Source organism: Nycticebus coucang, chromosome 16, assembly GCF_027406575.1.
Source record: "Nycticebus coucang isolate mNycCou1 chromosome 16, mNycCou1.pri, whole genome shotgun sequence".
Lineage (NCBI taxonomy): Eukaryota > Metazoa > Chordata > Mammalia > Primates > Lorisidae > Nycticebus > Nycticebus coucang.
In genome coordinates this window covers 68,839,046-68,955,136 of record NC_069795.1, presented here as the reverse complement: position 1 = coordinate 68,955,136, position 116,091 = coordinate 68,839,046, and the positions used below count along the sequence as shown (strand labels likewise).

Genomic DNA, 116,091 nt, shown 5'->3' with positions numbered 1-116,091 from the left:
CTGGTGCAGGGCTCACACCTGTAATCCTAACATTTTGAGAAGCCAAAGCTGGGGGATCACTTGAGGCCAGGAGTTTGAGATCAGTTTAAGCAAGAGTGAGACCGGTTCTCTCCTGCTCAAGTCACCTTTGCCTCCCTAGAAGCCCATATTAGGCACTCCATAACTTTGGGAGGGACTTATATAGATATGCCAGATGAGTGGCACAGATGTTAGGAGCTAAGAGAAGGGAAAAAGTAGATGTAGTTAGTCAGGGGAACTTTTTGAGGAAGTGGTATTAGGTCTGCTCCTTTAAGGAGGAAAGATGCTTGGATGGGCAGCGAGAATGGGGAAAGGCAGTGCAGGAAGTTGAGGGTCAGTGTGTCAGGGTTTACAGGCAAGAGAGTACAGTGCTGAGCATGGGAGGGAGAGCAGACAGTGGGCAGTGTGAAGCAAGCCCTTAGTCTGAACAAGATTTAGTGTTCATTTCTCTGATGATTAAAGATGATGAGCATTTTTTCATAAGTCTGAAGGCCATGCGCCTGTCTTCTTCAGAGAAGTTTCTCAAGTCCCTTGCCCAGCCTGCAATGGGATCCCTTGTTCTTTTCTTGCCAATGCGTTTGAGTTCTCTGTGGATTCTGGTTATTAAACCTTTGATGTGTCAAACGATCTATGAACCAAGTGTATGGTGCCCCATGATCATATTAATGTACACAGCTATGATTTAATAAAAATAAATTAAAAAAAAGATTTAGTGTTCAATGGCCACTTCTCTTTTCACTGTTAAGCATTTCAGCGATTTCCATCTCAAAGAACTAGAGTGTGGCAGTGGGCATTGTTAGAGGAAGAGGTGACTGCTCTTATTCTAATGTTTCCCGCCCCCTTTAGCAGATTGTGGCACTACTAGGGAGCACTGTGGCCTTCAGGCCCAGGTCTGGCCACCCCACACTGGGCACAGGATATATAGATGTGGTGGGGCAAAGCAGGAAAAGGAAGCAGAGCACCATTCCAACTCTCCACACTCTATGGCAGAAACCAGGGTGCTAGTTGTAGGTGGGCATGTTGGGGCATGTCCTGAAACAGCTTCTTGTCACTCTTCACTGCTGAAACCGCATTATCTAGACAGCCTGGGAGGGGCATGTTATTAGAACAGGCCTGTTTCATTGGCTCACGCCTATGGTCCTAGCACTCTGAGAGGTCAAGGTGGGAGGATCACTTCAGGCTAGGAGTTCAAGGCCAGCCTGAGCAAATAGAAAAATTAGCTGGGGATGGTGGAATGAGCCTATAGTCCCATCTACTCAGGAGGCTGAGGCAGGAGGATTTCCTGAGCTCCGGCATTTTTTAGGTTACAGTGAGTTATGATGAGGCAATTGCACTCTAGCCCAGGTGACCGAATGAAAAGAAAAAGACAGGGCGGCACCTGTGGCTCAGTCGGTAAGGCGCCGGCCCCATATACCGAGGGTGGCGGGTTCCAACCCAGCCCCAGCCGAACCGCAACAAAAAAATAGCCGGGCGTTGTGGCGGACGCCTGTAGTCCCAGCTGCTTGGGAGGCTGAGGCAAGAGAATCGCTTAAGCCCAGGAGTTGGAGGTTGCTGTGAGCTGTGTGATGCCACGGCACTCTACCCAGGGCCATAAAGTGAAACTCTGTCTCTACGAAAAAAAAAAAAGACAAAATTTCCCCCCCAATTTTTGTCCGTGCAATAGTGAGTTTTGTTTCCTTGGCAACACAAAGCCCGTTGTGGGAAGGGGGTTTCCCAGCATCTAGGCTCTCAGGCACTTGAACCCTGAGTTATCATTATGCAAATAGCAAAACCTACAGGGATTCCAAGCCCACTGCCAGAATCCAGCCCAGCCCAGCCCATACACCAGAGGAAGGGTAGCAAGTTTGAGCTCACCCCAGCTTAAGGAAATGAAACAACTTCATTAAAAAAGAAAAGATTGAGCCATCGTTTCCCCAGACGTCATTTCCCAGCTTGTTGCAGCGGTGGCACCAACTTCTTCACTTGCATGGCTCCAGAATAGCTGCCTCTCCTTTGAGCCTCAGCCACACCTTTCCGAAAGGTCCTCAACACAGTCATAGACTGTCTTAATCTCACTTATGGTGGGTGGCTTTTATTGTATATATATTTTTAATTTTTATTAAGTATAAAGTTAAATCTACATATCTTCTTTTTCTGGCTTTTGGGGTTTGTGTCTTGCTCTGTCAACCTAGGATTATAAAAATATTCTCTCATAAATGTATAACTTTAATTTTTCACATAAAATTTTTAAAAATATATTTTTTAATTAAGTCATATTTATATATAGATTATGAATACATTTATGCCTTTGTGGGATTCAATGTGCTGATTATTTGTACAAATTAGAGTACTTACATCCTACTAATTAACACAGCTTTCACCTCATTTACTTAATCACAGTGTTAAGATCTTTGTGTTCAATACTTGATAGATTTGACTTGTACCCTTCCAATATGCTGCATAGGTGTATTTAAAAAGAATTCTTTTTGCTGTTATTAAACTATGGATGGATTTAAAAATCAAGTGGTAGTAAAGAACTAACACGGAAAAGAATCAGTCCTTGCTCTGTTCCTCTCTAATGCTGGGCCTGCTTCTCAGAACAAACTCCTCTAAATTTTTTTTTCTTGAGACAGTCTCACTTTTGTTGCCATGGGTAGAGTGCTGTGGCATCAGAGCTCACAGCAACCTCAAACTTTGGGTTCAAGTGAATCTCCTGCCTCAGCCCCCCAATAGCTGGGACTACAGGTGCCCACCATAATGCCTAGCTATTTTTAGAGATGAAGTCTTGCCTGGGCATATGGTAACTCTTAACTGCTTTTTTCTACTGTTATTTTAATGAGGTCTCAGGAAGAAAAGGGATTAAACATATCCCATTAGTGCATAATCTTGGAAGAGAAACCTTCTATTTTATAGTCAGGAAGAGGAAAAACTAGTGAAAAGTACCTGTCTGGTCCATTTCCTTCCAATCTGATTAAGTCACATCAAGGTATTAAGGACAAATGTTGTTTAATATGTTTTTTTTCTCTGAGGCAAGGTGGGATTTTACTGGGACTCTTAAAATTTGAGGGTGTCTTGTGGTCTTTAAAATTTTTACTCATATATCCCCACATAAGAAACTAGGTATTTCTTCACTCGTTTTTAAGTTGACATCTATAATTTTATATCACTTAAATACCTGGAAAGGACATAGTTTCCAACATACTATAAAATGGTCATTAAAATGAAAACATTACACCATTTCTAAATGTACTGAGTAGAATTAAATTGGCAAAAATCAGCAAAAACATTTCTTCTAAGATCTGAATAGATTTTCAAGAAAATATAAAGCACAAACTTGCCTCTGATGTATATTCCTTATTTGAAAGCATAATGTTGATCTATTAGAGGTAAGGTGGAAGTCACCTCCATCCTCCCTGTAATTATTCAAAACACAAATCTGAGAACCAGAATCTGACACAGGTGAAGGAGGAGCTCACGAAGTCCTTTCTCTTAATAAATAAAGTGATATGATCAGTGGAGTCCTGTCCTTACAAATCTTGCCTGCATGATTTCGAAAGCTCAAGTATTGCAAATCTAAGGGGGACATAGCAGTCACCTACTAAGGCCTGTTGCAAACTTGTTGCTGGGATGAATCAAGCTGTTACCTCTGTCAGTATTACTCCCCTGTGCTCTCTGCTCTCTCTTTCTGGCTGCTGGGAAGGATGGTATCTTCAACAATCATAAGAAGTAGAAAGGCAAGTTTACCAAACTAAAGCTGTAATCAGCCCTGCCACCCCACTATAGTACATCTGTCTATAATGCCACATGTATGGCATTAACATGGACAAGACAGGAAGGACACGAGGCCCTAACCTGGGCTTCCAATTTAAGGAGGCAACATTAATTGAAGCACCAGTATTTCAAATTGTCCCTTCCTTTGGCACCCTGGAGATTTTTACTTTCTAGAACACTGCAAAGTAAGACTCAGGTTGGGTGAGAGGTGTGCCTTTCTTTTTAAATATAACCAAGATCAAAGTTCTAACTGCAAGCTAAATATTTTTTTCTTTCTTTTTCTTTTCTTTTTTTTAGAGACAGAGTCTTATTTTGTCACCCTTGGTAGAGTGCTGTGGTATCACAACTCACAGCAACCTCGAGCTCTTGGGCTCAGGTGATTCTCTTGCCCCAGCCTCCTGAGCAGCGGGGACTACAGGTGCCCACCACAGTGCTTGGCTATTTTTTGTTGCAGTTTGGCTGGAGCCAGGTTTGAACCCACCACTGTAATGGCTGGTGCCCTACTAACTGAGCCACAGGCACCACCCATTTTTTCTTTTTCTTTTTTTTTTTTTTTGAGCAAGAGAATCGTTTAAGCCCAAGAGTTCAAGGTTGCTGTGAGCTCTGACTCCACAGCACTCTACCGAGGGTGACATAGTGAGATGCTGTCTCAAAAAAAAAAAAAAAAAAATACAGGATAGGTAAATTGTGCTTTGCTAGGAAAGTTTGTTTACTGAGACCCTTAAATGAATATTTCAGACATTTCTATACCATATTCACAATGTTTGCCACATTCATATACCATGTCTGCTTTCATTTGTTTCTTTTTTTGTTTAATATTTCATACTTTATTCCTTGTGTTAATAGGGTAAGAAAGTAAAATGTTCCTAAATACTGATTTATAGGTAACATTTATAAGTGGCACCCCAAAAGTTCAGTTTATCAAAGAATAACATTCAGTGATCTAATTTAAATGCAATTTTAATCCTTATTTTAAGCTAAATGCAATAATAATTTGATAAAGTACATACATACAAAACCCATATATCCTGAACTACAAAAGTGGTTCCCATGTGACTGTAACTCTAATCCATCCCTCTAAATCCTAATTTTCTATTGGTAAAATTTTACCTAGTATTTTTCTTTTCATGAGGCCCTTTTTGTAGCCAATTAAACATATATTTTGTTTCATTTTGATTTATGTTGAATGCAATATAAAAATATGTTGAGGTAGGGCGGCACCTGTGGCTCAAAGGAGTAGGGTGCTGGCCCCATATACTGGAGGTGGAGGGTTCAAATCCAGCCCAGGCCAAAAAAAAAAAACCTGCAAAAAAAATATTGAGGTAAAAATAAACTCTGTGTAAGAAAACTAAAAAAAAAAAAAAAGGCAGTTTCTATAGACACACATGGTTTTCATCAAGTATACATTTCCACAATGAATGCGAACTTACAAATATGCTAATAAAATCTACCCTAAATGCTTATCTTGACATCGATGTCATTCGATTTTTAAACAATGCCATTCTTGCTGCTGAAAACATTTATTTTTAAGGTTTAATCTGATCTGGGAAAATGAGTTCTCCCAAAACTTAACAAATAGTATGTTATAATCTCCAAAAGGTTTTATTATTATTATTATTTTTTATTTTTATTTTTTTTTTGTAGAGACAGAGTCTCACTTTATGGCCCTCAGTAGAGTGCCATGGCATCACACAGCTCACAGCAACCTCCAGCTCCTGGGCTTAAGCGATTCTCTTGCCTCAGCCTCCCAAGTAGCTGGGACTACAGGTGCCCGCCACAGCACCCGGCTATTTTTTTTTTTTTTGTTGTTGTTGTTGTTGTTGCAATTTGGCCGGGGCTGGGTTTGAACCCGCCACCCTTGGCATATGGGGCCGGCGCCCTACTCACTGAGCCACAGGCGCCGCCCCCTCTCCAAAAGGTTTTAAATCAAAAAAGCCTTCCCACATGGAAGCATTCACATGAAACTTTGTTTCCCCTCCCAAAATAAAATGATTCTTGTTAACTGAAGAAAAGAATATTAAAAGAAATTAGCTTTTAAAACAGATAAACATATTTACCAAAAAACCAGTATTTTCCTGTATCATCTCTTTAAAAGAAACATAAAAGAGGCTCGGCATCCATAGCACAGCAGTTATGGCGCCTGCCACATGCACTGAGGCTGGTAGGTTCGAACCCAGCCCCAGCCAGCTAAACAACAATGACAACTCCAACAAAAAGAAAAAAAATAGCCAGGTGCCGGGGCGGTGCCTGTGGCTCAGTGGGTAGGGGGCTGGCCCCATATACCGTGGGTGGCGGGTTCAAACCTGGCCCCAGCCAAACTGCAACAAAAAATAGCCTGGCGGGTTCAAACCCAGCCCCGGCCAAACTGCAACAAAAAAATAGCCAGGTGGTGTGGTGGGCACCTGTAGTCCCAGCTGCTGGGGAGGCTGAGGCAAGAGACTCACGTAAGCCCAAGAGCTGGAGGTTGCTGTGAGCTGTGTGACGCCACGGCACTCTACCAAGGGTGGTACAATGAAACTCTGTCTCTACAAAAAAAAAAAAAAAAAAATAGCCTGGCGTTGTGGCAGGCGCCTGTAGTCCCAGCTACTCAGGAGACTGAGGCAAGAGAATCACCTAAGTCCAAGAGCTGGAGGTTGCTGAGAGCTGTGACATGACGACACTCTACTGAGGGTGACAAAATAAAACTGTCTCAAAAAAATAGCCAGGCACTGTGGCGGGCGCCAGTAGTCCCAGCTACTTGGGAGGCTGAGGCAAGAGAATCACTTAAGCCCAAGAGTTTGAGGTTGCTGTGAGCTCTGATGTCATGGCACTGTACCGAGGGGGACATAGTAAGATTCTGTCTCAAAAAAAAAAAAAAGAAAGAAACATGAAAGAAATTACTTCAGAATATATAAAGCACATGTTTCACCTATCATAGTCAAAGATGCCATTTAGATTTCACAGGTTGAACAGCTACAGTATAGCTTACAATGGCACAAATATATCTAATACATAAACACTATTAATATTTCATCCTTTGTTAATAGGAAGAACTACATGGTTTTAAAGGTACATTTTTTTTTTTTTTTGAGATAGAGTCTCACTTTGTAGCCCTTGGTACAGTGCCAGCTCACATTAACCTCAAACTCTTGGGCTAAAGGCATTCCCTTGCCTCAGCCTCCTGAGTAGCTGGAACTACAGATATCCATCACAACGGCCCCGATATTTTTAGAGACGAGGTCTCCATCTGGCTCAGGCTGGTCTCAAACCTGTGAGCTCAGGCAATGCACAAGCTTCAGCCTCCTAGAGTGCTGGGATTACAAGTGTGAACCACCACACCCAGCCTAAAAAGTACTTTAACTTACGTGTGGTCATTAAAACTCAGTAAGTAATTCCAGTACGGTCATATAAAGGTGGGCAATTAATCCAATATCACTATAAAAACAATGGCATGAAAATAAAGGCAGAAAACTCTCTCTACCTTTCATTTACAGGACCTTACTGTAGAAAATATAACAATTATAGCCTGTAGTCCCAGCTACTCGGGAGGCTGAGGCAAGAGAATCACCTAAGCCCAGGAGTTGGAGGTTGCTGTGAGCTGTGTGAGGCCACGGCACTCTACCCAGGGCCATAAAGTGAGACTCTGTCTCTACAAAAAAAAAAAAAGAAAATATAACAATTATATACTTCCCTGGCGGGGAGATACCATGATCACGAAGGTGGTTTTCCCAGGGCGAGGCTTATCCATTGCACTCTGGATGTGCTGACCCCTGTGATTTCCCCAAATGTGAGAAACTAGACTGCATAATTTGTGGTAGTGGGGGATGGCGTTTGCGCTTTCCCCTTTAAAAAGAAAGAAAATATAACAATTATTACATATGGTTTCCCTAGAACATAAAAGAGTTTCAGAAACTACCAAAGATGTCAAGATCCATAGTTGGCTTCATCAAATGCTTTTCTAGTCTGTTTCAATTCTTCATTCATAGTAAACAAGTCTTTAACCCTAGCAAACTTTCTTCTGCTGTGCTGTCATAGCTCACAGAAACCTCAAACTCTCAGGCTTAAGTGATTCTCTTGCCTCGGCCTCCCAAGTAGCTGGGAGGTGCCCACCACAACGCCCGGCTATTTTTAGAGACAGGGTCTCTCTCTGGCTCAGACTGGGTCTTCCTTCTCATACCCCGTTCCACCAGCTCACCAGCATAGTCTCATTTTTTTTCTTTAATTCACCTTTCTACTTCTACAGGATTATTTTATTTTATTTTTATTTATTTTTTCAGGATTATTTTAGAAGAACAACTCTTCTATCTCTACTGTACCAAATATCCCTGCTGTCTTATTAGCCTGGGCTCTCCAGAAAGCAAAGCTAGAGACAAAATCTTGAGCAAAGTAGTTTATTTGGAAACATGAGTCCAGTGGTACAGGACAGAGAAACCTTATGGGGTGACCACTGCTAATGGCCACTGGTGCTCCATCCCATGGAGACCTTCTGTGGAACCTCACAGAACTCTCCACTGGAGAGAAAAAGGAATTATCCATAAGTTTCTGGCCCCCCTGTGGTCAAAGGTAGCCCCATGGGCACTGACTTCCCTAGGTTGTACAGGATTGGATGCAGAATTCCCAAAGTATCTGTGCCAAGATGACAGAGAAGCCCTGGGAAGGGCCGGAAGCAGGCTGAGACCAGTGTGGGTCTATACAGGGCGCTCTGTTTCTACCTGTGCAACCTGGCTCAGCATGGGTCAACTGCTTGCTCATGGGCACTCTAAAATTCTACATAGGGGGGTGGAGGCTGGCTGGGAAAGACTAAAGTCTTCCCCACCTCATTCCCTGGCATTTTCATGGCACTCTCCTGAAGTGCACTCAAACCCCAATAGGATAACTGAAATTTACTGTCCAACATGGTTGCCAGGAGCCCACTCTGTGAACCTGGTAGGATGGAGGGATTAGAGTGCAGTTGAGGGCAGTCTTGTTAAGCTGAGTCCCCTACATACTCCTCCCAGGACTTGAGAGGAGTAACTCTAGGTGTTAAAACAGAACTATATCGAGACCAGCCTGAGCAAGAGGGAGAACCCATCTCTAAAAATAGCAGGGTGTTATGGCGGCGCCTGGAGTCTCACCTACTGCAGAGGCTGAGTCAAGAGGATAGCTTGAGCCCATGAGTTTGAGGTTTCTGTGAGGTATGATGCCAGGGCACTTTATCGAGGGTGACACAGTGAGACTCTGTCTCAAACAAAGAAACAAAAATAGAACTTGAGACCAGCACGGAAACAGCCAGTCACTAATGCTCACCTCCCACTGCCCGGAAAAGCTAGCAGGCTGCCCCACCCTCTCCCGGGGTACCTGTCTTCTTTCTGTGCAGACTACTTGGGGTCCCCAGGGTTTCCTCCTAGGGCATTTTTGGTGAGGAGGGAGAAGGCAGTGTGCTTGCCTTGGCCACACCCTCTGCTATAGAAGACCAGAGAAGGGAGCTTCCTCAAACATAGCTCTCCTGTGTTGGCTAAGTGCTCACTTGAGCTCACATCCTCTGTTAAGTAACTGAAGTTGGAAATACCATCTCTCATTAGATCATTCAAAGAACAAGGAACTGAGGCTATGCCTGTGGCTTAGTGAGTGGAGCACCGGATCGTATACCGAGGGTGGTGGGTTTGAACCCGGCCCCTGCCAAACTGCAACAACAACAAAAACAAGGAACTGAGTAACTTGCCATTATTTTGAAGACAGTGGGAAGAGAACATCTCAGAAGCAGGACTTTATCCTTTGATTTTTATCGTAAAAGAAAGAGTGGTAAGTACATTGACTATGTATTATTTTACTATGGGACAGCTTGGTAGAGCTTGTTACCAGCAACCTGACTGCTTTTTTAACAAACATACCATCATCACTAGGGGCACGTACTTGCCCTCTACAGAGGCCCGGGTGTTTCATTCCCAAGGGAGGCTGTGGCTTTCCAACACATTTGGAGAACCACTGTGAAAATTGTGGCCCATTATTTTAAAAATTTCTAGGCGGTAGTGAGTTTTTATTTTTGTGGCCCAATTTGAGTTTTTCCAACCAATAAAATTCTGGTGAATGAGTCTCTTCAAGTTAATCTTGCTAAAAACAGACTGTGGCTAATAAAACATTGATGTGGCTGGAACACTAGCTCTAGGGTGGTCACTGAAGAGGAGACCCAATTGTCTTCTGGGCAGCACTGGATTCTGTCTGTGGCATCAGGCTGAGAGGGTGACAGGGAAACAGCATTCATTTTCATTTCTCAATTTTTGTCTGTGTATTAGGAAAAAACCCCATCTCCTCATATTGTAGTAAATGCGAAGCATCTTTCTTCTTCTTCCTTTTTAAACATATATATATATTTTGAGACAGAGTCTCACTATGTCACTCTCAGTAGAGTGCTGTGGTGTCACAGCTCACAGCAACCTCAAACTCTTGGGCTTAAGCAATTCTCTGGCCTCAGCCTCCCAAGTAGCTGGGACTACAGGTACCTGCCACAATGCCTGGCTATTTTTTTGTTGCAGTTGTCATTGTTGATTAGGTGGCCCGGGACAGGTTCTAACCTGCCGGCCTCGGTGCATGTAGCTGGTGCTGTAACCACTGTACTATGGATGCCGAGCCTAACCAATATATTTGTGTGTTGATTGAGATCTTCTACACTTTTATGATTTGAGTAGAGGGGTTTAAGAATTGAGATAGTGGTTTCCCTGTGTTAATTAATACATTAATAGCTGGGTGTTGTGGCCGGCTACCTGTAGTCCCAGCTACTAGGGAATTGGAAGTTGCTGTGTGCTATGTGACACCATGGCCCTCTACCGAGGTCGATAAAGCAAAACTCTGTCTCAAAAAAAAAAAAAAAAAGTTGGACGGCGCCTGTGGCTCAGTGAGTATAGGGCGCTTGGCTCCATATGCCGAGGGTGTTGGGTTCAAACCCAGCCCCGGCCAAACTGTAACATAAAATAGCCGGGCATTGTGGCGGGCACCTGTAGTCCCAGCTACTTGAGAGGCTGAGGCAAGAGAATCACCTAGGCCCAGAAGCTGTAGGTTGCTGTGGGCTGTGTGACGCCATAGCACTGTACTGAGGGCGGTAGAGTGAGACTCTGTCTCAAAAAAAAAAAAAGTTAAGAAAAGAGTTTTTTATAAGTAACCTCCTGTCTTGGGTGAAGTATGCCCTAGATGCTCTCCGTTTCTTGATATGTTCAGAAGAGGATCTGAATTTTCATGAGTTGGCTAATGATGCTGTAACAAAGTAGTTATTACTTCTGTTAAGAAGAGAGCTGTTTCTTGGAAGCACTGTGTTTGGTTTTTACAGCATTTTCTGAATGGCTTTTCCTCAGGGTCATTTCTTGGTTGAGAAGTCACTTACCTAAGCTGATTGTAGGTAGGCAACTAGGGAGTTTTCCAACCCACGATAGGCAGGCCTTCCCGGATGACTTGCATTTTTTTCTGTTTTAGTTTGTGAAAATCTACAACCTTTGGAGAACCGAGAACACTATCCAATCTCTTATCAGTGTATTTTGTGAACATCGAGGGACAATCCTCTATGTGGAGCAATTGAATTGACTTCTGCCCTGACTGCGTCACACTTGGGTCGCACCTGGATCTTCTTAACTCTAAATTGTTGGCTTCCATCTTCTATCCTAAGCCAAAGGATCACACACTAAAGTGGGAAATGCTACTCAAGATCTTTCAGCTCTTGGCTGTTCTTTCCTCCTTGTGTTCAGGTAAGCAACTTTCAGGAACTTAACCAAGTCCACTGCTGCAGGACTTGATTAAGGGAAAAGAAGTGGTCTTCGTTCTTTGGGCCCTTTTCTTCCAACACCCTGTAAGCTGGCAGGTGCCTTCAGGGTGTTTCCAGTACATCTCAAGGATGAAAAATTGTGCTCCAAAGAGGTTAAAGGACTTACTTATGCAAGTTAGCAGCCACATTAGCTAAAGAACCCAGACCTTAAAGGGAGGGTGGAACAAAAAAGTAAGAGCTGCTGCCTCTTCTTTGAACACTGGATGCTCATATGCATTCTGTGATGTGTGAAAAGTGTCGGCCTCTGGGGTCTAGTTCCTGAGTTGTATATTTCTGTGATGCCTCAGTCGGAGTGCTCTGCCTCCAAAATTGAACAATAATGACCTTTCCAATTGGAGGGGGAGGGAAGAGGGCGGGGTTAGGAATATAATCTTCTTGGAGTCAAATTTTTCTGTCGATGTTTATTCTTACACTTTGGGGGTTGATATTCTTTTTCAACACTGGCATCTGACATTAAGTGATGTCAGATTAGGAGGGAGGGGGATCAGTGTGCTTCCACTTAATGGGCACAATGTAAGGGTGTATGTGACACCTCCTGGATGTGGGACACAACTACAGCGGAGACTCTACCTAACAAATGCAAACGATGTAACCTAATTGTTTGCACCTTCCCATTAATCCGAAATTTAAAAAAAAAAAAATGCTTATGTCAGAATTGGTTAGGTTAAGTTTATTTTTTATGTTTATGGGCATTTGTTTTTCTCAGACATGTCCATTTTTATCTTTGAAACATTTATATTAGGTTGCCTTTGTTTGCTTGTCTACTCGTGTTTGAACATCTCTGTATACTCTGACAGCAGTTTTTACCTGTGATGTATGTTGAAAATATATCTTCCCAGTGCCCCTTACTTTTATTGTTTTTCTTATGTCTTTTATAGGAATTCTAAATAAAAATGTGCAATCTTTGCAGAGCTATTTTCTTGATCAAGCACATTTTTCATGTCTTTTATTAAAAACTATCTTCCTCATGTCCTTCAAAAACATTTTTATAATCTTATTGCTCATGTTTAAATTTTCAAACCATGTATCATTCCTTTTGTGTATTGTGTTTGGTAGAAACTAGTTTTTTTCAATAAAGAGCCAGTTATTCCTCAAAAAATAAAAAAATGGTGTCAGATTTAGTACAAAATTGTGTTTTTAGATTTTTTAAAAATTTTCAGATTAGGGCGGCGCCTGTGGCTCAGTGAGTAGGGTGCCGGCCCCATATACCGAGGGTGGTGGGTTCAAATCCAGCCCCGGCCGAACTGCAACAAAAAAAATAGCCAGGCACTGTGGCGCGCGCCTGTAGTCCCAGCTGCTCGGGAGGCTGAGGCAAGAGAATCACATAAGCCCAAGAGCTGGAGGTTGCTGTGAGCTGTGTGAGGCCATGGCATTCTACTGAGGGCAGTAAAGTGAGACTCTGTCTCTACAAAAAAAAAAAAAAAAAAAATTTCAGATTAATACGAGGGCACAATTAGATTACAATGTTTGCATTTATTAGGTAGAGTCCCTGTTGTAATTGGGTCCCACACTCAGGTGTGCCATATACCCCTACACCGTGCCCATTAGGCGGGTGCACACCGAACCCCCTCCCTCCTCTTTCTCCCTGCTTTCTCCCCTTCCCCCCAACTTAAATTGAATTGAGTTTTTCTCTTATGTGAGTGTATATTAGTTTGTCTACTGGCTTCATATTAGTATTGAACATATTGGATACTTATTTTTTCATTCTTGTGACTCTTTACTATTTTTTAGTTATTTTTAATTTGGTGCATAGGATTTCATATGTGTCCTGCACATAATATTTTCACCCCTAGAGGCTTTTGTTCCAGCTCTAATGATCCAAAAGGTGCTAAACTTGTAGGACTGCCATGGATGGGGTTCATCCTGCTGGCAGGATGGTTCCGACTTTTTTTGTTGTTGTTGTTTATCGCCCTTGGTAGAGTGCTGTGGCATCACAGCTCACAGCAACCTCCAACTCCTGGGCTTAGACGATTCTCTTTTTTTGAGGATTGTGTTTCTTTCTTTCTTTTTTTTTTTTTTTAATTTGAGATTAATATGAGGTTACCTTAGATGATTCTCTTGCCTCAGCCTCCCACATAGCTGGGACTACAGGCATCCACCAGAGCACCCGGCTATTTTTTTGTTGTTGCAGTTTGGCCAGGGCCGGGTTCAAACCTACCAGCCTCAGTATATGGGGTGGACATCCTACCCACTGAGCCACAAGAGCCGCCCAAGCCCAAGAGTTTGCGGTGCTATGAGCTGTGATACCATAGTACTTTACCAAGGGCGACATAGTGAGACTTTGTCTCAAAAAAAAAAGTTGTTGTTGCACACTGTTTTGCTTTGTTGAGACAGAGTCTCACCTTGCTGCCCAGGCTAGAGTGCTGTGGCGTTAGTATAGCTCACAGCAACATCAGACTCCTGGGTTCAAGAGATCCTCCTGCCTCCCAAGTAGCTGGGACTGCAGGCACCTGCCACAACACCCAGCTAATTTTTCTATTTTTAGTAGAGACAGGGTCTCATTCTTGCTCAGGCTGGTCTCAAACGCTTGAGTTCAAGCAATCCACCTGCCTTGGCCTCTCAGAGTATTAGGATTACAGGCATGAGCCACCATGTCTGGTCTAAACTAACAGTGAAGTGTATAGTTCAATGTTTTTTAGTGTATTCACAATGTTGTGAAACCACCAGCACTATTTAATTCCAGAACATTTGTATCACCCCCAAAAGAAACACTGTGCCTATTGGCAGCCTCTCCCCATTTCACCTACCCCCATCTTCTGGTAACCACTAATCTTTCTGTCTCTAGGAATTTACCTATTCTGAGCATTCCTTATAATATGTGCCAATTTTGTCCTTTTTTCCTGTGTATTATGTCCTCAAATTTCACCTATTTAGTAGTATGTTTTAGTAGTTCATTCATTTTTATGGCCAAGTAATATTCTGTTGTAGACTGAGTTCTTGAGAAGTACATTATTTGTATAATTCGTGGTCTCTATACTTGTTGGCAAATCCTCTGAAAGATTTAACACATGGGAGTTGAAGTGGTCAGGGCAGGAGGGTAGACAAGGGGTCAGGAGAGGCAGAGACTGGGGGAAGCACTGTAAGTGTCCCCAGTGTGCCACACATGTGGACAGTATGCACATATTCACCTAGAGAGGTGAGGGGCATTCCCCTTCATCTCGCCTCATCTCCTCTCACAGCCTCTACCCCTCTCTGACTGCTGCTGGATGTACATGGAGGATGGGCACTCCGGCCACTGATGGGCACTGAACTCAGTCCAACAGTCAGCCAGTTACCATGGTGATGCTGTTCCCATCCTGGGGGTGGTTCAACAAAGTAGGCTTCTGTGCATGAGAAGAACAGCCCTATTAAACATCCGTATAGAATCCTGCAGTTAACAAGCACTTTACATCTGGGTTCATATGATCCCTGTGATAATTGTGTGTAAGAGGGAAGATAATGGCTTGAGTCTGTTTTGTGCTGCTGTAACAATTCTATTTCCTGAGATTTGGTAATTTGTAAAGAACAGGAATTTATTTCTTATAGTACTAGAGACTGGGAAGTCCAAGGTCAAGATTTTTGCATCTGGGGAGGGCCTTCTTGCTGCATCCTCCCATGGCAGAAAACGGAAGGGCAAGAGAGCATTTACTAGAGAGAGTGCAAAGGGGTCGGACTCACCCTTTATAAGGAAGCTACTCCTGTCATAAAGAACCCTCTTCCAAGATAACAGCAATAATCCATTCCTGAGGGCAGAGCCTTCACATCCTGATCACCCCTTAAGGTCCCACCTCTCAACCATGTGGCGCTGGGAATTAAATTTCCAACATGTGCACTGTGGGGGACATATTTAAACGATAGCAATAGTGTTATGCCCATTTTGCAGAAATGGTACCTGAGGCCCAAAGAGGTTAACCAGCTCATCCAAGGTTATGATTTCATACATCAAACCTTGTCTCCTATTGCCTAGGCATGCAGTCAGCAAGTATTTATTGAGCACCTACTATGGGTTAGATTCTGTTCTAGGTACTGCAGATATGGCAGTGAACAAAATGGATAAAGCCTCTACTTTCATGGCCCCATAAATAATTTTATATCATATCTATTCATGTAAATATATGTCACATTGTAAAAGTATACATGTCTATCAGCTGGAAACAAGCTTGAAAAGAAGTAGCAGGATGGATGTGGTCAGGGAGGATGGGGTGTTTAGGGAGCGTCAGAGAAGGCCTCTCTGACAAGGGGCTACCGGAACAGATGTGAGGAATTGAAACCTGGGCCGTGTGGATCTCTGGCTTGGATGTTGGCCTGGGTACTGTGGAAAAGTTTCACATGCAATATTTCGTTTGAATCCTCAAACCCACTGTGTTTAGGTAGGTGTTATAATGGCCATTTGTAAAATGATGAAGCAAGCTCAGAAATTCAACTAAGTTTTAGATGTTAATGCTGATTTCCAGACACTGACTCTCCCCTCTCGAGTCACTGAAACAGACAAAACCCTTCAGAGATGTTTCGACTATTTTCTGTTCATGTGCAGTGGAGTTCCTGAGCGTGGAAGCCAGGGGTCCCTGTGGGAATTTCCAAATTACCGGGAAGATTTTGGGTTCCTCTTTTCAGTCTGGTTCTTCCTCAGCAGCCGGGTCTGCTGAGAAGTGGATTTCAGACAGAAACGTCAAGTGGCCCATTGATGGTGTCCTGTGACCTTCAGAGAGATACCCACGCCTCTCCAAAAAGTCCTTAGGGACTGTTGTTGAAGTCAGCTTCTCTTTCAGTTGTGATTTCTCTTTTGCAAACATCACCACATGTCAAAATCAGTTAGAAATACTGGATTATTCAGGGAGCAGGAACAAACAGTGCAGTGGAGAAAAACCGTATTATTTAGGGCACTCTAGATGAGTGAACCGCTTTTTGTCTATCTGGCCCATATCTGACATAATCCCTGAGGGAGATGAAAGAAACCAGAGTCTCAACAGTAGCCCTTTCCTATAAGTTATTTTCAGTATCAGCTCAGGAAATATCAAAAATCTGTCTGCCTCTCTTAGTCGCTGCAACTTCTAGGGAGGCTTTCCTGCCTGGTGCGGGCGCTCAGGGGCCCAGATATTGTGCTTGAAGTAGTAGGTGCACCAAGATGTCCCGTGGTTCCAACACCAGTTTTGACCACCACATTACCATTTTTTCACCCGAAGGTCGGCTCTACCTAATAGAATAGGCTTTTAAAGCTATTAACCAAGGTGGCCTTACATCAGTAGCTGGCAGAGAGAAAGATTGTGGAATAATTGTCACACAGAAGAAAGTACCTGATAAATTACCGGATTCCAGCAGTGACTCATATATTCAAGAAAACTGAAAACAGGGCGGTGCCTGTGCCTCAAAGGAGTAGGGCGCTGACCCCATATACCGGAGGTGGTGGATTCAGGCCCAGCCCCGGCCAAAAACTGCAAAAAAAAAAAAAACGATAACCGAAAACAGTGGCTGTGTGATGACAGGAATGATAGCTGACAGCAGATCCCAGGTACAGATGGTACACCACGAGGCAGCTAATCGGAAATACAGTATGGCTATGAGATTCCCGTGGACGTGCTGTATAAACGAATTGGTGACCTTTCTCAGGTCCACACACAGAATGCTGAAATGAGGCCTCTTGGTTGTTGTATGATTTTAATTGGTATAGATGAAGAACAAGGCCCTCAGGCGTACAAGTGTGATCCTGCAGGTTGCTCCTGTGGGTTTAAAGCCACTGCAGCAGGCGTTACACAAACTGAGTCAACCAGCTTCCTTGAAAAAAAAAAATGAAGAAGAAATTTGATTGGACATTTGAACAAACAGTGGAAACTGAGATTACATGCCTGTCTACTGTTTTGTCAATTGATTTCAAACCTTCAGAAATGGAAGTTTGAGTAGTTACAGTTAAAAATCCTAAATTCAGGGTGGCGCCTATGGCTCAGTGAGTAGGGCACAGGCCCCATATACCAAGGGTGTATGAACCTGGCCCCAGCCAACTGCAACAAAACCTGGCCCTGGCCAAACTGCAACAAAAAAATAGCTGGACGTTGTGGTGAGCACCTGTAGTCCCAGCTACTTGGGAGGCTGAGGCAAGAAAATCGCCTAAGCCCAAGAGCTAGAGGTTGCTGTAAGCTAAGACACCACAGCACTCTATCAAGGGCAACAAAGTAAGACTACGTTTCTTTTTTTTTTTCTTTTTTTAATTATGATTATGATTATTATTATTTTTGTAGAGACAGAGTCTCACTTTATGGCCCTCGGTAGAGTGCCGTGGCCTCACACAGCTCACAGCAACCTCCAACTCCTGGGCTTACGTGATTCTCTTGCCTCAGCCTCCCATATTATTATTTTTTTTTAGAGACAGACTCTCACTTTGTCACCCTGGGTAGAGTGTTGTGGCATCACAGCTTACAGCAACCTCCAGCTCTTGGACTTAGGCGATTCTCTTGCCCTCAGCCTGCCGAGTAGCTGGGACTACAGGCGCCCGCTACAATGCTCGGCTATTTTTTTGTTGCAGTTTGGCTGGGGCTGGGTTTGAACCCACCACCCTTGGTATATGGGGCTGGCGCCCTACTCTCTGGGCCACAGGTGCCACCCCTAAATTCAGGATTCTTACAGAAGCATAGATTGGTGCTAACCTCGTGGCTGTAGCAGAGAGAGATTAAACATTATTAGTTTACCAAACCCGTGATGCTGCCTGTCTGCATGTTTGGAACCAACAGACCACTGAGGCCCTTGGACTGAGAAAGGAACCTCTCCTACTCCTTCTCCTGTTATGAAGTGGCTAGGGGTCTGGATAAATAAAAACAATTCTTTTGGAAAAAAATTAAAATTTGTATGCCTTTTTAACTTTGTGTTTCTTGTGTTGGAATCATAGCCACATAGTTTTGGCAAATCTGTTTGCATACTTACCCTACTTTTGACTCTGCAGCTGGAAGTGTTGGGTTTTATTTCTTGGCAATATGCTCTTCTCTTCCCTTTTAATAAGAGAGTAGGAATAAATATTAGGCATAGTATTAGGAATTAGTTAAATTGCAGTTTTTTTTAAATGGCGGTATTTTGTCCAGCTGTATTTCTTTGGTCTCATTTCCTGCCTATCCTATTTAAAGCAGATAAATAGTATTTTATCTCGAACATATGCTTTTGTGTAGTAGAATGTCACTTTATATTTTTAGAGGCATATTTTAAATTGGAGATGAGAGAAGAAAAAATACATATATGTTGAGGGAATGTATAGGTATATGGAAAACAAGATTGTGTGTGTATTTTATCCTGCTTGGAAAAAATACTTGTTTTGAGATAGTTGAAATTTGCACACTTTGAAGGAATAAAAGGTTGCATTATGTTTAGAGTTATCCAGTTGGTTTTCCATCCTGGAGTTTTATCAAGTTCTTCAACAATAAAAATCTAAAAGTCTGGGCAGCGCCTGTGGCTCAGTCGGTAAGGCACCGGCCCCATATACCGAGGGTGGCAGGTTCAAACCCAGCCCCGGCTGAACTACAACCAAAAAATAGCTGGGCGTTGTGGCGGGCGCCTGTAGTCCCAGCTACTCGGGAGGCTGAGGCAAGAGAATCACTTAAGCCCAGGAGTTGGAGGTTGCTGTGAGCTGTGTGATGCCACGGCACTCTACCAAGGACCATAAAGTGAGACTCTGTCTCTACAAAAAAAAAAAAAAAAAAAAATCTAAAAGTCTTGGCTTGGCACCCATAGCACAGTGGTTATGGCGCCAGCCACATGTACCGAAGGTGGCAGTTTGAACCCGGCCTGGGCCAGCTAAACAACTGCAACAAAAAAATAGCTGGGTGTTGTGGTAGGTGCCTGTAGTCCCAGCTACTTGGGAGGCTAAGGCAAGAGAATCGCTTAAGCCCAAGAATTGGAGGTTGCTGTGAGCTGTGATGCCACAGTACTCTACCGAGGGCAATATGATGAAGCTCTGTCTCAAAAAAAAAAAAAAAAAAAGAAAAAAAAGAAAAATCTTAAAGTCTTATAATTTAGCCAAGGATATGATATGATAGTTTTGATTTCACACAATTGGAGTGAATTATATCAGTAAAATTAGAATTGCTTTGTAAAAGGCGGTGCCTGTGGCTCAGTCGATAAGGCGCCGGCCCCATATACCGAGGGTGGTGGGTTCAAACGCGGCCCTGGCCAAACTGCAACCAAAAAATAGCCGGGTGTTGTGGCAGGCGCCTGTAGTCCCAGCACTTGGGAGGCTGAGGCAAGAGAATCGCTTAAGCCCAGGAGTTGGAGGTTGCTGTGAGCTGTGTGAGGCCACGGCACTCTACCAAGGGCCATAAAGTGAGACTCTGTCTCTACAAAAAAAAAAGAAAAAAGAATTGCTTTGTAAAATGAGTTTCTGATCTATGTCATGTAAATCTTTTGCGAATGGCAAATGTAAGAGAGGATGATAAGGAGGGACCTCTTTCCTAAGTATTTAAAGTCTTTGTAAGGATGTGATATGTAAAGGTAATCAGACAATTCTTCAATCTTTTTTTTTTTTTTTGAGACAGAGTCTCACTATGTCGCCCTCAGTAGAGTGCTATGACGTCACAGCTCACAGCAATCTCTAACTCTTGGGCTTAAGCAATTCTCTTGTCTCAGCCTCTCAAGTACCAGCTACTTGAGAGGCTGCAGGTGGGTACAGGTGCCCACCACAATGCCTGGCTATTTTTTTTTTGGTTGTAGTTGTCATTGTTGTTTGGCAGGCTCAGGCTGGGTTCAAACCTGCCAACTCCGGTATATGTGGCTGGCGCCCTAGCCTCTGAGCTACAGGTGCCAAGCTGATCCTGCAATCTTTACATGGATTAAACCTAGTAGTAAGATGTTTGGAACTCAGAATGCATTTTTGTAGCAGTAATAACTGTGAGTGGGAGTTACTTTCTTGGCCAGCCTACAAGAACATACTGTGAACTGAAATTAAATCGTAAACCCGGGGCGGCGCCTGTGGCTCAAAGTGGTAGGGCGCTGGTCCCGTATGCCGAAGGTGGCAGGTTCAAACCCAGCCCCGGCCAAAACCCACAAAAAAAAAATAATAATAAATAAAATAAAATCTTAAACCCTTCAGCTGAGTGAATGGACCCCCTCTGGCCAAGGGGGCCCTAGAAATACCGTGAAGCTGAGTTACAAGTGGTGAGAAGGGAGGTTAGACAAGCCTAATCATGCCCCCTCCCTTCTTGGAGATATCCTTTGTAACTCATTAATAAGCCTAAGGCTGGGCGGCGCCTGTGGCTCAGTGGGTAAGGCGCTGGCCCCATATACCGAGGGTGGCGGGTTCAAACCCGGCCCCGGCCAAACTGCAACCAAAAAATAGCCGGGCGTTGTGGCAGGCGCCTGTAGTCCCAGCTACTCAGGAGGCTGAGGCAAGAGAATGGCTTAAGCCCAGGAGTTGGAGGTTGCTGTGAGCTGTGTGAGGCCACGGCACTCTACCGAGGGCCATAAAGTGAGACTCTGTCTCTACAAAAAAAAAAAATAATAATAAGCCTAAGGCTATGGGAGACAAAATTTAAATCACATCTACATGTCATCCATTTGTTTAACAGATCACTTCAGTCTGGGTATGTGTCCAGTATGTGCCTGGTGGCTTGTCCCTGATTAACAGACTTCCTATGGTAAACATTCTAAGCCTTTAGACAAAGCTTCATTCCTTTAACCAATCACAAATCAAAGAATCTTTAAACATGCCTGCCACGTGTAATCCCCTACTTCAAGACATCCTGCTTTTTAGCCCGAACCAATGTATACCTTCCATGTGTTGATTTGTGAGTTTACCTGTAATTTCTGTTTCTCTGAAATGTGTAAAACCAAACCATAACCCAATCACAGTGAGACACTTGATCAAGTCTTCTTGGGTGTGGCTCTCTTGGGCCATGGTCACACATATTCAGCTCAGAATATAAAACCTTTTTAAATTTAAAAAAAAAAAAAAAAAAAAAGGAAAGGAACCAGAGAGTAGGAGTTGGTGGCAGGAGGAGGGAGAGAGAAAAAGGGAAACTCTGGGCGGCGCCTGTGGCTCAAAGGAGTAGGGTGCCGGTCCCATATGCCGGAGGTAGTGGGTTCAAACCCAGCCCAGGCCAAAAACTGCAAAAAAAAAAAAAAGAAAAAGAAAAAGGGAAACTCTTACAGAAGACCTACTATGCCCTTTGGACTTTTCTATTTATATCATTTAATTAAATTTTATTTTCCAGTGATCCTGAGGGGTAGACATCATACTCATTTTACAGATAAGGAAACAGATGAATCAGCAAGTGACTGAGCTAGGACTAGACTCCAAGTCAGTGAGGATGGGTAGTCCATTTTCCTTCTACATATCATTTTGCTTTCCTTGTGTCCCTTTGAGCATCCAGGCTGTAGCTTGATCTTTAGAAACTATAGCTTCACTTTGAAATATGCTACCATTGAGTATACAACACTCCAAGTTCTGTTACTGCCAACTCTGGCAGGAATCTGTGCTAAGTATAAAATCTTGTTCCATTTGCCTCTCCTTAGGTGTTAACCAGGAGACCAAAGCAGTGAAGGATGACGTGTCAGTACTCTCCTGTAATTACAACATTTCTATTGAAGAACTGGTGACAGGTCGCATCTATTGGCAGAAGAAGACTAAAACGGTGCTGAGTATCATCCAAAGAGAAAGAAAAGTGTGGCCCGGGTATGAGAACCGGACGGACATTGACATCATGAATAACCTCTCCCTCAAGATCCGGAATCTGCGCCTGGACGACAGGGGAGAATATACTTGTGTCGTTCAGAAGCAGGTTAAAGGGTCTTACAAAATAGAACACAAGACTTCAGTGATGTTATCAGTCACAGGTTGGTGGGATTTTCTGATTTACTCCAGGCCAGTAGGTTCTTAATGCCCCCAAGTGCATGACTATGATTTAGGTGGAAATTTTACTAAAGTGGGATGTACCTAGTTTCATTTCTTAGGGTTGAGTCTCTAGTTTTAAAATACACACAAATTAATTTTTCAAAATGTCCTGGAAATATCTGTTGATGTGTATTTTCGTACTTTGACAATCTGAGTTTATGACAATCATCCCAGAGTCCTGTAATGGCCTGAGGAGCCTCTGAATCACCAGGGGACAGCTTTGATTTGATTATCCACTGCACTTGCTCTGGCAATACATGTGAAAGTATGTTGAAAAGGTAAAAAAACAATGCAGGCATAAATCTTTCGCGCAGTATTTGAATATCTATTACTATGGCTGTTTTATTATCTTAATATTTTCAAAGTGATAAGTTACTTATTGCATATTTGAAACACTCATCTAACAGACACTCCTGCAAAGTTAGATTTTTAGAGACTAGGATGCATAATCTGGAAGAAAACTAATTCATAAAAAAGTTTGTTTATAAATCTACTATAAAGAGCAAGCAATTCTCATCTTGGGAGGGAAGGCGTCTTGCTTTAATCACATGTGAAATTACTAGAAGATACTGAAGGAAGATCATCCCCCACCCCCACCCCCTTGAGCAGTTACAGCCCTGGGCAGGTAGTTCTCTCACTCTTGAAATTCACATTGCTTTTTCTTCCTGGACACTTGAGCCTTTAATGAAAAACACAACTTTTTCCTAATAAAACATAGTGATTGACCTTGATAATAGATAACTTCTATTTAATAGAAGTTCATATAGATAACTTCTATTATCAAGGATCCTTAGTGAATCCCTCACTGTCCCTGCTTTGATTATTAACTGTGGATCTTTATCTGTAGCTTCTAGATCACGCCTTAAACTTAGGTGGTAAGTGAAAGTTACATGGCACTATCTTAAACTTCACTGTTTTCTTTTCTCAGGGATATAGCAAAAGATTATGTGGTGATGTGATTTGAGGGGTACTAAGAAGCCTACTTCTTCCAGAATTTTCACCTGCATTGATTTCTGAAATTCTGATCATTATAGCCATTCCTTCTATAAAAATATGTTAACTTGGGGGAGGTGGCACCACAAGCATATTAGCCTGTATTAGTTAATTACATTAGGTAAATAGTCCTCTAACAGAATACTCAGAGAGAACTAGACTCAGGTCAGGTAAATTGTCACAGAAAGATAAAGAAGACGCTCTGGTAATTTTTACTACTTCTGTATTCCTTTCTGTCTAATAAAAATCCTGTCTTACCAGTGGCGGGGAGGGAGGATGGTGGGGGGAAGATAAAGAAGAAAATCCAAGAGGGAGAAGAGGAAAAGTCTCAGGGAGGGCAGGCCGTCATAGCGGATTAGTGTAGGAGACCAAGAACTGGTAAGGGGCCACATGAAATCACTGTGGTCCTCAAAAGGGTGGAGGGCACAAAAATCAGGTACCAGAATTAAAAAGGGAAAACTCACCTGCTTACTTTTACCCCAAATCATTCCGAATTTTCCAACTGAGCAATTTAAAGCAGTACTTTTCAAATATTAATGTGCCTGTGAATACCTTGGGGAGCTTGTTAAAATGCAGATTTAAATTCAGCAAGTCTGAGGTTTGGATCTGAGATTCTACACTTCTAAGAAGCTCCCCGCTGTAGCCAGTGCTACTGCTGAGGAACACAGTTTGAAAAGCAGGAAATTAAACAAGCTCCCATTTGACCAGAATGATCAACTGTTCTCTTTTGCCCAGGATTGTGAGGGGTTTCCTTAGAACACAAGATTTTCTGTGCTAAAAGTGGGAAAGTCTCGGGCAGATAGGATGAGTTGGTTACCTTATATTTGTCTAAAATTGTAAAATGATAATATAATATCAGCGTAGCAATATATGAAAACCTCCCTTAACCTTTACATTTGAGAACTAGCTATATTAATTAACAAATTAACCAGGTCAATGGATTTTTTTCTTTAAAACATGTGCACCGGGCGGCGCCTGTGGCTCAAAGGGGTAGGGCGCCAGCCCCATATGCCGGAGGTGGTGGGTTCAAACCCAGCCCCGGCCAAAAACTGCAAAAAAAAAAAAACAGGTGCACCACTTCCTCTCCTCTTGAGTCATTCTTACCCTTCCCCATTAAGAGTGATACAAACTAGGTGGCACCCGTGGGTCAGTGAGTAGGGCGCCAGCCCCATATACTGAGGGTGGCGGGTTCAAGCCCGGCTCTGGCTAATCTGCAACAAAAAAATAGCTGGGCATTGTGGTGGGTGCCTGTAGTCCCAGCTACTTGGGAGGCTGAGGCAACAGAATCTCCTGAGCCCAGGAGATGGCGGTTGCTATGAGCTGTGTGACGCCCTGGCAGTCTACTGAGGGTGATAAAGTGAGACTCTGTCTCTACATTAAAAGAATAATAATAAGAGTGATACAAACTTGGGTTAACTGATTAAAATGAAACACTATATACAAAAGACACAGGCTTCTTGCCAGGACCTAGGAGTAGTTACTTAGTCAGATCACCTTTATAGAAAGGACAGGAGACAAGCCTGAAGCTGTTCTCAGCTCAGCGAGACCTCGAAAAGATGATTTTTAATACAATTCCTGATACGGGTGGCATTTTTGTAGTTTATTTCTTAGAAAAGCAGAGCACAGGGGTGGGAAAGGTGTCTCATGCCTGTAATCCTAGGACTCTGGGAGGCCCAGGTGGGTGGATTGCCTGAGCTGAGGAGTTCTAGGCCAGCCTGAGCTGGACTGAGACCCCCATCTCTAAAAATAGCCGGGCGTTGTGGTGGGCACCCGTAGTCCCAGCTACTTGGGAGGCTGGAGGCAAGAGGATCACTTAAGCCCAAGAGTTTGAGGTTGCTGTGAGCTATGATGCCACAGCACTCTACCATGGCAGCAAAGTGAGACTCTGTCTCAAAACATAACAAACAAACAAAAAAAACACAAAAAACCCCAGAAAACCAGAGCACAGAAATGAATACAAATCATAATTTAGGTTATGAATTATTTAGATTTGTTATTACTGGTTATAACACATGATATCCTATTGTTATAAGAAACAAAGGGAGTATTACTGATGTCAGCTGTTAGTATAATCTTTTAGTCTTAGAGGATAAATTAATGAGTAGGAAACAGTAATGCCAACTAAAAATGGCTCAGGAACATGGCGAACTTCATTTAGGGTTCTTTAAGATAAAGAAAAAGTGACTTCATCTCCAACCAAATCCAGATTTTCCTCTTTCCTGGAAATTATAATCACTTGTCGTGACTTCACCTTTTTCTCGTTATTCCTGCTGCCACAAGGCATTCCTGGAAGCTTCCACCTGGCAATCTGATTGCAATGCAGGGACTCATCTAAGAGAGGCTACATTTAGGACCCTCCTAAATCTATCACCTGACTTCCTGTTGTTACCAACAAAGAGGGTCTGGCTGGCTGTCACTGTCAGCCAATATGTAGAGATGGGGATAGGTCCACCAAACTTTGTCCGAAGGCCTGGATTCTGGGGAACAGTGAGAGTAGCCTCTCCAAGACTGTTTTCGTTCTTCCATTTCTTTTTTTCTTTCTTTCTTTTTTTTTTGAGACAGAGCCTCAAGCTTTCGCCCTGGGTAGAGTGCTGTGTCATCACAGCTCACAGCCACTTCTAACTCCTGGGCTTAAGCGATTCTCCTGCCTCCACCTCCCAAGTAGCTGTGACTACAGGCGCCCACCACAACGCCCGGCTATTTTTTTGGTTGCAGCCGTCATTGTTGTTTGGCGGGCTCGAGCTGGATTCGAACCTGTCAGCTCAGGTGTATGTGGCTGGCGCCTTAGCCACTTGAGCCACAGGCACTGAGCCCGTTCTTCCATTTCTAACATTACGGTTTTATATATTTGAGTTCAGAGTGAAGACCATGTTAACCCTCATCTTAAACAAGAATCGGCAGAGGGGCAGCGCCTGTGGCTCAGTTGGTAAGGCGCCGGCCCCATATACCGAGGGTGGTGGGTTCAAACCTGGCCCCGGCCAAATTGCAACCAAAAAATAGCCGGGCATTGTGGCAGGCGCCTGTAGTCCCAGCTACTCAGGAGGCTGAGGCAAGAGACTGGCTTAAGCCCAGGAGTTGGAGGTTGCTGTGAGCTGTGTGAGGCCACGGCACTCTACCCAGGGCCATAAAGTGAGACTCCGTCTCTACAAAAAAAAAAAAAATAAGAATCGGCAGAACCCATGACACATAAACAATTAACAACATTCTAATTTAAAAGTTAATCTCCTGAATCAATCCACCTAAACTAGACAGGCATTTTTAGGGTGGCAGCTAAATTTACAAAACAGTGGGAATGGGGCACAGGGAATGAGGGTCAGGCAGGACCTGACCCGACCAGTCCAGCTGTGTCACATCCTCCCTGGCCTGACAGACTCCATCTTATTCTCACTACATGTGCTTTCACTGTAGTCAGGCTCTGTGCTAAGTGATCTATATTAATGATGTCATTCTTGCAACCCTGGAAGGCAGGTAGTGTTATCCCCACTTTGTGGATGAGCAAACTAAGCTAAAAGCAGTTAAATTATCAACCCAGGGTCACAAGGAAGAACTGGTTTTGAAACCAGATCTTGATGGCCACCAGGCTGCACAACATCTCTGTGGGACTTGGAATTCTGGAATGAGATATGGGGGGACTGAATCCTCACATTTACGCTAAGAAGTTAAATTCTTCAAGAATGCACGAGGAAGGCTCAGCACCTGTAGCTCAAGAGGCTAAGGCGCCAGCCACATACACCAGAGCTGGCGGGTTCGAATCCAGCCCCGGCCTGCCAAACAACAATGACAACTACAACCAAAAAATAGCCTGGTGTTGTGGCAGGCGCCTGTGGTTCCAGCTACTTGGGAGGCTGAGGCAAGAGAATTGCTTAAGCCCCGGAGTTGGAGGTTGTTGTGAGGTGTGATGCTAAAGCACTCTACCCAGGGAGACAGCTTGAGGCTCTGTGTCAAAAAAAAAAAAAATACATGAGGAAGAAGCTGGGGGAGTTTTCCCCTGTGTTCTCTACAGTCCTTTCCCTATAGTATATTTCGTGTGTACTTATGGGAGGGTCAAATATATAAATAAAAAAGTGCCACAAGTGTCTGGGAGGAATTCTAGGAAGCCTGTCTGCCCTTTTAAGCACATCAAAACAGGAAGGAAATCATAAAGTGTAGTGGATGAAATAGGCTCAATCATGTACTTGTGGACACAGGTTTTTCTGAGTAAAAGAGTACTTTGTAACAAGCAAGGGCATATTAAACACAAATTTAGGGTAGTGGTGTTACCACAGGTGTAAGAAAGAGAGAGCCAGACCATACAAGTACATTGATCTAAGTTACTGTCAATGTTCTGGGTCTCAAACTGCATGGTGTCAGAAGTATTCATTATAGTTTAATAAATAAATAGATAAAAATATGACAGCCACTTGACTACCTCAAGTTTTGGGAAGAAAGGAAAGGACGGAAAGGACAAGTCAGGAAAAAACAGGTTCTGGGGTCAGAAGGTCTTGAATTCTGTCGTTGCTGGTTATGATTTCTATAAATCTTGGTTTGATTATTTATAAAATGGGAATTATATTAGGTTAAATCATATTAAATTACTTTTGGGGGACCTACAGCCTACCTCCTAGGGTTGTTGTGGATACATGAGGTAGTGTCCAGACCCAACAAACAAGAGCTCCATCAGTGTCTTTTTCTCTTCGTCTCTTACAGCATTCATCGGCATTAACCTCCTGCTCCTCCTTTCTCTATTCAGTGCCCTCCCATCTCTATCAGAAGTGGTAAAGAATTGATATCACCAACTCAAATGAAGTTTGTCTTTGGATTTGATTCATAACTATTAGTGATGTGTGGGAAGTTACAAACTATATTTCATTTTATCGCTCTTATTAAAGCTACATAATTTATTAAGACTATAAACCCATGCACACACATATGTAATTATATCCTTATTTTCTTTCTAGCTCACTTCCCTGAACCTAATATAACTGTCCTTGAAACTTCATCTCCTAACCTTAGAAAACTAGTTTGCTCAACCTCTGGAGGGTTTCCAGAGCCTCACCTCTCCTGGTTGGAAAATGAAAAGGAATTAAACGCCAGGAATACAACCATTTCTCAAGATCCTGAAACGGAGCTCTACGCTGTTAGGAGTGAACTCAGTTTCAATGTGACAAGAAACCACAGCTTCACGTGTCTCATCAAATATGGAGATCTTACAGTGTCACAGACCTTCAACTGGCGAAGATGTAAGTGACATTGTGCTGGGGTGGGGGGTTGCTGTATAGAATCCAAAAAGAAAAGACAGTCATACATTGTTTCACAAAGGGATATGTTCTGGGAAGTGCATCATTAGGCAATTCTGTTACGTGAACATTTGAGTGCATTTATGCAAACGCAGCATAACCCACTACACGCCTAGGCTATATGGCACAGCCAGTTGTTCCCAAGCTACAAACCATACAGCATGTTATTGAATACTGAAGGCAACGGTAACAATTTTAACAAAGTGTTACAGTTGTATATCTAAACCAGCGGTTTTCAACCTGTGGGTTGTGACCCCTTTGTAACAATGAAAATTCATTGAGGCATTAGGAAGGTTGAGAACCACTGGAAATGAGTAGGGCACTGGCCCCATATACCAGAGGTGGTGGGTTCAAACCTGGCCCTGGCCAAAAACTGCAAAAAAAACACACACACAAAAGAGAACCACTGAATTCTAAATATACCTAAACATAGAAAGAATACAGTAAAAATATGGTATTATAATGTTATGGACCACCATCATGTATATGGTGTGTTATTGACCAAAATATCAGCATACTGTTTATGATTATAACTCAGCCAGATGGGTTTTGGAATTGTGATATTGACTTTTGATAATTTTTTTTTTTTTTTTTTGAGACAGAGTCTTACTTTGTTGCCCTCAGTAGAGTGCCATGGCATCATAGCTTGCAGCAATGTCAAACTCTTGGGCTCAAGTATTTTCTCTTGCCACAGCCTCCCAAGTAACTGGGACTATAGGTGCCTGCCACCACGCCCAGCTATTTTTTAGAGACTGGGCTTTCCTCTTGCTCAGGCTGGTCTTGAACTCCTGAGCTCAGGCAGTCCATTTGCCTTGGCCTCCTAGTGTGCTAGGATTACAAGCATGAGCCACCGTGCCTGGTCTGATACTATTTATTATAGTATTCTTAGACACATAAAATGTGCTATCGTCACTTATCAAAGTCACTGTGCAAGGTGTTACTAGACTAATTTTATTTTCTTCAAAAAACATTCTAGGGTGGCACCCATAGCTCACTGGGTAGGGCGCAGGCCACATACACCAAGGCTGGAGGGTTCAAACCCGGCCCTGGCCAGCTAAAGCAACAATGACAACTGCAACAAAAAAATAGCCGGTGTTGTGGCAGGCGCCTGTAGTCCCAGCTACTTGGGAGGCTGAGGCAAGAGAATTGCTTAAGCACAAGAGTTTGAGGTGGCTGTGAGCTGTAACACCATGGCACTCTACCCAGGGCGACAGCGTGACACTCTGTCTCAAAAAAAAAAAAAAGAAAAATGTGTATCTGAAAGTTTATGCAAAATATGCAAAATTGCTCTTGTAGCATTAGGCAGCTACTGTGAGGTGTGTGTGTGTGTGTGTGTATATGAAGAGAACATGCTAAGAGAAAGGAAAGAGACGTGACAGAGAAGAGGAAAACTAGAATATGCCATCAAGTAATTATTAGTAAACCTAGTACTATCAGTCTCAAAGTTAGATATGAAGACAAGGTGGCTTTTTTTTTTTTTTTTTGTAGAGACAGAGTCTCACTTTATGGCCCTTCGTAGAGTGCCGTGGCCTCACACACCTCACAGCAATCTCCAACTCCTGGGCTTAAGCCATTCTCTTGCCTCAGCCTCCCAAGTAGCTGGGAAAACAGGTGCCCGCCACAACACCTGGCTATTTTTTGGTTGCAGTTTTGACCGGGGCTGGGTTTGAACCCGTCACCCTCTGTATATGGGGCCGGCGCCTTACCGACTGAGCCACAGGTGCCGCCCCAACAAGGTGGCTTTTAAAGTATCTCCTTAGAATCGTTCATATGCCAACTTAGTAAAATGCAGACGTTTGGGTTGTCTTTTTCACATTCGATGTCTGACATCTGACATCTGAATATTAGTTGCCCACAAGTATGTGTCTTTTCTTTCTTTTTTTTTTTTGAGACAGAATCTCACTTTGTCACCCTTGGTAGCATGCCGTGGTACCACAGCTCACAGCAACCTCTAACTCTTGGGCCCAAGCTATTCTTTTTTTTTTTTTTTTTGTAGAGACAGAGTCTCACTGTACCGCCCTCGGTAGAGTGCCATGACGTCACACAGCTCACAGCAACCTCCAAGCTTTTGGGCTTACGCAATTCTCTTGCCTCAGCCTCCCGAGCAGCTGGGACTACAGGCGCCCGCCACAACGCCCGGCTATTTTTTGGTTGCAGTTTTGGCCGAGGCCGGGTTTGAACCCACCACTCTCGGTATATGGGGCTGGCGCCCTACTCACTGAGCCACAGGCGCCACCCGGGCCTAAGCTATTCTTTTGCCTCAGCCTCCCAAGTAGCTGGGACCACAGGTGCCTGCCACAACACCTGGCTATTTTTTTGTAGCAGTTGTCGTCGTTTAGCTGGCCTGGGCCAGGTTCAAACACGCCAGCCTTGGTGCATGTGGCTGGTGTCGTAACCACTGTGCTTACAGGCACTGAGCTAAGTATGTGTCTAATTGAAGAATTACGTAAGAAAACTGCTAGCAGTGGCATATTGGAGAGCTGAGCAGGCCAGGAAGTGAAGAGTACTCCACAGTTGCATCAATAGAAAAGGCATAGAATAGGAAACCTCACAGCTGACATTCTTCTTCTTCCTCCACAGTCAAGCCAGAGCCTCCTCCTGAAAATCAGCTCCCCAGCAAATCGTGGACTTTTGCCACATTCTCAGTTGGGATTCCTGTGATCATTGCAGTAATCACATGCTGCCTGTTTTACAGTAAGGACTGTTGTACACCATCCTGATCTCAGTTCCAGAAGCCAAACTCTATCGGTTGGGGTCGGCATCTTTTTTAGGTTTTAGCCTACTGTCTTCCCAGGTTTGCAGCAAGTCTATAGAAACTAGTGTCTCCTTTACTTGTCTCAACAAGTTCTGTTCACTTACTGGGCGGACATTTCCTGGACCCCTGTCATGGGCCTGGCTCTCTACTAGGCACTGGTGTCACAAAGGCAAGACGTCACTGCCCTCAAGACATGTTCTAGTTTAGTCCTTTTAGTTTTCTCTAACTTGACGTTTTTGGGGAGACAGTGAGGTTTACTAATTTGGAAACATTTCTGATGCTAAATGACATTCTAATCTTTGATTTGGAGTTAGAGAATGATAAGATTTGGGGAGTCAAGGATCATTTTCTTGGAGGAGGGCAAGATGCACTAATAAAGTTGAGAAATTACATGACCACATATGATTTTACCAATTTTCAGTTCTTCATAATACATTTATGGATGAAGATGAAAGGTGGCTAAGATATTTTATTGTATGGCTTTTTTTTTTTTTTTTTTTTTTTGGTAAGCAGGCCTGGGCTGGGTTCAAACCCATCACCCTGGTACATGGGGCCCGAGCTCTAACCATTGAGTATGGGTGCCCAGCCATATTTTATCGTATAAATTAAATTTTTGGCCTTACACATATACTGACCTCAATGTCTTAGATTAAATGAAGAGGAACTGCTAGGTCAGAGCTGTGGCCATAATCACCAGGATGGGTGCCAGCCCTTTGTAGGAGTACCAGTCATACACCACAAGCAAAGAAAATTGGAAGATCAACATCTGCTGATTTTCCCAGGTTTCTACAACAAAGAAAAAGAAAAAAAAGCCAAAGTTCCATGAATTCACTAGAGACTTTGTTGTGCAACTCACCCCATGGGTAGAATAGAGAGGCCTGGATGTTTCTGATGTAACCTTTTCAGCCTTACTTCACTAGCTCAGGGTTTCTCATCCTGAGCATTTTCTGGCATTTAGGGCCAGAAAATTCTTTGTTTTGGAATGTTGTTCTGTGCATTATAGGATATTTGGCAGCTTCCCTAGCTTCTACTCATTATATCCTCCAGTTGTGACAGCCAAAAATAGCTCCAAGCATTGCCAGATGTTCCTGGGGTGGAGAGAGTTGTAAATCACCCCTGGTTTGAGAACTACTGCTCTTGCTACTGTATTGAGGCACGATTACAGAGAAACTCACCTATCATTTTTATCATTTGTGCTTGTCTCCAAGGATATAAGAGAAAAAGAAGGAATCAGGAGAGATTGCAAATGGAAAGGATGCCCAAGATCTGCAGAAGCTTTGGGCTAAACAGAACATCTGAAGTTTGTCTCTGTTAGCTCTTCTCTGCCAGTGTTGGGTGGAGCCTGGGTGCATGGGGACCGCGAGGCAGTGTCCTCTGCCTTTCAGTATCAGATTCAAGGTCTTTTACCTTCTACCCCACCTTCTCAGAAACCTCATTTAGATTACTCTAAAACAAATACAGGATGCTTGGCATCTATCTCCTTTCTCCCCACATGCAATTTGGTTATGCACCCTCTTCCCTTGCTGTACCAGTCTGCCACCTTGATTTGTTCCCCTCTTGTAAACCAACTCAATGTCTTTCATCAGTTATAAAACACTACCTGAGTCTGGGCACCCATACTCAGTGTTTAGGGCACTGGCCACATGCTCCAAGGCTGGTGGCTTCGAACCTGGCCCAGGCCTGCTAAACAAAACAAAACAATAGCCAGGTTCTGTGGCGGGTGCCTGTAGTCCCAGCTACTCGAGAGGCTGAGGCAAGAGAATTGCCTAAGCCCGGGAGTTTGAAGTTGCTGTGAGCTATGATGCCATAGCACTCTACCAAGGTGAGACTATGTCTCAATACATACTACTTGGTGTTTACCTTGAAGTAATATTCTTGGGACAACTTCTTTTTTTATTTTTTGAGACAGAGCCTCAAGCTGTTGCCCTGGGTAGAGTGCTATGGTGTCACAGCTCACAGCAACCTCCAACTCCTGGGCCTAAGTGATTCTCTTGCCTCCGCCTCCCAAGTAGCTGGGACCACAGGCGCCTGCCACAACGCCAGGCTATTTTTTGGTTGTAGTTGTCATTGTTGTTTGGCAGGCCTGGGCTGGATTCGAACCTGCCAGCTCTGGTGTATGTGGCAGGCGCCTCAGGCACTTGAGCTATAGGCGCTGAGCCAACAACTTCTTAATCTAATCATCTGTTTTTCCCCTGTATCTCTCAGTACCTCAGTACCTCACTTTGTACTAACACAGGAACATCCTCATTGGTTTCTCTGCCACTTACTGACAGACTCATCTTACTGAGCAATCTCAGAGCCAATTCATAAAGAATTACTCTGCCATGTCATTTTCCCACTCAAAAACTCAGAAAAGACCCCAGTGACTATAGTATAGGAAAAACTTCAGAACTTTTCTTTTTAGAGACAGAGTCTCACTTTGTTGCCCTCGGTGGAGTGCTGTAGTGTCACAGCTCACAGCAACCTCCAGCTCTTGGGCTTAGGCGATTCTCTTGCCTCAGCCTCCCAAGTAGCTGGGACTATAGGCACCTGCCACAATGCCCGGCTATTTTTAGTTGCAGTTTGGCTGGGGCTGGGTTCGAACCTGCCACCCTTGGTATGTGGGGCTGGCACCCTACCCACTGAGCCACAGGCGCTGCCCAAGCTTCAGAACTTTTAACTTTCCACATTCTAGCTGATCAATCTAAACATCCTCAGTTTTTTGTTTTTTTTTTTGAGACAGAGTCTTACTTTGTTGACCTGGGGTAGAGTGCTCTGGAGTCATATCTCACAGCAACCTCAAACTCTTGGGCTCAAGTGATCCTTTTTCCTCAGCCTCCCAAGTACCTGGGACTACAGGCACCCACCACAACACCCAGCTATTTTTAGAGACGGGGTCTCACTCTTGCTAAGGCTGTTCTTGAGCTCCTGAGCTCAGGAGATCCATGCACCTTGGCCTCCCAGAGTGCTGGGATGATTACAGGTGTGAGCCACTGCGCCCGGCCCTGAACATTCTCAGTTTTTCAATTGCTCTTCATGTGGCACAGATTCCAGATGCTTCATGTGCACATGCTAGATGTTAGTAAATGGAGCTAAGACTTTGGATTTGATCTTAATGACGCTACATATAATCGGATAATTACTCTCCAGGGTCTAGCATATTCTTCAAAGAGAGCCTAACATAGCATTAGTTTTTGTGACAGCCACGTTGCTAACTTTTATCGACTTTATGTTTTCCTAAAATCCCCAAGTCTTCTCGTGGAAGAGAAAGTTTGGAACACTGAAATGCAAGATATCAAGTACAGAGTAGTTATGGCCTCCCTAAACAATGCAGCTTCAACTTGTGAAAGCTGAGGTAACACCAGCATGACTAAGCGAGAATCTGCAGAATTGTAAAGGAAAATGACAATAACACCTGAGACTTACATAACAGGTTATGTGTTGGAAAAGCACTATTTCATCTTAGGCTTATAAAAAGTTTTATAAGCAAGATCGTTCTATGCCCATTTTATGAGAAAGAAACCCGAGGCTCCCAGAGGTTGAATGATTTGCCTAAAATCATACAGATAAGGAGAAATACCAGGACTCAAACTGGAGCTTAAGTTCAGGCTCCCCCACTGCACCACACGCTTTATACATATTTTCCCCAAGGCAGTCTTCCAATTTCCTATCCTGTTTTCTCATTGCAACTTACTGCTCACTCTTCAGAATGTCCTTTCCAGGATGTTCCTCCACCTTACATCTGTAATTATCTAGAATTTCTCTGACTTTCTCCTTCTCTTTAAATTCTTCTGCTCAGTCTGCTGATTCTTCATAATGAAGCCATGAGTCCAGTCTTCATATAGCCCTCTGTGGGCACCTTGTCCAAGTCAAGTAGTTTCCACCCCTGAATTTCTGCTTAGCACATTTCATACCACCTTGGGTTTATTTTCAGGAGCCACGTCTTACTTACCAGATTGCAGGTTTATTGAGAAAGCAACCAGGCCTAATACATCTTTGTTTGCTCCTCACATAGAAGAGTGCTTGAACCAACAGCTTTGGTGGTTTGGTGAAGGCTGGTGCTTAACAAACATTTGCCTGATAGATGTACAAGTTTTCAGACTAGTTCTCTCATAATGTAGCTCTCCCTTCATATTCTTTTTTTTTTTTTTAAGACAGAGTTTTATTATGTCGCCCTCAGTAGAGTGCCGTGGCTTCACAGCTCACTGCAACCTCCAACTCTTAGGCTTAAGCAATTCTCTTGCCTCAGCTTCCCAAATAGCTGGGACTACAGGCGCCTGCCACAACACCTGGCTATCCCTTCATATTCTTTAGCTATCAAAATTAATATAATATCTACAGTACCACCTCAAGTTGAGAATACCCTTGGCCTTGAGATAAAAAAATGTAAAAATTTAGAACGTTTTCCTCCCTCGCTAACTTAGGATTTGAAGTACTCATTTATTTGTTTTGTTTCCTCAGGTCCCACTTCCATTTGTGTTTGACTTCTGGGAACGTCTTCAGATGGCCAGGATTACCGTACCCTGCCCTTTGTGTATCTTGTTCTCTAGTTTCTTCACTTCAGTTGCTTTGCAAGAAGTGTCTAGAGGAGTATGGTGGGCACAGAAGGAGCTCCAGTGAGCTTGCAAGAAGTTTTGAAACAGAGTTCTTTTTTTTTTTTTTTTGTAGAGACAGAGTCTCACTGTACCGCCCTCCGGTAGAGTGCCGTGGCGTCACACGGCTCACATCAACCTCTAACTCTTGGGCTTACGCCATTCTCTTGCCTCAGCCTCCCAAGCAGCTGGGACTACAGGCGCCCGCCACAACGCCCGGCTATTTTTCTGTTGCGGTGTGGCCGGGTCTGGGTCCGAACCCGCCACCCTCGGCATATGGGGCCGGCGCCCTACTCACTGAGCCACAGGTGCCGCCCTGAAACAGAATTCTTGAGGTCTGGAAAGGACTTCAGAGTATATTCGTTTCATTAAGGACAAGAGCACTGAGGTCTGGAGAGAGAGGAGGGAACAAGAGAGAGAGAAAGGGGAGCAAGAGGAGGAAGGGAGTGACCCCAATTACCAAGGCCAGAGCCAAACGCAGAGCGATTTCCCTTCATCAGTTTGACTCTGGCCTATTAACACACACGTCCATCAAAGTGTTTGTGGAAACAGAATTTGTCCAACATCAAGTCAACTTCAGAGACTTGGTCTGGTTTCCTAATGTAATACTGAAGAAGGATTTTATGCTGCTATTTTTAAAAGCCCCGTGTAACATGTGGGACATTTGTCAGTACATACATCTACATGAAGACAATGACAATGTCATGGATGTTTAGGCAGTATTCCTTTTTTTTGAGACAGTCTCACTTTCTCATCCTTGGTAGAGTGCCGTGGCCTCACACAGCTCACAGCAGCCTCCAACTCCTGGGCTTAGGCGATTCTCCTGCCTCAGCCTCCCGAGTAGCTGGGACTACAGGTGCCCACCACAACGCCCGGCTATTTTTTGGTTGCAGTTTGTCAGGGGCCCGGTTTGAACCTGCCACCCTCGGTATATGGAGCCAGCACCCTACCCACTGAGCCACAGGTGCTGCCCAGTATTCCATTTTTTTTATTATGTTCTCCTTTGTTGCTCTCCTACTTTCCCATTAGGTGTGAGAGAAAGTAGAACTATACAAAACTGATTTCCTCTAACATGGAAGATTAGTGATTTCATACTACAAAACAATAGTCAGGTTGGAAAGGGGCAGTCAACTGGCTCTAGTTTGACCCCACTTATAAAAATATTTATGAGCAACTTTTCATTTAAAATGAGGTAGTTTTTACTGATTATGTACTAAGCTGCAAGCTATCTTAAAATGTCTAAGGTGATAGTATTCCATCGGGCCTCCTTAGATCCTTAACACTGGTTTTCCTCTTTGGTATTTTCTGGATCTTTCTGACCTCAGCAGAGAAATAAAAACATAGAAATAGCCAGTTGCTGTTCCTATGTTATTCATGACTTTTTCTCTGCAACTGCCTTCTACAATTCACTGGACTAGGAATGAACCCAACTTAGACTGGGATAATCAGACATTCTCATCTGAAAATAGGGAGTGGGATACCAAACTTTTCAGATATGGACATTCCTTAAGTTCTTAATTTTGATAGCCATAAATGCAGCTTAACTTATTTATATAAAAAAAAATACCTCCTTGGATTTACTTTTAGAAGTAAATCACATAAACGGTGCTTTCAGAACTGAAGATAATGGATTTGTAAGCACTTAAGAGAAAAAAAAACATGTAAGAGAGACAAAAGAAACACAAGAGAAGGTTAAAAATTTATTTCAAATAAATTATATTATTATTTGTTAAAATTGATAAATGTGTTGGTATTATTTTTTTAACAAGTTGTACTTTTACTATTCTAATACATATTTCTGTGATATGCCTAGAAGTATTTTTAAAAACCAATTATGTATAGAAGGCCAAAACAGGTGGATTGCCTGAGCTAAGAAGTTTGAGACCAGCCTGAGCTAGAGTGAGATCCCATATCTAAAAAACAAAAATAGCCACGCATTGTGGCGAATGCCTGTAGCCCCAACTACTCTGGAGGCTGAGGCAAGAGGATCACCTGAGCCCAAGAGTTTGAGGTTACTGTAAGCTATGACGCCACGGCTCTCTACTAAGAGTGACAAAGTGAGACTCAGCCTCCAAAAAAAAAAACCCAAACCCAACTATGTAATTTTATAATTTCTAGTTAAAATACTTATTTTATTGTAATTTTATAATTTCTAGTTAAAATACTTACTTTATTGAGACAGTCTTACTTTGTCACCCTTGGTAGAGGGCTGTGGTATCATAGCTCACAGCAACCTCAAACTCTTGGGCTTAAATGATTCTCTTGCCTCAGCCTCCCAAGTAGCTGGGACTACAGGCACCCACCACAACACCCAGCTATTTCACTCTGAGTTAGGCTGGTCTTGAACTCATAAGCTCAGGCAATCCACCCACCTCGGCCTCCCAGAGGGCTAGGATTATGGGCATGAGTCACTGCGCCCAGCCTAATTAAAATATTTAAAATATATGGGATGTGAATAAAACAATGAAGAGATTGATTGGCAATTTATGAATGGGCTAATAAAGAGAAACATGGGCCAGGTGAGGTGGCTCATGCCTGTAAACCTAGCAATCTGGAAGGCCAAGGTGGGTAGATTGCCTGAGCTCACGAGTTTGAGACCAGCCTGAGCAATAGTGAGACCTCCTCTCTACTAAAAATGAGAAACTGAGGCAGGAGAATCACTTGAGTCCAAGAGTTTAAGGTTGCTGTGAGCTGTGATCCCGCAGCACTCTTAACAAGGGCGACAGTGAAACTCTCAAAAAAAAAAAAAAAATGAAAAACAGAGGCAAGAGGATCACTTGAGTCCAAAAATGTAAGCTGTGATGCTACAGCACTCTACCAAGGGTGACAAAGTGAGGCTCTGTCGAAAAACAACAAAAAACATGCCTTATAGAGTGTGGTGGTAATATGTAAATCATGGCATCAATACACTGCTGCAAAATTTCTTTTTTTTTTTTTTGTAGAGACAGAGTCTCACTTTATGGCCCTCTGTAGAGTGCTGTGGCCTCACACAGCTCACAGCAACCTCCAACTCCTGGGCTTAAGCGATTCTCCTGCCTCAGCCTCCCGAGCAGCTGGGACTACAGGTGCCCGCCACAACGCCCGGCTATTTTTTGGTTGCAGTTTGGCAGGGGCTGGGTTTGAACCCACCACCCTCGGTATATGGGGCCGGTGCCTTACTGACTGAGCCACAGGCGCCGCCCTGCAAAATTTCTTATATCCTTGTAACTACTAGTATTTATTAAACAGGGTGGCCATAAAGTTCATGTGCAGTTTAAATAGTTGTAACTGGGGCGGCACCTGTGGCTCAAAGGGGTAGGGCGCCGGCCCCATATGCCGGAGGTGGCAGGTTCAAACCCAGCCCCGGACAAAAAAAAAAAAAAAAGTTGTAACTGAACTACATGAACTTTAAATAGTTTTAAACAGTTGTTAACTATTTAAAATGCACATGAACTTTATGGCCACCCTGTATAATGCCCGGTGTACCAAAGCATTGTGCTAAATGTTTCATATAAATCGTTTTATGTAATGTCAACTCTGACGTAGTCACTATTTGGCAGATACCTGATACTTTAGGTAAAACGACTTTGCAATACATCACGCGGTACTAAGCCACATGGCCAGGATTCAAAGCCAGTGGTCTGCCTCTAGAGCCCACGGTTTTGGCTACTACATCATGCTGCTTCACTAACTTTGCTCTTGTGGAATAACAGTATTCTCAAAGTAGGAAAGGAACTCAGAAGTCTAAAACCTACATAAAATACTGGCAGTTTTTTTCCCCTCGATACACTTAACTCAGTAATTTTTTTTCCTTCTCATTTAGGAACAATTAGAATCTGCAGGACAGCTTCCTTTACAGTCAGCAAGCTCCCAAAGTGTAGGGACTTTCAGAGTCCATTCTAGTAACTCCTGCATCCCTCCTCTGCCGTTTGGCTGAGATTAAGTGTAGCCTAAGTAACTCCTGCATACAATACCATAGATACTCTGTCAGCAGTAGTAAGAAAGGAAATAAAGTTGGACTGTTTGTTTAATAATGCTCATCTACTTCCTTTTTGTTAAATTTGTATTTTATTCCAAATGGCATAGGATTCATCTTCGATTTTTTTTTTTTTTTGTAGAGACAGAGTCTCTCTGTACCGCCCTCGGTAGAGTGCCGTGGCGTCACACGGCTCACAACAACCTCTAACTCCTGGGCTTCCGTGATTCTCTTGCCTCAGCCTCCTGAGTAGCTGGGACTACAGGCGCCCGCCACAACGCCTGGCTATTTTTTGTTGTTGTTGCAGTTTGACCAGGGCTGGGTTTGAACCCGCCACCCTCGGCATATGGGGCTGGCGCCCTACTCGCTGAGCCACAGGCGCCGCCCTCATCTTTGATTTTTTATTTATTTATTTTTTTTTATTGTTGGGGATTCATTGAGGGTACAATAAGCCAGTTACACTGATTGCAATTGTTAGGTAAAGTCCCTCTTGCAATCATGTCTTGCCCCCATAAAGTGTGACACACACTAAGGCCCCACCCTCCTCCCTCCATCCCTCTTTCTGCTTCCCCCCCCATAAACTTAATTGTCATTAATTGTCCTCATATCAAGATTGAGTACATAGGATTCATGCTTCTCCATTCTTGTGATGCTTTACTAAGAATAATGTCTTCCACTTCCATCCAGGTTAATACGAAGGATGTAAAGTCTCCATTTTTTTTAATAGCTGAATAGTATTCCATGGTATACATATACCACAGCTTGTTAATCCATTCCTGGGTTGGTGGGCATTTAGGCTGTTTCCACATTTTGGCAATGGTAAATTGAGCTGCCATAAACAGTCTAGTACAAGTGTCCTTATGATAAAAGGATTTTTTTCCTTCTGGGTAGATGCCCAGTAATGGGATTGCAGGATCGAATGGGAGGTCTAGGTTGAGTGCTTTGAGGTTTCTCCATACTTCCTTCCAGAAAGGTTGTACTAGTTTGCAGTCCCACCAGCAGTGTAAAAGTGTTCCCTTCTCTCCACATCCACGCCAGCATCTGCAGTTTTGAGATTTTGAGATGTGGGCCATTCTCACTGGGGTTAGATGATATCTCAGGGTTGTTTTGATTTGCATTTCTCTAATATATAGAGATGATGAACATTTTTTCATATGTTTGTTAGCCATTCGTCTGTCATCTTTAGAGAAAGTTCTATTCATGTCTCTTGCCCATTGATATAAGGGATTGTTGACTTTTTTCATGTGGATTAATTTGAGTTCTCTATAGATCCTGGTTATCAAGCTTTTGTCTGATTGAAAATATGCAAATATCCTTTCCCATTGTGTAGGTTGTCTCTTTGCTTTGGTTATTGTGTCCTTAGCTGTACAGAAGCTTTTCAGTTTAATGAAGTCCCATTTGTTTATTTTTGATGTTGTTGCAATTGCCATGGCAGTCTTCTTCATGAAGTCTTTCCCCAGGCCAATATCTTCCAGTGTTTTTCCTATGCTTTCTTTGAGGATTTTTATTGTTTCATGCCTTAAATTTAAGTCCTTTATCCATCTTGAATCAATTTTTGTGAGTGGGGAAAGGTGTGGGTCCAGTTTCAGTCTTTTACATGTAGACATCCAGTTCTCCCAACACCATTTATTGAATAGGGAGTCTTTCCCCCAAGGTAAGTTCTTGTTTGGTTTATCAAAGATTAGGTGGTTGTAAGATGTTAGTTTCATTTCTTGGTGTTCAATTCGATTCCAAGTGTCTATGTCTCTGTTTTTGTGCCAGTACCATGCTGTCTTGAGCACTATGGCTTTGTAGTACAGACTAAAATCTGGTATGCTGACGCCCCCAGCTTTATTTTTGTTACTAAGAACTGCCTTAGCTATACGGGGTTTTTTCCGGTTCCATACAAAACGCAGAATCATTTTTTCCAAATCTTGAAAGTACGATGTAGATACTTTGATAGGAATGGCATTGAATAGGTAGATAGCTTTGGGAAGTATAGACATTTTAACAATGTTGATTCTTCCCATCCATGAGCATGGTATGTTCTTCCATTTGTTAATATCCTCTGCTATTTCCTTTCTGAGGATTTCATAGTTTTCTTTATACAGGTCCTTCACCTCCTTCGTTAGGTATATTCCTAGGTATTTCATTTTCTTTGAAACTATGGTGAAGGGAGTTGTGTCCTTAATTAGCTTCTCATCTTGACTGTTATTGGTGTATACAAAAGCTACTGACTTGTGGACATTGATTTTATATCCTGAAACATCACTGTATTTTTTGATGACTTCTAGGAGTCTTGTGGTTGAGTCTTTGGGGTTCTCTAAGTATAAGATCATGTCGTCAGCAAAGAGGGAGAGTTTGACCTCCTCTGCTCCCATTTGGATTCCCTTGATTTCCTTGTCTTGCCTAATTGTATTGGCTAGAACTTCCAGCACTACGTTGAATAGTAAAGGTGACAGAGGACAACCTTGTCTGGTTCCAGTTCTAAGAGGAAAAGCTTTCAGTTTTACTCCATTCAGTAAAATATTGGCTGTGGGTTTGTCATAGATAGCTTCAATCAGTTTTAGAAATGTGCCACCTATGCCTATACTCTTCAGAGTTCTAATTAGAAAAGGATGCTGGATTTTATCAAATGCTTTTTCTGCATCTATTGAGAGGATCATGTGATCTTTATTTTTGCCTCTGTTAATATGGTGGATAACGTTTATAGACTTGCGTATGTTAAACCAGCCTTGCATCCCTGGGATGAAGCCTACTTGATCATGATGAATGACTTTTTTGATGATAAGCTGTAATCTATTGGCTAGGATTTTGTTGAGAATTTTTGCGTCTATGTTCATGAGTGAGATTGGTCTGAAATTCTCCTTTTTGTTTGGGTCTTTTCCTGGTTTTGGTATCAGGGTGATGTTTGCTTCATAGAATGTGTTGGGGAAGATTCCTTCTTCCTCAGTTTTTTGGAATAATTTCTGCAGTACAGGAATAAGCTCTTCCTTGAAGGTTTGATAGAATTCTGGAGTGAAGCCATCTGGACCAGGGCATTTTTTAGTTGGAAGCATTTTCATTGTTTCTTTGATCTCAGTGCTTGAAATTGGTCTGTTCAGGAGGTCTATTTCTTCCTGGCTAAGTCTAGGGAGAGGGTGTGATTCCAAATATTGATCCATTTCCTTCACATTGTCAAATTTCTGGGCATAGAGTTTCTGGTAGTATTCAGAGATGATCTCTTGTATCTCTGTGGGATCAGTTGTTATTTCCCTTTTATCGTTTCTGATTGAGGTTATTAGAGATTTTACTTTTCTATTTCTAGTTAGTCTGGCTAATGGTTTATCTATTTTATTTATTTTTTCAAAAAACCAACTCCTTGTTTCATTAATTTTCTGAATGATTCTTTTGTTTTCAATTTCATTGATCTCTGATTTGATTTTGGATATTTCTTTTCTTCTACTGAGTTTAGGCTTAGATTGTTCTTCTTTTTCCAATTCCATAAGATCTCTTGTGAGATTGTTGATGTGCTCTCTTTCTGTTTTTTGAATGTAGGCATCTAAAGCGATGAATTTTCCTCTCAAAACTGCTTTTGCAGTATCCCACAGGTTTTGGTAGCTTGTGTCTTCATTGTTGTTATGCTCAAGGAAGTTAATGATTTCCTGTTTTATTTCTTCCTTCACCCATCTGTTATTCAACAGAAGATTGTTTAATTTCCATGCCTTTGGGTGGGCTTGAGCATTTTTGTTAGAGTTGAGTTCCACCTTTAGTGCCTTATGGTCTGAAAAGATACAAGGTAAAATTTCAATTCTTCTGATTCTGTTGATATTTGTTTTGTGTCCCAGGATATGATCAATTTTGGAGAATGTTCCATGGGGTGGTGAGAAGAATGTATATTCTTTATCTTTGGGGTGGAGTGTTCTATATGCATCTATCAAGCATAGTTGTTCTAGGGTCTCATTTAAATCTCTTATATCTTTGTTTAATTTCTGTTTAGAGGATCTGTCCAGCTCTGTAAGAGGTGTGTTAAAGTCCCCTGTTATGATGGTATTATCAGATATCATATTGCTCAGACTGAGTAAGGTCTGCTTCAAGAATCTGGGAGCATTTAAATTGGGTGCATAAATATTTAGAATGGAAATGTCTTCTTGTTGTAGTTTTCCCTTGACCAATATAAAGTGACCATCTTTGTCTTTTTTGACTTTAGTTGCTTTAAATCCATATGTATCTGAAAATAAGATTGCAACTCCTCTTTTCTTCTGAATTCCGTTTGCCTGAAAAATTGTCTTCCAACCCTTGACTCGGAGCTTTAATTTGTCTTTTGAGGCCAGGTGTGTTTCTTGCAGACAGCAAATGGATGGCTTGTGTTTTTTAATCCAGTCAGCCAATCTATGTCTCTTCAGTGGGGAATTCAGGCCATTAACATTTATTGAGATAATTGATAAGTGTGGTAGTATTCTATTCGTCTTATTTGGTGAGAGTCCATTGCTTAATTTTATCTTTTGCATCAGTGTGGAGGTTAGGTTTTGTCCTTTGATTTCTGAGTTCTTACTTTGCTGCTGATCCATTGTGGTGGTCAGTGTGCAGAACAGGTTGAAGTATTTCCTGTAGAGCTGGTCTTGTTGTGGCGAATTTCCTCAATGTTTGTATATCCGTAAATGATTTGATTTCTCCGTCAATTCTGAAGCTTAGCTTAGCAGGGTACAGAATTCTGGGCTGAAAATTGTTCTGTTTAAGTAGATTAAAGGTAGATGACCATTGTCTTCTTGCTTGGAAAGTTTCATTAGAGAAGTCTGCGGTCACTCTGATGGATTTGCCCCTGTAGGTCAACTGGCGCTTACTCCTGGCAGCTTGCAGAATCTTTTCTTTTGTCTTGACTTTGGACAGGTTCATCACAATGTGTCTTGGAGAAGCTCGGTTAGAGTTGAGGCGACCCGGGGTCCGATAGCCCTCTGAAAGCAGTGTGTCAGACTCTTTGGTGATGTTTGGGAAATTTTCTTTTATAATATTCTCTAGTATGGCTTCCATTCCTCTGGGGCATTCTTCTTCCCCTTCTGGAATTCCTATAACTCGTATGTTGGAACGCTTCATAAAGTCCCATAATTCTGACAGTGAACGTTCTGCTTTCTCTCTCTTCTTTTCTGCCTCTTTTACTATCTGAGTTATCTCAAAAACTTTGTCTTCTACCTCTGAAATTCTTTCTTCTGCATGGTCTAACCTGTTGCTGATACTTTCCATTGTATCTTTAAGTTCCCTAATTGACTGTTTCAGTTCCTTCAGGTCTGCTATATCCTTTTTATATTCTTCATATCGTTCATCTCTTATTTGATTCTGTTTTTGGATTTCCTTTTGGTTATTTTCCACTTTATTAGCAATTTCCTTCATTGTTTCCATCATTTCTTTCATTGTTTTCAACATGTGTATTCTAAATTCCCTTTCTGTCATTCCTAACATTTCTATACTGGTGGAATCATCTGCAGTAGCTACCTCATGGTCCCTTGGTGGGGTTGTTCTAGACTGGTTCTTCATGTTGCCTGGAGTTTTCTGCTGATTCTTCCTCATGAGTGATTTCTTTTATCTGTTTCCTTGCCCTAATTTTCCTTTCACTTCCTCTTGCTCTTTAAGTTCTTGTGCCTGTGGACTAAGGGTTATAGGACCAGAAGGGTGAGAAGGTTGAAGAGCAAAAAAAGGGGATGAAAGAAAGGAGGACCGAGTGATAAGAAAAAAAGAAAGATAGAGAAAGGAGAGGGGGTGGGTATAAGGAATATTGACAAAAAGAAGAGAGGCACAGAAAGAGGGAGACAGGGCAATATAGGTGTACAGTAGGGTACTTTGACACAACCTTAAAAAACCCCACCTTCTGGGGGTGCCCAGTTGCGTGGTTCCCTTGAGGTCAGCAGCTCTTTGCTAACCTGATCAGACACAGTACCCCACCTCCACCAAGTAGAGAGGAAAGACAAAAATGCTTTAAATCAAACCAAAAGAAGCAAACAGAAAACTTTACGGGGATAAAATTGGGTGAAAAACCAAATTATATCGGTAGAAACACTAGCAAAAATGAAGTTGAAGTTATTAAAAAAGGCAGCAATGGGAAATTATAATTAAACTAGGAAAATTGAGAAAGAAAAAGGGATCTGTGAGGAAAAGATTGAAATTAAAAAAACAAAAGAACATCAGCAACGTCAAAATAAACAAACAAAAAAAACAACCAAACCAAAAACAAAAAGAAGAAAAAAATACACAACCAAAAACAAAGCAGTTTGTATATGTTATTGAATATTGTCTGGGCAACACGTGGTCTTCTGGGGTATGAGATGTTAGTCACAGTTCTGATACGACTGGAGGCTGCTGATTTCTCAAACCCCAGCAGGTAGACACCCTAAATCTCTCTTCAGCCTACTTAAAAGGCACTTTGAACTTGTAAACTTGCTGAGCAGAAGCTTTCCCAGCTTTCTCGCTGGAATCGCTGCTGAAGTGGCTATGCACTTACTCAGTGTGCCAAAACCGATCTCACTCTGCCCCTGAGGGTTAGGGCTGCAAGGCGGCTCAGACCCCACCCTTAGGCTACTTGGTTGCTGGGTTACCAGCTCCCACCCGTTTCTAGCTCTGCGACCCTGAGGGCAGAGCTTGCCGGGGCAGATCACTGACAATGGATCCGTGTGACCCACCGCCAAACACTATCAGCTCCGTCTGGCTCAGCGGCTCAGACTGGGGCCCTAGACAACGGCCAAAGTTCTCCGCACTCCCGCTCAGGCCTTCCCCAAGGCAGTTCAACTCAGTGCCAAGTCCAAGGACATCAAAACAGTTCACAGGTAAGGCCTTTCTGGTTTGCAGTCTCGCTGCTACTGAACTTACAGTTGTGGGCGGGTTTAGACGGATTGAACACACGCGACCACTTGCCGGCTTTCCACTGTTTTAGTCCTCCTCTTGGGGTCCAGAAGTCTCTCGCTGACTCCCTGTATTTTCATAGGAGTGATGATAGGCAGTTCCCACCAGCCAGAGATGCCTGGAGTCCTATCTCCCCAGACTCACGGTGCCCAGATGCAAGGAAGCTGTTACTCGGCTGCCATCTTGCTCCGCCTCGATCTTTGATTTTTTATTAAAATCAAAACTAAATAGTGCTGGGCGGCGCCTGTGGCTCAGTCGGTAAGGCGCCGGCCCCATATACCGAGGGTGGTGGGTTCAAACCCAGCCCCAGCTGAACTGCAACCAAAAAATAGCCGGGCGTTGTGGCGGGCGCCTGTAGTCCCAGCTGCTCGGGAGGCTGAGGCAAGAGAATTGCTTAAGCCCAGGAGTTGGAGGTTGCTGTGAGCTGTGTGATGCCACGGCACTCTACCGAGGGCCATAAAGTGAGACTCTGTCTCTACAAAAAAAAAACAAAACAACTAAATAGTGCTACCTATTCAGGCCCATATGGCCTTCAGGACCCATGGGTACAAGGGTTTCACAGACCATTTGCCTTTGAGAGTTCTTTCTTCTCTTCCCACTGATTGGTAGAGTACCTTTTCAAAGGACCACATGAATAAGTATACAACTGGTTGAATTAATGTTTAATCTTTTGGGGAAATGTTTTATTCACTGTCATAAAATCTAGGGAAAAGACTGACTGACAGATTAATGTAGACATAAGTATGTATTTAAATTTAAGGATAAGTGAGAGAATAATAGCTCCAATCATGGTTTAAAAAAGGTAAGAGCAAGTCAGTGCCACTAAAGAGTGGCCTGACTGTCGACATTCAGTGGGTACAGCAATATAGCTCCCGTCCGCTGTCCAATTGAGTCTCAAGTCCGGAGCATTTTCAGTCCTTGTCCTGTGTATCTGTTGTCGAAAGGTTTCTAGGAAGGTTTAGCAGTTCTTCAATTTTCTTAACATCATCCTTAGATCGATTGTTTTGTAAGCTACTTTCAATATCCTCAGGGAGGCGCTCAGTAACTTGTAGTCTGGCTTTCCTGTAAACAAACGATAAAAAGGATATACCAAGTACTGCATCACTTCTTATAGAGATTTGAAACAAAAATGACAGTGTTTGTCCTCCTCTCCCTGCTTTGGCAGACAATGTAGGAGCAAACACTGCTCCTTGTACTTTAAATATAGTAACAACTTGCTTTTCTCTCCTAACCTGTTCCACTCACAAGGCAACTATGATTCCTACATCACCAAAATGGATAGATTTGTGGCAGCAGCTCCAATCCATCAGATATTCCAGTGTGCTGGGGCCTACATTTCTCACGGGGCTGAGGTGTGGAAGCTGGCACACCCTGCAGGAAGGTGTAAGGCTGCAAGCCTGGCTGTCCTCTTGCCCCTGGGGCTGGAGCAGTGTGAGCTTCCAGCCACTGTTAAACTCTGTCAGCAAATATTATAGGAACTATGGCTGAAGGCTATAGAAATGTTAATCTAGTTAGGAAGAGTCAGATAGGACAATACTATATGAGTATATTCACAAAGAGTTAAAACCTGATTTCCAAATAATAAATCAGCTCTTTTTCTAAATCAAGTATTAGTGTCTTCTTTTCTTTAAGTGATTGCCAGGGTCACCAATGACTTTCTTCTTAAGTGATTGCCAGGGTCACCAATGACTTTCTTCTTAATTCTTCATAAACAAATTTGACCATTTTTTCCCATTTCTCTAAAGTCAATTTTATATATTTTCTGCTCACTAAGGCAATTTTTCAGACTCTCAGTTTGTTTGATTTTCCTATATTATATTTAAGAAACAGACAGATAAATGATACTTAAATATTTATTGAATTAACTCTCTTTAGAAATATCACACACATACATACTATATATTTTTGACATCTCATCTGTCAAAGTATTATTTCTAATCATATATTTCTATATATGTAATTTCTATATATAACTAACATAATTCAAGTTATTGTTTTTACTCATTGTTTTTTAAACAAAAATATAATTATAAAATACTTATGGGGTATAATTCAATACATGTATACAATAAGTAATAACCAAATCAGGGTAATTAGCATATCCATCATCTCAAACATATCACTTCTTAGTATTGGGAATATTAAAAATGCTCTCTCGGACAGCGCTTGTGGCTCAGTGAGTAGGGTGCTGGCCCCATATACTGAAGGTGGCAGGTTTGAGCCCGGCCCGGCCAAACTGCAACAAAAAATAGCCGGGTGTTGTGGGGGGCGCCTGTAGTCCCAGCTACTCGGGAGGCTGAGGCAAGAGAATAACCTAAGCCAGAGAGCTGGAGGTTGCTGTGAGCTGTGACCCCATGGCACTCTACTGAAGGAGACAAAATGAGACTGTCTCTAAAAAAAAGAAGACAGCATTTTTTGGGGGAGGGGGATAGACAGAGTCTCATTCTGTCGCCCTCAGTAGAGTACCGTGGTGTCAGCTCATGGTCACCTCCAGCTCTTGGGCTTAGGTGATTTTCTTGCCTCAGCTTCCCAAGTAGCTGGGACTACAGGTGCCCACCACAACGCCCGGCTATTTTTTGTTGCAGTTTGGCCAGGGCTAGGTTTGAACCCTCCACCCTGGGTATATAGGGCTGGCGCCCTATTCACTGAGCCACAAGCACTGCCCAAAAATGCTCTCTTCTTGCTGAGAGAGGTTCTACATACCCTGACTTGATCTTCGCACATACTTTGCATATATAAAAACTTCACATGTACTCCATAAATACGGTAGAACCTCCATAGTTGACCTCTTCCCTACAGTGACCACCTCCTTAAGTTGACCTAATTTTTGTAGACTGGATATGCACCATATGTACTCAAATGGAAGACTGACCTCTATATACTGACCACCTCCATAACTTGTATCTTTACCACTTGGACTGTGACACACATTAATTTACCCTCTATAACCTGATCAGTTGAATCCACACTACAGCAAGGGGTAAAAGGTGAGGGCTTTGCCCCTCAGTTACATTATTTTTTCTTTACTATAAGTTCTTTAGTCATGTTTTATTATTACAACAAATTGGATTAGGCCTAAGGTCCTATTGTTTACCATGTGTTGCAGAAGATTTCTTAAATGTGAAGGATTGATCTGAATTGTAGATACATCCTACAATTACTGAACAATTTCACAGTTAATCAAGAGATGATGGCTTAAAAGAAAGAAGTCAAAGAGCTGCACTGAAGGAAAAGGTTGATATTTGTACATTTTCTGGAAAGTAGCAGCCAAATAAAGACAGTCGAACATTTTGATGTTAGCAAGACCACAGTTAGCAACATCCAATAGGTAAACATAGTACATGGAGAGATATGGTAAGGAAAGCAGAGACTAACAGTGGACAGTGGAAAAGGAAGAAAACTTCCCTCAGTGAAGGCAATGAAGCCACATTAAACTGATTTAAACAAATGAGGGCAGTTAATGCCCAAATCTCTGGACTGATGATCTACAAAACTAAAAAATTTGCACAGGAATTCAGAATAGCAGATTTCCAAGCATCAAAGGGTTGGCTCCAGAAATGTAAATTGCAACATGAGATCTTATCAGAAGTCCTGTGTGGGCTTGGTACCCATAGCACAGTGGTTACAGCGCCAGCCACATAACACCAAGGGTGGCAGGTTCGAACCTGACCTGGGCCAACTCAACAACGATGACAACTGCAACAAAAAATAGCCAGGTGTTGTGGTGGGCACCTGTAGTCCCAGCTATTTGGGAGGGTGAGTCAAGAGAATTGCTTAAGCCCAATAGTTAGTAAGCTGTGATGCCACAGCACTCTACAGAGGGTGACATAGTGAGACTCCCAGTTGCAGTTATGGAAGAGTTCATTGAAAAGTTCTCAGACTTTGCCAGAAGCTTCAAAGATGACATCTTTAATGCTGATGACTGCAGACTCTTTTTCAAGACGATGTCTGATAGGAGCCTCGTCATGAAGGGTGACAAATATAAGAGTGGAAAAACTTTCCAACTAATGTTTCATAGTCCTGCTTTATGCTAGCTCAACTAGACAGAAACTAAAGCCCTTGGTGATTAATAAACTGACATGTAGATTCAAGAACCTGAAAGCTAAAGGCCTCCCTATCACTTGGAGATCACACAAATGTACATGGAAGCCTGGTACCTTCTTTGAGGAGTGGGTAAGGGGTATTGATTAAGAAATAAAGAAGAAATGGTCTATTCTACTGATAGTAGACAACTGTTCTGGCCCATCTGCAAGTGAATCATCTCACAAACATGACAGTGAAATTTCTGCTTCCAAACATGACCTCAAAAATCCAACATCTCTACCAAGGCATAAATCAAAATATTTAAAATGCACTACTGAGCCCAGCTCCTGCAGTGAGTCATTACTAAAACACAAACCCGTAGTCTGCCTGTGGAAGCAATTTTATTTGCTGCATCAGTTAATGCTCTGGATGCTGTCCTTTAGAACAGTTCTGCTTGGACTGTTCATCCAGAAACAATACGAAAGTGTTTCAGGAAAGTTGTGTTTGTCACAACCCAAGAGCATGATGTTTAGGCCTCATCAGACAGTCCATCTCCCATGCCAGAATTCAAAGGAGTAGATTTTAAAGGTTTTGTCACAATGGATGATGTGGTAGCAACCTGTAATGAACCTCACTAAAAAACAATTTTCTAAGCTATATTAACTGATGTACAGACCAGCATAAAAGTGCATGAAGCAGCTGATGAAGTGGAAGAAACAAGTGAGGATGATTCAGAATTGCAGAGAATCTGAAAAAAGACGATGTCAGGCATCTGATAATGCAGTTAAAGTCATTTGCTCCAGAAAAATGCCCAGGTCTGCTGGAGTGGTGTAGCCAGTGTTCAGAGTGCTTTCCCCACTTATGTATATAATAAGAATAAGAAACAGATCAAGATTGACTTTCTTTTTCTTTTTGAAACAGAGTCTCACTTTGTCGCCCTAGATGGAGTACTGTGGTGCACAGCTCACAGCAACCTCCAACTCTTAAGCTTAAGCGATTCTCTTGCCTCAGCCTCCCAAGTAGCTGGGACTATAGGCGCCCGCCACAATGCCCGGCCATTTTTTGGTTGTAGTTGTCATTGTTGTTTGGCAGGCCCAGACTGGATTTGAACCTGCCAGCTCCTGTTCAAACCTAGCAGCTGAGCTACAGGAGCTGAGCCTGACTTTATTTTTCAGAAAGAATGAATCAACCGGGAGGTGCCTGTGGTTCAGTGAGTAGGGCGCCTGCCCCATGTATCACAGGTGGTGGGTTCAAACCCAGCCCCAGCCAAACTGCAACAACAACAAAAGAATGAATGAACCATGAGAAAGTAGTAAATATTGATTTTTTTATGGTACTGTATGATTTTATTGTATTTTGAATTATGTATGATTTCATACGATAATCTCTAATACAAACTGTACAAGAAAGTACATAGCAGTACAGTAGGCCTAATTCCTTATGTTGACCACCTCCATATGTTGACCAGTTTGTTATAAGCCTTTGGGTGGTCAACTTACAGCGGTTCTACTGTATGCACAAATATCATGTATCAAAAAATCCTCTCTTCCAGCTATTTGAAAGTATACAATAATTATTATTTTTGTTTGTTTGTTTTTGAGACAGAGTCTCACTTTGTCGCCCTGGATAGAGTACTGTGGCATCACAGCTCACAGCAACCTCCAACTCTTGAGCTCAAGTAGCTGGAACCACAAGCGCCCACCACAATATGCAGCTATTTTTTTTGTAGTAGTTATCATTGTTGTTTAGCAGGCCCAGGCCTGGTTCGAACCCGCCAGCCCCAGTGTATGTGGCCAGTGCCCTTACCATTGAGCTACAGGCGCTGAGCCGCAATAAATTATTGTTAACTACAGTCACCCTATAGTGCCACAGAACACTAAAACTTACGCTTTCTATCTGTAGCTATAATTTTGTATCTGTTAATCAACCTCTCTTATACCTTGTTTTCTATGTCCCTCCATTCTCCAGCCTCTAGTAAACATGATTATACTCTTTACTTTTATGAGATCAACTTTTGTAGCTCCTACATATGAATGAGAACTGGTCTTTATTTAATTTAAAATAATGTCCTTGGCTGGGCATAGTGGTTCATGCCTGTAATCCTAGCCCTCTGGGAGGATCCCTAGAGCTCAGGAGTCCGAGACCAGCCTGAGCAAGAGCAAGACCCTGTTTCTGTTAATGATAGAAAAAAAATTAGACAGACGTTGTGGCATGTGCCTGCAGTCCCCGTTACTCAGGAGGCTGAGGCAGGAGAGCTTTAGCACAGGAGTTTGAAGTTGCTGCAAGCGAGGCTGAGACCACAGAACTGTAGCTTGGGCAAAAGAGAGACTCTGTCTCTAAAGAAAGAAACAAACCAATAAATAAATTTGCAAGTAAAGTAAAAAATCAGTAATGTAAAAAGTAAAAAGTGAAAAGTAAAGAGCAAAGTAAGTAGTAAAGTAAAAAGTAAAGTGTAAAATAAAAAGTAAAGAGTAAAGTAAAAAGTAAAGTAAAAAAGTAAAGTAAAATAAAATAATGCCGCTAGGATGTCACTTTTAAAATGGCAGAATAGTGTTCCATTCTGTATATATACAACATTTTCTTCATCCATTCATCTGTGATGGATACTTAGGTTGATTCCTTATCTTGGGTATTACGAATAGTGTTGGAAAGAGCACGGGGTGCAGCTATCTCTTTGATATACTGATTTGAATAAATTCCAGTAATAAGATTGCTGGACCACAGAGTAGTTCTATTTTAATTTTTGAGGAATCTCCACACTATTTTCCATAATGGCTGCATTAACTTACATTCCCACCAATAGTTTGTTCTCTTTTATCTGTATCCTTGCCAGAATTATTTTTTGTCTTTTTTTTTTTTTTTTTTTTTTGTAGAGACAGAGTCTCACTTACTGCCCTCGGTAGAGTGCCGTGGCGTCACACGGCTCACAGCAACCTCCAGCTCCTGGGCTTAAGCGATTCTCTTGCCTCAGCCTCCCAAGTAGCTGGGACTACAGGCGCCCGCCACAACGCCCGGCTATTTTTTTTTTTTTGCAGTTTGGCCAGGGCTGGGTTTGAACCCACCACCCTCAGCATATGGGGCCGGCGCCCTACCCACTGAGCCACAGGCGCCGCCCTATTTTTTGTCTTTTGATAGTAGACATTTTTTTTTTTTTTTTTGAGACAGAGTCTCATTATGTTGCCTTGGGTAGAGTGCCGTGATGTCACAGCTCAAAGCAACCTGAAACTCTTGGGCTTAACTGATTCTCTTGCCTCAGCCTCCCAAGTAGCTGGGACTACAGGTGCCCGCCACAATGCTCAGCTATTTTTCAGTTGTAGTTGTTATTGTTGTTTGGCGGGCTTGGGCTGGATTTGAACCCACTAGCTCCGGTGTTATGTGGCTGGTGCCCTAGCCACTTGAGCTACAGGCGCTGAGCCTCATACTTTCATATACAGATGTAGGATTACCTTACGTACTTCTTGTAGGGAAGTCTAATGGTGATGCCTGCTTGTCCAGAAAAGATTATTTCTCCTTCATTTCTGAAGAATAGTTTTATTAAATATAATATTCTTGGCTGGAAGGGTTTTTTTTTTTCCTTTTAGCACTTTGAATATATTGCCTCATTCTCTCCTGGCCTACAAGGTTTCTGCTGACAAATTTGATGCTAGTCTAATGAAGATTTCATTATATGTGACGTGACACTTTTCTCTTGTTGGTTTTAGAAACCTCTATATTCTCTTTTACTTTTTTCTTTTTTTTTTAATTCTCTTTTATTTTTACTCTACCTGTTGCCCAGGTACAGTGCCGTGCCATCAGCCTAGCTCCAGCAGCCTCAGACTCCTAGTTCAAGCAATCCTCTTGCCTTAGTCTCCTGAGTATCAGGCATCTGCCAGGATGCCTGGGTAATTTTTTTTTCCTTTTTTCTTCTTTTTCTCTAATTTCTCTTTAAAGTAGAGACGGGTGGCTTGGCACCCACAGATCAGTGGTTAGGGCGCTGACCACATGCACCAGGGCTGGTGGGTTTGAACCTGGCCTGGGCCTGCTAAACAACAAGGACAACAACAACGACAAAAAGCCAGGCATTGTGGCAGGCACCTGCAGTCCCAGCTACTTGGGAGGCTGAGGCAAGAGAATCGGTTAAGCCCAAGAGTTTGAGGTTGCTTTGAGGTGTGACATCATGGCTCTCAACTGAGGGCTCCATACTGAGACTCTGTCTCAAAAAATAAATAAATAAATAAAAATAAAAAAATAAAGTAGAGATGGGGTCTAAATCTTGTTCAGGCTGGTCTCAAACTTCTGAGCTCAAGTGAATCCCCTGCCTTGGCCTTGCAGAATGCTAGGATTCTAGGTTTGAGCCACCAGACCTAGTCACTGCCTTTTACTTTTGATGCTTTAACTCTAATGTGCTTTGGAGAAGACTTTTTTGAGATGACTCTATTTGGGGATCACTGAGCTTTCTGGATCTGGATGGCCATATCTCTCCCAACACTTGGAAAGTTTTCAACTATTATTTCATTAAATAGGTTTTTTATGCCTTTTCCCATCCCTTTCCTCATGGAAATCCCATAATGCCCTAATATTTGTTCACGGAATATTCCATAAGTCTTGTAGGCTTTCTTCATTCTTTTTTATTTTTTTTCTTTTTTTGATCTCACTAGGATATTTCAAAAGACCTGCTGCGAAGTTCAGAAATTTTTCTTCATATATTGTTGAAGCTCTCAAATGTATTTTTTATTTCACTAATTGGATTCTTCAATTCTAAGATTTGTTTGGTTCTTTTTTATGGAATCTGTTTAATTTCTTCTCATTTAGATCATGAATTATTTCCCTGATATACTTGCATTGTCTAAGTGTATTCTCCTGTATTTTTTTTTTTTTTCTTTTTTTTTGAGACAGAGCCTCAAGCTGTCACCCTGGGTAGAGTGCCATGGCATCACAGCTGACAGCAACCTCTAACTCCTGGGCTCAAGTGATTCTCCTGCCTCCACCTCCCAAGTAGCTGAGACTATAGGCGCCTGCCATAACGCCCGGCTATTTTTTGGTTGCAGCTGTCATTGTTGTTTGGTGGCCCAGGCTAGATTCGAACCCACCAGCTCAGGTGTATGTGGCTGGCACCTTAGCCACTTGAGCCATAGGCACGGAGCCTTGTAATTTTCTTAATAATATATTTGATATTCTTTTTCAGGCATTTCATAGATTTTCTTTTTTTTTTGGGGGGGGGGTGTCTGTTACTTGAGAATAATTGTGTTACTTTAGAGATTTCATATTTCTTTGCTTTTTCATGTTTCTTAAATCTCTGTATTTATAACTGCACATCTGGTAGAATAGCTGCTGCTTCTAATTTTATGGAGTAGCTTTTGTAGAGAAAGACTTTTTCCTGCAGATGGGTCCCCCAGTGTCAGCTGGGTAGGGTGCTTAGGCTCTGGGTGGACACAGTAGTATAGTCTTTATGTGATTTCTTCAGCAGTAATCAATGTCAGGGACATCTGTGATTACTTCACTTGACTTGTCTGCAAGTGTTTCTGAGGCTACAGCACAGCTTTGCTGGGGACAAGGGTCAACAGAAGGGCCATTCTCAAGTGTTGGAGCGGCACATGTGGGTATGTGGTAGGTCTGCTGGTCAGGGAGGTGAGGGTCAGCAGTGGTAGTAGGCCCCAAGTGAGTCTTATCCATTCTTAAAATTTTCTAATTCTAACTTACTGATGTCTAAATCACTAACCAACTTCTGTAGTTTTTTCTCATTTTCTTTTTTTATTGAAATAGGTATTATTTGTTCATATTTTTCAAGTTTAGTTCTTCCATAAAACCTGATATCAGAGTCAAATAGCCAATATACTTTGCTTACCTTTCTAACCTCTTTCTCAAAGCTTCTTTTCAAAAAAGAAGTCTCTTACGACACCTAGAGAACTAGAAATATCCTAATGCTTGCGTACTTTTCATCTTCCATGATGTCAGCTTTTATGCTGGCATTCAGAATTTTAAATGCTTCATCCCAGGACCTAAATAACTACAAGTCCCACCTGCTCTCCTACCACAAATAAGAAGGAATAAAACAAACATATCATGAGTAAAGTGGTATAATTCTGCTCTAGAATAGCTGAAAAAATTTAAGACTTTATGTTCAGGAAAATATCTAAGGCCACATAGTGATTCATAGTCTAGCTGAGATTTAAGCACAGTTTTTCACTGGCTTCAAAATCAATCTTTTTCTTCTATAGCACCTAAGTCTTTGGACAGTACTTAGAGCTGTTAAGAATTTGTGTGTGTGTGGCTTGGTACCCGTAGCTTAGTGGTTAGGGTGCCAGCCATATACACTGGGGCTGGCAGGTTCAAACCCAGCCCAGGCTTGCTAAACAACAATGACTACTACAACAACAACAAAATATAGTCGGGCCTTGTGGTAGGTGCCTATAGTCCCAGCTACTTGGGAGGCTGAGCCAAGAGAATCACTTAAGCTCAAGAGTTTGAGGTTCTGTGAGCTGTAATGCCATGGTACTCTACCAAGGGCGACATAGTGACTGTCTCAAAAAAAAAAAAAAAAAAAAAAAAGGGGGCGGCGCCTGTGGCTCAGTGAGTAGGGTGCCGGCCCCATATGCCGAGGGTGGTGGGTTCAAACCCAGCCCCGGCCAAACTGCAACAAAAAAATAGCCAGGTGTTGTGGCGGGCACCTGTAGTCCCAGCTACTCGGGAGGCTGAGGCAAGAGAATCACTTACGCCCAGGAGCTGGAGGTTGCTTTGAGCTGTGCGATGCCACGGCACTCTACCAAGGGCCATAAAGTGAGACTCTGTCTCTACAAAAACAACAACAACAACAACAAAAGAATTTCTGTGTGTGTATGTATGTGTGTTTACCAGAAATGGAGGTTTCAAATAAAAACACTAGAATAAAATGATTTTTCATCTATCCAACTATTGAAATATCAATAGTCACAGCAGCAGCTGCAACAGACGTCATCTCAGGTACCAAGGAAGCTAAACTGTGAGAATTATTCATACTCAGGAACACTAGACGGCAGCCTAGATTCCTCTTACATAGAATCTACACAAAGTCTGCTATCAGTCTGATTTCCCTACCTCAGACAACTGGATCCCGGGAAATGACTAAATGGAAGAGGCAAAGGTTTTCATACTCCCCAGTGGCATTCAGTCCATGAGCAGCCACTGTGTCTACCTAATTCCTCTGTGTCTACAGTAAGAAGTAGAATCTTTGAATGTGGAGACTTAACATGCTTTGTATTATTTACAGTTGTATGCATAAAAGGGGATGTCACTTTTTAAATAAGCTCAATTCTTTTTTTTTTTTGTGGTTTTTGGCCGGGGCTGGGTTTGAACCCGCCACCTCTGGCATATGGGACCGGCGCCCTACTCCTTGAGCCACAGGCGCCGCCCAATAAGCTCAATTCTTAACGTGCATTCCCTTGGGTAATTTCTTATACAGTCAAGAACATAGGAAAAGAAAAAAAAAGCATGCAACCAGGCGGTGCCTGTGGCTCAGTCGGTAAGGCGCGGGCCCCATATACCGAGGGTGGTGGGTTCAAACCCGGTCCTGGCTGAACTGCAACCAAAAAATAGCTGGGCGTTGTGGCGGGCGCCTGTAGTCCCAGCTACTCGGGAGGCTGAGGCAAGAGAATTGCTTAAGCCCAGGTGCTGGAGGTTGCAGTGAGCTGTGTGATACCATGGCACTCTACTGAGGGCTATAAAGTGAGATTCTGTCTCTATGGGGGGGGGGGGGGGAAGCATGCGACCAAATGAAATTTACATTTTACCTAAAAAATGTACCTAAAGAAAGATCCTCATTAGAATACTTGAGTTCATAGCACTACTACATAATAAATACAGTTAGGAAAGTCAGCTTCCCCAGTCCCGTGCTCCTTACCACTCTTCCAGTTTCAGCTCATGGAGTGCCTTTCGATCTTTTACTTTTCTCTCCTGGATAGTCTCACCATAGTACTTTTGAAGTGCCATTAACAGGCTTCCTATAGGAGTGCTGAGGGGAAAACAGAGACAACGTTTATAGAGTCATTAGACTATGCAACAGGCGAGCCTCTCTACCAAGGCATGAGCAACACCACAGCCACCTTTTCACCATTTGGTATAGGGACATTTGACAATTAAAGCATTCTTTTTTTTTTTTGAGACAGAGCCTCAAGCTGTTGCCCTGGGTAGAGTGCCGTGGCATCACAGTTCACAGCAACCTTCAACTCCTGGGCTCAAGCGATTCTCTTGCCTCAGCCTCCCAAGCAGCTGAGACGACAGGCGCCCACCACAACACCCGGCTATTTTTTTGGCTGTAGTTGTCATTGTTGTTTTGGCAGGCCCGGGCTGGATTTGAACCTGCCAACTCTGATGTATGTGGCTGGTGTCTTAGCCTCTTTTTTTTTTTTTTTTTGAGATAGAGTCTGAGTTTGTCATCCTCAGTACAGTGCCATGACATCACAGCTCATAGCAACCTCAAACTCTTGGGTTTAAGTGATTCTCTTGCCTCAGCCTCCCAACCAGCTGGGACTACAGGCACATGCCCCAGTGCCTGGCTATTTTTAGAGATGAGGTCTCGCTCTGGCTCAGGCTGGTCTCAAACCTATGAGCTCAGGCAATCTACCTGCTTTGGCCTCCCAAGTGGTAGGATTATAGGCGTGAGTCACCATGCCAGGTCTGACAATTAAAGAATTCTTGCCAGATAAAGAAAAATATATTCAGGCAATTTCCTTGTATGAGTAACAAAGAAAAACAATTACTGTAACTGCTTAAAGTTAATTGGTATAAAAAATAGATTTACAAATTGGCTCTATGTTTTTCTAATCAGGAATGATAAATAAACCAAAACAAAGATGGAAAAAATATATATTTACAACAAGTTCTAGTAAGTAACTCCATACCAAAGATTTCTCAGAAATAAAATTTCTAGTTGAGAATGGCTCCAGCCCCTATAGGGGGCAGGAATTGTGGAGGGCATTTTTGATTGGGTGAGGAATGTTACCAGATTTTGGGGGAGGACCACCAAAGAATCCTAAAATTCAAGAATCTATCACAAGTTCTCACCCATAATGCCAAGAGTTACCCACTCAAAAACTCATCAAGGTAAGGATGGTGTCTGTGGCTCAAGGAGTAGGGTGCTGCCCCATACGCTGGAGGTGGTGGGTTCAAACCCAGCTCCAGCCAAAAACTGCAAAAAAAAAAATCATTTAGGTAATAATTATTATAGTGATAAAGAAATTTGGTTCTTGGGTTTTCAAATGGAAGGAGCTTTTGACTTTGATATAGCTTAAATTTCCTCTGGCTACAATTTAAATAACCTTATTTTAATAACTATTTTTGCTAAGTGGAAGCAACCCAAATGTCCATCAACAGATGAATGAATAAAGAATGTACAAATGTATGTATGATACACACATACAATAGAATGTTACACAGCCTTAACAAAGAAGGAAAACCTGCCCCATGCTATAACATGGATAAATCTGGAGGACAGTATTTTGCTAAGTGAAATAATCCAGCCACAAAAGAAAAAAATATAATTCTACTCATATGAAGTATCTAAAGTCGTCACAATCATAAAAACAGAAAGTAGGAAAATGGTTGCTGAGGGCTAGGGGGATGAGAGAGGAAATTAGTCCTTAATGCTTATAAAATTTCATTTTGCAAGATGAGCAAGTTCCATATGCATACAATGTGAATTTGCTTAACATTAATGAATTATACATTTTTATTTTTATTTATTTATTTTTAGAGACAGACTCTCACTTTATTGCCCTCAGCAGAGTGCTGTAGCGTCACAGCTCACGGCAACCTCCAACCCCTGGACTTAGGTAATTTTCTTGCCTCAGCCTCCCAAGTATCTGGGACTACAGGCACCTTGCCACAACGCCCGGCTATTTTTTGGTTGCAGTTTGGCTGGGTCTGGGTTTGAACCCGCCACCCTTGGTATATGGGGCCGACGCCCTACGGACTGAACCACCAGGCACCGCCCACATTTTAATTCTTTTTATATTTATTTATTTAGTTAGTTAGTTTTTGAGACAGAGTCTTACTATGTCGCCCAAGGTAGAGTGCCATGGCATCACAGCTCACAACAACCTCAAACTCTTGAGTTTAAGCGATTTTCTTGCCTCAGCCTCCCAAGTAGCTGGGACTATAGGCGCCTGCTGCAGTGCCTGGCTATTTTTTGTTGCAGTTGTCATAGTTGTTTTAGCTGGCCTAGGACGGATTTGAACCAGCCAGTCTCGGTGTATGGCCGGTGCCATAACCACTGTGCAACGGGCATGGAGCCGAATTATATATTTTTAAAAGGTTAAGATGCTAGCACTCTGGGAGGCTGAGGAGGGAGGATTCCTTGAGCTCAGGAGTTCAAGACCATCTGAGCAAGAGCAAGACCCTGTCTCTATTAAAAAAAACAGAAAAATAAAAAACCTGTAGTCCCAGTCACTTGGGAAGCTGAAGCAGGGATCACTTGAACCCAAGAGTTTGAGGGTACTGTGAACTAGGTGATGCCATAACACTCTAGCCTGGGGCAAAAGAGTGAGAGTCTGTCTGGAAAAAAAAAAAAATAATAAGTTCTGCGCCTGTGACTCATGCAGCTAAGGCACCAGCCACATACACCTGAGTTGGCAAGTTTGAATCCAGCCCAGGCCCACCAAACAACAATGACGGCTGCAACCAAAAAATAGCCGGGCGTCATGGCGGGTGCCTGTAGTCCCAGCTACTTGGGAGGCGGAGGCAGGAGAATAGCTTGAGCCCAGGAGTTGGAGGTTGCTGTGAACTGTGATGCCACAGCACTCTACCCAAAGCTAGAGCTTGAGGCTCTGTCTCAAAAAAAAAAACAAAAATTAAAATAAAATAATTTAACATGGTAAATGCTATGCTGTGTGTTTTATACCACAATAAAAAAATTATTTTGTTCTAACTTCTACAATTTTTCCCTTCAAAGCAAGGTGCTGCTACATTAACACAACAAAAATAATGTCAGCAATAGATCACATGCTAAACATTTTAGAGAAACTTGAAATTAAAAAAAAAAGAATCATTAAGTCTATAGTGTTACCCCTTTCTGAAAAGGGGATGAATAGGTGGGGAAAGGAGAATGTTTCTATTTAGACAATTGCCAACTAATAAAAATAGAACCTACAGAGCTAGTAACCACCTTTCCAACTGAATATACCATGGATCATTAATGGATCATTAAAATCCTAGATGAAAGAGTCCATATTTTCCTATGTATAATATGCACTTTTTTGCCCTAATTTTTAAGGGATAAAATAAGAATGTATAGGGCGGCGCCTGTGGCTCAGTGAGTAGGGCGCCGGCCCCATATGCCGAGGGTGGCGGGTTCAAACCCAGCCCCGGCCAAACTGCAACAAAAAAATAGCCGGGCGTTGTGGCGGGCGCCTGGAGTCCCAGCTGCTCGGGAGGCTGAGGCAAGAGAATCGCATAAACCCAAGAGTTAGAGGTTGCTGTGAGCCGTGTGACACCACAGCACTCTACCCGAGGGCGGTATGTGAGACTCTGTCTCTACAAAAAAAAAAAAAAAAGAATGTATATTACATATGTTTAGTATCATTTTTTGCTGACACATAAAACTTTTTGTACCTGGCATCTGTTCTTGTGTTTTATAATTATTTGTTCCATAAAATTTCTTGCTCCACAATGTTAAAAAATGCTAAAATTCCTTTATAATACAAAAACATGTATGTAAATCTAAACAAATAAAAATTTAATTAAAAAATTGAAACAGGTGGGTGGCGCCTGTGGCTCAGTGGGTGGGACACCAGCCCCATATACCGAGGGTGACAGGTTCAAACCCAGCCCCAGCCAAACTGCAACAGAAAAATAGCTGGGTGTTGTGGTAGGCACCTGTAGTCACAAGGCTGAGGCAAAAGAATCGCCTGGGCCCAGGAGTTGGAGGTTGCTGTGAGCTATGTGATGTCATGGCACTCTACCCAAGGCAATAAAGAGAGACTCTGTCTCTACAAAAAATAAAAAATAAATAAATAAATAAAATTGAAACAGGGTCGGCTCCCGTGGCACAGTGGTTACAGTGCCAGCCATATACACTGAGAGTGGAGGGTTCAAACCCAGCCCAGGCCAGCTAAACAACTGCAACAAAAAAATAGCCAGGTGTTGTGGCAGGCACCTATAATTCCTAGCTACTTGGAAGACTGAGGCAAGAGAATTGCTTAAGCCCAAGAGTTGGAGGTTGCTGTGAGCTGTGATGCCATAGCACTCTACCAACGATGACATAGTGAAACTCTGTCTCAAAAAAAAAGAAATGAAAAATTGAAACAAGGCTCGGCGCTCATAGCTCAATGGTTAGGGCGTTGGTCACATACGTGGGGGCTGGCAGGTTCGGACCCAACCTGGACCTGCTAAACTATAATGACAACTACAACAAAAAAATAGCCGGGCGTTGTGGCGGGCACCTGTAGTCCCAGCTACTTAGGAGGCTGAGGCAAGAGAATTGCTTAAGCCCAAGAGTTTGAGGTTGCTGTTAGCTATGATGCCACCGCACTCCAAAGAGGGAACGTAGTAAGACACTGTCTCAAAAAAAAAGAAAAGAAAAAATTGAAACAAAAGATTTTTTCCCTAGAAAGTTTGGGTCAAAAATGTGGGTGCACATTATACATGGCAAAATATAGCTGCAGGAGAGCAGGATATTCAGTTTCACTCTACAGATTACTTACTAATAACAATGGGGAAAAGATATTTCACACAAAAAAACTTAAACAGGCCAGCCCAGTGGCTCACCCTTGTAATCCTAGCACTTTGAGAGGTCAAGGTGGGTGGATTGCTTGAGGTCAGGAGTTTGAGACCAGCTTGAGCAAAAGCGAGACCCCATCTCTGAAAAAGAACTTGGGAGGCTGAGGCAAGAGAATCACTTGAGCCTAAGAGTTTGAGGTTGCTGTGACCTATGATGCCATAGCACTCTACCCAGGGAGACAGAATAAGACTCTGTCTAAAAAAAAAGAAAAAAATTAAACAGATACCACCTTAACCAAGTGTGTAGGCAGAATTCTAAAATGGTCCCTCAAAATTTCCTGCCGTAATAATCTCTCAACTGAGGCAGGGCACAGTGGCTCATGCCTGTAATCCTAGCACCCTGGGAGGCCAAGGCAGGTAGATTGCTTGAGGTCAGGAGTTCAAGACCACCCTGAGCAAGAGTAAGACCCCGGTCTCTAAAAATAGCCAGGCATTATGGTGGGTGCCTATAGTCCCAGCTACTTGGGAGGCTGAGGCAAAAGAATCACTTGGGCACAAGAGTTTGAGGTCGTTGTGAATTGTGACACTACAGCACTCTACTGAGGGTCACAAATTGAGACTGTCTCAAAAAAAGAAAAAAATAAACCCTCACCTATAAATTATAATATTATGCCCTTAATTATATTATGTTATATGGCAAAATAAAGGTTTACAGATATATTATAATTAAGGGTACTATTCAGTTGAATTTGAGGCAATGAAAAAGAAGATTATCTGAGATTACACTTAAAAGCAGAGTTTTCTCTGGCTGGTTGCAGAGTGGAAGTTAAAGGTTTAAAGTATGAGAAGGACTCAATGTACTGTTGTTGGTGAAACATGGAGGGGTAGGCCAGGCACAGTGGCTCACATCTCTACTCCTAACACTTGAGAGTCTGAGGTGGGAGGATCTCTTGAGGTCAGAAGTTGGAAACCAGCCTGAACAACATAGTGTGACCCCCATCTCTACAGGTGGTGCACGCCTGTACTCTCAGCTACGTGGGAGGCTGAGGCAGGGGGATTGCTTGAGTCCAGGAGTTTGAGACTTCAGTGAGCTATGATAACACTATTGCACTCTAGCCTAGGCAAGAAAGAGAGATCCTGTCTTTAAAAAAAAAAAACAGAAAAAACAAATAACATGGAAGGGGTCCTGTGAGAAGGAATGTGGATGGCCTCTAGAACAGAGAGCAGAGTCTGGCTAAGAGCACCAAGGAAACAGGGACCTTAGACTTCCAGCTACAAGGAACTAGATTCTGTTAACAACCTGAATGAATGTGGAGACAGGTTCTTCCCCAGAGCCTCCAGATAAGAGCCAAGCTTGGCCAACACCTTGATTTTGATGTAAAACCCTAAGGAAAGAAGCCCATTCAGACTTTGACTTCTAATCTATGCAACTAACTGTAAAGTAACAAATGGGTGCTAAGTTTGTGGTAATTTGTTACACAGCAATAGAAAACCAATATATCAAGTAATTAAAGTTAATATTATGGGCCGGGCACAGTGGCTTATGCCTGTAATCCTAGCAGTTTGGGAGGCCAAGGCAGGTGGATTGCTTGAGCTCACGTGTTCGAGACCAACCTGAGAAAAGCGAGACTAAAATAGAAAAACTGAGGCAAGAGGATGGCTTGAGCCCAAGAGTTGGAGGTTGCTATGAGCTATAACGCCATGGCACTGTACCCAGGGCAACAGCTTAAGACTCTTGTTTCAAAAAAAAAAAACAAAGTTAATATTATAGATGACATAATGTATCTCTTAAGGTAATACACCAAGGACACAATTTCACCCATGCTGGATTCCTGACAAAAACATTTATCATAAATGTAAACATGAAGGGATGATCAAATAAAACGAGAAATATGTCAGCATTACTGTGATAATTGAGGGATTTTGAATATAGACTCTAACTTAGCTGTATTGAAAGAATGTTTATGTGATAAACACATTATGATTTCATTGAAAAATATTCTCTCTTCTGGGAGATATATTTGTGGGTGAAGTGTAATGAGGTCATGGTTTATTCAAAGAAAAAAAGAGAAAGAAAACTATACATATCCCATACATATACAGAGATAGAGAAATCAAATAGCCATGGCTTGGTGCCTACAGCTCAGCAGCTAGGGTGCCAGCCACCATACACTGAAGGTGGAGGGTTCGAACCCAGGCCAGGCCTGCCAAACAACAATGACAACTACAACCAAAAAGTAGCCGGGCATTATAGCGGGCACCTGTAGTCCCAGCTACTTGGGAGGCTGAGGCAAGAGAATCGCTTAAGCCAAGAGTTGGAGGTTGCTGTGAGCTGTGATGCTATGGCACTCTACTAAAGGTGACACAGCGAGACTCTGTTTCAAAAAAAAAAAAAAAAAGAAATCAAATAGCCAAAGTTTTTTTTTTTTTTTTTTCTGGTAGAGACAGAGTCTCACTGTACCGTGGCATCACATGGCTCACAGCAACTTCCATCTCTTGGGCTTACGCGATTCTCTTGCCTCAGCCTCCCGAGCAGCTGGGACTACAGGCGCCCGCCACAACGCCCGGCTATTTTTTTATTGCAGTTTGGCCGGGGTTGGGTTTGAACCTTCCACCCTCGGCATATGGGGCTGGCGCCCTACTCACTGAGCCACAGGCACCGCCCCAAATAGCCAAAGTTTTAACAACGGGTGAATCTAGGTATCTAGGTGAAGGGTATATAGGGTTTCAATGTGCTAATTCATTCAACTTTAGTTAGGCTGGAAGTTGTCCAAAATAAAAAGTTGAGGAAGAAAATTCTTTTTTTTTTTTTTTTGTAGAGACAGAGTCTCACTTTATGGCCCTCGGTAGAGTGCCGTGGCATCACACGGCTCACAGCAACCTCTAACTCTTGGGCTTACGCGATTCTCTTGCCTCAGCCTCCCGAGCAGCTAGGACTACAGGCGCCCGCCACAACACCCGACTATTTTTTTGTTGCAGTTTGGCCGGGGCTGGGTTTGAACCCGCCACGCTCGGCATGTGGGGCCAGCGCCCTAGTCACTGAGCCACAGGCGCCGCCCTCTTTTTTTTTTTTATAGGGATAGATTGACTTTATTGCCCTCAGTAGAGTGCCGTGGCATCACAGCTCACACAGCACCTACAATTCCTGGGCTTTGGCGATTCTCTTCCCTCAGCCTCCTGAGTAGCTGGGACTACAGGTGCCTGCCACAATGCCTGGTTATTTTTTTGTTGCAGTTTGGCCAGGGCCAGGTTTGAACCCACCACCCTTGGTATATGGAGCCGGTGCCCTACCCACTGAGCCACAGGCACCACCTGAGGAAGAAAATTCTTTAAAAATTTATTAAGTTGAACAAACAAAACCTCACCAAAAATTTTTATAGAATATACTTGTTAAATGTTTCTTATTCCTTTTTCCTCTTCCTTATAATATCTTTGTTCAAATTACAAATACAGTAGAACCTCCATAGTTGACCAACTCCCTACATTGACCACCTCCTTAAGTTGACCTAATTTTCAGGCTAGGTGAGGTGGCTCATGCCTGTAATTCCAGCACTCTAGGGAGGCCAAAATGGGTGAATTGTTTGAGCTCAGGAGTTCAAGACCAGCCCAAGGAAGAGCGAGATCCCGTCTTCAAAAATAGTCAGGTACTGTAGCAGGTGCCTGTAGTCCCAGATATTCGGGAGGCTGAAGCAAGGGAATCACTTGAGCCCAAGAGTTTGAGGTTGTTGTGAGCTGTGATGCCACCGCATTCTACTGGGACAATAAAGTAAGACTCTGTCTCAGACAAAAAAAGAAAGTTGACCTAATCTTCATAGACCGGACATGTATCACATGTACATATCACTATAGTAGGCCTAGACCTTTTTCCTTATGTTGACCACCTCTGCCCGCTGACAAGTTTGTTACAGTTCCTTGAACGGTCAACTTACAGAGGTGTTAGTGATATTTAAACAGTTTTTAACCAGTGAAAAGGAATTTTGAATGAGGACCCTAAACTTAGAGTAAGCAATAAACTATAAGTAAAATCTTTAAGATAAACAATTGGGGTAGAATTAGAAATGCACAGTCAAAACTATTGACAATATAAGAGTGGAGATCTTTTATAGGCTCTAAGGATTAAATTTGCTCTTTAGAAAAGAATACGTTTTTTGTTTTTTTTTGCAGTTTTTGACCGGGGCTGGGTCTGAACTTGCCACCTCTGGTATATGGGGCCGGTGCTCTACTCTATTGAGCCACAGGCACTGCCCGTAAAGAGTAAGATTTTTAATAATAATTTTTTCATTGGCCAAATGAAAGTTGTGCCAATCTAGAATTAAGTCACATTAATACTTACCCCAGCAAGGCTCCAATTATACCACCAGCTACCACGCCACGCAAGCCTAAGTTTATTCTGAACAGACTTCCTGTAACACCTATTTAAAAAAAAAAGACGCTATTAAATCATATTTAATACTATAATCCATCTTAAAATTTTCTTTCTATAAGGACACAAACCTCTGAGCTTTCTGAACGCAACAATAAAATACCACTACAGTCTAGATTTCCTGAATCTAAAATGCCAATACAGGCTCAGCACCCATAGCTCAGAGGTTAGGGTGCCGGCCACATATGCTGGGGCTGGCAAGTTCGAATTGGCCCAGGCCTGCTAAACAACAATGACAACTGCAACAACAACAACAAAAAATAGCCGGGCATCGTGGAAGGCACCTGTAGTTCCAGCTACTGGGAGGCTGAGGCAAGAGAATTGCTAAAGCCCAAGAGTTTGAGGTTGCTGTGAGCTGTGATACCACAGTGCTCTACCGAGGGTGACACAGTAAGACTCTCTCTCAAAATAAATAAAAAAAAATAAATAAATAAAAATAAAATAAAACAGGGCGGCGCCTATGGCTGAAAGGAGTAGGGCACCAGCCCCATATACCGGAGGTGGGGGGTTCAAACCCGATGACTCCGGCCAAAAACTGCAAAAAAATAAATAAATAAAATAAAATGCCAATACAGGTAGCTACTAATATGTACTTTCAAAGGATGAAACATTCCTTTTATAAAAACAAATCCCTGATCTGTTTTATGGATGCATTTTCTTTTCTTTCTGCTTCAGTTTTGCCCATTTCCCCTTAAAAATCTCGCTCTTTCTTCAATGAAAGCTTTAAAAAAAAAAAAAAAAAAAAGTCCAGGAAAGCCTTGTCCAGCCCCTGCAGCTCATGCCTTCCCCAGCTCACCCTTTCTGTCCTGCTATATTGCACCTGTCAGGCCGGGGAGCAGCCACCGTTTGGCCTACAGTGCCACCTGGTGGCCAGTGCTTGGAGGGCCCTCTTTTCTTCCTACTGGGGATTGAACATAAAATCAAGCTCATTTTCCTCTTTTCACTACGCATAATGCAACAAATGCCATCTGAGGTGGTAATACTTTTTAAATAATAACTTTTGAGGTTTATAAATTTTGCTTAAGTACTATATATTCATTTTGCAAATTTTCTAAATTAAAAAGAAAAATCACCTTTAACCCATTACCTGGAGTTAATAATGAGTTAGTGTTTTTTTTAAAGACAAACTTTATTTATTTATTTATTTATTTTGAGACAGAGTCTCCTTTGTCACTGTCAATAGAGTGCTGTGGCATCATAGCTCACAGCAACCTCAAACTCTTGGGCTCAAGCGATTTTCTTGCCTATAGCTGGGACTATAGGCACCCACCACAACGCCCAGCTGTTTTTAAAGATGAGGTCTCACTCTGGCTTAGGCTGGACCTGTGAGCTCAGGCAATCCACCCACGTCAGCCTCCCAGAGTGCTAGGATTACAGGCATGAGCCACTGCACCCAGCTGAGTTAGTTTTTTTTTTTTTTCTGGTCTTCCAAACAAAATATTTTAAAAAAGAAATTGGAGCCATTCTGTATATACTAAATATTTTATTTTCACTGAACGTAATATTGAATTCCATTATCAGTAAAGTTTCTTTTCACAAGACTCCAACTTTAGGGGTGCCTTTTGGGATACCTTATAGTTTAGATATTTGTGTGTGCTTGGTTGTTTGAATTCTATTCCACAGATCTCACTGTTCTATTTATTGCAATTTTATACACTTTTTAATTTCTGACAATTACATGATTCCCTCATCTGCCTATCTTTTTTTTTTGAGACAGAGTCTCAAAAAAAAAAGAATCATGTTGCCCTGGGTAGAGTGTCGTGGCGTCACAGCTCACAGCAAGCTCAAACTCTTGGGCTTAAGTGATTCTCTTGCCTCAGCCTCTCAAGTAGCTCGGACTACAGATACCCACACAATGCCTGGTTATTTTTTTTTTTGTTGAAGTTGTTGTTATTGTTTTCTTTAGCTGGCCTGGGCTGCGTTTGAACCCACCAGCCTCGGTGTATTTGGCTAGAGCTCTGCCCACTGAGCTACGGGCACCGCCTATCTATCCTTCTTTTTTTCTTTCTTTTTTATTTCAAGTTAATGTGAGGGTACAAACAACCAGGTCATAACATTTGAATTTTTTTGGTAGAGTCCCTCTTGCAATTGTGTCCCACACCCAAAAGGTGTGCCATATACCCCTACATTGTGCTCATTAAGTGGGAGCACACCAATTCCCCCTCCTCCTCCCCTCTACTCATGTCTTTTAAAAATTTTTTTGTTACTGGGTTGGGTGGCTCGTGCCTGTAATCCCAGCACTCTGGGAGGCTGAGGTGGGTGGATTGCTTGAGCTCAGGAGTTCCAGACCAGCCTAAGCAAGAGCGAGCAAGATGCCATCTCTCCTAAAAATAGAAAAATTGGGTGGTGCCTGTGGCTCAGTGAGCAGGGCACCGGCCCCATATACCCAAGGTGACAGGTTCAAACCCAGCCCCGATCAAACTGCAACAACACCAAAAAAACAGCTGGGTGTTGTGGTGGGCACCTGTAATCCCAGATACTCAGGAGGCAGAGGCAAGAGAATCTCTTAAGCCCAAGAGCTAGAGGTTGCTGTTAGCTGTGATGCCAGGGCACTCTATCAAGAGCAACAAAGTGAGACTCCGCCTCAAAAAAAGAAAAAAAGAATTAGCCAGGTGTAGTGGCAGGTGCCTATAGTCCCTCAGGAGGCTGAGGCAAGATGATCTCTTGAGCCCAAGAGTTTGAGGTTGCTGTGAGTACGGCATCAGTGCACCCTAGCCTGGGGCAACAGAATGAGATTCTGTCTCAAAAAAAATTGTTTTCTTTTTGCTATGCTCACACAATCAGCAATTTAAATGTTTTAGACATTGTATCAAGTTCTTTTAAAAAATCTATGACTTTGATTAAATTGCTTTTGATTTATAAATTAACTGAATGATATTAAATCAACTGCAAACTGTTTCCTCATTTCTTTTTTTTTTTTTTTGAGACAGAGCCTCAAGCTGTCGCACTGGGTAGAGTGCCGTGGCATCACAGTTCACAGCAACCTCCAACTCCTGGGCTCAAGCGATTCTCCTGCCTCCGCCTCCTAAGTAGCTGGGACTATAGGCATTCGCCACAATGCCTGGCTATTTTTTGGTTACAGCGATCATTGTTTGGCGGGCCCGGGCTGGATTCGAACCCACCAGCTCAGGTGTATGTGGCTGGCGCCTTAGCCGCTTGAGCCACAGGTGCAGAGCCTGTTTCCTCATTTCTTTACAATTGATAATTTTTTTCATAGAAGTCATACGTTTATTAAATTTATTCCTTATTTTACATTCTTGTTACTATTATAAAGAACTTTTTATTTTTCAAATAATCAATATTGGAATATTAAAAGACATTAATATTTTACTGATTAGTAATAACAAGTTTTCAAACAACATTTAAATATTACCTACAAATATAGATAATTTTGTTTTCTCCTATCTAAAAGATTATCTTTTCCTTTTTTTGTGTTAATGTATTTTTAAGCTGAGGTATAACTTACCTATACCTCAGCTTGGTATACCACAAAATTTACCTAAATGTACAATTCAATGATTTTGAGTAAAAAGTCAGCTGCATTTAGTTATGTAACCATCACTACAACCCAAATTTAGAACATTTTCATCATTACAAAAAGATCCCTCATGCCCATCTGTGGTTATTCCCAGTTCTCAGCTCCACTTCAAGTAATCAGTAATTTACTTTCTAGCTCTACAGATTTGTCTCTTATAGACATTTCATATAAGTGGAATCATATATTACAAAGTCTTTGTGTCTGGCTTCTATCATTTAACAATGTTTTTGATATTTTCTCATGTTGTAGCCTGTATCAGTTCCTTCTTATTGCTGAAAGTATTTCACTGAATGGGCATAACATATTTTGTTTACCCACTTACTAGTTGATGAACATATGGGTTGTTTCCAGTTCAAGGCTGTTATAAATAATGCTGCTATAAAAGTGCACATAGAAGTCTTTGCAAAGACGTGTTTTCATTTCTCTTGGGCATGGAATTATAAAAGCTGTACAGCAAATTATTTTAACTTTTTATTTTTTGAGACAGTGGGAGAGTGTCGTGGCGTCATAGCTCACAGCATCCTCTTACCTCTTGGGCTCAAGTGACTGTTTTGCCTCAGACACCTGAGTAGCTGGGACTACAGGTGCCCACCCCAACACCTGGCTATTTTTGGAGACGGGATCTCGATCTTACTCAGGCTGGTATCAAACCTGTAAGCTCAGGCAATACATCCGCCTTGGTCTCCCAGAGTGCTGGAATTACAGACGTGAGCCACCGCACCTGGCCTATGTTTTAACTGTCGAAGCATCCTCTACTCCAAAGTGGCTATACCAATTTACAGCCCCAACAACAATGTAGGAAGAATTTACTTTCATGGCATCATCATCAATACTCGTTATTGTCTTTTTTAGTACAGCCATTCTAGTAAGTATGGAATGTTATCTCATTAAGGTTTTAATTTAATTCCTCTTAATGACTAATGATGCTGAACATCTTTTTACTTTTTAAAGACAATTCACATATTTTCTTTGGTGAAATGCTATCAAAACTTTTGCCAATTGTTTATTATTTGTCTTCCAATTATGGGATTGTTCAGAGTTCTTCGTATATTCTGGATGCAAGTCCTTTATCAGATATCTGATCTGCAAATATTTTCTCCCATGTCTTTTGAAATGCAATTTTTTTTGAATTTTGATGAAGTCCTATTCGTCAACTTTTTCTTTTTTTTTTTTTTTGCAGTTTTTGGCTGGGGCTGGGTTTGAACCCACCACCTCCAGCATATGGGGCCGGTGCCCCACTCTGTTGAGCCACAGGCGCCGCCCTGTCAACTTTTTCTTAATTGTGCTCTGGCTGTCTATTTAAAAGGTCACAAAGATTTACTCCTGTATTTTCTCTTTACAGTTTTTAGGTCTTTCATTTACTTTGAGTTAATTTTTGTATATGGTCTGAGGCAATGTTTAAAATTCACCTTTTTTGCAAATGTCCAATTGTCCCAGCACCATTTGATGAGATTCCCACTTCAAGTGAACTGCTGTAGCATCTTTGTGAAAAACTAGCTGAATACAAATATGAGTAGATTTCTAGATTGTCCATTCTTTCACTCATTTATGTGCCTATCCTCATTGCCAATACAACAGTACCTTAATTCTTTTTTTTTTGTAGAGACAGTCTCACTTTATGGCCCTCGGTAGAGTGCCGTGGCCTCACACAGCTCACAGCAACCTCCAACTCCTGGGCTTAAGCGATTCTCTTGCCTCAGCCTCCCGAGTAGCTGGGACTACAGGCACCCGCCATAACGCCCGGCTATTTTTTGGTTGCAGTTTGGCTGGGGCCAGGTTTGAACCGCCACCCTCGGTATATGGGGCCGGCGCCTTACCGACTGAGCCATAGGCGCCGTCCAGTACCTTAATTCTTATAGTTTTTTTTTTTTTTTTTAGAGACAGAGTCTCACTTTGTCTACCTCCATAGAGTGCTGCGGCATCACAGCTTACAGCAACCTCCAGTTCCTGGGCCTAGGCGATTCTTTTGCCTCAGCCTCCTAAGGAGGCGCCTGCCACAATGCCTGGCTATTTTTGTTGTTGTTGTTGCAGTTTGGCTGGGCCCAGGCTTGAACCCGCCACCCTTGGTATATGGGGCCAGTGCCCCACTCACTGAGCCACAGGCATCACCCAATTCTTATAGTTTTATAGAAAGTTTTGAAATTAGGAAATATGCTCTCCAACTTTATTCTTTCTTTTTCAAAAAAGTTTTGGTTGTATTATATCCTTTCCCTCTCCAAATAAATTGCAGAATAAGGGCGGCGTCTGTGGCTCAGTGGGTAGGGCGCCAGCCCCACATACCAAGGGTGGCACGTTCAAACCCAGTCCTGGCCAAACTGCAACAAAAAAACAGCCAGGCGTTGTGGCAGGCGCCTGTAGTCCCAGCTACTTGGAGGCTGAGGCAAGAGAATCGCCTAAGCTCAGGAGTTGGAGGTTGCTATGAGCTGTGTGACGCCATGGCACTGTACTGAGGGCGATAAAGTAAGAATAAGCCTGTCAACTTCTTTTTTGAGACAGAGGCTCACTATGTTGCCCTTGGTAGAGTGTCGTGGCATCACAGCTCACAGCAACCTCCAATTCTTGGGCTTAAGCAATTCTCTTGCCTCAGCCTCCCAAGTAACTGGGACTACAGGCGTCTGCCACAATGCCCAGCTATTTTTTGGTTGTAGTTGTCATTGTTGTTTGGCAGGCCTGGGCTGGGTTCGAACCTGCTAGCTCTGGTGTATGTGGCGGGTGCCCTAGCCACTGAGCTACAGGCACCGAGCCTAGCCTACAAAACATTTTTAAAAGCCCTATGGGACTTTGATAGGAACTGTTCTACAGATCAGTGTGGGAGATAATTTTGAATGTTCGCATGCATGATCATAGAATGACTCTCCATTTATTTATTATTTTTTATTTATTTTTTTGCAGTTTTTGGCTGGGGCTGGGTTTGAACCGACCACCTCTGGTATATGGGGCTGGCACCCTACTCCTTGAGCCACAGGTGCCACCTAGACTCTCCATTTATTTTTATCTTCAATTAATTTCTTTCTTCTTCTCATAATGCTTTATAATTTTCAGTATACAAGCCTTGCATTTCTTTTGTTGAGTTTATTCCTAAGAATTTTGTCCTCTTTGATGCGAGTGTCGACTTTTCTACTTTCATTTCCAGATTGTTCCTTGCTATTATATAGAAACATAGTTGATTTTGTCTTAAGACCTTGATGAACTCATTTATTAGTTTCAATGTTTTTGTTATTCATTAGGATTTCCTACAGGCAAGATGTCGTGATCACTCGACAGAGACAGAATAAATTTCCTATCTATTATTTGAATCAGATATCAAAATGCCAAATTTGCACAAAGGGGGTACATAAAGGTTTATTGCACACACAGTGAGGGTTTCCGGGGAGAGCAAGGAAGGATCTCAATCATGTCCAAGAGTGGCTTGAGAAAGTCAGAAGTGCTTTGAGGTTTTATGGTGGTTAGAAGGTAGGGGCCAGAGGAGAGAGTTCCCTCATGCAGCTCAGAGCTTGCACAGTTGAAGCTTCTTGCTGGTACCAATAAAGGTAATACTTAGGCTTTCTTATCAGCTTCCACGATGTGGGGCAAAAAAGAAAAGGGGACTTCTGGTTTCTGCTTTAACATGTGAGAAGTTTAGAATTCATCACTCTATCCTAATAACAACAAAAAAAGCTAGAAAAAACTGAAGAGTCAGTAACTCTTCTTAGATCAGTCAGAAAAGTAAGGTCACGGGGTAAAGTGCTGCCCTCAAAATTAGAGAGACAGATAAATACAGGGAATTACGACTTACTAGAACAGAAACCCACGAGCAGAAAGTTCCATGGGAACCAATGCTGGAGTAGGAAAGCTTGACTATAAATGACAAGTTTCTGGAAGCTTAGTGTAGAAAAGTCCAAGAGCTAAAAACTCCAGTGAGCCGAGTCATAGAGGGCCTCACATGGTGGTTTTACTTCCAGGAGGTCTACGGAGTTGTCATGGTGAAAATCTGAGAAAAATCCCCTTAGGCTTCTGGCAAGAGGAGAGTAAAAGCAACCATTTGAAATATGCCGCAACCTTCTGTTATTCTTAACAAGGCCTGCCCTCAAGACAAACAATTTTATATGGCTCAATGTACGGCCAATTTCAACTTGTATTTGCCTTCATGCGGGAGAAGGGAAATACCCAATTTCTTTTTTTTTGGAAATACCCAATTTCAACCTACTCTAGCTATCCTGTCCCACCTCATGGGAGGAAAAAAACTGCAAAATAATTTGAAGTTAACAGTTCAGAGGCTCCCAAAGACTAAGACGTCCTCACAGGAGTATAGCATGCTTTTCCTCTCCCACACCTGAATATCACATCACTAAAGACCATTTGCCACAATTCCCTTTACCCAGTGCATCAGGCCCAGCTAGCAAGAAAACAATTACAAGGCATACTGACTGGCAAAACCCAGTTTGCAAGGAGAGAACAAGCACCAAAACCAGGCTCAGATAGTGGATAGTGGAATTATCAAAGAATTTAAAACAACTATAACTAATATGCTAAGGGCTCTAATGGATAAAGTAGACAGATGGGCAATGTTAAGCAGAGAAATGGACATTCTAAGAAAGACCACCCCCCATGCCAGAGATCAAAAATACTGTATCAAGAATGAAGAATGCCTTTGATGAGCTCATTAGTAGATTGGACACAGCTGACGAAAGAATTGCTGCACTTGAAGACATGTGAACAGAAACTTGCAAAGCAGAAAAGCAAAGAGAAAAAAAGATGTAAAAATTTTCTTTCTTTTTTTTTTTTTTGGAGTTTTTGGCTGGGACTGGGTTTGAACCCCCCACCTCCAGCATATGAGGCCAGTGCCCTACTCCTTTGAGCCACAGGCATCGCCCAAGATGTAAAAAATTTTCAAAAGAATAGGCTCAGCACCTGTGGCAGTGGGAATTAAGAAAACGTGAGGGATCCCATGGATATTTAAGGAGCACCATTATTAGGACTAGAAGTTGAAAAAAGGAGAATAAAAAGCAAGACGGTATCATTTGTTGGTTTCTGATTTTGGTATTTTAACAGAGCATAAGCCAGAGAAATCGCAGGAGCAAATAAGAAAGTGGGAGGAGGAAGACAAAATCCACAAAGTGTTTGCAAACTTAAAAATGACAAATTCTAGCTGTTCCAATGCTATTAATGGCTATTTATAGTTTTTGCTTTTCCCCCAAGAGATGGGGTCTTGCTCTGTTGCCCAAACTGGAGCACAGTGGCATGAACACAGGTCACCAGAGTCTCAAACTCCTGGGCTCACTCAAGTGATTCTTCTGCCTCAGCCTCTGGAGTAACTGAGAATACAGACACATCCACTGTGCCCAGCTATTTCTAGATAGATAGATAGATTGATTGATTGTTGATTTATCTTTGATACCAAGTCTCACTCTGTTGCCCAGGCTACAGTGCTGTGGCTTCATAGCTCACAGCAACCTCAAACTCTTGGGCTTGAGCAATCCTCTTGCCTCAGTCTCCCCAGTAGGTGGGGCTATAGGTGCCCACAACAATGCCTGGCTAGTTTTTCTATTTTTTTTTGTAGAGACAGAGTCTCACTTTACGGCCCTCGGTAGAGTGCTGTGGCCTCACACAGCTCACAGCAACCTCCAACTCCTGGGCTTAAGCAATTCTCTTGCCTCAGTCTCCCGAGTAGCTGGGACTACAGGTAGTTTTTCTATTTTTAGTAGAGATGGTGTCCCTCTTGCTCAGGCTGCTCTCCAACTTGTAAGCTCAAGCAATCCATCCTTTGTGGCCTTCCAGATTGCTAGGATTACAGGCGTGAGCCACCACACCTGGCCTACTTCTAGCTTTACATTTTTAAAACTTTTCATTAAAAATTTAAGTTCACAATATTTATATATAGGTTTTCCTATGTGTATATACACATATGTAGAGAAAGAGAGTGACCCCAGGAGAAAGAAGATAAAGCAAATAGGATAACTAGTAACAATGGCTAAATCTCTACATAAAGGGGATAGATATTCTATTAGTTTTTTTTTTTTTTCACATTACCAGTCATCTTTTATTTGAAGGTTAATTCTCACTAGGATGTGAAAAGATTTGATTATGATTGAGTTCCTCACAGAAGGTGTTGGGCCAAGGAGGTCAAGGTCAGGAGTGCAGAAGGCACCCCCCATGGGCTCCTCTTCAGTGATAATTGCATAGCCGCTCATGTTTGAGCTCCTTGTAAGAAAGACAGTAGCTGAAAAGCACATAAGCTGCCAGCACCACATAACCCCACCGATGCTCCCCTTCTTCACACTGATGTACTTGTTGTAATACTGGTAGTAACCTCTCTGAAAGGCTCCAACAATGCTGTTAGGCGTGAAAATCCAACTTGGCAGCTCCCCTACTTTGACATCCATGAGTTTCTTCTCCTTCACTGACACTGCTGATGCCATCTTGGAGCTCTGGTGTCTGATATTCTATTAGTTTTAAATTTTGTAGCCTTTTGGACATTTGAGATTATTTCCAAGTAAAATATTTTAAGAATGTTATATTCAGCCAGGCATGGTGGCTCATGCCTGTAATCTCAGAACTTGGGAGGCCAAGGTGGGAAGATTGCCTGAGCTCACAGGTTTGAGACTAGCCTGAGCCAGAGTGAGACCTCGTCTCTAAAAATAGCTGGATGTTGTGGCAGGCACCTGTAGTCCCAGCTACTTGGGAGGCTGAGGGAAGAGAAATATCTTGAACCCAGGAGTTTGAGGCTGCTGTGACCTATGATGCCATGACACTCCACTGAGGGTGACAAAGTGAGACTCTGTCTCAAAAAAAAAAAAAGAATGTTATATTCAGTGTATCTCTGTGTTTTTGTATGTAAGAGAATGTGCATGAGTTACTGAGTGATTACACATGGCAGTTAACTTCATTTACCTTTCTGAAATGCTTTTTCTTTTTAATGCTCATTTACAAATTATTTTTTCATTGATAAACAAAAATTATATATTTATGGCATAAAATGTTTTGAATTACACATATATTGCAAAATGTCTAACCAAGCTAATTAAGATATCATTACCTCATATACTTATCTTTTTTTAATTTTTTTATTTTATTTTTTAATTTTTTTCATATACTTATCTTTTTCTGTGATGAGAACACTTAATATCTATTCCTTTACCAATTTTCAGGTATATAATCCATTTTTATTGACCATAGTTACCACGTTGTACAATTGATCTTTTGAACTCATTCTTCCTAAAATTTTGTAACCTCTGACCAACATTTCCCCAAGCTTCCCTATGCCTTAGAGCCTTCCCCTTTGATGTTTCCTTTGCTTAAGACACTCTTCTTTACAAGGCTGCTCCTTCCCATTCCGTAGGTACCAGCTTAAATGTCACTTCTTTAGAAAGACCTTCTCTGACCACATGTTCGTATTATCTCCCATGGCCGAAACCTGTTTCTATCACAGCAACTTGTTTTTTTCCCATGTATATTACACTTAAAAATTCAGTGGGAGCCAAGGACCTTGCTGTTTTGTTCATTAAGTATACCAAAGGCCAAGTACAAGGTTCTCCATAAATACATCTTGCATGAATACTGAATGAGATATGGTAAGACACCATTAGTTCATTAGTTCTGATTTATAAATCCTTATCTGTTTAAATCTAAACCATCTTTGAGAAGATTGAGAAATATCAACAAGAACAAAAATGTCTTACCTCCTGCAATGACAAAATGGCTTAGTGCACTTTTATTTCGATACACAGTTAGACTGGTGTTTACTGTGCTGGGAAGAAGGAAGAAAAAGGAAAACAAAAGATTTATAGCATATCCTATTTACCTTGAGTGCTATTTTCACTGAAGTGATATCTAGAAGAGCCTACTATATTAATCTCTGGTTCTGGTCTAAGCCCCTTCAATGTGTTCCAGATTTTCATCATAGATGTAAAACTATTGGATCAATCTTTTACAAAGACAGACAAAAGTTCTTGAGAAAAAGGCATTTTGAATCACTTTCATGTGGGCATTCAGTTTTTATAATCCCACTTGCTCAAAAGATACACTCCTAAAAGAATATCAAGACAATTCAGTACATCATAATTTAGAGAGAACTTACTTGAAAACAGTCACAAACATTGCAGTCCTCCAACTCCAGCGCCAGCCATACCGAAGGAAGCCTCGTGTGCCAGCCCGGTGTGCAGATTGCTAAAGTTAATAAAGAAGCTGTGAGGTTCCAAGACACTTTGATACTTTCCTTACTGTAGAACTGTGGTGGAGGAATTTCAGCTATGGATTAGTCAGGTATACCTACACAGGAACAATAGAGAATCTCTAGAAATAACGCTCTTTAAGTAATAAGGCTAATATCAACCAAGTAATCCATCAATGGAGTATCTACTGAGAATCTATGTATCAACCATGATGAAAGATATAAAACCAGTATTAGACAAGCTTTTTTTTTGCAGTTTTTGGCCAGAGCTGGGTTTGAACCTGCCACCTCCAGCATATGGGGCTGGCGCCCTACTCCTTTGACCCACAGGCACCGCCCTAGACAAGCTTTTTATAGTCAAGAAAACTTGGAGAAAAGAAAACCATAAAGAACAACTAAGTACTAAATTAAACGGCAAGAATTAAGGTAATAGAGATGTGTGGGGAAAGAACAGAGAGGGAGAAAAAACTAAAATTTACTGACCCTGTCATTATCTCATTTAATCTTTATAGTATTCTCTTCGGGAAGGTATTTTAGTTTTAATTAAAACTTAGGCGGAAGTTTACAATCAATATTACCCAGCCAGCAAGGAATAAAGTCAGAGAAGATACATTGTCTATTTCCACAGCCCGCTAGACCATGTTCACTAGACCACCATGAAACAAGTTTGGAATAATACCATGGGGTAAAGTGTACATTTTAATTTTTTAATTTTTCTTATTTTTATTTCTTTTGAGACAGAGTCTCACTTTGTTGCCCTGGGGTTGAGTGCAGTGGCGTCATAGCTCACAGCAGCCTCGAACTCTTGGGCTCAAGTAATCCTCAGCCTCCCAAGTAGCTGGGACTATAGGTGCTTGCCAAAACACCAGCTAGTTGTTTTGTTTGTTTGCTTTTTTTTTTTTTTTCTGTATTTAGTAGAGACAGGGTCTCGCTCTTGCACAGGCTGGTCTTGAACTCCTGAGCTCAGACGATCCACCCGCCTTGGCTTCCCAGGTCGCTAGGATTGATTACAGGAGTGAGCCACAGGGCCCAGGCCCAAGTAGATTTTTAAAGAATCAGTGAATCCCTGAACAGATCTTTAACTACTACAATAATCTTGGGAAAGCCAAAACTTCTCTGAGAGTTATGAATATGAACTCATGGTTTTCAATAACTAAGTAGACATCGATATATATGTATGTATGAATATGTATATAATCTCTCACACACATATACAAACACCCAATTCCTAACTCTGTCTGCTCAGGGTCTAAAAGCAATGATACCCAAGTAGCAAAGAACACACCTAACACCTAGATCTTGGTTTCCAATACCATTCTTGACTAAAAACAACTAAAGGGTGGTGCCTGTGGCTCAGTGAGTAGGGCACCAGCCCCATATACTGAGGGTGGCAGATTCAAACCCAGCCCCAGCTACGCTGCAACAAAAAAACCTAGACACTGTGGCGGGCGCCTGTAGTCCCAGCTACTTGGGAGTCTGAGGCAAGAGAATCGCCTAAGCCCAAGACCTGGAGGTTGCTGTGAGCTGCAACACCACAGCACTCTACCAAGGGCAATGGAGTGAGACTCTGTCTCTAAAAAAAAAAAAAAAAAAAAAAAAGCTCAAGCTCAGGCGGCACCTGTAGCTCAGTGGGTAGGGCACCAGGCCCATATACCAAGGCCGGCGGGTTCGAACCCACCCTGGCCAAACTGCAACAAAAAAAAAGGCCGGGTGTTGTGGCAGGCTACTTGGGAGGCTGAGGCAAGAGAATTGCTTAAGCCCAAGAGTTGGAGGTTGCTGTGACGCCACAGCACTCTAAGGAGGGTGATAAAGTGAGACTCTGTCTCGGAAAAAAAAACAAAAAAAACTCAAGCTCCTTAGAGAAATGGCTAATTCCAAGGGCTGATGGTAGAAAAGTAAAAGATGAACCAGAAAGTAAAGGTATGCTTAAAGAACGAGGGGGACATATCAAAAGAACACAGGAGCTAGCTTGAAGGGCTCCAACTATCCATATCTAGGCATATTTGTGCACCAAAATAAAAAATGATAGCACAGGTTGGGCATTCTTTATCCGAAATGCTTGGGACCTGAAGTGTTTCAGATTTAGGATTATTTTTGGATTTTGGAATATCTGCATTATCATTACTGGTTGAGCATCCCAAATTCAAAATCCCCAAATCCAAAATGCTCCAGTGAGCATTTCCTTTGAGTATCATGTTGGTACTCAAAGATTTTTGAATTTTGGAGCGTTTCACATTTTAGATATTTGGATTTGAGATGCTCAACCTGTAATAGATTATAAATCATAAATCCATACTGATGTAAATTATAAACAGACAAAATAGGCAAATAAATAAATAAATAGGGGAGAAAGGAAAACACTTCCTTAGAGTGAAGTACGACGCAGTAACTATAGAAAGAATGACAGATTTTATAAAATGGCTATTTGGCAACCATCACAGTAATAATTGTTTTAGGAAAGAACTGTCATTAAATGCTAAAAGTAGACAGTAAAAATCTGATGAAAAATAGTATTTTTATGTAGTCTCAAAAGACCTAACAGGTGTTATTACTTATTAGTTAATGCAAAGGGAAAAACTATGACGTAAAAAAATAGTAATTTTACACAGTGGATCACCTTGGAAGAGGCCATCTTAACCAAGCGACTAAAGTAAACATTGCCAGTAGAGGGATAAAAAGATGTCACGGCACCTGTGGCTCAGTCGGTAGGGCGCCGGCCCCATATACCGAGGGTGGTGGGTTCAAACCCGGCCCCAGCCAAACTGTAACCAAAAAAAAAAAAAAATAGCCGGGCATTGTGGTGGGCGCCTGTAGTCCCAGCTACTCGGGAGGCTGAGGCAAGAGAATCGCTTAAGCCCAGGAGTTGGAGGTTGCTGTGAGTTGTGTGAGGCCACGGCACTCTACCAAGGGCGATAAGGTGAGACTCTGTCTCTACAAAAAAAAAAAGATGTCACGTGTTTCTGATATAATGTACTGAAAAGGATACAATATCAATTCTAAGGCATTCCTGCCAGAAAACATAGACAAATCTAGGCCCGAGAAACCATCAAACACACCCAAATTGAGGGATATTCTATAAAACAAATGGCCTACAATCAAGATCATGAAAGACAAAGACAGACCAAAGGACACTAAAGAGGCATGACAGGCAAATTCATTATGTGATCCAGCAGCAGATACTGACCAGAAAAAAATTTATTCCTTATCTCCTTTTTATTGTTTTGTTTGTTTTTGAGACAAAGCCTTGCCCTGTCACCCGGGAGGGCTCAAGTGATCCTCTTGTCTCAGCCTTCCAAGTAACTGGGACTACAGCCTTGCACCACCACACCCAGCTTATAATGTTTCTATTTTTGGTAGAGAGGAGGCTCCCTAAATGGTAGGATTATAGGTGTGAACCACTGTGCTTGCCCATATTATTTATTTTTTAAATAAGTGATACTGGTGGGACAATTAGCAAAAGTTGGGTTAACTGTCTCATATGTTACAGCTGAGCCTTAATGATATAGCAGAGGAATAGAAATGTATGTTTAAAAACAGAGCCCTAGTGGTGATCCCACACATGCTTCTTCAAGATAGGAAAAGTAGCTGACATGCCATGTGTAGACAATTTAGCATTATTACTTCCATTGTTATTTAGTATACAGTTTCTTTACTTTGACATCCTACAACGATCCTCCACCAAACTCCCCAACTGAGTAAGTATACAACAAATTGCTAAGTCAGTGTGCCCCCAGATATCTTTAGACCACCAGTACATACCACAGCATCAAACCGGTTATAATAAATCTCTGCTTGGCTCTGCTCAATGTAGCGTTGTTTAGCATGAACAAAAGCTGGTATTCCCCCATATGCCCAGCCAAGGATGCCTGCTGAAACTGATGCCTTTAAGATATCTTGAAGTTCCTTTGACCATCTCTCGTGTTTACTAAAACATCAAGAAAAAAAAAATGCTGTTTGGGATTAGCTCATGTGTCCTGCTCTCCAAAAGATTCTATGATCAGAATTATTCCAAATGCTAACACCCCAACATTTTTCATTATATTATATTTAAAGTAACACAAATCTCATACAGAACTAAGCTATGCTGTTAGAAATTAGAATAGTGAGGCCAAAGGAAGATTGCCCAAGGCCAGGGGTTTGACTCTAGCCTGAGCAACATAGTGAGACCCTCCATCTACAAAAAATTAAAAAATCAGCCAGGTGGGCTGGTGTTTGCCTATAGTCCCAGCTACTAAGGAGGCTGAGGCAGGATGATCACTTGAACCCAGGGTTTTGAAGTTATGGTGGGCTGTGATCACACTACTCCACTCCAGAAAGAGAGAGAGAGAGATAAGAATAGTGGTTACTCTTGGGAAGGCAGTAACTGGAAAGGTACAAGAAAACTAACTACGTTCAGTTTGTGAAAATTCATTAATCAGTATACTTACATACATTTTTCTAAATGCATATCATACTCCAACAAAAAGTTTTTTTAAAAGGTGCTTTTATGGGGCAGCGCCTGTGGCTCAGTCGGTATGGCGCCTGCCCCATATACCGAGGGTGGTGGGTTCAAACCCAGCCCCGGCTGAACTGCAACCAAAAAATAGCTGGGCGTTGTGGCGGGCGCCTGTAGTCCCAGCTACTCAGGAGGCTGAGGCAAGAGAATCACTTAAGCCCAGGGGTCGGAGGTTGCTGTGAGTTGTGTGATGCCATGGCACTCTACCAAGGGCCATAAAGTGAGACTCTGTCTCTACAAAAAAAAAAAAAAAAAAAAAAAGGTGCTTTTATTTGATGACTATTACATGTATACCCTACTCCTAGAAATAGGAAGAACTTGTGAGTTGGATATAAAGAACAGTAGTATTTCCCCTTTTGATTTTAAAGCTAAGATTTAGAAACCACACAAATTGAGATTTTGGTGCAGTATATGAATGAAAGCAAGAATGTACCAAAAAACAAAAATCAAAACCCAACTTACTACTTCATTTTTTTGTAGAGACAAAGTCTCACTGTACCGTCTTTGGGTAGAGTGCCGTGGTGTCACACGGCTCACAGCAACCTCTAACTCTTGAGCTTACCCGATTCTCTTGCCTCAGCCTCCAGAGCAGCTGGGACTACAGGCGCCTGCCACAACACCCGGCTATTTTTTTTTTGTTGCAGTTTGGCCGGGGCTGGGTTTGAACCCGCCACCCTCGGCATATGGGGCCGGCGCCCTACTCACTGAGCCACAGGCGCCGCTCACTCAGCAGTGGGAGCACATGCTAATCTAAAATAACAAGGAAAAACTACTATTTATTACTCTCAAATGTATCAGAAACTAGAACTGCTAATGGAGCTTCCAAAATGTCCTCCTGAAACTGGTCTAACAAATAGCTGTTTGTAATAATAATGGCCTTCCTAAGTAAGTAAACTAGCAAATGTTATCTCATTTAATCACTAACTTGCTTTATACAGAGACTGTGCAAGTGTTTAATTTTTTTTTAGAAAGAGTTTTGATCTTGTCCTGGCTAGAGTGCAACGGCCTCATCATAGCTCACTACAACCTCAAACTCCTAGGCTCAAGCAATCCTCCAGCCTCTGCCTTTCAAGTAGGTGGGACTACAGGTATGTACCCTCACACCTAGCTGATATTTTTATTTTTTATAGAGATGGGGGGGGGCTTTGCTCTTGCTCAGGCTAGTCTTGAACTCCTGACCTCAACCAACCCCAGCCCCCATCCCTGTCGTGTCTTCCCAGAGTGCTAGGATTACGGTGTGAGCCACTATGTCGGGCCACAAGTGTTTAATTCTAATTGTCAATTAGCACAACACTGCTCAAATCAGAATCTGTTAGTCTTTATAGTTTCTATATCTACAAGAGAGAAATTTAAATAAAATCTCTTAGAAAACCGTAATTCTTATACTTATGTCAACAGGAAAACTTATAATTTGAACTTTATATTTTATCTTTTATAGAGAATAAGAGTAAAAACATCTACATGAAAACTGATCTATGGTAGAACTCAGAAAACATAAAAATGTAACAGCTTAAGATTTAACATGTCTCGGCTCCACGCCTGTGGCTCAAGCGGCTAACGTGCCAGCCACATACACCTGAGCTGGTGGGTTTGAATCCAGCCCGGTCTGCCAAACAACAATGATGGCTGCAACCAAAAGATTTAACATGCCAGGAGATATACATGATTTGCTTTTTTTTTTTTTTAATCCTCTGAATAATCCTGATATAGAACAGGTGATATGTATCTCCATTTTGTCAATAAAGAAACAGAGGCTCTTGGTGGCGCCTGTGGCTCAGTGAGTAGGGCGCGGGCCCCACATGCCGAGGGTGGCGGGTTCAAACCCATTCCCGGCCAAACTGCAACAACAACAAAAAAAAATAGCCAGGCGTTGTGGCGGGCACCTGTAGTCCCAGCTGCTCTGGAGGCTGAGGCAAGAGAATCGTGTAAGCCCAAGAGTTAGAGGTTGCTGTGAGCCGTGTGACACTACGGCACTCTACCCGAGGGCAGTACAGTGAGACTCTGTCTCTACAAAAAAAAAAACAGAGGCTCTTACAAAGTTATATGGTTGGTCCAAACACCTAATGATTGGTGAAGAAAGTTAACAGGGCATAGTGGGGGAATGGAAATAGAGTGTAAGTTACAATGGGGTTATTTATGGTCCTGATTCTATCACTCACTCCTAACTGATCTGCAGCCAGGACACAATCTCTCTGAACCTTGACTTCATCCATGATCTGGATGAAAATTACATTATTTTTTCAAGTTTATTTTAGTCTAAGATTCTGTAGTTTATGAAGTTCAATCCAAATAACCCCCTTCTGTTACATACTACATAAGATCTTTCACAAATATCTCAAACAGTGTTAGGAGCACTGAGTAAAAATTCCTCATTATTTTTAAATTGTCTCATAATTTATTTATTTATTTATTTATTTTTTTTTTTGTGGAGACAAAGTCTCGCTTCATTGCCCTTGGTAGAGTGCCGTGGCATCACATAACTCATAGCAACCTCCAGCTCTTGGGCTTAGGCGATTCTCTTGTCTCAGCCTCCTAATGTCTCATAATTTAAAATGATGAAACCTGAAGAGGGTAAATACCAATCTGCCAGCTTCCTTGCCTGATCTCAGCAACATCATGAAGCTTCAACTTTTAATCACTTGATAACACAGTATAGTATAGTAAATTATTTCATGTGAGGGCAAACTTTACATCAGTAATGAGTTATTGAACGAATAAATAAATTACTGACTCAAAATTCCGAGTTTTTATTAGATAAAATCAATTCAAAGGGTTATCCTTTATCCTGAAATACCTTTTTATTTAAAAACCCAGCTTATTTATTTTATAAAATGGGATAACAGTTGCTACTATTTTTAATTCTTCATTTGGCAAAATAAAAAATGAACAACTACCTTACCCCCAATCCCCATTGTGTGTGGGAGAAGTAACCACCCTAGTAGTCATGAAATAAAGTCGGGATCATACGAAATATCAAAAAGAATACTGGAGTTGATTTCTGCAGACATGGGTTCTTGATACTAGATTGGCCAAACTTTTTTTTTTTTTTTGTAGAGACAGAGTCTCACTGTATGGCCCTCGGTAGAGTGCTGTGGCCTCACACAGCTCACAGCAACCTCCAACTCCTGGGGCTTAAGCGATCCTCTTGCCTCAGCCTCCCGAGTAGTTGGGACTACAGGCGCCCGCCACAACGCCCGGCTATTTTTTGGTTGCAGTTTGGCCGGGGCCAGGTTTGAACCCGCCACCCTCCGTATATGGGGCCGGCGCCTTACCGACTGAGCCACAGGCGCCGCCCCTGGCCAAACTTTTCTAATCTGTAAAATCAAACGGTTGATCACACTAAGACTATTTTCGATAAACATCTGAGACTTTCAGTGTCTGACCTTTTCCGTTTAAAAACCGTCCTGTCAACCAACAGAAGCACCAAATGGCAACGTTAGGATACCAGCTTGGGGTACAAATAGTAGAACTCAAATTTCATTTAGAAATGAAACCCTGAGATTTTTCGTCCCAGGCTGACAGACCCCTCTTTCACGACCCTCCATCCCCACCGCCCGACCCTAGCTCCTTTTACTCTTTGACAAACAGCTCCCGGAGGCGATCCCATCCAGATTCCGCGTAATAGGGTTCCGGAACGTAGAGAGGCAGCTTCCGATCCCCCGCAAGGGCCTCCGAGTCAGCAGCCATACTTTCGGCAGCAAACACTCGTGGGAAAGGATCCAGAGCCCCGCGGAGAAAGCTCCGTGGGGCCGGCGGCGGCACCTCCATGGCTCTCTCCAGAGCTGCGGACAGACACGTGGGCGTTTAGGACCCCAGGGCCACCGGGAGGCGCTCCGGGAAAGAGCGAGGGGTAACTGCACAAACGAGCGAGTCCCCGTGCACTCGGCCCCAGCCAAGCTGCTGCCAGATCTGCAATCGCCACAACAGGCAGTACTATTTTCATTCCGAAGTACTGAGACCTTGGAAAAACCTCACCAGAGGTCCCGCCCACCAGATGAAAGGTCAGGGGGCGGGGAGACAGGCGGAGCCGGAGCCGAAAACATTTCCGGGTCGCAACCGCGCCAGGCCCAGCCCCCGGAAGGGAGTTGGCGGCGTGTAGACGCGCTCTGGGCCGTGCGGCCACGCCTTTGCTCGTTTTGTTCCGGCCTCCCGGGAACCCGCTAATGGGGTTTGGGGTTTGTTAACACTCAGCTTGATGTAGTGCCAGACTGATTTAGAGTATTTAAAATGTCCAGAATTCCACATAAATGAAGAATAAATTGCACTATTCAGTGCAATTGGAGTAAGGAAAGAGCGAAGAGTAATTTTGGCAGAAACAAGCCCAACCCTCCCTAGCACAGCTGGAGACGACTTCCGGGCTCGGCGGGTCCTTTCGTACCTTGTCAGTTACGGTTTCCCGAAGGCCGGAGGCGTCGGGGACGGTCTTGGTGCCAGTTACACCAAGATTTCCGAATAGTTTTTTGAGGAATCGTTTTTTTTGGCATTCCTGTTCATATGCCTACTGCTTCTCAAAAGGTAGGAGAATTTGTGAAACTGCTATCAAGTGTTTGCTAGTTCAGCAATAATTTACCATCATTACAGCCTCTGGTAATACAATTCGAGGTATAGTTTTTTTTTTTGTTTTTTTTTGGGCCGGGGCTGGGTTTGAACCCAGCACCTCCGGCATATGGGGTTGGTGCCCTACTCGTTGAGCCACAGGCACCACCCTCGAGGTATAGTTTTAATTAAAATACACACATTTAAAAATTCTCAAACTGGTTTGTGCAACCCAATCCTCGTGAGTAACCAAACATACTCCCTCATCCTTTCCCAAACTTTTATTCTTTTCTTTCTAGTTGTAATTCAAAATTGCCACACTCTTTAGTAAAATACAGTAAATATACTTATGGAATTTGATAGCCAAAAATTCCACAGATAAAGCCCATGGAAGTGACTGACAGGAGTGACTTGCTAAGTAATGACAGTGCCATGCCAAGATTTCTCTGGTGTCTAGGAGGCGCGATTAGATTCAGCACCCATCATAGCACTTACTGTATTTGCATCATAATTTCTTGTTTATCTGTCTCCATAGACAAACCCTGAGGTCAGAGACCACAAAAGTATGTATTGATTTCTGTATTTACAGGACCTAGCACCATATCTGGTATGTAGTAGGTGTTCAGTAAACTTTGCTGAATGACGAATTCAGATCCTCTGACTTTTGGCTCTCGCTGCTTATTCCATCTTAGGGAGAGGTGGACATCAAGATAAGGTCCTAAGAAAACAGCTGTACATACCATCTAGTCTACCTGTAGAAAAAGTTAAATGCAGAAAATGTTTTTTTTTGAGACAGAGTTTCACTATGTCGCCCTCAGTAGAGTGCTGTAGCGTCACAGCTCACAGCAACCTCAAACTCTTTGGGCTTAAGTGATTCTTTTGCCTCAGCCTCCCAAGTAGCTGGAACTACAGGCGCCCACCACAACGCGTGGCTATTTTTTGGTTGGAGTTGTCGATCCCACCAGCCTTGGTGTATGTGGCTGGCGCCCTACTCACTAAGCTATGGGCGCCCAGCCTAAATGCATAAAATGATCCCAGAATCATTCTGGGATGAAGGAGGACTAGCGGTGGGGAAGATGGTTAGGTGAGTGTTAGGCAGATACTGATGAATTCATTCATGTACATACTCTTAATGCCCCTAACATTCATTAACCTGTGGATACAAATGAGGTCATTTGCAGCAAATTCCAGCAACTCCATAGCTAGTTTCTTCTTTGGGTAACTGAAAACTTAATCTGTAAGGTTCCCTTTGCTATCTTCAAGAAAGCCCCCAGTGCCTCAGCAGTGCACACTACTGCCACTGTTTGTATCAGCTCTTTCTGTCTTTGTCACCCTGCTGCATTTCCTACTTTCCTAAGCCCTCAGTTTACCTTCTTTTACCACTAGGGAAATTCTTTTCCTCTGTGGTCTGCTCTTTTTGAAGGGCCTCAGAACAACTCTATTTTAAGCCAAAGGTGTTAAAGAGTATTTAGTTGGACCACTCTTTCCCCAGAAAGCTTTTTTGCCAGCAGAGTAACTACATCAGGGAAGGGTTTCAGTATAGTCACCTCCCTGTATGTGGAAGCACCCTTCCCACTCTCAGCTTTTGTTGCTGAGTTCTGCTTGTAGAATCCAACAGCACAGTACTTGGTGAACTGTACTTTCCCTGCCAGGTTCATCGAGTACTACACCCTTGCTACATATTCTGCATTGTATTATGTTGGACATAAACCATTTCCACAGGTAGAATGAATTTTGAGACTCCAAGGATCACTTCATTTACTCATCCTCTGAAGTGTAAATCAGTTTTTACCTCTACAAAGTTTCCCATCTGCCCCAGTTGAAAATTTCTTCTTCCTCTTAACTCCAAATCTACTTTGTTTTTATGAATAATTGGCATTCAGGCTGTCTTAAGAAACTCCTACCAGGCGGTGCCTGTAGCTCAAGGAGTAGGACGCCAGCCCTATATACTGGAGGTGGTGGGTTCAAACCCAGCCCCAGCCAAAAACTGAAAAAAAAAAAAAATTTGTTCTAAGGTTAATAAAGTGTTCCTGTGCCTGTGGCTCAGTGAGTAAGGCGCCAGCCCCATATACCGAGGGTGGCAGGTTCAAACCCAGCCCCGGCTGAACTGCAACCAAAAAATAGCCGGGCGTTGTGGCGGGCGCCTGTAATCCCAGCTGCTTGGGAGGCTGAGGCAGGAGAATCGCGGAAGCCCAAGAGCTACAGGTTGCTGTGAGTCCTGTGTACATCATGGCACTCTACTGAAGGCGGTAAGGTGAGACTCTGTCTCTACAAAAAAAAAAAAAAAGAAACTCCTACCTATGGGGCCTTTCATATTATTTGCTTCAGCAACCCAGTAGCAGAATCCCTTGAGGGTAAGCAGCCTTTCTATAAACTTTTTCTTAGATCCCACTGCTTGTGCACAGTAGAGCCTTAAGAAGGTGCCCTCAGTAGTGTGCCGTGGCGTCACAGCTCACAGCTCAAACTCTTGGGCTTAAGCATTTCTCTTGCCTCAGCCTTCCAAATAGCTGGGACTACAGGTGCCTGCTACAACACCCGGCTATTTTTTAGAGATGGGCTCTAGCTCTTGCTCAGGCTGGTCTCAAACTCATAAGCTCAGACAATCCACCCATCTTGGTCTCCCAAGTGCTGGGATTAAGAAGTATCTTATAAATATTGTATGAGTGATTTGTACTTATAACCCTCTGTTCCACCCACAACACTTTACCTCTAGATGGAGTAAGATTATCCTCAGAGAGGGCATCTTTAGATGCCTGTAAAGATTGGTTTGTGTGTGTGTGCTTTTGTTTGTAGTCATTCTAAGGTAAGTGCAGTGAACTTTTTTGAATTGACAAATAAGCTCATTAATCTTTTTCTCTTGGGAATTTTGGGCTGAGAGACAGAGCCTAGCAGTCTATGGAACTTCTAGCAGCAGCAGTCTAGAAACAGTCACAATTTTTGCTGAGATCCCTGGAGTTACCCTTGTTTCTACCCTTCCAACCACTAGGAAACTTTTTTAGATTCCATGAGATGCCATCATATCCTTCTAATAAATTCCTTTCCTTAAAGTAGATAGAAGCAGTTGAGTTTCTTTTCTCTATAATTAAAATAATCTGACCTGAAAGAGTAGAATATAAAGAAAGGAAAAGCATTATTCCTGTTAGCCAAGTATACTACTTCATTCAAATAAACTAAATCATTATCTTTCCTTAAAGAGAAGTATGACCTTTAGCTCTTTGGGACTGAGCTAGTATTAACAACAAATATCTTCAAAAGTTGTGGGGAAACAAATTATTTGTAAAAACATTACATTTTACATATTGTAACACACCAATCTCATGCCATCTCTGCTGAAGTAAACAGTTAACAAGTATAAAATCTGAATAACATTTGGTGTATTTAAAGATAAAGATAACCCTATTGACTCTTCAAAGGATAGGTGAGGATTTACACTTATGCAATTCTTAAGGTCTTTCCAGCCTTGGAACCAATGGCTGGAAAAACTGTAAATAGGATCTAGTTAAGCCAACGGTTTCCATCCATCCATCCATCTACCCGCCTGCCCACCTACAAGTTCCTCAGTATTTAATTTACTATTAAGTAGCCCATCTACTTGGGGCACAGTGAGGCATTGTGCTGAACAATGGCGACGTTAAAATTAGTAAAACATGATTGCTGTCCATCAATAAGCTCACAGAACAGTAGGAGAAATGGTCATGTAACTACAGTGCAAAGTGAGGTCATGTAACACAGGTATGAGCAAAGTTATGGTAGCTTCTAACTGCCCCCCAAATGAAAGAATTCAGAGAGAAGATGATCTTTGAGCTGCAACTTGAAGCTAAATGGGAAAACATTCCCAGGGAAATGAAGCTTCAGGTCCTAATCCAAAGGAGAACAAATTTTGTTCCTATTTTAGTGAGAGAAAAATTAAAATACAGAGGGAATAGGGTCTTACAGTGAGAAAGAAAAAGCATAGTACTACTCAGAAAACTGGACTGCTTGACTTATAATACCTAAGGACATAGTCCCTGTGATTTGTTAGTACTCAAAAAAAAAAAAAAAAAAGAAAAAAATCCCACTTTAAACATCTGCCTTGTTCCTTAGAGATGTTCAACTTCTCTAGGAAGATCCTTAGACTTAAAATTTTGTTGAAGGGAGTTATAAAGGCCAAATCCATTTCTGACAAATGGAATAAAATTTCTAATTTTCTATGACTGAATCTTACATACACTAATTTTAAAATCAATTAATACCTAACAGTTTTTAAAGTGTAAAGGAAAAGAGCTGATTTCTCTGTAGAAAGGTTGGGCCTACGGGTGAAGGATGGTTCTAATATCACAGTTTTAATATAAACATTTTTCTTCATTGTTGAATGATAGGGAGAGCACCCTGAGCAATTAAACTACTACCCAAATGGACAAAGGACACACTCAAACGTAGATTTGCACTAAAACAAATAACTTGTGCATAGTAAGCACTGAAGTTGAATGCTCTAAGCTACCAACTGAATGCTGTGTTCATGTACAAAGACTCCTTGCAGTCCCTGCACGACATTGAGAGTGCTGAAAGCCCCTGCTATGGCCAATTTAAGAAAGAACAATGATAAGGGTATGCAAAGGACAAGGAAGAGTGGCCATCCTATGCACAGTTCTGTTAAAGAGGGCCACTGCCTACATTTATTAAGAGGTTTTTGTCTTTTTTTTTCCTTTAGAGAGATAATAAAAAGGGCATGAAGGCACAAAAAGGGAACTTGAAATCCAATTGCAGTAATTACTCATGCAACTGGTTCCTTTCTAAGTAGAAACCTCCTGAGTAACAAAGAGTTTATGCTTTTACAAAAGAGAAGTTTTCTATTATTGTGTGGCACAGTTACTGCTTCCTTAGACCTTTCAGAATGATCCCCAAGTATTTTTTCATAGGGTTTCCTATGTTAAAATAAAGTAACAGGGTTCAAGCCTAGAATTACTTCAGAGATGTAGCAGTGAGTTGAACTAGTTCCAAATGATGAATTTTCTGCTCCACATAATGGGACAAAGGGCATCATCACATGGATATAAGTCAATTTCACAGTGATGGGACATACACAAGTGGATGATCTGAGGCACAAGCTGTGATTGGTCCTAAGAAGATGAAAGGTAGAACTGGGTCCAAAATCCACATCTCATGATTTCTAGTCCTTATTCAGCCAGAGTTGAGTAGCTTCCTATCTGTGTATTATACACATTTTGGAACTTTCTTAAGGGTTGCTCTGGGTGCAGCATGATAAAGAAAACCAGATATTTGGCTCAATAAAGGTGTTCAAGGTACAGATGCCATGCTGATACAATATCTGAGATCACTGCCACAGCAAGAACGATGGTCCTATGATGACTACTAGAGTTCAGTTTTCAAAATTTTAGGAATAATCTGATCATAGCCTTTCCTTCTTGTTACGTTATAGGACAGGAATTTAGAGTATTCAGTTAAGAGGCTCTCCCAGTAACAGGTGATGTCATCCATCTGTAGGTGGTTCATGATAAACTGGTTTCCCCTAGAGACAAGATTAATAAGAATATTTTAAAGTACAGAAATCAGAAATAATAATAGCCTACATTTGAGTATACTTTATATGCGTTAATTAAATTTGATCCTAGAACCAACCCCTATAGCCATTATATCCACATACATGCATGTGGCAATAGACCTTAACATAATTTTCCTTAATTTTCCTTAAAAATAAACACATAAACAGCCAATGCTCATAAACAGAACTTAATTAACTCAAAGATTTCAGTCTACTTCTACAAAGCTTCGAGCATATGAGAATGTGTTTGTTTTTTCCCCAGAATAGCTTTAATTTTGAGTTATCACTGTATATTGAGAATGAAATATAAGTATGACCATAGTAGCCATATTTAGATAACTTTAGCTAGGGCATAATGGGGATGATAAAGTAAAGTGAAAAAGGGAAAACGAACAGAACTTACCTTTCAGCAATTTCTTGAGCTACATCATCATTTGCTTTTACAAATTGCAACAGCTCTCTAAAATGAAAAGAATTATTAGACTCTAGACCAGACTTACTACTACTAAGTCAAAAAGACCATAGATTAAGGTTTATGGTTAATCTGTAGACACATGGGTGGTGGATTACTTCCTTAAAGCAAAGACTATAACTTTTTAACGTCATAGTTTCTGAATGTTTCATTTGAAATCAGTATTAAAGCACTTTTTCAAATTAAATGCCATTTATAGCATACTTGGATAATAAAGCAATACTATATATACAAAATAAATAAAAGGAACAAAATGCTTTCAATGGAAAAACTCGTCAGGAGGGGAGGGAGGGGGGAGGATGGACAGAGGGAGGGTGATTGGTGGGATTACAACTACGGTGCATCTTACAAGCGTACATGTGAAACTTAGTAATAGAATATAAATGTCTTAACACAGTAACTAAGAAAATGCCAGGAAGGGTATGTTAACCAGTGTGATGAAAATATGTCAAATGGTCTATAAAACCAGTGTATGGTGCCCCATGATCGCATTAATGTACACAGCTATGATTTAATTTTATATATATATATATATAAAAGAAAAGAAAAATTCACCAGGAATAAATGTCTTAAACGGCTGGACATAAAAGGCAGATTACAAGGGTCATTAGAAACTCTGCATCCAGGGACAGCTGCTTACTGGACATTGGAGAGATCTGTTTTGACTGGGATATAGTGAACCCATGGCTTCAGCTGTGGATAGAAGAATTCTAGCCACTCATCACCAACATGGAAAACAAGGGATCCACACAGGAAGAGGTGTTTGAACCGGAAACTTGCAGCTACACCTCGAAAATTAAACAAATACCTAGGGAAAAAAGAGCAAAATACATTTGCTACTATATGCCTGCTGCTACAAATATGACCCTTTTCTTTTATTCCCTCCTCCATTTCTTTTTATGGTTCCTCTCCCTTCTCCTTCCAATTTCAATTTTCAAGGACACATTAGCATGTTCCTGTGCGGTTTCTATGAGCTCTTTGTTTTTCCAGGGTTGAGGCTACTAGTTGTTCTAGGACTGCCAAGGTGAGGGAAAGAGGAGGATACTTTCTGTAGACAGAGCTAGATAAGGTCAGGAGTAGGGTGCTGGGTACGGAGGTTGCAAAGCTCAGAAGGAAATGATAGCCTCTTGTAGATTTGAGACAATACAGAAATGCTCAATGATATACATCAAAAATCAGGAGTGGAACAAAAAATTTCACAAGCTTGTATAAGCCTAAAGTCTCTATCTATAGACTCCCAAAGCCTTGTTTTTCCTCTAGTGTACCCCATCTGGTCAAAGACATCCCCTGTTTCCAGGAAATCTTGAATCTGGAGAGGAAAACAAGGCAAACCAAATCAATTTTAAAAGAAATGCCCCCAGAAAAATGCTATCTTAGAAAAGAACAACATTTTCTTTTTTTTTTTTTTTTTTGAGACAGAGTCTCACTTTATGGCCCTCGGTAGAGTGCCGTGGCCTCACACAGCTCACAGCAACCTCCAACTCCGATTCTCTTGCCTCAGCCTCCCGAGTAGCTGGAACTACAGGCGCCCGCCACAACGCCCGGCTATTTTTTTTTTTGGTTTGCAGTTTGGCCGGGGCTGGGTTTGAACCCGCCACCCTCGGTATATGGGGCCGGCGCCTTACCAACTGAGCCACAGGCGCCGCCCAAGAACAACATTTTCTTAATTAGCAATTCTTAACGCGCACACTTGTCTCCAACCAGAGTTGCTTTAACCCTTAGCTCCCACTGTGTGTCATCAGCATTCACATCTCTGAATCTCCCACTGTGCTCCTCCAGGCCTGATTTTACTTGTCTAATTTCTGGTCCTGGCATTTAATTCTAATATTTATTAACCTGAGACATATGTAATCTAATTTCAACTACTAGGTGGGTAGGGTGTAGAGAGGCAATCCCAACTGTGATCACTAGTAGGCAACTCTCTGGATGCAGGGACCATATTCCACTTGTCTCTATAAGCCCCCACAGAACCCAGGTCAGTGCATGGTGAATTAGTATAACTTTCCCACACTTCACCTGGGCCTACATGTTAAAGCTGCTTCAAAAGCAATATGGAGACTAAGAGAGTCAGGAGTCCTGGAAATCTTACTTGTACTTGCAGTGATCCACAAGATGGACATCCTTAGCAGCTGGCTTTCCCAAGGTATCCTTTATGTGAAATGGAAGTTACTAGTATTAGTAGTAATAGAATTTATTGGTGACCGCTGTGAAGCAAGTTTGGTTAGACATTTCAACATTACCTCATTTAAGCCTTATAACAAACAAACTCAGGAGACGTTATTGTCCCCATTACACAAATGATGGGGGTAGGACATCAAGAAGTTGAGAGACTTTCTCAGCCTCACATGGCCCTAAATAGAAGAGCTAGGGTTTTAACCCAGGTCTGTGATTTTAGAGTTTAAGCTCATCTGAAACCATGTTGCCTTTGAACTGAGAGGTCACAGTCTGCAGCACATTTCACTCTGTAAATTACACACACAGAAGTCACAAGTGTTGGCTGGTGGGCTTAGGGTGTAGCCCCCATGTACACAAATCTTGTTAGACATGCAAAGTATTTAAATATTCAAACCATTGCCAACATCTATAGGTGGTAGGATATTTCTTGTAAAACTCCAGATTCCCAACTTTCCTTGGAGAAAAATAAAAAAAGAAAGATCTGGCAAACTGGGCTCCCTTCCCACTTGGCAGCAGTCAACAGGAACCGTTAGTGCTCCCTCTTGCTCCTTTATATCCTGTGCTGGCTTGTGGGGCATTTGAATTTGGGTCTCTCATATACATCACATCCACCTTAGCAGACGGTAAACTTGAGGAGGAGGTAAGTCTTTTTTGCTTTTGCAGCCTCCTACAGTAGACGCTGACAACTTGTGTGCTGAACGAATATACTTTTTAAAATATTTTTATTATTTAACAGTTTCTTAAACTCATTTGCTCCTGTTTGACTGAAACTGTATAAATAATGCACCTCAAATACATGCATCTCACATTTACTTTTCTCCCAAGAAATTTAAAGCTTTTTCTTTTTTTTTTTTTTTTGTAGAGACAGAGTCTCACTTCATGGCCCTCGGTAGAGTGCCGTGGCCTCACACAGCTCACAGCAACCTCCAACTCCCGGGCTTAAGCGATTCTCTTGCCTCAGCCTCCCGAGTAGCTGGGACTACAGGTGCCCGCCACAACGCCCGGCTATCTTTTTTTTTTTTTTTTGAGACAGAACCTCAAGCTGTTGCCCTGGGTAGAGTGCCCTTACATCACAGCTCACAGCAACCTCCAACTCCTGGGCTTAAGCAATTCTCTTGCCTCGGTCTCCCAAGTAGCTGGGACTGGATTACAGGTGCCCGCCACAACAACTGGCTATTTTTTGGTTGTAGTTGTCATTGTTGTTTGGCAGGCCTGGGCTGGATTTGAACCCACCAGCTGTGGTGTATGTGGCTGGCGCCTTAGCTGCTTGAGCTATAGGCGCTGAGCCAATTTAAAGCTTTTTCTTATAGCACCTTCATATGGCATATGAAAATTTCAGATAAGAAAATTTAGGGCTTTAAGTTTTTTGTTTTGTTTTGTTTTTTAGACATAGTCTCAAACTATTGACCTGGGTAGAGTGCCATGGCATCATCATAGCTCACAGCAACCTCCAACTCTTGGGCTCAAGCCATCTTCTTGCCTCAGTTTTTCTATTTTTAATAGAGATGGGGGGGTCTCTATTTCATGCAGGCTGGTCTCAAACGTGAGCTCAAGCAATCCACCCGCCTCAGCCACCCAGAGTGCTGGGATTACAGGCGTGAACCACCACACCCAGCCTAAGTTTTTTGATGAATGCAAGAAGTCACAGAGTTAAGAGCACAGAGATGGACTCTACAATAAAAATCCCAATTTCTGGCTTTCCCTCACAATCACTTGGAGAGTTTTAAACAAATGAAGATGCCTGAACCCCATCTTCATAGATTCTGATTTATTTCATTCATTTCTTTAAGCTCTCTAGTTATACTGTACAGCGAAGGTTGAGAACCACTGATTTAAAATAGGGATTAGAAAACAATAGCCAGCTCAGCGCCCTGTGGCTCAAGGGGCTAAGGCGCCAGCCACAGACACCTGAGCTGGCGGGTTTGAATCCAGCCTGGGCCCACCAAACAACAATGATGGCTGCAACCAAAAAACAGCCGGGCATTGTGGGTGCCTATAGTCCCAGCTACTTGGGAGGTGGAGGCAGGAAAATCACTTGAGCCCAAGAGGTTGAGGTTGCTGTGAGCGGTGATGCCACAGCACTCTACCCAGGGCAAAAGCTTGAGGCTCTGTCTCAAAATAAAAAACGAAAAAGAAAACAATAGCCAACAAGTTCAACCTGACCTGTGGCCTGTTTTTGTATAATCCATGGACCAATAATATTTTTACATTTCAAATGGAAAAAAAACAAAAGAATATATTATGACATGAGAAAATGACAAGAAATTCCAATTTCAGTGCCTATAAATAAAAATTTTAATGAAACACAGCCACGCTCCTTTGTTTACACATTGCTATAGCTGCTTTCATGCTATGTTAACAGAGTTTCATAACAACTATGGCTGGGCATGATGGCTCACACATGTAATCCAAGCACTCTGGGAGGCTAAGGCAGGAAGATTACTTGAGGTCAACAGTTGTTTTTTTTTGTGAGACACAGTCTCGCTTTGTCACCTTGGGTAGAGTGCTGTAGCATCACAGCTCACAGCAACCTCAAACTCCTGGGCTCAAGCTATCCTCTTGCCTCGGCCTCCTAGGTAGCTGGGACTACAGGTACCTGCCATAACACCCAGCTATTTTTTTAGAAATAGAGTCTTGCTCTTGCTCAGGTTGGTCTAAAACTCATAAGTTCAAGCAGTCCACCCACAATGGCCTCCTAGAGTACTAGGATTATAGGCGTGAGCCACCGCACCAGCCCCAAGATCAGGAGTTTGAGACCAGCCTGAGCAAGAGTAAGAACCCATGTCTACTAAAAATAGATAAAATTATCCAGATGTAAAACCAATGTATGGTGCCCCATGATCACATTAAATGTACACAGCTACGATTTAATAATAAAAATAATAATAAAAAAATAATTAGCCAGATGTGGTGATGCACACCTGAAGTCTCAAGTGCTCGGGAGGCTGAGGCAGGATCGCTTGAACCCAGGAATTTGAGGTTGTTTTGAATTATGATGACACCACTGCATTCTAGCCAGGTAACAATGAGATTCTTCCTCAAAAGAAAAGAATACAAACAAAACCTCCCTAACCCCCCCCCCACAACTATAACAGAGACCCTATGATCTGCAAAGCCTAAAATATTTACTGTCCAGCACTTTACAAAAAAGTTTGTGACCTCTGGTTTAAACTTTCAAAGCAATATAATATACTAGTCATAATAGGCCCAGAAAAGCAATGTGAGTTTGATAAGAAGAATTTACATGTATGCTAACTCTGATTTGTGGAACTTTCTCTATATTCATCTCGCTACCGAGAGGAAACCTAACTTCAAATTCTACCCATATGGCAATGCTTTTGGAGTGAGAAAGTTTACTGCTATAGTTCTAGCCTGATGATTAGTACTTACTTTCATAGACTTCCAGGCCTGGTTTTTGGTGTATTCTGCATCAACAAGTTTTGGATTTTTGCGAGAGAGAAGAATGAGAGGATCTCGTTCTGGACTTGTCCTGTAGAAGAAACACGTGACATAAAGCTTTGTGGCCTATACCATAATACTGTCCCCAATCCAGACAGTGCAATGACTATCTGCCCAGGTGGACAATTCACTGGTTCTGTTACAGCACAGGAAAAGTTCCTGGGTAATGGGTATTACAGCATCTAGGTACTTGGGGGCTGGTCTCACCATACCTCGAGAGATGGGGATGCCTGCATCTGATCTTGTAAGGTATGCTGTTCTGGCCACTGCAGCTGTATTCCAAGGAGTGATTTCCTTTTTAGGAAAATTCGTGCAGCTTCTAAAATTACCAGTATTCACCAAAATAGCTATGTGGCCTTTGATGTGTCTGCTTTGTATAATATTTAATCAACCTCAAAAATGAAAGGGCTTAAAAACCTAAAGATGTGGAAAAAGCCCTAATTGTCATGGTCCAAGTAACAGAGGGTCTTGATATGGGAGAGGTCATGGATCCCTTGAGAATCTGGTAAGAACTATGGACCAATCCCCCATCCCAGAAAAATGCACACATCCCCATATAATTTCAAGGAAGTTCTAAAACTCTGGAAGCCCAGATATAGGCTCCAAGTTAGGACTCTATAATCTCAAGTGTGAGAATCAGAGAAGTTGCTAAGGAATAGCAAGCAGTGGCTGTTAATGTGCATCCTAAGTCCACCACCCAGGCAGAAAGGAGGGGTAAATAGAGGGTATAATCTCTGGCAAGGACTGACTGCAAAAACAACAAAACCCTTCTCCCTCATGGCCTTTTCTTTTTTTTTTTTGAGACATAGTCTCACTGTGTCCCCCTCAGTAGAGTGCTGTGGCATCACAGCTCACAGCAACCTCAAAGTCTTGGGCTGAAATGATTCTCTTGCTTCAGCCTCCCAAGTAGTTGGGACTATAGGCACCCACCTTAACGCCCTGCTATTTTTTTGTTGCAGTTGTCATTGTTGCTTTAGCTGGCCCAGGCCAGGTTCAAACCTGCCAGCCTTGGTGTATGTGGCCGGCGCCCTACCCGCTGAGCTACAGGCGCTGCTACTCATGATCTTTTCTATCTATCCCTTCTACATATGCACTATATGTTCTTAGCATTTAGAATATGGAGCTGAACAACACAACTCCATATTACTATCTTTTCCATTTCCCACCTCTCTTTCCTGCCCACTTCCCTCTCCATTTTCACCCTGTCTCAGTCTGTGCTCTTAACCACTATCTGGCAGCCACATGGTCTGATGAAAAAGGCAGTCAGGAGACCTGGTGATGAGTTCTGCTCTGCAGAGTGACCATAGCATGATCATAAGCTATTCCTCAGAAACTATAAACAAGAAGACACCATCTGTTCTGTTCAACATTATTATATTTTATATTATGTATTTTTTATTTCATGTGTTTAAGTTATTCCCTAATGCTACAACTTGTTCTGAGTCAATGCTCAACACACTTATGGTACTGTGTAAATATCTTTTGAATGACTAGATGGATGACCTTTAACTCTTTGAATTTCCACACAATTAAGAGTTGGGCAAATAATCTGAATTCTCTAGTCTAAAATTGGGATTCCACATTTATTTCTTAGCTATCTTAGCTTTCTCTTTGAGCTACAGAGTTCATCACACCCTCAAGATCACTTATTTGTATATTACTTAGAAGAATATCTTTATAAAATGTCAGAAAATATACTCACCTTGATCCTCGAAAATATGCTGTAGAATTTTTCTTTTTCCATGGCCACTGTGCTGCTGACCTAAAAATACAGATTTTGATTAGTTTGTTTTCTCAGTTATATAAGGATGGGTTTTTAACCATTTCTGAAGATTAGTTCAGAACTTTATATTTTCAAATACATCTGATCAAAGCTACTCAAAGGAAAAAGCCCTAAAAAATACTATATTCCCTACTGTTATCATTTTATTGCCCTGGAGGTGCTAAACAGTTATATCTATACATCTATTGCCCCATTAATATAAGTTAACAGCATTGAAAGAAAAGCCCCCCAAAACTCTGAATGCCATGTTTAGGGCTGTTTAATTGGGCACAATGAGGCTTTCCTCTCTACTTTAAGTAGAGTAATAATGATAAAGTTAATATATGAAGACAACTGCAAAAAATACCAGAAATTGAATGAAAGGGCAATTAGTCTCTGATTTCATGTTTTTGATGGGTAGGAGGTATCATCAGAGTTAGTCTGATATTTGCCAAGTACCCTAGAATTCTTAAAACTGTACTAGGTGTTCTGTAAAGATTATATCCTTAAAACTCAGGTCTCAGTACACATTACCATGACCAGCCTTCCTTGCTGAAACTGCTAGCTCACAGATGCATCATTCTTAACTTTCTTCGTAGGAACCCTCCCTGCACAGAAGTCTGGGCAGCGTCTTCTTCTGAAAAAGGAGGGGAAGGCTGAACTGGAGTTAATGAGGGATTGATGGGCTGTATTACAGTAATGGAAAAACTTAGGATATAAACTTTTTAAAGTATATGTCCTTTTCAGATACATAAGAGTGCATGTACTCATTTTCACCCCGTTGAGAGATTACTCAATGTTCTCCAGGCCGTCAGATTCTGCCTTGGCTCATTCTCTAGTCCAGCCCTTCTTGCTGGATCACCTTCACCTGATTATCCAGTCCAAGGCTGGAATTACCTGTTTCACCCCCCATACTTCCTCCTACCAAAATACAAACACTACGGCACTGGATTTGTGGGGGGGTTGTTTGTTTGTGGTGAGAAAAATGTTACTTGCTCATTAGAGAAAATTCTAATGGAAGAGTATAAAGATAAAAGCAAAAAATCATCTGGAATCTCCCTATCCACAGGTAGCAATGTAAGATTTTAGTGGAAAACTCCTTCTAATCATTTTTCCTTATTAGTGGCTTTCATTTGGGGGTAATTTTGCCCTTCCCCCTAACCCAGGTGACATTTGGTCGTATTCACAGACATTTTTCATTGTCAATACTGGAGAATTGTGACTGGTGTTTAATGGATAGAGGCCAGAGATGCTGGACATCCTCCACAACAGGCTCCACAACAAAGAATTATCCAGCCCAACATGTCAATAGTAACAAGACTGAGAAACCTTGCTCTATTTAACAGGAAGTTCTAACATACATATTGTTGTTAAGTGACATTCTTATTCGGAAACTTATTACAAATAATACTAATAGCCAATACCAATTAGCACCTTACTGGGTTCCAGATACTGTTCTAAGTGCTTTATATATATCAAATCATTTTCACAACCTCATGTGGTAAGTTTTATTACCCGTTTTACAGATGCGGTCCGTGAGAGGTAAGCAACTTGACCAGAATCACGCAGTTAATAAAGGCCATGATTTTAACCTAGATTCCAGTTTTTAAACCCCATTCTACCTTGCTTTGCCATTTTCTCATAGTACTTCATTTTACAGTCATGTCATAATTCATTTCATCCCTTACTGATGGATCTTCAGGTACTTTCCATCTTTTTGGTCTAAGAAAAACACAGTAGAGAACATCCTTGTATGCATATCTTTGCATAATTGTCTAAAATCTCAGGATATGTTCTACATGTAGAATGGCTGGATCAAAGGATATACAGTGTACATTTTCAATTTTAATATATATCGTCAAACTACCTAACAAAATATGTATCAGGTTATACTCAAAATCGCTTCTCTTCATTCCCTTGGAACCCAGGAAAACTGTGTTTAATATACACAGACTTGAACTGTTTTCTCTCTGCTTCATTCTCCCTACCACCTACCCACTCCTCAAGAGACCTATGTTAGGACTTTTTCTCCAGGCATATGCTAATAGTGGCCACTACCACAGCCTGATACTGCCTCCTTTTAAAAGCGTCTCTGACAGTAAAAAATGACATCTTCAAATCTACAAGGAACACTGAATTCTTCTACAGAGTAAATGAGGACAAATGCCCAAAAGATTATTTAAAAAAGACAGAAAAATGGCAGGCAGACATCAATCGATGCAGATAGATAAACAAGCAGGTTATAAAGCTTTAAGGCAAAAGATGAATTCACATCACTAGAGATTCCGAATGGAGGGCCAAAAAAAAAGAAATTCCAATTCTCTAACTGTGAATAAATTCAGTTGAACAAAAGGGGAAGGTATCAAAAGGAAAAAATGTTCATATAAGATCAGATTTTAAGACACAATCTTGTCTCCCCAAAGACTGCTTATCAGTTTATAAGACAGAAAACAAAAAAAAAAATACACAGAGGAACTACAGAACACCATTAATGTGGGGTAGATGGACACAAAATCACTATGTAAGTAATTAGGCCTGCAATACATAAACTGAATCTGTGAGGAAACAGACAAAGCAAAACTAAGGAATGTAAAAAAAAAAAAAAAAGTTAATGTCACAAAAGAGAAAGAAGAGCTATTTTTGATTAAAGGAAACCAAAGAGACATGACAACTAAATGCAGTCTGTTATTCTGGACTGGACAGGGGAAATGCTATATAATATATAGTCTAGAAAAAACAATTTATATATATATATATAACATATGTAGCCTAAATGTCCATCAAAGGAAATAATGAAGTTATTATACATATAGTGGAATGCTATGCAACTGTTAAAAATAACAAGGTCAATTCTTATATGCTGACATTGAAAAATTACTTAGAAACTTACTTCAGTAAGTGAAGGGAAAAAGTTCCCTGGGTTGTACATTTTCTGTAAATTTTTATGAGTACATACAGGTTTCATAATTAGTAAAAATGTCTTTAAAGATTTTGAAAGCAAAGTAGCTGGCATGGTGGCTCATGCCTGTAAAGCTGGCACTCTGGGAGGCTGAGGCAGGTGGATTGCTTGAGCTCATGAGTTCGAGACCAACCTGAGCAAGAGCAAGACCCACACCCAGTCCAAAGTCAGGAGTTTGAGACCAGCCTGAGCCAGAGGAAGACCTCATTTCTAAAATAGCCAGGCAGTGTGGTGGGTGTCTGTAGTCCTAGCTACCTGGGAGGCTGAGGCAAGAGAGTCACTTAAGCCCAAGAGTTTGAGGTTGCGGTGAGCTAAGATGCTGTGGCACTTTACCCAGGGTGAAAAAGTGAGACTCTGTCTCAAAAAGAAATAAAATTAAAATTAAAATAAAAAAAGTAGCTGTATGGCAGGTTGTAAAAGAGCTACAAAAAGAAAGAAGAATGTGAAAAGGGTATCTAGGGGAAAAAAAGATTAGAAAACCAAGGCCAAAGCCAAGAATAACTAAGAGAAAAACAGGTTAAAGACAAACCTCCCCTCTCCACCACCAAAATCATGTTCAAAACCAAAAACTAAGCAAGAAACAATGGTTTCAATGTTAGGAGAACACAGATAATATTAACTACAAAAATAGAGAGGGTAATATACTTGGAAATCTGGACTTCAGGCCCAGATTTGCCTCTAACCATGACCAAATCCCTTAACCTCACTAAGCATTCATTCCCTTATCCTTGAAATAAAGGACTAGATAAAAATAATTTCCAGTTCCAGTTCTGTGAACTATGAGACTAAGTTGTTTTTAATTTCAAAATTATACCTGCTGTAGGAGAGACTTCTTGTTTTTAACCAAAGGGCTCTAATCTTTTTCTTTTTTTGAATTATGAACATTTGATTTACTGTGGTATTTAAAATTAATTTGATTTATTTTTATTTTTACATATACATGTGTTAATTAGGGCCCTAATCTTCACTGAGGACTGAGGTTATGTTTCCTCAGGAAGGGAAGCTTCTTTAAATCCCCTTTGAATCCTCAGTCACAATTAGTAGAGATGATTAACTATTTGTGGAGTAAGGTTGAATTAATTACAGTTTTTCTTATACCTGAGAGAGGACCTATATATAGACTGTGTTTCTAGAAGTTCCCTAAGTGAGCACCAAAGTTGTTTGAATCATTAATGTAAAATGTAGTTCAGTAAGAAATACCTACAAGTTTGAATGATCTACACAATCTAAATTCTGAAATGATAGTAGTATGCAGTCAGCAGGCCAAGGCATGTCTCAGACATCAGTCCAAGAGCATCTGGAATAAGCCTGTACTTGAGATACTTGAGACATTTATGCCCCTCATACACACCTAAAGTACTCAGCCCTCAATTAGCAAACATATTTATGTTCTGCCAAGTAATTTTCTGTTCTCCCCCACAACATGGTCATTCATTTTTTTCTTATTACAAAAGTAATTTACTCTTTTTTTCTGTAATAAAGAAACAGAACGCTTAAAAAATCTTAAAAGTACAGAAAAATTTAAAGAAAGCAAAAGGCTCTATAACTCCCTCCCACACAGGCCTTGTTGATGGTTTAGGATAGATTCTTCTGCCCTTTTTTATGGATATATAAATATTTTCATACACATAAAAAATGACTTTTACCACAAACAGTTATTTTGTTTTTAACTTGAAAGTCAGTCATTTTAAGGTAAATAATTGGTTATGTTCTACTGATAATTTCAAGAAAACCCACAAAGAGGAAAACATAAGACCTCTGTAAAGTACCTACCTTACCAGATCGTCTCTGAAAAGATCCCACCGTCCAAGACCTGTAGGATAAATTGGCCAAACAGCAGGGCCCCCTTCCCAAAATGTCCAAGCAGGATACATGATATCATGGTACTCTGATGTCTTCAACAAAAACATAAAGGTCATTCTAAATCAGTCTTGGAACAGAGTGAGAAGAAGCAAACTGCATTCATGCCACAGGATCTGGACAAAGGCCTTGCTTTAATGTCACGTTGCCAAAGACATATTTTACCTACTTTGCAAAGTCAAGATTCTAGACATTAAAAGGCAAAAGTGACCATAGGTTAAAATTCTTGGGTTCACTAAATTCTAGAATTTATTAACACATTAAAGGTCAACATTTTTTTTGTGACAGAGTTTCACTTGGCCAAAATTAGTAGAGTGCCATGGCATCATAGCTCACAGCAACCTCAAACTCTTGGGCTCAAGCAGTCCTCTTGCCTCAGCCTTCCCAGTAGCTGGGACTATAGGAACCCACCATAACACCTGGCTATTTTTAAAGATGGGGTTTCCCTCTTGCTCAGACTGGTCTCAAACCTGTGAGCTCAGGCAATCCACCTGCCTCGGCCTCCCTAAGTGCTAGGATTATAGGTGTGAGCCACCCCACCCAGCTAAAGGTCAACTTTTTCAGTTCCCTGAAATTGTGTTTTTGTAAAGGATACATACTACTAAGATTTTTAATTTAAGGAAATAAGACACCCAATTCTGAATAATCATGGAGCTCTTTTATTGTTCAACTGTTATTACTCTTGGAGTTTACACTGTCTTACCAGTTCTTGATTATGTCTTAGAGGGGCTTTTGAGAGAAGAGCGAGGAAATACAGCACAATGGTTAAGAGTGTGGACTCTTGGGACACATCATGTGAATTTGAATGTTTACCTCTGTACAACTCCAGGCAAGTTTACTTAATCTTTCTATGCCTCAATTTCCTTATCATTATAATGGAGGAAATAATAATATCAGTAATACAATCCAATAGGCTTGTTTTAAATATTAAATGACTTAATACATGTAAAAAGCTTAGAACAGTGTCTGGTGCATAGTAAGTACTCAATAAGTGGCCTATCCTCTCAATGCACTGCTTGGACACAAATCACTTGAAGTAATCCTGTCCCTTCAGGCTCACTCTAAGCCATGCTGGGCCCTGGGGATATGGTGACAGAGAAGACAGATGATAACTAGCACTATGGCTGATATAGACATTGTAGAAGCTCAACAAACATTTTTAGAATAAAGGTATTCTCTAATTCCAAGCCCATAAGCCTGCTGGACCCCTGTATCCCATGCTCTGTAGGGTCTATGAGCCCCATTTACGATGTCTTGTAGGTTCCATAGACCTCTCATTCCCGAGCCTCCATCCCTAGCCCTACAGACTCTTAAGCAATCCCCCTCACTTCATGTATAGATTCTCAACTCTGTTTCCTCAGTCTTACTGCTCAACCACTGTGAATCAAACAGGGACACAGATCCATTACTGGACCTCAGGCTTATCCTCACCATTACCAATCAGTCTGTGCCACAGGACAAATGACCTCCTCCTCTACCTGAGAGGACCTCCCTCCATTCCCTCATGTGGCTGTTCCCGTACTTACCTTACTGAAGGAGAAGACTGGGATGGCAGGCTCCATCCATTTGGGAACCTGAGGATAATCTCGTACATTGATTACCATTTCCATGTCAGGGAGGTGCCCAATAACTTCCAAAATAAAGTGCTCAACACCACTACACCTGTCAAATGGAAACACCAAAAATTCAACAAAGCATTGCCTGTATGCTGTAGGACAAGTATTCCCACTTTAAAATTAGACAAGCCAGTGTTCAGATCATCAGTCTCCTGCAAAGTCTCTTGAAAGCAATGTTTCTAAAGCAACTATTCCACTTTTTTAAGTCAGGCAAGTTATCCTTCTTAGCTAAGTTACTCCAGTTTATAATACTTAATAACATTTTCCAATTAAATCATTTCTTTGAAGGAAATATAATTGCTACTCCTACCACTTCTCCTCCATTTCAGCTGTTTGCTTTTTTTTTTTTTAAGACAGAGTCTAACTTTGTCACTCTGAGTAGAATGCCATGGAATCGTAGCTCACAGCAACCTCAAACTTCTGGGCTCACAAGATCCTCTTGCCTCAGTTTTTGTTTTTTTAGTAAAGTGAGGTCTCGCTCTTGCTCACACTGGCCAGCTGTTTCCTTATTTCCCTTATATGTGATAGTTTGATTGATAAGCAAGGTAGAAATTCTGATGGGAGGTTGAAAAGCTTATTTTCTAACTGTGTACCTTTGGCTTTGCTTCTTGAAAAGGCACCATTTATTTATTATTTATTTATTTATTCTGGAGACAGAGTCTCACTATGTTATCCTCCGTAGAGTGCCATGGCATCACAGTTCACAGCAACCTCAAACTCTTGAGCTTAAGCAATTCTCTTGCCTCAGCCTCCCTAGTAGCTGGGACTACAGGTGCCCGCCACAATGCCTGGCTATTTCTTTTTTTTTATTATTTTTTTATTTTTTGCAGTTTTGGGCCAGGGTCGGGTTTGAACCTGCCACCTCTGGCATATGGGACCAGCGCCCTACTCCTTGAGCCACAGGCGCCGCCCATGCCTGGCTATTTCTTTGTTGCAGTTGTCAGTGTTGTTCAGCTGGCCTTGGCTGGGTTCAAACTCGCCACCCTCGGTGCACATAGCCAGCGCCATAACCCTGTGCTATGGGCGCCGAGCCACAAAGACACTATTTTAATGTATTAACTCATTAATTAAGTTTCATAATTTATGAGAAAAAACAGAAAATCTTTCATTATCTTCAATCTGAATATTGAACAATATCAAAATCATTTCTGCAAGCCGGAAAAAGCATTAAGTACATTGATCATAAATATTGTAATATAGCTTTCTGACTAGACTTCCTGGGAACCCTCAGAGTATTTTTTAAAAGCAAGAAAAGATATGCTGAGAGTATAGCTTATTTCTGCCTCACCCTTGAGGTCCTGACCATCACTATGCTAGGGGTAGCATTCTTTTTTATTATTATTATTATTAAATCACAGCTGTGTACATTAATGCGATCTTGGGGCACCATACACTAGTTTCATAGACTGTTTGGCACATTTTCATCACACTGGTTAACATAGCCTTCCTGGCATTTTCTTAGTTATTGTGCTAAGACATTTGCATTCCACATTTACTAAGTTTCACATATACCCTTGTAAGATGCACTGTAGGTGTAATCCCACCAATCACCCTCCTTCCGCCCACCTCCCACCTCCCTCCCCTCCCTCTCCCCCTTCCCTCTATTCTTAGGTTGTAACTGGGTTATAGCTTTCATGTGAAAGCCATAAATTAGTTTCATAGTAGGGCTGAGTACATTGGATACTTTTTCTTCCATTCTTGAGATACTTTACCAAGAAGAATATGTTCCAGCTCCATCCACGTAAACATGAAAGAGGTAAAGTCTCAATCTTTCTTTAAGGCTGCGTAATATTCCATGGTGTACATATACCACAATTTATTAATCCATTCGTGGATTGACAGGCACTTGGGTTTTTTCCATGATTTAGCAATTATGAATAGGGCTGCAATGAACATTCTGGTACAAGTATCTTTGTTATGGTGTGATTTTTGGTCTTCTGGGTATATGCCTAGTAGAGGAATTATAGGATTGAATGGCAGATCTATTTTTAGATCTCTAAGTGTTCTCCATACATCTTTCCAAAAGGAATGTATTAATTTGCATTTAGGGGTAGCATTCTAAGGCTTGATCACAATTTTCTGGCAGCATGGAAATGACTAATTAAAAAATACTGTTATTTTTTTTAATACTGTTTTTTATAGAGCGAGAGAACTGCAAAGAATATCAGTGGTTCATAAATGAAGAAAAGATGCTCAACTATATTAACAATAAAGAAATGTCAATGAAACTAAATGCCAATTTTGCCTATCAGATTGGCAAAGAACAAAAAGTCTGACAAGCACATTGTAGATAAGCGTGTGAGGACCATTCACGGTATGTGAACAAGGGTGGTAGCAGTGAGGCACAATCTTGGTGGAGTTCAATTTGCTTCTATTTGTCAGAATTTTAAAAAGACATTAATTGACCTAGTTATTCTAGTTTTAAAAGTTTAGCCTACATACCTGTTTACATGAGTGTTGAAAGGTATATGTACAAGGGTGTTCACTACAGCATTGTTTACATTAGCCAAAATTTAAAGGGGTGTGGTGAGGAATAACTGCAATGTCCACCCCCATCAAGAATTCCACACAATGGATTAACATACAGCCATGAAAAAAATACAGTGCTCTCTATGTACTCTTAGGGAGCAATTTCAAAATCTACTATTATATGGAAAAGAAATGTAAGCTGCAGAGCACAAGATATATGGCATGTTCTAATTTGTTGATGAGTCGTGATGTTTGTACATGCATAGATTATTTCTAGAAGGACATACAAGAAATTTATAATTCTGTCTTTTGAGATGTGGTCTCAAAAGGGGAGAGAAACTTTGAAAGCATTTCATTTCATCTGGGACTCTTTCAGCAAACTATTAAACATTAGGTAAGCTTTCAAAGTCCAATGATGTCTACATTTTAATTTTATTTCTCATTAGGAAATTAGAAACTAGCCTGTGCTCATAAATTATACTTAAAGTCTCTATTATTATCTCAAATAATGAAACAAATGTCTGTTTAAAATACCTCAAGGATTTCACCTACTACTACCTTATTTCCCCCTAACAGCTGAAAATTAAAACATAATTAATTTCCTCAAAGTTATGGGATATTAAGTGATGTTTCTTTTTGGTTGCTGTTTTTATATATTTTTGACAGAAAGTACTAATTTATAATAAAATTGTAAAGACAAATAATATTTAATATAAATCTTTCTGTCTAAACAGATGCACTTTTTAAAAAAACACTTCATATTTATTTTATGTTTAATGACAGAATAGGGATTTAGAAAGAGAATCGTAGGAAAGGGAATATTATGCCCTCTGGGTTTTGTATCTTCTAATTTTATAAAGATTTCAGTTTTTTTTAAAAAAAGACTCAAGGGAGGCTGAGACAGTAAGATCCCTTGAGGTCAGGGATTTGAGACCAGCCTGAGCAAGAGGCCATATCTCTTCAAAAAAACAGAAAAATGAGCCGGGTACGGTAGGACCTGACTGTAGTCCCAGCTACTCAGGAGGCTGAGGCAGGAGGATCATTAGAGCCTAAGAGTTTGAGGTTGCTGTAGCTAGGTGAGCTACAATGACCCCACTGCACTCCAGCTGAGCAACACAGCAAGACTATCTCAAAAACAAAACAAAAACAAAGACTCCCAAAAAGAAGGTATATCATTTGGTGTATGTAATGCTGCCTAAACCCAACTTCCAGACTCAGTCCATGACGCTGCCTGCCCCCCTCAACCCTCAGCCCATGGATGTCACTTTAACTCGCCCACCTGAAGTCCTTGCTAGTGGAGTCTGCAGCCCCAGTCACTGCTCTTGACTGTGCCACTTCTCCTCAAACAGTATCTAAAACAATTCTGGCCATTGGCAGACACTCAGTAAATACTTCTGCTTCTCCTCCTCCTTCAGCCCAGCTCGCTCACCCCTGCTAGGACTCATTAGTCTGTGTCCTGCTACGCTATCTGGGAAGGAAGAGGGGCTAGAGCCACAGCTAGTACAGCCAGTGATGTGCCCAAGCTTCCCAAAGAGAAAGGACACAGGCTTTAGGAGAGGAGCTAGCAAAAAAAAAAAAAAAAAATCCCAGACAAGGAGTATCTGATCACTATTTTGTAGTCCCCTTTTAATGTGGAAGGATTCACATGTTAGTCCCCCGAATTGTCTTCTCTTTAAGAACAGTATCAAGTAAGCCTGTACGCACTGAAGTCAGAAGATGTGTCTACCTCATAACTCTTACCTCGAGGGGAACATGCAGTCATTTTCTCGGTATAATCTGTTCTTAACGATCTGATAGTGGGTCCCTAACTTCCGTCTGACTACCTCTGCCATCATCTTCCTGGAGATACCACCTCGGAAGGGAGTCAGATCCTCTTCTATGACCCTGGAAAACAATGGGAATCTTCAGGGAACAGGCCAAGAGAGTAGTACGGTTCCACTTAATTCCTAAGTCCATTTAGGTTTAGTATTAGAGAATAGAGTAAGCTGACGAAAATAGTGGGCAGGAATGAGCAACTCTCCCCGGAAACACCACTGGTAACGTGAAACATTAAATGTAATAAAGCTACAAAACAAGAAAAGTAGGTCCATGTCTCCATCCGGATTGCCCCTCCCTTGGCAGTTCCAAATTCCTCCTTCACTACCCATATCCTCCCATTCACTGCAGTCCTACTGACATCCCTCTCTCTGAATCTCAGAGAAGGAACAGTTTATTCCTTACAGTCTTGCACTGTCTGACTCATTTGTTCTAGTCTGTCTGGCCTACACACACCCCCATATACTCAGGCAGCCTGACATCAGTAGTCAGAAAAGGATAGATACTATTTTGCATCTCTTTTAAAGTTGAGTACATAGTAAGTTTTCAACCAGTATCATTACCATCAGATGAAGTTTTGAGAAGTCAGAGTAACAAAAGTACGCAGCTTAAAAGAACCCTGTTATTTAGCAGAGGAGGAATCTTAGACCTGAGAAGTTAAGTGGTTTGCTACAGGGGTAATTAAGGGGACTAAACCCAAGTCTGCTTTCAAAGTTGTCTTTCTACCATACCACATCTCAACCTTGATGTGTATCCTTCAAAGATAACCAACAGGAAACTCACAATTGATAAATAGGTTTATTCCTTCAATAATATTTATTGGGCATTTAATGAGGCCCAACACCTGGATAAAACAGCAAATAAAACATAGACCCTGACCTCAAAAATCTTTCAGTCCAATAGGAGAAACAGACAAACACATGCACTAAATCCCACATCTGTGAGGCCAAGACCACCTGAACCTCTCCTATTCCAGAACATTCTTATTCCCTAGAAGTAGGAAAACCACTTCACACGTTTTTGCTCCTAAAACAGTTTAGCTCTCTGACCACTGCAATCCCTCACGGATGTTAGGGTACTTCCTATGACAAGAAGTAAACTCCCAGGGCGGCACCTGTGGCTCAAAGGAGTTGGGTACTGGTCCCATATACCCGAGGTGGTGGGTTCAAACCCTGCCCAGGCCAAAAACTGCAAAAAAAAAAAAGAAAAAGTGAACTCCCAAAGACACATCAAAGAAGAGAACTCACCCATGGTAGCAGCTGCAGTTTTGACTTGAACATGGTTCATAATTCTCCAAAGACCTGTTAATTTGGTCAATAAATACTTTCCATTTTGAACCTTGAAAAAGTAAAGTAAATGGAAGTTAACCAAATACCCATGAGCATTCTTGCTAGCGACAAGCAGACAGAGCCAACAAAAGACCAAAACTTTCAGAAATCCCCTTCCTATCTCACTGGTAGAAACGAAACACTTGGAAGGATTTTTTTTTTTTTTTTTTGTAACTTTCCAGCGATCACATCGTTTGCTTCTCTACATGGGCCGTCAACAACCCAAGCCTAGCCAGAAGGCGGCTATGGATAAACTGACAGCGATTCTGGCCGTCTGCTAATCAAATTGAGCCCCATATAAAGAGTCAACCAAAAGCTACAGACATTAATCCTCCCTTCATCTCTTCTGACAACATATATACAGACATACGCAAGAACACATATAATTTGCCTCTTTGCCCAAGTGTGTTTCAAGGGAGGTACAAAGTAGTCAAGCGCCGGTAACGCCGCCTGCGAGTGAACGGGGAAATTCCCTATCCTCCTCAGCATTCCTAATTCTAGAGGACGGATTACTCTCCAGGGTTCTGGGCAGGAGCAGAGATCCAGACACCCTCACCCTCCGCTCCAAGGCGGCCCACGCCCTCTGCCCAGCTCCGCGCTGCAGCGGCCACAGCATCCTCGGGGAGCGCCTCCGGACCTGGCCAGACCCGAGCCCCGGGGGCAGGATCGGCCCAGTCTGGAACCCACCTGGCTCCTTCTGGCGGCCCTGCATTGGCGGCAGGAGCAGCAAGAGCAGCAAGAGCAGCCAGAGCCCAAGCGGCGAACGGACCCACCACTCCATTGCCAGCAGCCCCGCTGCGGATTCCCCGCCGCTACGCCGGCAGAAGCGCCGCCCCGCACAAAGATGGCGGGGGCCGCTGGAGCACGTGGGTGGCGGGCCCCGCACAAAGATGGCCCCGCAGGTTCCCCAACACACCCCCTTCCAGCCCCCGGCCCGAGGCGGAGTTTCCCAGGGAGTGCCGCGGCAGGGAGCTGGGGAGAATGAACAAATGCAACAGCTCAGTGTCTTCCTTCCCTGACATCCTTGGGAACATGAATGGTAATTCCACTTTATAACATATTGAAAAGATACTATTTCTCTGCAGCCAGAAAACTGTAAGTCAGAGTGGGTGTGTTTCTTGCTCAGTGGCTTCACATTTAGTGGCATAGCCACTAACTAACTGCCTTGTCATAGAGCCGAAGCTAGATCGTTCTTTCCATGACATCAAACTCCCTCTTACTAAATAGCATTGAACATGTGAATGAGCAAGAGACTTCATCTCTTCAAAAAAATACACAGCACAGTTCTCTATATAATAGGAATTTATAACAAGTTAGGTGACTTAAACATGGGGTGGGGGGAGTCAGTGGTGGGAAATTTAAAAAAGAAATGTATTTTGGAGACAGTTTCACTTTGTCACCGGGGCATCATACCTCAACAACCTCCAACTTTTGGGCTCAAGCGATTCTTTTGCCTCAGCCTCCCAAGTAGCCAGGACTACAGGCACCTGCCACAACCCCTGGCTACTTTTTAACATGCAGAGAAGCAAAAGGCATTATTAGAGCATGTCCTACATGTCAAGTCATAACAGACCCACATTTACCAATGGGAGTAAATCCCAGAAGAAATAAACCAAATGAATTATGGCAAATGGATGTCACTCAGTATGCAGAATTTGGTAAAAATAAATTTATTCATCATTCTGTTGACACTTATTTTCATTTTTCTTGGGCCACAGCTTTAACATCTGAAAAGGCTGATGCCATAATTACTCATTTATTAGAAGCTTTTGCTGTTATGGGGATACCACAGGCCTGAGCGAGCCTTGGTCTGCTTCTCATAATAATCATTCTGTGTGCAGACTCAGACTTATCTCTGAGTCTCTGAGCATCTAGTTCTGAGGACAACGACACGTAACAACCTCCAACTCTTGGGCTCAAGCAATTCTTTTGCCTCAGCCTCCTAAGTAGCCAGGACTACAGGCACCTGCCACAACCCCTGGCTACTTTTTTAGACACGGAGTCTCGCTCTTGCTCAGGCTGG

At 41.9% G+C, this 116,091-nt stretch overlaps 3 protein-coding genes, 1 non-coding gene and 2 pseudogenes across 6 annotated transcripts; 3 read left to right on the top strand and 3 right to left on the bottom strand.

The window, feature by feature from the left end:
- The first annotated feature begins 1,965 nt into the window (after window positions 1-1,965).
- CD80 (CD80 molecule) lies at window positions 1,966-37,638 on the top strand. Of its 2 annotated transcripts, none has more exons than XM_053564589.1 (6): window positions 1,966-2,078; window positions 9,309-9,528; window positions 11,191-11,459; window positions 22,001-22,321; window positions 28,310-28,591; window positions 31,229-31,779. In XM_053564589.1, exons 3-6 carry the CDS (start codon window positions 11,408-11,410, stop codon window positions 31,366-31,368), a joined length of 795 nt encoding a protein of 264 aa, XP_053420564.1. In that variant the 5' UTR covers window positions 1,966-2,078; window positions 9,309-9,528; window positions 11,191-11,407; the 3' UTR covers window positions 31,369-31,779. The 2 variants fall into 2 exon arrangements, with proteins under 2 accessions (XP_053420564.1, XP_053420565.1); XM_053564590.1 differs by lacking the exon at window positions 1,966-2,078 and adding an exon at window positions 35,844-37,638 and having other exon boundaries at window positions 9,260-9,528; window positions 31,229-31,342.
- LOC128568329 (U1 spliceosomal RNA) lies at window positions 7,431-7,593 on the top strand. The gene has a single exon (XR_008375133.1). It is a non-coding gene; the product is annotated as a U1 spliceosomal RNA (small nuclear RNA).
- Window positions 16,641-18,180, top strand: LOC128567359 (proteasome subunit alpha type-6-like; annotated as a pseudogene).
- A 9,785-nt stretch (window positions 37,639-47,423) lies between the features above and the next one.
- TIMMDC1 (translocase of inner mitochondrial membrane domain containing 1) lies at window positions 47,424-88,077 on the bottom strand. The gene is made up of 7 exons (XM_053565438.1): window positions 87,650-88,077; window positions 83,340-83,505; window positions 79,488-79,576; window positions 79,090-79,157; window positions 67,804-67,882; window positions 58,657-58,767; window positions 47,424-47,840 (listed from the first exon to the last, which is right to left on the bottom strand). The coding sequence occupies exons 1-7, from the start codon at window positions 87,841-87,843 to the stop codon at window positions 47,690-47,692; spliced, it is 858 nt and encodes a 285-aa protein (XP_053421413.1). The 5' UTR covers window positions 87,844-88,077; the 3' UTR covers window positions 47,424-47,689.
- Window positions 76,928-78,291, bottom strand: LOC128567868 (ATP synthase subunit f, mitochondrial-like; annotated as a pseudogene).
- A 3,677-nt stretch (window positions 88,078-91,754) lies between the features above and the next one.
- POGLUT1 (protein O-glucosyltransferase 1) lies at window positions 91,755-114,909 on the bottom strand. 2 transcript variants are annotated; one of them, XM_053565501.1, is made up of 11 exons: window positions 114,756-114,909; window positions 113,988-114,078; window positions 112,666-112,809; window positions 108,367-108,502; window positions 106,754-106,875; window positions 101,962-102,021; window positions 100,191-100,290; window positions 96,715-96,773; window positions 95,266-95,433; window positions 94,557-94,613; window positions 91,755-94,120 (listed from the first exon to the last, which is right to left on the bottom strand). In XM_053565501.1, exons 1-11 carry the CDS (start codon window positions 114,847-114,849, stop codon window positions 93,964-93,966), a joined length of 1,188 nt encoding a protein of 395 aa, XP_053421476.1. In that variant the 5' UTR covers window positions 114,850-114,909; the 3' UTR covers window positions 91,755-93,963. The 2 variants fall into 2 exon arrangements, with proteins under 2 accessions (XP_053421476.1, XP_053421477.1); XM_053565502.1 differs by lacking the exon at window positions 95,266-95,433 and having other exon boundaries at window positions 114,756-114,897.
- Window positions 114,910-116,091: the final 1,182 nt, after the last annotated feature.

What these genes read in the sequence shown, in the direction of transcription:
- CD80 (XM_053564589.1), top strand. Translation starts at nt 11,408, where the DNA reads ATGCTACTCAAGATCTTTCAGCTCTTGGCTGTTCTTTCCTCCTTGTGT. An exon ending in TCTTTCCTCCTTGTGTTCAG is followed by an intron (nt 11,460 to 22,000) that starts GTAAGCAACTTT and finishes GCCTCTCCTTAG; the next exon opens with GTGTTAACCAGGAGACCAAA. An exon ending in AGTGATGTTATCAGTCACAG is followed by an intron (nt 22,322 to 28,309) that starts GTTGGTGGGATT and finishes TTTTCTTTCTAG; the next exon opens with CTCACTTCCCTGAACCTAAT.
- TIMMDC1 (XM_053565438.1), bottom strand. Translation starts at nt 87,843, where the DNA reads ATGGAGGTGCCGCCGCCGGCCCCACGGAGCTTTCTCCGCGGGGCTCTG. An exon ending in CGGGAGCTGTTTGTCAAAGA is followed by an intron (nt 83,506 to 87,649) that starts GTAAAAGGAGCT and finishes TTGATGTTTTAG; the next exon opens with TAAACACGAGAGATGGTCAA. An exon ending in ATAATTGGAGCCTTGCTGGG is followed by an intron (nt 58,768 to 67,803) that starts GTAAGTATTAAT and finishes TTTTCCCCTCAG; the next exon opens with CACTCCTATAGGAAGCCTGT.
- POGLUT1 (XM_053565501.1), bottom strand. Translation starts at nt 114,849, where the DNA reads ATGGAGTGGTGGGTCCGTTCGCCGCTTGGGCTCTGGCTGCTCTTGCTG. An exon ending in GCATATTTTCGAGGATCAAG is followed by an intron (nt 100,291 to 101,961) that starts GTGAGTATATTT and finishes TTTCTTCTACAG; the next exon opens with GACAAGTCCAGAACGAGATC. An exon ending in GCTCAAGAAATTGCTGAAAG is followed by an intron (nt 94,121 to 94,556) that starts GTAAGTTCTGTT and finishes TCTTGTCTCTAG; the next exon opens with GGGAAACCAGTTTATCATGA.